This window comes from Rhyacophila brunnea, unplaced genomic scaffold (genome assembly GCF_057557595.1).
Source record: "Rhyacophila brunnea isolate RB1 unplaced genomic scaffold, BYU_Rbru_1.0 scaffold_211, whole genome shotgun sequence".
Classification (NCBI taxonomy): Eukaryota; Metazoa; Arthropoda; class Insecta; order Trichoptera; family Rhyacophilidae; genus Rhyacophila; species Rhyacophila brunnea.
In genome coordinates, this window is record NW_028232873.1 from 23,564 (window position 1) to 156,000 (window position 132,437).

The 132,437-nt window shown below is 34.4% G+C and overlaps 1 protein-coding gene and 1 long non-coding RNA gene across 2 annotated transcripts; both read left to right on the forward strand.

The window, feature by feature from the left end:
- Nucleotides 1–48,460: 48,460 nt before the first annotated feature.
- Nucleotides 48,461–56,974, forward strand: LOC147070570 (uncharacterized). Its single transcript, XR_015070929.1, has 3 exons — nt 48,461–48,583; nt 48,901–49,053; nt 56,933–56,974. It is a non-coding gene; the product is annotated as an uncharacterized LOC147070570 (long non-coding RNA).
- Nucleotides 56,975–59,325: 2,351 nt separating this feature from the next.
- LOC147070571 (uncharacterized) lies at nt 59,326–120,807 on the forward strand. Its single transcript, XM_085949276.1, has 7 exons — nt 59,326–59,445; nt 74,417–74,998; nt 88,552–88,614; nt 88,822–89,187; nt 113,683–113,835; nt 116,054–116,219; nt 120,587–120,807. The coding sequence occupies exons 1-7, from the start codon at nt 59,326–59,328 to the stop codon at nt 120,805–120,807; spliced, it is 1,671 nt and encodes a 556-aa protein (XP_085805402.1).
- Nucleotides 120,808–132,437: the final 11,630 nt, after the last annotated feature.

The window sequence follows — 132,437 nt, forward strand, 5'->3', positions numbered from 1 at the left end:
TATTAGCTGTGTTTATTTTCCGCCTCGATCATCGTGTAATACTTATAATATGTTTTTCTCATATTTTGAAAATTTGTCTATTGGCAGCTCAATTGCAATCATCGGTGACTTCAATCTTTATTCGGCATCTGCCAATGTTGATTTGGAATTTGCGCACTTTCTGAGCTGTATGCACTTTAAACAGTTTTCTCAAATTAAAAATGTGAAATCACGCATATTGGACTTGGTCTTGGCGGATACAGATTGTAATGCACAGGTGAATGCTTGCGTTGATCCCCTTGTTCAGGAAGACGCTTACCATCCTGCTCTATTAGTTGAGTTGCCAATCAATTATCCTAATTTTTCCAATAGTCGTCTGAGCGATAGCAATAATTTCAATTTTGTTAGCTCGGAAACTTTCTTTTTTAATAAATGGAATTTCTTCAAAGGCGACCTATTACAAATGTATTATGAAATGCAGAGTATTGATTGGAATGCTTTATATAGTACCGATGATATTAATAGTGCAATTGATGTTTTCTATGTAAATATTTATAGTGTATTTTCCAAGTCTTTTCCCATTAAGAAGTCTTCGGGTACTTCGCGCAGCTACCCTAAATGGTTCACTCATAGCATTATTAAATCCATTGACTTGAAAGCCATCTGTCATAAACGATGGAAGTGCTCGAAATGCCTGAATGATTATGGTGCTTTCTCCGATATGCGCAGAAGAGTTCATCGCGCCATTGACGCTGCTCACAAAGCGTACATTGAGAAAATTTTCTTGAATTTAACCTCAGACCCGTAAACTTTTTGGACGTATGTTAGGAGCTTACGTAACTCTTTTGCACAGCTATCGTCTATGTCTTTTAGGGGTAGTGTATTGAATGGCTATAAATCCATCGCTGACGGTTTTGCTGAATATTTTAGGTCAGTTTATTCCACGATTCCACCAAAACTTCAACCTCAACCTGAATACTTCTCGTCTTCTTGGCCCATACTAAATATTGGTCCTCTGAATGAGTCAGATATGAAATATGTTTTCTCTAGACTATATCCGAAATCCTCAGTAGGTCCAGATGGCATTCCTCCATGGCTATTAAAAGGATGCGAAAAACTTTTAAGCGATCCTTTGTTGTATATTTTCAATCTATGTTTAAGTAAATCTACCTTCCCTGAATGTTGGAGCTTAACTCGTATACGACCGGTGTATAAAAATGGCTCGATATCTGAAATAACTAATTTCCGACCAGTGGCTGTTCTCTCTGCACCGGTCAAACTATTTGAGTCCATTTTACATAAATATATATATACACATGTGGATGGTCAGCTGACTGTCGCTCAACATGGTTTTCGATTTACTCGATCAACAGTTACCAACCTCATGGAGTACCTACACTGAATACATATCTCGTTCACTAGACAATCATTGTCAAGTTGATGCAATTTATACGGATATGTCAAAGGCTTTCGATCGAGTTGATCATGATATTCTTTTAACTAAACTGAGTGCAGTAGGCGGATCTATTAATTTTGTAAATTTTTTCAAATCTTATTTTTCGCATCATTGTCAATATGTCGAGTACGCTGGGTGTGCATCTGAAGCCTTTCAAACTCTTTCAGGTGTTCTTCAAGTATCAAATCTTGGACCAATTATGTTCCTCATATTTGTCAATGATATAGTTAAAGCCATGGATGGAGTAGAATTTTTACTTTTTGCGGATGATTTGAAATTATATGCACCAATTCGCAATGAGTTGGATTGTTGCATTTTACAGAGAAATCTCTGTTCAATTGAAAGTTGATCAAAAAAGAATAAATTAGAATTTAATAGTGACAAATGCTTTTGTATTACTTTTTCTAGGTCAAGAACTCCGATTAAATATAATTATAGTATGTCAAAAAATTCTTTAAAACGTCAATCTGAGGCGAAAGATCGTGGGATAATTTTTGATTCTTCATTATCCTTTCAGTCGCATATAACTTCCACGGCTCTACGTGCGAGTAAGCTTCTAGGATTCATCATGCGACAATCCAAACCATTCAAGAATCCTAATGTATTACGTACACTCTACGTCTCATTAGTGCGTAGCATTCTTGAATATGGGTCGATTATCTGGTGTCCTTATGAGGTTTCCTATAAGCTTATTTTAGAACGCGTCCAGAAGAAATTTCTTCCATGTCTTTATTTTAAAACATTTAACTATTTTCCTTTCGATAATTCGTCAGATGATTATTTTCCGACTGCCTTTCTACAAGGCATGCTTACTTTTCACTCTCTTGAATCTCGTCGGTCTCTTCTGCTGTTGAAACACTTTTGCCTGTTATCGCGACGGATGGTTTCCAATCCTGGTGTCCTAATGAATTTGAATTTCTATGCGCCTGTCAATTATCTACGTGGTCGCAGTCATGATTTATTCTGGATTGAAACCGTTTCCTCGTGTCAAGCCTATCAGGCACCATTAACGAGGGGTGCAAGACTAGTAAATGCGCTCCCTAAAGACATAGACATTTTCAATGATGTACTTTGCATTTTATTTTTGAAACTGTATTTTTCTGTATAAAATTATATATTTTTCGTTCTCAAAAATTATAATTTTCTGTATTAAATTGTACTTAAGTATGTTTTGATTATTTTTTTTTGTTATTATTATTGTTATTATATATATATTTCTTTTTCTATATTCTCTTCTCTCTTGTGAGGGTAATGTTTGACTTATAATGTAAATCTCATGTTGTGTACGTCTTGAATTTAGATTTGTTATGTCCACAATGTTTTGTATTCTTAAATAAATAAATAAATAAATAATTTATTAATATAAGTTAAAATTTATAGAATTAAACCAACGGCGCTTCAATAAGTGACCCGTTTTCTTACGTCTGTAATTTAACAAGATAATTAAGAACTAGTTGAAGAATCTAAATTATTACAAGTTTTGTTTTTGTTTTGTTACGCCAAATAAGTATAACTTCTAACGTGCGTACATAAGTATACACACCGATTTCTTTTAATCGTAAGACATTGAAATAAATTATATTTCGAGTCCTACTGATGATTAAGTTATTTTCATTGTTCTCTTTTAGTTCTCTATGTTTTATATATATATATTTTTTTTCTATATTAAAAAGAATTTTTATATAAAACACTTATTTTAATAAATTCTAAATGAAAAAGTTGCATTTTGTTTTTTTATATTAAAACTTTGAAGCCTCATCTGGTAGTTTGTTCGTCAATTCTCAAACTATATGGCCGCGACTGTAAAAATCCGCAATATAATTTAAAAAAAATATATTTATATATGTAAGAAGGTAAAGTACACAAAATTATTCTAACATGGTACAATTTTCTACAGTCTACTGCAATTAATTAAATTGTAGTTAATTATCTTACATTCAAACTCAAATTACTCAAGATCATGAAATTTGCAGTTACGACCCTATAGATCTCAATGTGCGATATGTTTACAAAAAGACTGATTAAAGTACGGAAAGTGCTGCAGTTAGCTGGAATGTCTTTCGGTGAGTATACAAACACTTGCCAAATGCAGTCGTACATTGGTAGCCACTGAAAGCAGAGGATTTAGCTGTGGCAGGTCTATTCCAGAAATGGATTGACTCTGGCTGATCATAATGATGATACTGTTACCTAATATTGTTAATCATGTTGTTATATTCAGGAGTGTGAAGACAGCCTGATCAATATAAAGTCAGAGAATGATAATGAGAATGTCACCATCAAACAAGAATTTGTTGACGTTGCAATTCGCCAAATCAATAATGATAATCCTCAACCCGGCCCCTCCGATCGACAATACAGCCCAGTGGACCTGGTACGTTCATTTACAGGTTGACTAATAATACAACTTTTCAACATTTTTTTGCATCAAAATGTATATGGTCAACGCAGTTGTTTGAAGTTGAAATAATCCAGATATATCAAATCGCACCACCTTGGAGGAGGCCAATAATTGTCAGGTCCATTTTTCGAAATTAACTGAAGCAATCGCTTATAATCGGTTCCCGAAATAAAATAAACGACAATCGTGTCGTACTCACCTCAAATCAACATCAACTCTACAAAAACTTGGTGGAGCTAGTAGTAGTAATTCTGAATGACAGTGAAAATGGAAAACCGTTCAGTTATGGGAATTCTATAAAAAAGCGTGGTTAAAATGCTCCCACGACCTTTTTGAAAAACGTGAAAACAAGAAAAATATATTAAAAAAATAAAAGATATGCCTTCGTCTAGAAACACGGTGAAACCTCAATGTTATTATTTCAACTTTTTATTAGAATACTCAAAAACTACTTTTTCTTTTTTTCTCAATTAAAAACTGCTCGGCACGTCAGACAGTCGAAAGATTATATTTGGAAAATTTTGGCACTCGTGCCTACGTAAAAAGGTTCACCAGCACCGTGTCTAGGTATAATATTTCTACCTCGATCTCATACTAATAATGAACTCTTAATTTAATATCTCATAATTTATTAATACTTTAAAAAATGTATTTTTTAGATTATCGCTAGAAGCACTGTACCGGCCAATGTTGTGAGCCTCATGTCGTCCTGGGACGTGACTGAAGCACAAGCATCTAGCGAAGACCTACATATTGAGGAACACGACATTAAGAAAGAACTCAAAGAATATATTGAAAGGAACAAAGATGTCGCCTGTCGCAATACTAAACGTGATATTTGTCAATCGAATATGGTAAACACAGGATTGTTAGTGGCTGTTATACTACTGGAAAAAAAATCGTTTCATAAACAAAATTTTGTGTGCAGTATCTGTTTTGATTTTTTTTCATCGTTAGACCTAATGTTGCTTCACAAAGCGATACACAAAACCACAATTGGGAAAACGACCAATTCCGATTACGATGGTCATATTTCAAGATATCGTCCTGGTCACGTCATGAAGTTACACAAAATGACTAATTCTGGTGAAAAGCCATTAAAATGTGATATTTGCAATTACTCATGCAGAAATTCAAGTAACATGAAAATACACAAAATGACTCATTCTGGTGAAAAGCCATTTAACTGTGATAAATGCAATTACTCATGCACGACGTCTGGTACCATGAAAAAACATAAAATGACCCATTCTGGTGAAAAGCCATTTAACTGTGATAAATGCAATTACTCGTGCACGACTTTTATTAGCGTGAAAACACATAAAATGACTCATTCTGGCGAAAAGCCATCCAACTGTGATAAGTGTAATTACTTATGCAGACAGTCAGGTAAAATGAGAAGATGCGAAATGAGTCATTCTGGTGAAAAGCTATTTAACTGTGATATATGCAAATACTCATGCAGACAGTCTGGAAACATGAAAACACACAAAATGACTCATTCTGGTGAAAAGCCATTTAACTGTGATAAATGCAATTACTCCTGCACGACTTCTAGTAGCATGAAAACACATAAAATGACTCATTCTGGCGAAAAGCCATTTATTTGTGATAAATGCAATTACTCCTGCACGACTTCTAGTAGCATGAAAACACATAAAATGACTCATTCTGGCGAAAAGCCATTTAACTGTGATATATGCAAATACTCATGCACGACGTCTGGTACCATGAAAAAACATAAAATGACTCATTCTGGCGAAAAGCCATTTAACTGTGATAAATGCAATTACTCGTGCACGAGTTCTAGTAGCATGAAAACCCATAAAATGACTCATTCTGGCGAAAAGCCATTTAACTGTGATAAATGCAATTACTCGTGCACGACTTCTAGTACCATGAAAACACATAAAATAACTCATTCTGGTGAAAACCCCTTTAACTGTGATAAATGCAATTACTCATGCAGATTTTCCAGTAGCATGAAATTACATAAAATGACTCATTCGGGCGAAACGCCATTTAAATGCGATATATGCAAATACTCATGCAGTCAGTCAGGTAACATGAAAACACACAAAATGACCCATTCTGGTCAAAAGCCATTTAAATGTGTCAAGTGCAAATACTCGTGCAGACGTTCAAGTAACATGAAAAGACACAAAATGACGCATTCTGGTGAAAAGCCATTCAACTGTGATATATGTAATTACTCATGTAAACAATCTGGTCACTTAAAAACACACAAAATGACTCATTCTAGTGAAAAGCCATTTAAATGTGATACATGCACTTACTCATGCACGACGTCTGGTTACATGAAAAGACACAAACTGACTCATACTGTTAAAAAGTCATAATGTGTTAAATGTTATTACTCGTGCATTACGTCCAGTAGCATGAAAATACACAAAAAGACTCATTTTAGTGACAAGCTTTTTAAATGTGATTTATCTAATATTTACTCATGCATTTGATCTGGTAGCATTAAATGGCATGAAAAGACTTATTCTGGTGAGAAGCCATTTAAATCTTATATTATTACTCATGCACAACGTCCAGTGTCATAATATCGCAAAAATTGACTCATTCTGTTGAAAGGTCATTTTAATGAGATAAGTGAATAATAATTTTAATAAGATGAAATTACATGAAAGGACCCATTCCGGTAAAAAGCCAATTCGTGTAAATTCTTATACGTATGCAAATTGTCTGTAAAAACACTTAAATAAAAGACACTGCCTTTGCTTTTCAGTGAACTGTATACTGTGAAGGAATGATTTGAATGTTGGGAAGGGAGGATATGTCTAGGATGCCAGGCACTGACCTTTTATACTATTGAGGCTGGCTCCATGGTTTGGTTGTCAAGCCTGGTCGTATTATCGGTCTCGTTTGGTATTGTTCATTGTGTTATCCGGTGCGTGCACTTGACATTCTAGCTTAGGTAAGTGTTTATATGCGCACTGTTGATGAATGACTGACCATTATTTGTCGTGCCAGGCAAGGGTCAAATTGTCAGGTGGGTAGGAATTTATCTATTGCATTAAGGCCATCCTAATTAGCGTATTCTGACACGGCCATTTGAATGTGTAACTCATGCATAACTTCTGATAGCATATATCTTTATAATTTTTAAGAGATTCCGCGTTTTTGGGACCTATTTTCAATATAATATATTATACCTATAAAGGCGTTGGTTAATTAGCTAGGATAAAGTATCTGTAGTAAAGACTTTGAAATAATGGTCAGTCGAGAAGGGACCGAACGTGCGTACCTACGTCATTTTTATTATCAACCGATAACGTAAACAATTAATATATTTGTAGCCCATTCTATAGCGACATAATATTATTATGTAACCGTATGTAATATTATTTTAAACCATTCAATAATAATTATTGCCTATGTGCTAAATACAGTTTTTGAATACTTCAAACCCACTTGCTCTAAGAAATCTCGTTTGTTGTTTGGTGTATTTTGGATTTGTGTAAGTGGACGTTAGGTCTTAGTCACATAAATTGAAGTGTATCTAACTCCACTTCCGTAAGCTAGTTGTTTTTTTAAACCATATCCGATCCTAATAGGACCACATGGGCCTCCAACGGATTTTGTTTTTACGAGAATCGGATGTCAGCCACTTGCTCAACCTATTAAGTCCATACTCTAAACCCTACACAATTCGAAAAACAATATGTGAACATGCCAGATCCAGGATTTGCACCTGGAACCCACGACGCTATAAGCCGACGCTTAAGACGCGTGGTAATCGTGGGGTAACCTGGTTAATAGCTTTGTGTGGGCGATCTGACAATATTGTGCACACTTTTTCATTATATTTATTTGTTTTGTTGAATTAGAAAAAAACATCACACATATTGTAATTTTTTCTTATTTTTATGCGCTGCCCTGCCCAAACTATAATCGATAAAAATATTATTCTATCTATAAAATATCTTATTCTCTGTATGATTAAATGGCATAATTTTAGATATTTTATAGAAATATGAGTATTTTTTGGCAAAGTTTATTCTGTTATGGTTTGGTTTCGCAAGGTTTATGGCGATAGACATTTTTTTTGATAATTTACAATTTTAACTGTATTAATTAATAAATATGTATCTGTAAACATTGAAAAATATTTTTTTATATTTTAAGTCTAAAGTAAGCTTACAATTGTACAAAAATGTGAATTCGTCAAAGGACCCCATCTTATTATTAGGTTGGTAATATTTAGGTATTATTATAATTTAGTTTATTAAGTTTTCTATGTTGGAATTAAAAGATTTTTGGCACATGCATAGTTTTAATATTTTTTATATTTAAAAAAAAATATCAATTTTTATAAAAATATAAATGTGTGCAAGCTTCGTATTTTTGCGCTAGGTGCCTTTGCTCATCTATTCTGTACACAAGATTGCTTGAATTTTAATACGTGTAACGTCACTAAATACAAAAAATTGTGAAACTGTCATCGTATTTTCGTTTATGCCTGTAAAATATTGTTGTTATTTAATGTTTTATGCATGCTCCTCTTAATTATTAAGATTTTGCCTTGTTATGGTAATAATAGTTATGTCCATAGAGATTGGACTTGGTTCTGTCTAAATAAAATGTCAGCCGACGGAAGTTTTTGTTTTGAATGAGAATGATTTGTAGTCCTTTGAAAAGTGGAAGGTACCAACCTGCTGAGTATGACGATAGCTTGACTAAAAACTGTATTTAGTGGCAATGTGTATTATATTTTATATATAAATAAAGAAAAAGGGAAACTTATTTGGTTTCAATCAAAGAGATTGATTTAATTGTTTTTTTCGAAACGGAGCAACAGACATTGATCCGAAATGCCTCCCCGATTCCTTCAAAGGTAGATGACGACGAAAACTTCACTTTCGAGGAGGTCGAAAGAACAATAAGGCTGTTCAATCCAGGTAAAGCTCCGGGACACGACAACTTCACGCCGGATCCCAGGCTCAATTCATTCTTAACTGTTCCTAGCATAGTTGTCGCTCTTTATAATGCTTGTTTGCGAATTGGTCATTTTCCAAAAATCTGGAAGGTAGCTAGAGTGGTGGTTATTCCCAAACCAGAAAAGGACGACTACGCTAACGTCTCGTCATATCGAACCATCGGATTGTTGCCCATGTTCGGCAAAGTACTCGAAAAATTATTTATTAATCGAGATTCCTGGAAACTTCAGACTAAACACCTGCTCAGCCAACACCAGTACGGTTTCACTTCTCAAAAGAGTACTGAAGACGCGCTTCATGCAGCAATTAATAGACTCAGAGCGGCTAACCGCGATGGTCATCTCATATTGGCGGTATCACTTGATATCAAAGGCGCGTTTGACAGCGCATGGTGGCAAAATCTTCTTCAACAGTTGAAATCTAAAAATTGTCCCGCTAACATTTTCAGGCTCATCAAAAACTATCTATCTGACCGAGAAGTTTTCGTTGAATATGCTGGAGCATCTGCTACCAAAGAGACATCAAAGGGATGCATACAAAGTTCGTCTTGCCGCCCTGTCATGTGGAATATAGTGTCCTGAAGGTGTACATGTACAGGCATTTGCTGATAATGTATTGCTGATTGTGGAATCCAAAGAACTTGGTTCTCTAGAAACCATGACTAACAGCGTGTTGGAGAGCGTCGAGGCCTGGGGAAGGAAGGTCAAACTGTCTTTCTCCGCGGAGAAAACTAAGGCCTTATTCCTTACTAAGAGGCGCGTCTCTTCGCTTTCGCTGGTGATGAATGGGCAACCTCTATCTTTTTCTAGGGACTTACAACTTTTAGGGGTAGTAATCGATGACAAACTAAATTGGTCGAAGCACACGGACAGCATCTGCAAAAGAGCAGCGGTGACTTCGCTCAAATAGCAAGAGTTGCCAAACCCAAATGGGTGTATCTTCTGAAGCTCTTAGAATTCTCTACACTTGTGCTATTGAGCCTATGATCGCGTATGCGGTCAGCATATGGTATGAAGCTGCCCAACGGAAAAATAAGCTCAATACGGTTCAGCGTGCACTAGCGATACGAATATGCAGAGCTTACCGCACGGCTTCACTAAATTCAATGCAAGCTCTAGCAGGACTTATGCCTCTATATTTACGTTTAAAACAAGAGCTAAGGGCGAAGAGGGCCTCGCAGATTTTCTGCCAGACGATAGGCTTTACGAAAAACCGGTGGACTATAGAAGGCTGCCACAAACGGCTAGACTATTTTCTGAAGTGGTTTCTTATCCTGCAACGAATGCAAAAAGATGCCGATTTTCATGGATGGGAGCAAAATTAATGGCTGTACTGGTATAGGGTTTGTGGCATACATTAATGGCGGTAAGATAGCGGCTTGTAAGTACCGCCTTGCTAGCTATTGTAAGGTAATGCAGGCCGAACTCTGTGCCATCCAACGCGCTCTGGAGTGGGCAAGCTCAGATCCAATACAACGAAAGCTCACCGAAAACCATAGTATTTGTATTTATCCGGACTCCAAAAGCTCAATCCAAGCAATTGGACATCTTTTGTCTACTAATCCGATTGCCTTTTCTTTTCAAGACCGCGATAGCTTATGTCAAATTTCCTATGAGCTACGCGAAAATTACAATTTCAGATAAGGTGAAAAACGAGTGGAACTCACGATATATAAACTCATCGACAGGGGAGTTGACCCGAAACTTTTTACCTTCGATTCCAACACCACGAGACGTCAGGGTGCATCAAGGGTTGTGTTTTGAGATGACTCAGATTCTTACAGGCCACGGATTCATGCGAGCATACTTGCACCGGTTTAAAATAACATGTGATGGAATGTGTCCATGCGACGACATAAGCGACCAGGACGTCCTACATTTACTCCTAGATTGTCAAATCTTTAGCAAGGAGCGGCACAACCTGAACTTTTTATTACAGATGGCAGATGCGGACATTCAAGACCTTCCGGGGCCCATGACAAACGAGGCCGGAAGAGATGCACTTTTTAATTTCTGTATTGATGTAATAAAAAGGATAAAAACAATAAATGGCGACATGTAACGATGATTCATGCCTTTCAGATCCAGTGAATGCAATCGTATAAGATAGGATAAGTATATGCTCAGAATATCAGTCCTATGCGACATTTCTTTTACCACGGGAAAAAACTCGGCTACAAATCGAAGTCGTCAGTTCCCAATGAACACGACAAAATATTCATCAGAATCACCATCGCCTTGCGCTACAAAGAATTCTCCAGGGTTTTTGCAAGGCGGTTTCATAGGCCCTGGCCGAATTCAAATTAGCAATAGCCGATGCGGGTAGAAGAATAGTTTTCAATAAGGCATATTCTCTCAGCCGGCACAATTTTCATTTGACTAGCATCAAGTAGAGTAGTTTGCGTGCCAAAGTCCTTAAGAAACCTCGATAGTAAATGCGAGGTATCCATAAAGGCATCTAGAAAAAAAAAACCTAATAAGGTAGGTCAGTGTTACTCCCGATAATGTACCTAAAAATTAATTATATAATATTCCTATATATATTATGTCTACCATTATGTCTTAAGCGTAAGGTGTTCAACCAATGTGTGCTACCCATGCTCACGTAAGGCTGTGAGACGTAGACCCTCAACACGAGAGATGTCCAAAGTCTAAGAAGCACATTACTCGCCGAAAGGATGGCCGCTGGACAAATGCCGTCATCCAGTAGTACCCAAGGGGCACGAAACGGCCACAGGATCGCCCTAAAAGCCGCTGGATTGACGAACTGGTAAGGTTCGGCGGAAATACATGGCAGCGAACGACACAGAACCGAGAAAGTTGGAGAAAGCTTGGGGAGGCCTTCATCCAGCAGTGAATTGACCCCTGCTGATGATGATGATATATATTATTGGTTAATTTAATAAAACGCAAATTTTTTAGTGCTTCATCAGAGAGACAATTCTAAAGTTAATAATGTCTTTCTGAAGCAGACGAAACCGATCCAGATTTATTAAAAAGTAAAAGTCAAATAAGTACTTATAATTTTCTGATTTATTAAATCAATAATACAATACAGTTCTACCATTTATTGACAGTAAACACATTAAAAGAAATTCCAATATGTAATTGACATAATTCATTATTTTTTAATTGTTTTCCCTTGTCAGCTAGACACGACACTGCGCCTTCAAGAATACATGTCGCTCTGAAATCTCTTAGCATAATAATTCCAAGCCATACCAACATTTCGTAAGTCTCCAGTGTGCACTCTATAGATAGATGGTATTTAACTACTTTCCAGGAAGCCAGAATCTATTTGGCTGGAAGCAGGTTGAAGTTTTTTCTCGAAACCCAGTAAAGCTACCTCCAGCCTTCTCGGTACCTAGTTTTTTTGTTGTCACGTGCATTCTCCAAACACTATGAATCGAGCGGGCTTAAGGGTGTACCTGTGGGCATTTAGTGCTCCGCTCTTTGGGTACCATTGTAGGACGGCATTTGTCCAGCGGTTGTCTACTCACTGATAGACATCTCTAGTCTATTACCATTTCATCTGCCTAGCGAGCTCGATCACATCGCGTATTTTTGTCTGTTTCCTTATCCATTAGCTTTTCTTGCAATCTTTAACCGTTGTGCCCAAGAAGCACTTTTTCATGTCTAGTTGCGCAAGCTATCCATATTTTTTAAATTTTATCTTACATTAAGAGTTCATGTTTCAGATACTTACGTGAGCGTTGGTAGCACAAATGGGTTGAACACTTTAGGCAAACACAATGTGAGGTAGATCACTTGAAGATACTATTCAGGAATGAGAAAAGTATCACCTGCATAATATGAATAATATTGTTTTAAAAAGGTTATTCACCAACATGTCTCATTTCATGTTTTTTAAGATTACCAAGTTGCGAGCATCTATATGAACATACATTGCATTTATAATGTTTTTCACCGGTATGTGTCATTTTATGTTTTTTAAGATCACCGAGTCTCGAGGACCCATATGAGCACACATTACATTTATACGGTTTTTCACCGGTATGTGTCATTTTATGTGTTTTAAGATGAGATGATGTCGTGGATCTATATGAACATACATTACATTTGTAAGGTTTTTCACCAGTATGTTTAGTTTTATGTTCTTTAAGACTACTAATTCGTGAGCATCTATATGAACATACATTACATGTATAAGGTTTTTCACCGGTATGTGTCATTTTATGTCTTTTAAGATCACCGAATCTCGAGGACCCATATGAACATAGTTTGCATTTAAAAGGTTTTTCAACAGTAATTGTCTTTTTATGTACCTTGACATTACTATGGTACAAAACTACTATGCTTTGATTTTGATCAGGAATCACGTCCATGTGCACCATTTTGTGAGTTTTTAGAGCTTTTCCGCATCCGAAAACTGAGTTACAAATGCAGCAAATCAAATTACGTGAGAAATGGATTACTCTTCTAAGAATAAGTCGAATTTCCTTCGGAGCACCTTGTTCTAAAATTTCTTCTTTGATGTTATTCTCATCTATCATCACTTCTGAATACTGTATCGTTCTATCCTGGATGCCATCGTCTGAGAATTGTTGACTATCATCTATATCGTGATGCCTCGTGAAAAATCCTTTGATAGAAACCTAGAAAAATCGTAATAATCGATATCAATATTATCAATTATGAGTTATAGTATTGAATTTGTTTTTTTGACGCTTTTGTTTTTAAGCACCTTCAGACATTATTAAAGAGCGAAGTGAGAGGGAAATATTATTACGGAATGATCCATAAGTGGGTTAAAACAATGCACTTATATGTATGTATACATCATCTTTGAGAACAATAATTATATCGTGTTCTGTTTTAGTGTGTCGTTGGAGAGTGTGCACAGTGCCTCATCAACATCATCAGGGGCGCGACAACCCGGTGAAGGTCCTGGCCTCCTCCAACAGCTCCCTCCACCTGTCCCTATCCAGTGTGGCCGCTTTCCAATTTGGTAACCCCAGAATACGGCAGTCACTGGCAGGTGTGCACAGTGCCTGCCATGCTGAAAGGCAAAGCTAGAATATTATGTTCCAAATTCATCAAGCAACCTCGATCATTGACAGTATTTTAATATTTCATACATCAGAATTCCACATGATTTAATAGATTATTAACGACCGGTACTTTTCCGCATTGGAGAAAATGTGGCCAATAATTCCCAGTAGAAACCTTTACTGTTGGTTTCAATATATCGTGAATTTGGAACATGATTAATAAAAATATTATCACTATTATTAATGTGCAAATAAATTAATAACGTTTGGCTTGCCCACTTTTGCGGCACACTTCGCGTTTGTCTATAAATTATTGGGCGTTTAACGATAAAGAGTTATTTGAACACAAATTTCCATTAACTTTTATTTGTTTAGTCTGCAACAGATTAGGGTAAGGGGTCCAATCACTTATCCACACTAAAAATATACGCTGCATGCAAGAAGTGAACCAAGAATATCTTACTTTAGAAATTAATCTTTAACCACAGCACATGACTACACTAATTACAGAAGGTATTTGTTTTTAAATTATTACAAAAAGAGCTCCTCGTCATTGGCACTCAGCTCGAACAGGTGAAAAGCTACATCTATCCGGGACAACAAGTGTCTATAGATGGATGTATACTTGATGAAATTGTTCGCAGAGTAAAACTAGGCTGGAGTGCTTTTGGCCGCCTGAATAATGTCTTCAAAAGTGACCTACCACTGTGCCTAAAGCGCAAAGTGTTCAACCAGTGTGTGCTTTCTGTGATCACATATGCGTGTGAAACATGGACCCTAAGTAAAAGAGAGATCCAGAAACTTAGAGTAGCACAACGTGGTATGGAGAGGTGCATGCTGGGCATAACGCGAAAGGACAAGAAGAGGAATGAGTGGATAAGGAAGCAGACAAGGATTTGCGACGTAATAGAGTTTATTAAAAGCCCTAAATGGAGATGGTCTGGACACATAGCTCGAAGAGGAGACAATCGCTGGACAAATCTAGTCATCCAGTGGTATCCAAGAAGTACAAAACGTCCGCAAGGTAGACCTAGAGGCCGCTGGATCGATGAAATGATAAAGTTCTGCGGAAGTACTTGGCAGCGCAATGCACAGGACCGAGAAAAGTGTAAGCAGCTTGAAAAGGCCTTCATTCAGCAGTTGATAGATTCAGGCTGATGATGATGATAACAAAGCACATGGGAGACTTCAAATTTTATGTCAGGAGAAATATTGCTAGTTTCATGACTACTTGTCAAACTGAGCTGTGATACTGCGCATACCTTTTTACATTTATGAACAGTATTTAGACAGGCAACCATGAATGGATTAACGATCGAGCACCGATTCCAAATTGTCAAAATAATCTTGGACTTATGCGATGACGCACATTTTTGACTAAACGGATTGGTTAATAGACAAAATTGCCGTATATGGAGTCCAATCTAGGTGAGACCCTGCAATGACATCAAATAAATTCACTGCTTTTTGCATGCTGGTGAAACCATCGAACTTTATTTATCAAAAAATGAAGCCGGCACTCGCGTTACGGTCAATGGAGATCATTAGGCACTGGACATTGATTGATCAATGATATTTGTTGCTGTTGCATATATGCATGACATTGATGCGGATAAGATGTAGTACCTATAGGATGAAACTACGTAGTTATAACTGCTACCGAGGATGTTATACGTAGTCGTAATTGATGGTCAATGAGTTGCTGATCAGCAATCACGTCCGTGTGAATCATTTTGTTACTTTAGACCCTTTCCGCATCCAAAACTGCGTTCCAAATGCTGCAAATCACATCACAACATTACAGAAGTTCCGGTGAACGGAAGCCGCGACAGCCTCTATGCAAAGCATAAAAGAAGAGCTGCGGAAACCCCTACAACTAGCCCGCCCCGACTTAAGCCGACGATTCTCCCTACAGACGGACGCCAGCGGACACGGAATGGGGGCTGTCCTCTTCCAAGATAGGGACGACGGCGATCGACACATCATTTTATACGCCAGCGGTTGCCTATCTGCAGTGGAACGCAAGTACCACAGCAATGAACAGGAGGCCCTCAAGATCATCTGGGCTATTAAACGTTACAGGGTCTGCCTAGAAGAACGAGAGTTCACCCTGGTAACCGACAATAAAGGGCTCACTTGGCTCCAACAAGCGAAGACCAAAGAGCGAAACTAACCCGATGGACGATCCTATTATCAGAGTTTTCTTAGACCATTACCCACTGTCAAGGGAAAAATAACTAACTACCGGACGCTTTATCTCGGAACTGGAACCCCCATGGCTTTAGTGCTGGAGTTACCAGACCTGGCGACCGGCATAGTACAAAAGCAACGAGACTATCCGTAGTCGGCCGAGATGATCACCGAAAGACCCACTCCAAGAGACGACACCGAGAGTGACGATCGAACTACAATGCATGACTACGCTTTATGTCGAGTAGTAAAAGGCAGACGCCTGATAAAAGTACCACGATCGCAGCAGCGGGCAGTCATTAGGGCGTACCATAACGACCATAAAGCATGTCACCCCGGAGCGAAAATGACCAACAGGGCAATCGCACGACTATATTTCTGGAAGAAGCAACGAAAACAAGTAGACGACTACCTCCGCAGGTGTCGGACCCGCGCCACCAGGAAAAGGGGAGCCATACAGACGGCAGCTACACAAAGATCGCATACAGAAGCGCGCCGCCCATGGGACATAGCATCCAATACTACTAAGAATGGCAGTTTTCATTTACACTGCGTATAAGACAGAAAAAATATGTAGCAAATTAAGATCCTTCTAAACTTTAAGCTACAGTATGTGACTGCATACATAATGATCAGTATAGCTCGCCCGGAAAATCTTTATGAATAGAACCACGCTGGAACAATGCTTATAAAGTATCCGTATTTACTTAGCAAATCCGTTATTGATTTATGCAAATTATAACTTTTTTTTCTAGATGCCTTTATGCCTCGCATTTACAAGAGAGTTTCATTCAGGAATTTGGCACTCAAACTAATCTACTTGATGCTAACGCAACTTATTACTGCATTTTATCGCAAAATTGCGTTTAGCGATGACGCTCATATTTGCTTAACAGATTTGTTAATAAGGAAAATTTTCTCACGGAAAAATACCAATCCAGAAGACTTCCTATAATTTATTACATTCACAAAAATGCATCATTTGGTGCGGTTTCCACGCTGGTGGCGTCGTCGCACAGTTCTTCAAAAATCAGGACAAAGCTCACGTGGATATCCTTGTCGAGCCATGATTATTACTTTATTTTAAATATGGAATCATTCTAAAGAACAGTGATTTTAACAGGAAGTGCCATACAGCTACCGCAACTATCGCTTTATTTGAATCAAGATTGGGAGATAAATTGATTTTGAGAAATCGACATGTCAATTATTAGCATACAGGATTGTGCAATTTGACATCTCTGGATTATTTCCTGTGAGGTTTCGAGAAGTCACTGTTTTATGCTAAAAAACCAGCAGCATTTAAAGCATTAGAACCCGACAACCCACAACCCAACGTACTATACGACCAATAGTGCTTTAATAAAAGTATTCCGAATTGGGCGCCGAGAATTTGACTTCGGCCTATCGGACTTTAAAAAAACTACATTTGTTTTTAAACATACCTGGTCTAATGGCTTGTATTGTAGATACGAGCAGCCAGGTTGAGTTAATTTATCATTGATTTGGTGAATTGCATTCTCAACTAATTCTTCTTTAATGATGACTGCCTCATCATTATTCTCATACTTAATAATCATCAGACTGTTTTCACGCTTCTGTAAATAACATTATAAATATTAAGTAACAGTATCATCATTACGATAAGCCAGAAAAAGTTTCCCAGAGATCTTTCTTCAGTAATTGGTCGCCAATGTTTGACTTTATTTGGCAGGTGAATGTATAATCACCGAACGAAATTCTAATTTTATGAACGATCCGACGAAATAGTGCACACTCTTTCGGTTATACTTATTTGTTTTAGTTGAATTAGGAGTACATTTTACAGATGGCTTTAAAGTTCATACAGCCTTGCCTATACCAAACCATGACTAATAAAAAATATTCTTCGATCTACAAAATATCCAAAGATCTGTATGATTTAATAACATAATTTTAGAAATGTTCTTGATAGACGAATAATTTTGGACTATTATTTATTATGGCTTGGTTTCGCGGGGTTTTATTGAATTTTAAAAACTAACCAACACATCAGTAAATGATGGTCACTTTAATCTAATGAAAACAAATATGTATGACTGACAAAGTTTTGTGTGTACTATTTATGTTGCATATTAGCAGTATATGTACATCTTTCGCCACTGGATGATACCTATTATGATTAAAAATAAAACATATATAGAAGCATATTATTTCTATATATAGCAGCATACGTTTCAGATGACAATATATAATACATTATATACTTAACAACAATAATCAAATGAGCATGTATATTATATGAGTTACCTGTGAATCACTTGCAAACGTCGACGCATCAAACTTTTCATGCAAGTAACTGCTTTGCTCGCATGGAAAAGCCACTTCATCGAAAGTCAGCGACGCATCGTGCATACGTTTATGGTAGTTTAAAATGTGCGCCGATGAAAAAAATTTACAACACACGTTGCAAACAAAATTTCTATCGAAAAATGAAACTCTGTGTAACCTCAGACGGACTTGTTTCGCAGAAGTAAGGGCTATTTCCTTTTCACCAAATAACTGTGCAGATTGTCTCTCAAAGATATCAGGTGCTATCATACAATCCATGTCGCGGTTTACGAGCGGAGTCTGTCAAGAAATAAAATACAAACATAGAACAATCAAAACATTTACACTAACAATATAAAAAAATCAACCAACATAAAGAATGCCAAGTTTCTGGACTATGACCACCTAGAAGGGCAATTTTTAAACGAAGCAGTATCGAAGTCATTGTATGAGAAAGTGATTAGAATGTATAAGAAATTTAATTTCTAATTAGATTTTGAATACCGCGTCTGAAAGTGGCGGAGGCTTTTGAGCTTCATAAGCTTCGACGGTTAAGGCGCTAATTTTGACAGATTAAATGTTGGAACGTAATATCGAAAGGCTCTTTATTTATTGTTTTTTGTCTTTTACATATTACCGTTGGAAGTGTTGTTTTGTATTTAAATTCGCAATAAAGTATTTATCGTGTTTTGTCATACACAAACATACATATTTTATTAATATTAGGTTTGTAAAATACATCGGAAGTTCCGTTCACATTCTCGTAGGAACCTACTGACTATTGTAATAACACTATTATGAGGTAAATATTTAAGTAAGTAGCTTCTTTAAGGATTAATCATCTACGTACAACAATCAATCGTTTTAAGAATTCAGCGATAACTAATAAGTACTGATTAAATAGGTAATATGATAAAGACATTACCATATTTAGGTTATTTTACACGTACCCAAAATGGAAGTGATTCACGCTGAAATTTTGTAGTTAAGATTTGGTAACCGGACGGATCCATTCGAAATGACAGACGAGGCGTTTGTGAAACGATTCCGGTTATCGAAACCATTGGCAGATATATTCATTTCCAGGTTGGAAAATCTAATGCCAACCCCAACTAGCTGTCATGTGAGCATAGACAAAAATATAATGCAAACTCTTACGCAACCATAAAATTTAATGTCCATTCAGTATTTTTGTTGCATTATTGGACACCGTTCGAAGCACTATACCGCCCTTGAAGATACTGTTGCGTTTTGCTTCTTGTTTGCGTACTGCTTCGTTCAAAAATTGCCACGATTGAAAAGGCACGTCAATGAGGTTTGATTGTTTCGCTACGCTCATGGAGACACCCTTAATTGATTCACGGATGACCTACTATTTACTAATTATTTACCACATTTAAATGTCATGATAATTATATCTAGTGGCCAACTAATACAAACGTGCCGTCGCGTTCTTATGACTAAATGAGAACACAATCACTGCTGACCTTGACCTTTTAATTACCACATTTAAATAACACGTTAATTATATCGAATGGCCAAGTACTCCAAACGCGTCAGTCGCGGTGTTAGCACTAAATGAGTTAAGGCCGGCTCGGATCAGGCGAGAAATTTAGTAACTAAACGTGTTCGAACAGACAAATTGAGTCGAGTACTTTAGTAAAATCATTAAGTCGAGTCAATCCATTCCGTTGTAATTTCTCCGTCGAGTAGCGACCCCCACCGCCTCTCACTAAAAACCAAACATGTGATGATATCGAATCGAACTCTATGCATAGAAAATTTGGGTGGAATCATGGGACAACACGACCAAAAGCGGTTTATTGTTCGCATATGGTTACTAATGAATAATAGGTATCGGTTACTACGATATAATGTACCTACCTAATTCTACTGAACTCCCACTAGGTATGTAAATGACTAAAATATTAATATGAACATCTCACAATATATAAACGCAGAAGAATCTCAGTATTTCTTAATCCTAAAAATATTATAATGTTCATAGGTAACGCAATATTATGTTGAGAAAATGACATAGGTACGGAATATAATAAATTATTGACAACCATTTCTAGGTAAGGTCCTGTCTAGACAGTTATTACTTTGACAGATCATGACAAGTGGTTTGACGTTTTAGACCAAACCACTTCTGACGGTCAGAAAATGGTTCGAAGTTTGCTGGTACAGTGAACTAAACGTTAAAACTAAAACTATTCCGGTTTGCTTATGTGCAGTGCGCCAGTTTTGACATGTCAAACTGTTTAGCTGGAACGCCTAAATTTATGTTGTCATGCAGCATGGTAGTGATTTAGAAAAATTTGAGGCTTACAACATAAAATTTTTACAAAAAGTTTTGAAAATTGAATTAATGCTCTATTCTCACCCCATTTCCCGTAGATATTGCTTCTGTTAATGGTTTTTATGGCTGTTAGTAGTTTTTTATAGACAATAGGCTTAGATTGTATTACCTACCTAAAAATGACTAACGGGCGATTAATTTTATTTTATATTATAATTATATTATTATATTACCACACAATTGATCACAATTTTAGATAATCGCATTCATAATTGCTTTATATTCGAATTTATTGTGATATATAAATCACCATATTTAAATATACATTTTCAAAAGATTTATATACCTACTCAATACTGTCTCAAAATATCTGTTTTAGCAATCGCCAATAACTCGAATCTACTCCGAAATTAATAAACGAAACAAGTTTGGCCGAATTATAATATAATAGTTCCTTATGAAGTTTCAAAGATGCCTTACAAAATCAAACCTTCAATGTAAGACGGCATCAAGGGAAGAAAACGGCACATATACCTACGTACAATTGAACGTACCTGATGTATTGGCCTGTAATCTGAATATGAACAACCCGGCTGAGGGTATTCATCATCATATAATGGGTGTGATATATCTTCAATGATCTCGCGCTTGACGACAGCTGGTTGATTATCAGATATTTTATCAGAGAGTTCCGCTATAAGGTACTGAAAGAAGCATTATTACATTTTGTAAACACAGTAAAACCAGTTTCAGTTCACGAAACGTCCATCCATACAACGATGTATAATAATTATATTTAACATGAACTAGTAGAAAACCTAACTTATATCACACGTATGTATCATAGCTGTCAAATTGTATAAACATGTAATTTTTTGAAACAAAGTTTATTATCACCTTATGTTCCTACATTGTACGTAAAAAAGCCACAGTTTACAATATTAAACTAACCATTGTTATTCTCAATCTAGTTATTATTTGTATTATATAGAATTAACCCTCAACACTCGAGTGCCGTCATATCGGCGGCATTATAAGTTTCCCGTATTACTCGAGTGCCGCCGTAGCGGCGGCACGCCTATAAATACGTTTTTTGTAATATTTTCAGAAATTTTTATAATGCGGTTTCAATCAAGTTAGAATGAATAATAATAGGTTATTACATTTATCTGAGAAAGAAGTCGGCAAATGAATACTGTGTGCGTAATTTCAACATAGTATTTTTATCGGAATCTTCTCTTTTTTTATTCGTAGGTTGTCGCTTGCAAGCAATGTTTTTTTGTCACATAAATTTTATTTATTGAACGTTCCCAGACTAGAGTGAAGTGTTTGTCACGCATGATTTTGAAGTGTGTTTATATTTTTTATTGGTTCTCGCTTGCGCAGGGGCGTCTCGTATAGTTTACAGTTTTATATTTGAATACTGTTTTTGATGACAATACTTACTAGTATATTATGCCGATTCGGAACCTATATAATGTGAAATACTCTAATGAGTCAAATGAAAATTATTACGTATCGATTTATTATTTTTTGAGAAATCTTTTGATAATGTGTACCGCACTGGGAATGAGTTGTTATGAGCCCGAAACTAATTTAGGAAATTTACGAGACAGCCGCTTATATTACAAGTGTATTTGAAGGCAATTCATTTGGATCATATTTACAGTCATTACTATATGTATGGACGATTTACACTTTATAGCCACTTCTCTAGATACCGCTATTTCATTACGATTCTGTGATAAGCCAGGATTACATATTGGAGATTGCTTTGTGAAATACCACACAATGAAGAATTATAAATAAACTAAAAATAAGTAAGTACAGTATATTCATTATAAATCTATTTTACAGAATTAAAAAAAAAAAAAATTTTACATTTTTTTCATCAATTAAATGTTTTATATTGAAATTATGCTTTGTACGGAAAAAAGTCTCGAGTGGGTGGTATGTACCTATAAAAAAAATTTCGAGTGGAAAATTAAAGGAATTTAGTTTCCAAAAACTAACCTCGAAATTGCAACTTGAAACGTCCGCATTCACTTGCGTTACATGAAAGCGAGGATCCGGGTTTTTTGGATGGCTAGTCAGCGTGTCAGACAAAGACTTGCCTTCTATTTCGGAGTGTTCTCCAGCACATTTTTGCTTTACATCCATGTTAAGGGTTTATATTCCAGAAGCCACGTGTTACGTGACAGACAGGATCCATTTGTTAATGTTAGAAAAGTGTTGCCACAATTAATACTGAAAACTATTTTCCGTCGAAACTAATATTTATAATAGGTCATTACCGACTCAAGTAGAAAGCCGTTAATTCACAACGACTGGTCCTACTTTTTTCGCCCCCCACCCTGGATAACCTGTCATTGTTCTATATAGTGCTTATACTGACGCGTCTGTCGTGTTCACACAGGGAAAAGATTGATTCGAATAGTTACGTGACAAATAATACACTAGCATTAAATACACCTACAAAATGTAATGCAAAGATCGATGCTACATATGTTTTGGAAATCGATATTACCACCGGTTTTTTTGTGAAGGACTTGTCTGATTTTGACATCTAATGAATAATGTGAATGTATATTATTTATACCTAATTTATTAATAGGTATTTGTGATTTGAGATTTTTAAAGTTAATTCAATTTGAAACGTGAAAGGGAGAATCACTATGTCAAGCAATCTGGGATCTAATTTTGACAGCTCAACAGTGGACCACTCGATACTTGTGCAAAAAGATAATAAGCTCAGGCTAGATTAATCTAAAGATGGCGCTGAATAGGTACAATAACACTTGACACACTTCAATATGAATTAAGTATTCGTATGTTTTGTTGTCAAAACAAAACAATGAAGCGAAAATGAAAACATTTCCTCAATCATAACGAGATCAACGCATCTCAATATTCAAATGGCAAAACGTTGATAGTACAATAATAATCTTCAACGTGGCAAAAGAACATATCCGTCAGTGCAATACAAACCAAATGCCACCCAGGCACACGGACATTGGGTGTGATTTTCACCATGCACGGATAGACGAGGCAAAGTCAAAAGGCATGGCCCTTTGACAATACCTTGTTTGTTATACTTACTTGATCCTTGACTGAATGGGTAGGCATTAAAGTGTCCCTATTTTATTTTATTAATTGATTTATTATATCGGTTAAAAATAACAGTTTAGGTATTTAGATAAATCCCGGGTCCTGTGGCTAGCTCGAAATGTTGGTAGGACCGGGATTCACAAAAATTAAATAATAATTAAAAAGTCTTTCTTTGTTGAACACGTGGCTTTATATTTTCAACGGTTATTTTTACAAAGAAACTTATGTTTAACAGTACCATCCAAATTAATCTTATATCGTTACGTTCCCAATGTTAATAATATCGTAACATCGCTTATATTCTAATTAATAATTAGGTATCTGAATTCGTTTAATATTGCTAAGTTTTTAGCGCGGGAATTCGTGAACTCAATAGGTACATACCACGTCCTCCCGCGACTATTTTTTTCCACTATTTTTATATTGAGCAGTGATGCCATTTTTTTATACATACTCCCGATATAAAATTTCTTTGGCTTTCGTTTTTTTTATTCGGCACAATCTGACATACTATTGTTGTTTTTATTTAATAAAACGCAATTTTTTGTAGTAGGTACTTATTCCACTTTTAAAATCCACTATTAAAAGTGGAATAAGTACTAAAAAAAAATTGCGTTTTATTAAATAAAAACAACAATACAATGCAGTTCCACCATGAATTGACAGTTAACAAAATAAAATGACATACTATTATTATAATTAGATACAATTCTTACGTGCTAAGTACATGTTGAACATTTTTACAGTTAATCAACGAATTTTGGAAGTACGTACGCACATTGTTGACCAGAGGGCAGGTGACATGGTTACACCTAATAAAAATAATTATTGTTATTAATTAAACTATCGGGAGAGGCCCAATAGTCATGGGTGCAACAGTATACGCTGTTAGTGTGCATTTGCCATTGGTGAATACGCGTTGTGCTTGAAAATATCGAAAGGCAAAACCCGAGTGGAAAAAAACTACGCACTCAAATAGTAGTACAAAACTTAAATCCAATAAAACACAGTTTTTTGTTTGATCGCTTCCACGGCATAGGTTTTTCAGTATTTCGGCCATACATAATAAATAATTACGTATTCTGGCAACACTTCTCTTAAATTAATGTACCTTGAATGGATCCTGTTTGTCACGTTCTTCCTGACATATTTACCATTAAAATAGATGTAAAGCGAGAATGTGATGGAGGACAACCTGAAGAAGAAGGCAAGCCTTTGTTTGATACGGCGACTACCTACCCAATCAGCCCGGAAGTTTGCACTCATATAAAGCAGGAGAATGCCGACGTTTCAAGTTGCAATTTCGAGGTTAGTTTTCTGAAACTGATTTTTTTAGATTTGAAATAATAACGATTAGTGTGGAATAATAATATGTTGCTTCTTTATAAACTGCGTAGAGACATACAATGATATTAAACGTTGATTTTAAAAAAAAAAACTCGATTATACATTTTGACAGCTACGATGCATTTCTGATTTAGGTTAGGGCAGGTTATCTTCTAATTCATTTTGACTATAATTAGTATACATTGTTATATGGATATTATATGAAGTTACGTGAACTGGAAGTGGTTTTACTGTGTTAACCACAATGTTTCTTTCAGTATCTTTTAACAGACCTCTTTAATACAAAACCTGAGACTGATGATCAACTATCCGTCGTCAAGCGCGAGATTATTGAAGATGTAATAGACCCATTATGTGATGTTGAAGATCCTCAACCGGGTTCAGATTACAGGCCTATACATCAAGTTCGTTCAATTGTATAATGTGTTATTTTTCTTCCCTTGGTGCAGTCTTATATCGATGGCTGGAATTAGCAATTCATGTTTTAATCTTAGAGCCGTTACACACGCGACACCATTGTCTCGAGACGCTGCATGAATGGGCGCATTTAGACGTCGGAGAAACAAGTGTGAATGTTGTCACCGCTTTGTGAAAACAGTTTATTCAATTGTGCGAATATTTATATTCCCCTAATAAAAATACACACTTGACACGGTGACACAATTTAATAATCTGTATGTCTTGTTGTCTAAACAAAACAATGGTACGAAAATGATCGTCAGCATTTCCTCAATCATAATGAGAACAGCGCATCTCGGTATATAATAACTAATGACAAATAAATCAAATTGGGTTTTTTTCTCCTATAATTTACGTTAACGTTTAGTCGGTGTTCTTGACATTAGCATCTGTACCATAACACCTTCAAAATTCAATAGGTACATTATTGTTTATCAGATAATAGCTACACGGAATATTATCAACTGCATTTCGGCAACATTTATATAATACTAGTACAACATAACAGAAAGTTGTAAAGTTGGCTCTAGCACATTGCATACGATTGTTGATAAGCAAACATGGAAGTCAAGCGAGAATGTGATGGAGACCAATCTGGTAAGTACTGAAGACAAGTTTGATGTAACAACTAGCCATCAAAACAGCACTGACACGCGCACCCGTGTAAAGCAGGAGAACACAGATGATTTCAGTTGCGATTTTGAGGTTTGCTTTTATTTATTAAGTCCATTCCTGCGATTTTTTATAATTATTTCAACGGAATACCTACGATAGGTTTATATTTTTTACTAATTGTTTAAGATCCGACTGATTTTCTCTTAGGGATGCTTACATACTGTAGCTTAAAATTTAGAAGGGATCTTTGTTTAGCTACATATTTTTTCAGACTTATACGCGGCGTAAATGTGAACTCTGCCATTCTTGGTGGTGTTGGCTTGTGTGTCTCTGATAATTACCTTAGGAATCGAGGGCATCCGCTGTTTGTTCTCCCACGGTGCAGAACTAACCAGCCATTAGTAATGCCAATTGGGAGGGCAGTAACCATGTTTAATGAAATCGCTTCGGATATTGATATATTCCACTTACGTGAGGGTGAATTTATGTGGACGTTGTTTTATAAGTTTTTAAGATAGGGTCTATCAAAGTTCACTCTGTGTGCTTCCATCTACTTTTATTTTGTTACTTATTTTATTTATTTTCTTATTTTATTTCTTATTTTATTACTTATTCTCTGTATTTTTAATTTTAAAAATTATTAACACTTATTTTATGTCATGTCGTGAACGCTTTGAATTTATAATTTGTTATGTTCATTATATGTAAAATAAATAAATTTGATTTGATTTGAAGAACATATGAGGATGTCAAACTTTCTTTCAAAAACCTTTTGACATAGGTACATTTAGACAGCTACCTTCCTCAATTATATAAAGAAGTATTGTTATAAAATAGGTACGCGAGCTCAAAATTGTTTTTTTATATGATTACAAAAATGCATAACGTTTCTTTCAGAACCAGGCAACGCGTCTCGCTGAAATTAATCCCGAGATTGACCTCCAGCTGGTTGACGTTAAACGCGAGTTCGTTGCAGACGCAAAACACCCATTCCACAATGAAGATCCAACACCTGGATGTTCGCATTCAGATAACGGACCAGTACAGCAGGTAATTGTATATTATGCGATATTTTCTTCCATTGGCTATGTATCCTATCACAGCTTTGTGACTAAATTTCAAAAGGTGCATATTATCCTCATCTCGGTTATTCACGCTTCGTACAACTATTTCACTAACCTATTTATCTGGTTTAGTGTGAATGGGTGAATTGACCTACAGTATTTGAATGTGATGTCTGTCACTGATGATTACCGATCGACCTCTTCTCTCAGAAAGTACTTTTGTCATAGCATTATTGTTTGTAGGTAGCAGAATAATGCTGCGATGACATTATGCCACGTCTCATGCTGGCATGGCGACAAAGTAAGTCTGTGGTTTCGTCATTCTGCAGAATATTTTGAATGATCTAATTTCAATGAACCTAAACAGTTTATACGTGTGCGTAATTTAAAATAACTTGCGATATTGAATCCATACATAATATTGTGAACAGTGCCAGCAGCCATCGTAAGATACATAGCTTGAGCATATCTTTTTGTACACGCATCTCTCAAGCGAGTAATCCCACTGTTCAGCTGTCAAAATCAGATTTCAGATTGCCTCCAAAACAAAATAATTATAAGGTCTTTCTCGTTTTGTATTGAATTATTATAAAAAAATCGCAAATCAAATTTATAACCTATCAGTGTTTTTGTTATAAATATACATTCCTGTTATTCGTCAGTTATCAAAGTCAAACTATTTCTTCATGCAAAAAACGGTGGTAACATCGATTTCCGAAAAATGTCTTCTTTAGCATTGAGCTATACATTACGTTTGTGGAAAATGTGTTAATGTTGGTCTAGTAATTATGATGTACCCCATCTATCAAAATCAATCCAATCCCATTTTCAAGGCAGCTGCGAACCTGCAGACAATAGATTAGGGATGAGCATACACGAGGTCAACAAGAACCACATTCTCGATTTTCATAATTATATACTTTACCACACTATTCACTTTCTCACATAAATCGAGTAAGTTTATCTTCTCCTTCTTTCTTTGCCCATATCCGCCCCTTAACTGGAGCATATGGGCACCACGCGGCGCCTCCAAGAATCCCTGTCGCTTGCCAGTCTTCTTGCTTCGTTCCAGGTCAAACCAGCATCCCGTAGCTCCGCCGTATACACTCTAGATTGTATTTAGCGGCCTTCCAGGACGCCGGAATCCAGTCGGCTTGAAGAACAGGCAAGCCAGGTTAAAGTTCTCTTCTGGCATCCGCGCACGTGACTGAGCCAGGTCCAACGTCGCCTCTTTACTTTCAGCGTGATGAGAGGCTGCTTGGTACGTTCTCTTATCTCCTCGTTGCTCATTGGGGGGCCTCGCCTGGCGACTGAGTTTAACTCGGATGTTTCCAATAAGTAACTCATGATCGCTATGGATATTGGCGCCTCTGTAAGTACGCACGTCGAGAAGTTCCTTTCGGTGCTTCAAGCTGTACAAGAAGTGGTCAATCTGCGTCCTCGTGCGTCCATCAGGAGACGTCCACGTATATTTGTGAATGTCTTTGTGGGGAAAAACAGTGCCTCCGATCGCAAGCTCGTTCAGAGTGGCGAATTCTATGAGCCGCTCACCATTATCGTTGGGGTCACCGAGGCCGTGTCGTCCCATCACCGTGGGGCCAAGCACAGGGTCTGCTCCTAGTCTCGCATTATAATCCCCCATTACAATCACGCGGTCTCTTCGGGGGATGGCGGAGACGGCGGCGTGGAGAGAATCGTAAAAAGCATCCTTTGTCTGCGCATCGGCATCCTCAGTGGGGGCGTTGCACTGAAAGACGGTCAAGTAGCTACCAGGCGTCTTGAAGGAGGCACGTATCAGTCTCTCCGAGATTGGTTCCCATTTCACGAGGCAACGGGCCGCTCTCTTTGACATCAATAATGCCACTCCCTGGCGATGGTATTGCTTCTGACCTGAGTAGACAATAGAGCAACCTTCAATCAATTTTCTCCCGGCTCCTTTCCAGCGCACTTCGCTCAGCCCTAGGATGTCCACACCGTAGGTGTGTATGATGCGTGTGGCGTGCAGGTCCTTTCCGGGGGTACGGAGGGTGCGAACATTATATGTCCCAATGCGCATACTCGAGTTGTTAGAGAGGATTACTCTACCTGTTTCATTGTCCATTTCCATGCAAGGTCGTCGTTTTACAGAGCCGGTTGTCATCCGAGGCTGCTGTGTAGGTGTTTTGTTAATCTATTTCGTTTAAGGAGGCAAGGTGATTAGGCCAGCGCTCCCGAGGCCTGAGCCACGAGGGCCCAGAAAGTCGGCTCGACCAGGTTTTTCTTCGGGGATTTCCTTCCCTTAGCCAGAAGGCCAGTTTTATGGCACCGGTCACTCGCCCTTTGCCCCCTGCTGTTAGCTACAGCGTACGCTGCATTGCCCGGAGGTCGCCGCGAGGAGGCCAGCAGATGGGACTTGCTGGCAGTTTGGCATTTCCCAACTTTTGCTATGAACACATCTACTGGCGTCAATGTGTCCACTTGGGGCCGACCAGCCGTTGACCGCCGGTTTATAGAAAGTCTTAAATGACATCACAATAGTTAATTTGTACACGATGGAATTAAAGATCTGAAAAATCACGGTTTCTGATAGAAAACGCGTTTTATAAAATGATATAAGTACGAGGGTGGGTCAATAATTCCTTAGAAAAAAGCATTAAAACAGTTTTTATTTTTGTATTTTTTTTTTTATTTCTCAACATAATCTCCTTGGAGCTCAATACACTTGGTTAGACGTTTCTCAATTTTTTTTAAACCGTCAGAAAAATAAGTTTTCGGAAGGTCCTCAAAATAAGCATTTGTCCGATCGATGACTTCTTCATTTGAAAAAAAACGTTGTCCACTTAGCCATTTTTTTAAGTTTGGGAAAAGGAAAAAGTCACTGGGGGCTAAATCTGGCGAATACGGTGGGTGGTCGACCAATTCGAACTTCAATTCTTCAATTTTAGCCATTGATCGTAAACATGTGTGAACACGGGCATTGTCCTGATGAAAGAGGATTTTTTTCCTGTTTAAATGAGGCCGTTTTTCTTCAATTTCGTTTTTTAGCTGATCCAATAAAGATGCATAATAATCCCCTGTTATTGTTTTTCCTTTTTCCAAATAGTCAACGAAAATAATTCCACGTGCATCCCAAAATACAGTAGCCATAACCTTACCAGCTGATTTTACGGTTTTCGCCTTCTTTGGACATGGTTCGCCTTTCGCAATCCACTGCTTTGACTGTTCTTTCGTCTCGGGAGTATAGTGGTGTATCCATGTTTCATCTACAGTCACAAAGCGACGAAAAAATTCATCCGGATTGCGTTGCATGAGCGACAACAGGGCTTTAGAGGCCACCACCCTATTGCGTTTATTGTCGACTGTGAGCAAACGCGGCACCCATCTTGCAGAAACTTTTTTCATGCCCAATTTGTCATGTAAAATAGAAATGACGCTACCTTTTGAGATCCCTGTAACCTCAATTATCTCACTCAACTTTAATCTTCGGTCACTTAACACCATATCGTGGATTTTATTGATCATTTCTGGTGTAGTCACCTCTACAAGACGTCCTGAGCGTGGTTCATCCTTTGTTGATGTACGACCACGTTTAAATTCATTTAACCAGTTATAAATAGTTGCAAGTGAAGGAGCAGATATGCCGTGAACTAAATCCAACTCATTTTTTATTTCCTTTGCTGTTAACCCTTTTACATTAAAATGTTTAATAACAGCTCTAAACTCAATTTTCTCCATTTTTGTAAACAAGCAAATTTTTTTTTTAATTGTACGAAAATAAAAAACAACAACCCGACCAATCTGATTGAAACTTCGCAGCATACTGAATCGGTAGTGCCGCTGCATGAAAACAAACCGCTTACAGTACTAGTCGCGCCACCTGTCGGCTTTTCTAAGGACTTATTGACCCACCCTCGTATCTATTAATAATTATGATTGTGTCAAGCTTTTTAAGATTGTGCTTGATCTAAATTGAAGTATGTTCGGGACTCCAAAAATCGAAGTAAAAACAAAGATTATGTACCGATTTTCACCAACCAGTACCACACTCGGTTTTAATCGATCGATCACTCCGCGCAACGCCGACTCAAGTACAAGCCTAAGCATTCAGAAACTTTCCGACAACGAGTGTTCTTACCTCTTCTGCGCCTCCCACTGCTGTTTGGTAATTATTCAATAGTATTTACCAATCGATGCGCAAACGGAACCGACGAAACTCGTGCATAAATGACAGATCGTATTGTATACAAAATAATATTTAAATACTCTTCAAGAATTTGTTTAATGTAAATATATAATTGAACATATCGCTCTTAATGCTTTATGCATGACACATAATATTATCGCACTCATATCATCAGGCGGCGGAGGAAGCCGCTCCGCGAACTTCTGATTTTGATCGATTTACAATGCTTGAGACCACTGTAGCGAGAGAATGCCTTATCTGATCGCAGCAATTCTTGTGTCATTTTGTGTGTAAAGAAACAAGCCAAGTATAACAGTAACAACAATTTAATTTGTACCAACAAAAATTGCCTGCCCCAAATAAGCAACAAAAACTTGCTGGAGCTAGTAGTAGTAATTCTGACAGACCGTGAATATGGAAACCGTTCAGTTATGGGAAATCTATAAAACAAGCGTGGTTAAAATGCCCCCACGACCTTTTTGAAAAATTTGAAAACAAGCAAAAATAACATAATATTCAAAGAATAAAAGATATGCATTCGTCTAGAAACACGGTGAAAGATAGAATCTATCATTTTAATATTTAAACTTTTTTTTATAGATTTCTTAAAAACTACTTTTTCATTTTTACCGTATAAAAAAACTGCTCGACACGTGAGAGGAGTCGAAAAATTATATTTGGAAATTTTTGGCACGCGTGCCTTCGTAAAAAGGTTCGCTCACATCATGTCTAGGTATAATTGGATCTCTCAGTGGCGAAGGGCGACTTTTGGAAAGAGGTAAGCTGTGGAGATCAGAGAAAAAGAGCACACTTGTCAGGTAACTTACGAGAAATAAGAAGATAATACTTACGATATTACTACTGATGAATATGTGCACACTAATGACAACAACGCACTGGTCATAGGTTTCACCGGTGAATTTGTCAAATTATTTAAATCACTTATGGCAGTAGAATTCCACTTTTCTTTAGCAAACAATACGCGCATGGCCAACAAAAAAGTTAGTTTAATGTAAAACTGCCAGCTAAAAACGAATATTTAATATATAAATTGTTGTGAAAAAGTCTAATATAAGTTTTTTTGCTGTATTCAAATCCAAATGAAACCCTTGGAAGGTCAAGCTTTGATAATTTTTAATTTTTGAAGAAACGTCAAACTCGGGAATAATTTTTCTTAAATGCAATCTACGAAAACACTAGACATTTTAATAAATACTTATTTATTTAAAGCACTGACGAATGATTTCGGTACAATATGAGATAATTTATCCACATTCAAAATACAGTAATACACTGAATTTTGTATTATAAAATAAAACTTTATCACCCTCTAGAAATGTTAATATGACATGAACTGTGAATAGCATGTTATGTTTGTCTATGACTAAAGTAACCTAAATAATAATCACGAAATACAATATTTATTTTAAATAACAATTTATAAATTATATGTTATCGAACACAATAGTTTTTTTTTTCAGTCCTTATTATTTATTATTTGCTTAAAAAGATAGTCATCCACAATAAACAAATCAATATAAGCAAGTATAAGCTTGTCCTGTAGCGCTTACTAGCATGGAACAAATATGCAGACATGTATGAGGTTGGCAACGGAATCGAGGTACAGAATTCAGCGAGGATTACGTTCGACATAATCCTAAAAATAGCACTAACGTTTGTGACCTTTCGTCATTTATTTGTTATTCGAAACATGACTAAATTAAACGCTTTACTACTTTTAAATACCAATGATAGATGACAATCAATATTTTTTATTATATTACCTAGTCCTAGACAATATAGATATTTATTTATTCAAATTAAATACTTGAAAATATAAGGTAGGCTTTAAATAATCGCTTAGTATGGAGGAAATATCGCCACTGAGATCTCTTACTTATAATGAATTGTTATTTAAAAATCTCATAATTTATAATACTTTTAAATGTTTTTTAAAGATTATCGCTAAAAGCACTGTAGCGGCAAATGTTGCATGTCATATATCGCCCTGGGACGTGACTGAAGCACAAGCGTCTAGCGACGACCTACACATTGAGGAACAAGACTTGAAGAGAGAACTAGCGAAATATATTGAAAGGTTCAAAGATGTCGCCTGTCGCAATAGTAAACGTGATATTTGTCAATCTAATAATATGGTAAACACAGAATTATTAGTGGCTGTTATACAACTGGAAAAAAAATCGTTTCATAAACAAAATTTTGTGTGCAGTATCTGTTTTGATATTTTTTCATCGTTCGACCTAATGCTGCTTCACAAAGCGATACACAAAACCACAATTGCGAAAACGACCGATTCCATTGCAAGGTTGGTTAAATGTGACGATGGTCATTTTTCAAGATTTCGTCCTGGTCATGTCATGAAGTCACTCAAAATGACTCATTCTGGTGAAAAGCCATTCAAGTGCGATATTTGCAATTACTCATGCAGACATTCAGGTAACATGAAAACACACAAAATGACTCATTCTGGTGAAAAACCATTTAAGTGTGACAATTGCAATTACTCATGCACTACGTCTCGTGTTATGAAATTGCACAAAATGGATCATTTTGGTGAAAAGCCATTTAAATGTGATAAGTGCAATTACTCATGCACGACTTTTGGTAGCATGAAAACACATAAAATGACTCATTCTGGTGAAAAGCCATTTATATGTGATTTATGCCATTACTTATGCAGAAATTCAAGTAACATGAAAACACACAAAATGACTCATTCTAGTGAAAAGCCATTTAAGTGCGATCTATGCAATTACTCATGCAAACAGTATAGTAGCATGAAAACACACAAAATGACTCATTCTGGTGAAAAACCATTTAACTGTGATAAATGCTATTACTCATGCAAACAATCAGGTATCATGAAAAGACACAAAATGATCCATTCTGTTGAAAAACCATTTAAATGTAATATGTGCAATTACTCATGCAAACATTCATTTAACATGATAACACACAAAATGACTCATTCTAGTGAAAAGCCATTTAAATGTAATATATGCAATTACTCATGCAAACAATTAGTTAACATGAAAACACATAAAATGTCCCATTCTGGTGAAAAACCACTTAAATGTGATAAGTGCAAATTCTCATCCAGATATCCAAGTAACATGAAAAGACATAAAATGACTCATTCTGATGAAAAGCCATTTAACTGTGATAAGTGCAATTACTCATGCAGACAGTCAGTTAACATGAAAACACACAAAATGACTCATTCTAGTGAAAAGCCATTTAAATGTGATAAGTGCAAATTCTCCTACAGCCATTCAAGTGCCATGAAAGCACACAAAATGAGTCATTCTGGTGAAAAGCCATTTAAGTGCGATCTATGCAATTACTCATGCAGACAGTCTGGTAGCATGAAAACACACAAAATGACTCATTCTGGTGATAAACCATTTAACTGTGATAAATGCAATTTTTCATGCAAACAATCAGGTATCATGAAAAGACACAAAATGATCCATTCTGTTGAAAAACCATTTAAATGTGATATATGCAATTACTCATGCAAACAATTAGTTAACATGAAAACACATAAAATGTCCCATTCTGGTGAAAAACTATTTAAATGTGATAAGTGCAAATTCTCATCCAGATATCCAAGTAACATGAAAAGACATAAAATGACTCATTCTGATGAATAGCCATTTAACTGTGATAAGTACAATTACTCAGCTTTGTTTAGGCTAAAAAGTACAGCTTTGTTTAGGCGATCTGACAATATGGTGCACACTTTTCCATTCAGATTTATATATTTTCGTTGAATTAGAAATACATATCACACATGTTAATATTTTTTTAAATTTTTATGCACTGCCTAAAACAAACTAAGTATAATCTATAAAAATATTATTCTATCTATAAAATATCTTATTTTATGTATGATTAAATGGCATAATTTTAGATATTTTATAGATAATGAGTATTTTTTGACAAATTATATTCTGTTATGGTTTGGTTTCGCAGGGTTTAAGGCGATATACATTTTTTTATATTTTACAATTTCAACTGTTCCTATTAATAAATATGTAGGTATCTGAAAACATTGAAAAAAAATATTTTTTATTTTAAGTCAAAAGTAAACTTACAATTGTAAAAAAATGTTATAAAATGTGAATTTGTCAAAGGACCCCATCTTATTATTAGGTAGGTAATATTTAGGCATTATTAAAATTTAGTTTATTAGGTTTTCTATAAAGGACTAATTTCACTAATTCATAGTTTTAATATTTTTTATATTTATTTAAAAAAACATCGATTTTTATAAAAATTTTAATGTGTGCTTCGTATTTTTGCTAGATTGCTATCGAGGGTAGTTTTTTATTTTGACATTATTGAAGTATTAGCACGCATTGTGACATTTACAATATGTTAGCCGTCTAAACAGTAAAACTGTCCATCGCACTATAAACTTTAACACAGAGAGGTATTGTCTAAACATAGCACTTATTGTACCTAACAATTACAACTAACTTCTTGTAATTGTTACACTACATACTAATACTTCGATACAAAAAATGGAAAACTACCTTCGATAGTTGCCGATATCAGTCTTGTATATATAAAAGAACAGATGCACGGTAGGTAAAGACATCTCCTTAATTGAATCGTAATACAATACTGACTAATAATGACGTCACTAATTACGAACACTTTTACAACTGTCATCGTAATTTCGTTTATGCCTGTAAATTATTGGTGTTATTTAATGTTCTATGCATGCTCCTCTTAGTTGTTAAGAGTTTGCCTTGTTATGGTAATAATAGTTATGTCCAAAGAGATTGGAATTGGTTCAGTCTAAATAAAATGTCAGCCGACGGAAGTTTTTGTTTTGAATGAATGAGAATGATTTTCATCCGTTTGACAAGTGGAAGGTACCTGCTGAGTATGACGATAGCTTGGTTAAGAACTTTATTTAGTGACAATATGTATTATATTATTATTGTATACAGGTGTAAATAAAGAAAATCGGAAACTTATTTTGTTTTAATCGTTTTTATTCACACTATTCCTCTTGAGACCCAAGGGAGAATCAGCCATCGAAAAAAATATTTCTTTGATTTTATTTTAAGAGAAGTATTAGTCTATTGCGAAAAATATTTTTTATAGGTTTTTATTTTATTTTATAACAAGTAAAATATACTATACGCACATACGTTGTTATCAGGTCACACTGCAGATGAATATTACCTACTCTATAAACTTAGGGAATGTAAAGAAAACAATTTGTTCATAAGAATGGATAATTTTATTAGAACAATATACAATAAAAACAATACAAAGACATTATAAATAGTATAATTAATTATATATAGACTTAAAATTAGTTAAATATATGAAATAAAGCCCTAAATATATACTTTTAAATTGCTTAGAGCTGCATCCTATATTGTGTGATACAGCTCAAAGCAAAATTTGGTACACAGGTATATATTGCATTTTATGCAAATATACTTGACGGAGTTATGAGCAGGTCTGGGCAAAGTATGGCATTTTTTTAGTACCTCACTCAAAAAGGGACTAATCTTCCCAAGTTTATTTTTGCAGCCCGTGCGGTCAGCAGTATTATCTGCAAAATGCAAGTGATTCCGCTGTCCGAAGTACCGGTCTTGGGGAATTGTTAAATATTAAGTAAATGACGTTACCCCGGTGATGATAAAACGACAAGGGCGTTATATTCTCAACCGGCCCTGCCCTTAGGCCACGTTGAGAACCCCTGCTTTAGGCTAGCTCAGCGCAAGGTCGGATGGGGTAGTCAAATCAGAGTTCTTATCGACACTTGCGAACACACCACAACAATATTGTTATATTAATGGTTTGAAATCGCCACCCAATAATAGGATGACGTCAGAATCCTTTAGATTTTTCATTTATTTTAATCCAAATTCGTTCCGCACCCACGTGCGCGAAACTTCAGAAAATAGCTGATATCTGTCATTCGGGTCATATGTAATATATATCTAAACATAATTTTATAACTATTTTTATTTATAGGTATGGCTACACACTTATTATATTATCGAGGCACCGACTATAAAGTTTGGGAAACCACGTTTCTTTTATATATAGGTATATTCGCGGGTAGGTACTTGTTACTAAGTACTTAGTGACGTATTCGCTTACGTGCGAATAATCCCCGTCGCCGCGTTTATATAACGACGTCGCAGATTGCGATGACGGACCATACGTGTCCTGCGAGAAAAAAAGGAGCAGACGAATGACTTTGTATAGAAAAACACGAGTTTTTATACCCATTAGACGGGAACTTCCCGAAAAACTGACGTCAGAGATGCGAAAACCCCCCACTCTAAATTTAGGTTTTCATCAATTATCTAAAGCACCGTTAATAATTCCGATTAAGAAATTATGTAAGCGCGTATGGGTTCAGACACCCGTCATTGCAATATAGATTTTAATAACTTAAAGTTTTGTTTATAATATTTTTGACCAGTGTTTTACAAGGAAGTCGCCATGTCATGGTGGAAGGCGATACCCGAGCTGGTTTTCTCGGGAAATTGTCAGGGACATTAGGGTCAAACATTATTACCATAGAACTTGGAAGACTAAGCATATTCAGCAAGACTATGAAATGTTTAGTCTTTATCGCTCAAGAGTGTGGCAAGCTGTTCGACTGGCCTATCGAGCGCATATAGAAACGGTAGAAAATTGCATCCGCGAAAATTCTAAATCGTTTTGGGGCTATGTTAAATCTTTAAGAAGGGATGGTGGGTTTGCCAATTCAATGAGTTGGAAAGGCGAAGAGGTGACCGGATCTGGAGTGGCAGAGGCATTTGCCGGTCACTTTAGGTCTGTCTACGCAAGTAGTAGTCCGAATCTGGATGTTGCCTCAACGTCAAGAAAACCATCACGCGGTGCCCAATCTATTGATATCCTTCCGATTGATGTTGCTATTGTGTTTAGGTTCATTAAAAAGCTAAAGAACACACGATCTTTAGGGCCGGATAATCTCCCAACATTTTTTTTAAAGGGGTGTATTGACTTTGTCAAAGGCCCGCTTTCATATATATTTAATCTTGTGATGGAGACGGGTATCTTTCCTGAATTGTGGAAGATGTCAAAGGTTACTCCAATCCATAAGAGTGGTGCTGAGTCATCAGTGGAGAACTACAGGCCGGTGGCTGTTCTCTCGGCACCCGCAAAAGTTCTTGAGATGATCATGCATAACATGATTTATCCAAAAATTGAGTCATTTATAATGAATGAGCAGCATGGATTTAGAGTTGGCCGATCAACGGAAACTAACCTGATGGTATTTGTAGATTATGTGTCGTCAGCACTAGATAGAGGCCATCAGGTTGACTGTTCTTACAATGACTTCTCAAAAGCGTTTGACAGAGTCGATCACGACATCCTGTTGGAAAAACTCCAACTAATTGGATTGTCCGATCGTTTTCTGAAGTTATTCGGGAGCTATTTTAGGAATCGTCAACAATACGTATCGTATGGCGTCTATCAGTCACAGATGTTCAATACATTTTCTGGTGTCCCTCAGGGCTCAAACTTGGGGCCATTGCTGTTTACGATTTTTATAAATGACATAGCAATGGTCATTAAAAATGCTATGTTTTTGTTGTTCGCTGATGACCTGAAACTCTTCATGGAAGTTGTCACCTTGGACGATTGTCGTCAACTCCAACTTGATATAGACAATATATTAGATTGGGGCAGGCGTAACAAACTGGACTTCAATATTGAAAAATGCAATATTTTATCATTTACCAGAGCCTCGCGAGTATTATTTTTCCAATATTCGATGAATGGCAGAGTTCTTTCGCGAATACCATCTGTAAGGGATCTTGGCATTACGTTTGACAGTAAGCTGTCATTTAGTGGTCATACCTATAGCTATTATTTGTAAAAAGGCGCTACAAATGTTGGGCTTCGTCTTGCGTACTTCCCGGGTCTTTTCGGATGTTACTGTATTAAAAATTCTTTATAATTCTTTAGTGAGAAGCCGGCTTGAGAGTGGGTCGATTGTTTGGGCCCCGCATCAGTTGAAATATGACCTTATGGTGGAGCGAGTTCAATAGAAATTTTTGAGACTCCTTTATTTGAGGTTATATGGATACTATCCGTGGCTTTATCCAACTGACTTTCTCTTAGGTATGCTAACATACTGTAGTTTAAGTGCTAGAAGATATCAATATTAATTTGGCCACGTATTTTTTTCGACTAATACGTGGTGTGAATGAGAACTCTGCCATTCTTGGTAATATTGACTTGTGTGTCCCTGATAACTATCTTAGAAATCGGGAGCATCAGTTGTTTGTTCTCCCGAGGAGCAGAACTAACCTGCCATTGGTGATGCCAATTGGTAGAGCAATAACTCTGTTCAACCAAATTGCTTCGGATGTTGATATATTCCATCTACGTGAGAATGAGTATAGGTGGACGTTATTTTATAAATTCTTAAAATAGGGTCTGCTTAACTCATCCGGTGTACTTCCTTGTACCTATATACTTCATATTTTTTGTATTTACACATTTATACTATAGAATAACTTAATATTGCATAATTACAATATTACATAATACTTCTTTAATAATATTTATTTGTTTCTAAATGTCATGTTGTGAACTTCTTAAACTTATAATTTGTAATGTCCACAATATGTAAAATAAATTAAAATTGAATTGAAAAAAAAAAAAAAGTGTGGAAAAAGATAAGAAAAATCCGTCAATGACATTTAGGGGCGTGTTTACACGCGAAAAGTGAACCAATGAGGTTGTTTTTGACTCCTTCTATCAGACCAGGAGCAAAACCCTCGGACCAATTACGGAAAAGCGGTTTATTTTCCCACTTTCCCGGAAAATTACGAGTATCTTATTAAGTCAAAAACTACCGGCCTATAGGTATCAACAGGTAAGACAAGTTTCATATTCATCGCAAAAGCCCTTCTGGTGCTTTTAACGTCGATTAGATAAATGCTTTCTGATTCAAATATCAGAATTACAATAATGAAAAATGACATATTATCGGTTTAAACGGTGCATAATATAAGAACAAATAAATATTTCGTGTCAGTACCTTTCGCGTCGTTTTCGCTCCTTCAAGGAGAAAGTACAACTTTAATTTATACAAATACATTTATGGGGCACTATAAGGTCAAGATAAAGTTTTAGATCTAAATAATATTTCTACGACAAGTACAGGTTTACGAGGTTCAAAGATCACCTGTTTAAAGGTATCTTTTTACAAATTGAAAACGATCTGTAAGGCTTAGTTGACAGATCTAAGAAAAAAAATCATTTGTAAATTAACAGAATAATAGTGCCTCACCACTTACCAGATACGTAGATTTACAACTTTCGTAATTTTCTTATCTACTTTTTACATAAGTACCTACGTACTAAATTCATATGTACTTTATTACGATCAATAATACTAATTTATCATTTACATTTGGTGCGTACAGTCGATACTTACAATATCTAATCATTAGATTTTAATTACAACATTATTTGATATCATATTTTAATTATTCAAGATATTTACGGCGCTCTACGTCAAATAAATCGCGAGTGAAATTTCAATTTTTTTTTACGTAAGCAAAATTTGATTTTATATAATACAAAAAAGGATTAGTTATAAATTAACTTTTGTTTACAGTATTCAGCTAATGATATCGCATAAGTCGTTTACATAATATTGTTTATTTATAACCTTAAATTCTAGACCATTTAATTACTTACATTTTTCTAATAAGACCATTTGGTCTGCCTGAAAGAAATCATCCATAGTTCACTCTGAGTGGCTGTAAGTCGCTCAGACCGAACTATGGGACTTATCACATGTTTCTTTTAGCTTTGTCTCGAGGTAGGCCGCGTAATTCAATATAGAATCGACATCCTAGATCGGATCAAAATAGTTGTGACGTCATAAAATCGTCGCAAGAAATTCTGGCTGAAGGCACGCATTTTGTGTTCGTATCAATGTGTCATTTTATGTGTTTTGAGCTGACTAGATGTCGAGGATTTATGTGAACATACATTGCATTTAAAAGGTTTTTCACCAGTATGAGTCATTTTATGTCTCTTAAGATCACCAAGTCGCGAGCATCTATATGAACATACATTACATTTATAAGGTTTTTCACCAGTATGTGTCCTATGTGTTTTGAGATTTCCAAATCGCGAGCATCTATATGAACATACATTGCATTTATAAGGTTTTTCACCAGTATGTGTCACTTTATGTCTCTTAAGTTCAACAAGTCGCGAGCATCTATATGAACATACAATGCATTTATAATGTTTTTCACCAGTATGTGTCATTTTATGTCTTTTGAGTTTACTATTTGTTATGAATTTTTTAAAACATACATCGCATTGATGTCGTTTTTCACCTGTATGTGTCATGGATGATTTCATGCATGAAACGTAGTGATGATTTAGGTGTTTTACAGTTTCATACACTCCACAACAATAATAACAAATAAAGTTACGTAGAAAATATGTAACTCTTATCAACTTAATTCGAACCTCCTTTGGCAAGTATAATTTCTGAAATAATTCATGTTTGATGTTCTGTTCATCGATGGTTATTTCCGAATGCTGCATCATCAATTTTTTGTTTTTATTGATTGCATGTGCTATTTTGTTGTTACTCGGATCATTATCAACAGTATCTCTTTTAACGATATCCAATGCTTTACTCTTATGTACTGCAAAACATTTCTGGGTAGAAATCTACAAAAAGAATAGGAATGTTAATATATTCAAACCAATACTATCAATGAAATATAATAGCACTAATACTATGTCGTTTGTAAAGTGTATTTCTGTTTAAACAATACGGTACACTGCGCTCACTCGTTGATATTTATGATCAAAATCTTTTTTTAATTATTTAAATGTGGTGAACATTACAAATTATTAATATAAGACGTTCACAACATGACATTTAGAAGAAAATAAATAATAATAAAAGAGTATTACATATATATTAAAGAAAGAGAAAAATATGACCATTAAAACAGCAGAATTAGTGTTGACATTAAAAAATTAAAATAACAAGGAAGTCACCGGATGAGCTAAGCAGACCCTATTTTAAGAATTTATAAAACATTGCCCACTTATACTCATCCTGGCGCAGGTGAAATATGTCAATATCTGATGTGATTTGGCTGTACAAACTTATTGTCCTCCCAAAGGCAAGTTAGTTTTGCACCTTGGGAGAACAACAAATGGATGCCCTCGATTCCTAAGATAATTAATTATCAGAGACACACAAACCAATACCACCAAGAAGTGCAGAGTATTCATTTACGCCGCATATAAGTCGGAAAAAATATGTAGCTATATAAAAATACTTCTAAAATTTAAGTTACAGTATGTGAGCATACCTAATGATCAGTATACCTAGTCTGGCAATTCATTATGAACAGAACCACTCAAGCAACAAACAATAATAAATTATCCAAATTTACTTGGAAAATCTGTTGTCGATTTACGCAACTTATAACTTCAATTTACCGCAAAATTGCGTTTAGCGATGACGCTCATGTTTGCACGGGTTTGTTAATAAGGAAAATTGTCCACACGAAAAAAGACTAATCCAGAAGACTCCCTAGAATTCATTACATCCAGGATAATGCACCATTTGATGTGGTTTACGCGCTGGTGGCATCGACGCACAATTCTTTAAAAATGGGGCAAAAGCTCACGTTAAGGTCAACGGAAATCCCTGTCAAACCATGATTAATATTTTGATTTAAATATTATGGATTTATTTAAAAAAAAAAACGGTGATTTATTTTCAACTACATATAATGAAAGTAGACCAAATTGGGCACCCAGAATTGGTTAATTGAGAATACTAAGGCCACATGCCCAACATCATTTTCTGTTAATGCCATGAAGGTATCGATTTTTCGAAAAATAATATTTTTTTGTAAATAGTAACTTGTAGTTTTTTTTACAGTTCAAAGTTTCATCAGATTTAAAAAAAAATAACTATGTAATTTAACATACCTGGTCTAATGACTTGTATTGTAGATTAGAGGAGCCAGGTTGAGTTAATTCAGCATTAATTTGGCGAATTGCATTATCAACAAATTCTTCATTGATGTTGACTCCCTCATCATTATTCTCATACTTAATATTCATCAGACCGTTTTCACACTTCTGAAAATAATAACATTATTAATATTATGTAACAGTATCATCATTACGATTAGCCAGAAAGGGTTTCCCAGAGCTCTTTCTTTCATCGCTGGCCCCCAAATTATGACTTAATTTGGTAGGTGAATGTATAATCACCGAACGACATTCCAATGTTATGGGCAATCCGACAAAATAGTGCACTTTTGCGGTCATACTTGTTTGTATTAGTTCAATTAAGAGTACATATTACGGATGGTTGGGTTAGTTTTTTTTTAAATGCATTAAGCCTTGACTAAACCAAACCAATATAAATAAAAAATATTCTTCCATCTATAAAATATCAAAAATTCTGTATGATATAATAACATATTGAGGTTTAGTTTCACAGGGTTTTTATTAAATTTTAAAAACTATCAGTAAATTATTTTAGTGTTAGTTCAATGAAAATAAATACGTGGATAAGAACGAAGAAGTTTTGTGTGCACCATATTTATGTTGAATATTAGCAGCTTGTTTACACCCTTTGCCGCTGGATGATACCCATTTTGTATTAAAATATATACATAAGTTTAGTATAGTATACAGGTACGTATCAGATGACAATATATTAAAATACATTATATACCTAACAACAATAATCAAATGAGCATGTGTGTTATATGAGTTACCTGTGAATCACTTGCAAACGTCGACGCATCAAACTTTTCATACAAGTGACTGCTTTGGTCGCATGGAAAAGCCACTTCATCGAAAGTCAGCGACGCATCATGCATACGTTTATGGTACTTCAAAATGTGCGCTGATGAAAAAAAATTACAACACACGTTGCAAACAAAATTTCTAACGAAAAATGAAGCTCTGTTCAACCTCAGACGGACTTCTTTCGCACAAGCAAGCGCCATTTCATTTTTGATGTCCATTTCTTGCACTTCAGTTTCACCAAACGACTGTGCAGATTGTCTCTCAAATATATTAGGTGCTATCATACAATCCATGTCGCGGTGTACGAGCGGGGTCTGTCAAGAAATAAAATACAAACATAAATCAATCAAAACATTTATACTACGAGTACCTAACAATATAAAAAATCAGCCAACATAAAGAATGCAAAGTTTCTGGACTATGACGACCTTGAAGGGCAACTTTTTGACAAAGCAGTATCGAACTCATTGTATGAGAAGGAAATTAGGTATGATAAATTTCATTTCTAATTAGATTTTGACAACCGCGTCTGAGGCTTTTGAGCTTCATAAGCTTTGAAGGTTGAGACGCTAATTTTGACAGTTGGTAAACAGATTAAATGTCGGAACGTTACGCTGAAAGGCTCTTTATTTATTGTTTTTTGTCTTTTACATATCACCGTTGGAAATGTTGTTTTGTATTTCAATTCTCAATTAAGTATTTATTGTGTTTTGTTATACACAAACATATTTTATTAATATTAGGTTTGTAAAATACATCGGAAGTTACGTTCACATTCTCATAGGTACCTACTGAATATTGTAATAACACTATTATGGGGTAAATATTGAAGTAAGTAGCTTCTTTAATGATTAATTAGCTACGTACTTTAACAATCAATCGTTTTAAGAATTCTAATGTCAACCCCAACTAGCTGTCATGTGAGCATAGACAAAAAAATAATGCAAACTCTTACGCGACCATAAATGTCCATTCAGTATTTTTGTTGCATTATTCGTTCGAAGCACTACACCACCTTTGAAGATACTGTTGCGTTTTCCTTCTTGTTTGCGTACCGCTTCGGGTGTTGGGTCTTTACGATTGAATAGGCACGTCAATGAGGTTTGATTTTGTCGCTGCGCTCATCAAGACACCCTTAAGTCCGATTCGGATCAGGCGAGTAGTTTAGACGGGTGGCGAGTAATTTAGTAACTAAACATGTACGAACAGACAAATGGCGTCGATTACTTTAGTAAAATCATTTAGTCGAGTCAATCCATTTTATTTTAATTTCTGGGTCGAGTGGCGTAGCAAAAATACACTACCATATTCGTAGGTCAATAATTATTATAAAGCATTCATTATTCGTAGGATGTTTATCAGACTTGAATGACCAAAGACATAGCTTATAATAAGTATCTTTAAAATTATCTTCAAATGTGTTAATCTTGCCCATTTTTTGAATAATAAAATGCGTAATTCTTGTCAAATTTGGGATCACAGATATTATCAATATAATTTTTTATCGTAAATATTTCACTATAATAATGTCGACATTAATTATACTCATGGTTTTATAAATGCGTTTAAAAATTAATAAATGAAAAAAAATTTAACACCACTGCACATTTATGTACTGAAATATGACTATATTCTAAAACGTTAGAACGAGAGGTTTAAAAGAATAATAAACTATGTAATAAAAATACTTTATGCAGTCATCAAATGTTTAAAATAAATATAAAGGATAATAAGGCTTCAAAATAAAATAAATAGATTATCTACAACGTTTAAGGTATGTCCAGGATCATGCTTTCAAAATAGAACAAAAGCTCCATTTTGACCTACGCTGAGCATGTCCCCCTTAAGAACTGTTGACAATTATTCACAATATAGTATTATTGTTTAGTTTAGTATTATTGTATTGTAGTTATAGTATTATTGTTTAGTTTTGTACAAAATGGTGACGGATCAATGGAAATATTATTGTTCTACGAAAAAAATCCTAAAATGCTCAAATTTGACGTGGAAAATGGTGTCTATCTGCATCGAAGTGTTTAGAAACTAAAAAGAAATATTATCCATCTGCTTTATTTTATAATGACATTACAATTTCCATACATTTTTAAATGACTGTTTTAGTACTAATATTAAATCATTTCACTTGAAAAATAAAAATAACACTGATACCGACAAAAATAGTTTTTTGAACCCCCCGAAAAATTGGCTATAAATGTCTGATAGTTACTATTGTCAGATCAACGTCGAAGTATCACATACTTCCATATATAATAGATAGGTAGTTATCGTGATTCAGTAATAATTGTATGATTTTTACATTTAGGTAGGTAAATGAAATTGATGTGACGTTTAATACAAGTAGGTAATTAAAAATTAATGATGTTTGTATATTTTATAATAATAATTATTGTATATAAAATTACAGTAAAATTTCTTCATCTTTTATAACATTAGTAACTATTAATACCTACTCAATAAAAATAACATTCTAATAATTCTTCTTATTATGCATGTTTGCTATTTTATCATTCATCACTTATAAGTGAAATATAATATAATTATTGGCAATTATGACATTTTTATTACACAATTAGGTACAATATGTAAGTAGATACCTGCTAATTTTTCCTCTTTTGTACATGATAAAAATAATACATTTTTTATTTCCCCACCCGGATAATTTGTTAAATAATAAATTTAGCATGTTGGAATTTATTCATTAGTATATTAAGTACTTTAAAGAATTTTAAAATAAAATACTTACCATTTTTGTTCCTAAGCAAAGCATATGGACACACCGCTTCAGGGTGGAAATTAAGAGTATCTTAAAAGACATTATGAGGAATAGTTTTTACATTTTTTCAATCTAATAGGATCTTCCCCCATTGAATGAATAAAACGTATTATAACGCAATAATCTAAATGTATGAAAAATTAGACTATCTTGCAGTGGCGATGGGTGGAGGTAGGGTGGATCCACTATAGATAGTACAGACTAAACATTGTCAGTTATGCGTATTTGTTTACATTGAACTAAGACTACAATTTACAGATGGTGTTGGTTAGTTTTTAAAATTTAAATTAACCCTGGGAAAACCATGCCATAATACGTATTTGTCCATAAAATATTTAAAATAATGCTATTAAATCAAACATCATTTTGGATATTGATGATATTGGTGATATTGGTGAAATCGGTGAAATGTCAAACTGTTTGAGGTGAATGAAAATCCATCCCGAAGGGAAAACTATAGCGCCGTCTATGCATACTTAACAATTAGATTTATATCCAACACCTCCAAGCCGTCTGCAAGACCTAGCGAGACAGACTGGCGAGAGCCAGCTGGCTCAGCTAGTGTCAAAAGATTTTTGAAAGAAAGTTTGACATCCTCGTATGTTCTTAAACAAATTGTAAAAAAATAAACTTATCGTAGGTATTCTGATAAAATAATTATAAAAAATCGCAGGAAAGGACTTAATAAATAAAAACTAACCTCAAAATCGCAACTGAAATCATCCGTGTTCTCTTGCTTTATATAGGTGCGCGTGTCAGGGCTGTTTTGATGGCTAGTTGTTACATCAAACTTGTCTCCAGTACCAGATTGGTCTCCATCACATTCTCGCTTGACTTCCATGTTTGCGTATCAACAATCGTATGCAATATTGTGCAAGAGACAACGTGACAACTTTCTGTTGTGTTGTATATAAGTGTTGCCGGAATGCAGTTGATAATATTCCGTGTAGCTATTATCTGATAAACAATAATGTACCTATTGAATATTGTAGGTATTATGGTACAGATGCTAATGTCAAGAACACCGACTAAACGTAGAACTTTTATCGTAAATAAAACGTATGTCCTGTCGCTGGTGACTAGGAGAGCGTGGAGCTGTCACGAAAAAGATATCCTCAGTGTTGACATTATAGGAGAAAAAAACCCAGTTTGATTTATTTGTTATTTTATACCTAGATGCGCTGTTCTCGTTATGATTGAGGAAATGCTGATGATCATTTTCGTACCATTGTTTTTTATAGACAACAAAACACACATATTATTAAATTGTGTCACCGTGTCAAGTGTGTATTTTTATTATAAGTAGTTTCCACGGAAATACTTTTCAGTATTGCGGCAACACTTTTCTAATATTACCTTGAAAGGATCCTATCTGTCACGTAACACGTTGCTTCTGGAATATATACCCTTAACATGGACGTAAACCAAGAATGTGATGGAGAACACTCGGATATAGAAGACAAGCCTTTGTTTGACACGCTGACAAGCCATTCAAACAACCCGGACCCTCGCTTTCACGTAACGCAAGTGAACGCGGACATTTCACGTTGCAATTTCGAGGTTAGTTTTTGGAAACAAAATTCTTTTACAATCACTTTAGATTGAGAATAATAACGATAAGTATAATAATATAATAATATGTTGCTTTTTTACAAACTATGTAAGGTTATTCGATGACATTTAACTTTGTTAGGTACAAAAGAATACTTGATTAAGCAATTTGACAGCTACCTACGATACATCTGTGATATTATAGGTTAGGTTAGGTTATCGACTAATTCATGTTAAATATAATTATTATACATTGTTATATGGGTGTTACATGAACTGAAACTGGTTTTACCGTGTTTACAAAATATTATAATTGCTTCTTTCAGTGCCTAATGGCTGACCTCTCTAATATAAAATCTGAGACAGATGATCAACAAGGCGTCGTCAAGCGTGAGATTATTGAAGATGTTTCACACCCAATATATGATGATGAATACCCTCAACTACCGGGTTGTTCGTATTCAGATTACAGGCCAATTGTAAGTATATATACCTATTATATTGTGTGCTATCTTGTATAGAAGGTTGGAATTTGCAATGCATCTTTGAAACTCATTTCACCATTATTAATTCGCTTCAACTTGTTTCATTTAGTGGTTTTAGCTCACACTGATATTTTAAAACAATTTATGTGTAGGTTTCTAAATCTTTCGTCATCGAGCATTTATTTATGATGATACATCACAATCATTCGAATGTGAAGCAATAATTAATGCGACTAGCTGAGCCAGCTGGCGGTCGCCTGTCTGTCTCGCTAGGTCTTGCAGATGGCTGGGCAGTGTTGGATTTTAATATAATTGTAAAATATGCATAGATGGCGCCATAGTTTTCCCTTCGGGATGGGTTTTTTATTCACGTCAGACAAATTGACATTTCGCTGATTTGTCATTTTTACGATTTGCAAATCGTCACTGCCAATATAAATTTGGACTCATATGCGTAGTCTATTCAGAAATCTGGCCTTCACAATATCGTCTAACACCGCCTTAGGCTGCTATGCCTTGCAGAATCTCCGTATGCTACCACTGACATATTAATTTTAATACAATATATGTGTAGGTATGTGCAGTTAAATATGATAAATAATTATACGTCTCAATCATTCGAATATAAAGCAATATATTAACATTATTTTGTTTCATTGTCTAAAAAAAATAAATGCTTGCAGCCATAGAATAATATTAAAAAAATCAAAATTTGAATTACAAATTAACCTTAAACAATATAGTTTCCCGGTGCGGGACATTCATAGCGAGACAAATGTTGATAAATAATGAAGCAATACATATATCTGAGAGGAATAGAACAATTCTGATAAGAATAGGAATTTGTAAGACCTAAAGATGTGGAATCAGCTTAAAGAAGCCTTCATCCAGCAGTGGATTGATACAGGTCGATGACGATAAGTAATGACGATATAAATGGGTAGGTATATAAAATCACAAATTTAAAAAAATAATGCAATTTATATGACCAAGTAGAGTAGAATCAGGTTGCGGAACCCTTCATCCCCTGGTTGAAGATGATGATCATTATGATGACGATATGAATATGTAGATAAATAACTTTAGCATTTTTAATAAATATAGAAATTCAATACTGTCAAGAATACAATCAGCGTAGAGAAGCCTTCATCCAGCAGTAGACTTATTGAGGCTCGTGACAATAATGGCATTATATATAGATAGGTTGATAATAATATCACTGATAAATATAGCAATTCAAATGACAGAAAGGAGTAGAATCAGGGTAGGGAGGCCTTTATCCAGCAGTGGATTGGTTCAGGTCGATGGTGATGATGACGATATGAATATGTAGATAAATATAATATCATGATTTAAATAATATGTATATTAAACACCAATTATTGATGAATACCTTTTAAATATTTTTGAGTTATATGAGCTATATAAGTTTCTGTATGTATATAAGTTTCATTGGTTTAAAAAAAATATCATTTAACAGACATAAAAAAAATGTAACGTTATCAAATTTTGAAATATCTATTGAATTATATATTGATCCAGTGTTGCCATGTCTACTGAAATTTCAGTAGATCAACTGATATTTTTTGCCAATATACTGAATTTTTGATTTTTTTCGAAATTCAAGAAATCTACTGGTATTTGTATTTCTCCATAATTGTAAATTAACTGATGATTCTTTTAATAATACACTTGAAATGATTTACGCATGACCTTTTTTGATGTTATACATTTCTAAATTGACAAAAAAAGCATTGTTACTCTACCCAAAAGCGCCATTTACCCATTAATATCATCATTGTTTACAAAAAAATAATATTATTAGTTTTTGTTATTCTTATTAGTTTTAAATCATATCCAATATATACTACATTTTTCAAAATCGACTGAATTTTTAAATTTTGACTTGGCAACACTGCGTTGATAGCATAGTTGATCGTGAAAATGCGAAAATATGGCCGCGGATAAAATGAACTGTTTTTAATGGGAATTCGTATAAATGTTATTGTTTATTTGAATAATTATAGTTATCTATAGGTACTTGCTATAAATGTGAGTTATTATATAGTGCTGTGCATTTTTTAATCATTATAAGACGTAAATAATATCACCTGTCGTTTTTTACATAAACAACTACCTAAGAATGACGGATGGTAGTTTTTAAAAGTGATTTTTTTGTGATTGTGTTGAGTTTTATAAAATTGTGCTCGCTCCGAATTATAGCCACTCGAATGCATCAGATAAGTAAATATGTGGTGGGTAAATTGAAATAATCTAGTTTAGTATACATAGCGTGATAAATACGTAGTGTCAAAAGACTTTCTTTCCGTCAGAGATTGGAAACTTAACTTAAAACAATGAATTTAATTCATAAAAATTTAAATAAATCATTTTTAATATGTTTATCGTTTAATCTTATTATGATCAGTTTGTGATAATTGATTGTATAAATCGGTTAAAACGCATTTTAAATTTAAAGTAAGCATCTTTGGTGAGTTGGTTTGAGTGTTGCAAACATTGTGAAAAAAAAATTCCCGACATAATCAGTTGTCAATAAAGTCGCGTGTCGCTGGAAAATGTATCGAGAAATGAACAAAAATCACCGAATTCGAATGAAATTTAATCATGCAGCTGTCAACTATAGAAAACCCATTTTAAACGATCCGAGAACCGATTATTAATATTATTATTATTTAACCCATCGGACATGAATAAGGCACACAATCGCTCGCCAAAACCCGGAAAAGCTGTAGGATAATAATATATAGGAGATAATGGGTGTGATATATCTTCAATGATCTCGCGCTTGATGACAGCTGGTTGATTATCAGATGTTTTATCAGAGAGTTCCGCTATAAGGTACTGAAAGAAGCATTATTACATTTTGTAAACACAGTAAAACCAGTTTTAGTTCACGAAACTTCCATACAACGATGTACTTGTAATAATTATATTTAACATGAATTAGTAGATAACTTAACTTATATCACACGTATGTATCATAGCTGTCAAATTGTATAAACGTGTAATTTTTGGAAACAGCGCTCGGAATGGAGCGGAACGCCCCGGAGCGCCGTTCCGGTTCGTAAATTCGTTGACAATTCCGTTCCGTCTCGTGGATTCTTCGAATCTACCGTTCCTTCTCGTGGAATCCTGATAGCGAGATGTCTCGTAAAATTCTCGAGCCTCATCAGAATATTTAATATGGCGTTCCGGTTCAGATTGTGTTGAAATTGAGGAATATGAATTGGTATATAAATATATTTAAAAAAAATAAATATTAAACAATGATTTTACTTGTTGACTACCCCTGATTTTTAATAATTCGTACATGTCGATAATAACAGGCAAATTTCTTAGAAATGCATCTAGGTATATTTTTTTAACAATGCATTTCTAGACAACCCATGCCTGATAATAAAAAATACAGTTTTTATTGAAGAAAGCACCCTTACATGACTCTCTTCCGTTTTCTTTAAGACAATATGAGATAATAGTTAGTATATTATTCTATTCTTCAGTGCTATTCAACAAGTTTTTTTGCTTGCAGACAAAATCACAAAATACATCATTTATTTAGGGTAGGTACCTACTACTAATATCGATAATAACGTTAAATTATTACGCACCTTTTTTTTGATTTTCAATTAAAACACATGAAATATCTACATAGGTATTGTGAAAAATAATTCATTTGTTAATTAATGTTTTATGAATAAATAAATTACCTTTGTGTAGGTATCTACCAAGGCTTGGATTTTAGACACTTTGGTATGAACCACAGGGCTTAGCTGACTTGGGTAAGAGTGTAAATCGCGAGTTACCAAACAGTTATGATTTTGAGTACATTAAATTTGTAATCAATACGGGAGTGGAAGTCACAATATTTTATGGAATGAAACGGGAGAGAAATGGATGGAAGAAACAAAACAATAACTGTCCGATTGACGATTGCGTAAAATATAGGATATAGGATAGCTAACTTTAGGTACTAGGTAGGCTTGACGCATCATAGTTTCCACAATACATCATAAGACAACCGAGGCCGTTCATTAGTCGACCTGTTGATATTAGATGGTATGCAACCAACAAGGTGTCTTCCCATCGGTATGGAGCGATATACATCCAAGGAGGTTTAATAACGCTATTGTGCAAGTAAATTAAAATGTCTGTGGTCTCTGTACAATTTTTGCGTGTATGGGCATCTTCATCAGGGGGAACGAACAAATTTAAACGTTCATAGTATTACCCATATCATGCTGAGCTAGGTACCTACTCTTATTTTTTATTTCGGTTTTAGTTCGGCAGAAATACTTCGCAGTGAAAAAATACTCGTAGGTAGGTACCTACCTAAACTCTTTACCTATCCTTCATGTTATATAGAAAATAAAGCTAATGGAAAAAATATATTGTTGAGGATATTAAAATAACCATAGTAATACGGTCCTTTGAAATAAATCATTAAATCAATATAGGTAGGTACCTACTTAGTTCATATTTTTTGTTTCACAAAACTTCTACGTAGCAAAGCTGTTTACTACTCAATAATAATACAATGAATCCTACCTATTGTGCATTGAAAAAAATATTGTCGGTGAAGATTTATTGCTTGAAGAGATTTTTTTGTCTCAAAAAAAGGTTTTATAAACAATAACTAATAGCACATGTAATTTTTGATTTGAGGGCTTTGAAAGAATAAATTTTCTTACAAAATATTAGTTTAAACAGCAATCCTCGACTAACAAGAGGTCGTAGTCGTGGTCGTTTACATCGTCGTAGTATTTATTTATAAAACCATAATAATTATAAAAAAGTACATACCCACCTTAATCAAGTAGGTACTATAATAATTATCGTGTCTTGATTGTGAGTTTTTGTTGGTGTTTTGAATTATTGTTTGTCTTGTGATTGGAGAAACTTGTCGCATACTATGCAAACCACAAACATAGTGGTACTATGATAGTACTAAGGATTTTTATATAGGTACCTACTGTACAATAATAGCAGAGTACAAATGAGTAAAAATAACAAAACTGTGTAGGTATTGCCAAGTGGTAACGACGAAATCTTAGAACAATGTATTTTGAGTTGTTTCCCTATAGAAGTTGGGTATCGAATAAGACCTTACACTCCGGTGATTTGGGTAAGTGTCTAAATTCTATCTTATACCTAGTAACATAAAAAGCAAATAAATATTATGTATAAGTTATTAATTTCATATACCTATTATCGCAAAGGTATTTTTTGTTATATATTCATAGAACAGATTCCATATTACGGAGGTATTTGAGTCATCATAGGGAGATTTAAAATACTGTAGAAAAATTGACGCGGCATTTTGTTTAGGAACATCACTGTGTGACGTGTTTTTTCTCACCCTCATATGCACCTATATATTATATAATACATAACATATAGATTGCATTGAGCAAATAATACATTGCGAAAACTCATGCGATAGATGTTGTCGAAATAAAAGAGGTAGCATACATTTTAATAAAATCATAGAGGAATCCAATGGGAATTTACTTACATAATAATTAATAGTTTCAACAACATCAGAAACCTATTAGAACAAATTATTCCACATGCCCACATGGTGTTAATATTTGAATATTTTTTTCTAATATCTACAAGTCTGGGGTTGTTTAAAATTATGCATATTTAATAATGAATGCTACATTCGTAAAACTTGTGTATTCATTAAGTACTTAATTTTAATAAATTAATTCATTATGAACCATGCTCCTACTTTTTCGTACATGATGGATTTTGATGTGATTAAAAAATAGTTTAATCAAAATATTTCCAATTTAGGTACGAGTACTAGCTTTAAATAAAGTAGCATGTAACTTGGTTTAACCAATGTACTTATCTTCTGTTTGAGACTTTCACGGTTGTTCGTCATCGTAATTGATTTTTGGGTTTTCACCGTGTGTAATTCTTCATTCTTTGCTCGACGTTTCGGGCTTGTTGCAGAGGCCATTATCAAGAGATATTATATGATATCGAGGAAAGAAGGAAGAAGTACACGTGGTGAAAACCCAAAAATCAATAACGATAAAGTATCTTCACTCATGTTTCCATTTACACTTATTTACATGTTTTTATTCAAACTACTGACGAAACAAATGGACAATTGTATTGGTTTGTCCATTATTTCATATATTTTTATGTATCCTACTCCAATGAGATTCATATACTTACATTTAGGTATACATATTTATATAATTATTATTATTATGAATGATGTATTTTTTAGTAAACGATTTCGTAAACTTATAGTATGAGATATTTTTTATGTTACAAACAACTGATTCGGGCGAAGGTGATTAGGAAAATGTTTTATAAAGTACATTATGTAAAACTAAGATATTTTTTTATATTACAGATATTATATCTAATATTGCACATTTTTGAAAAATTATTGAGCGTTCCTGTTCGTAAAATTTTCCATTTCTAGCACTCTTTGGAAACAAAGTTTAATATCACCTTATGTTCCTACGCAGTTTGTAAAAAAGCCGCAGTTTATACTACTAAACGAATCATTGTTATTCTCAATCTAAAGTGATTCTAAAGGAATTTAGTTTCCAAAAACTAACCTCGAAATTGCAGCTTGAAATACGTGGTTGTCGGCAAATACGTAATGTATTTCTCAGAAAATGTATGCATAAGGCAGAATTGATTAATATATAGTAAATTGGATAGTTTTAAGAAAGCTAGAATAATCGGAAATAGGATATTTCGACCTTCTTAGTTCTTTATACAACTCATCTCGTGAGGCGAGAATCAAATAGATTCGCCTAGAAAGAGAGAGGTGACAAGTTGTATGGATCATCGTCTCACCTCTCAAATTATTACAATTTGTTAATAAAGTTTACAAGAAGACTTAATTAGTACATTCTTATAACATAAACAATGTTCATTTTTACACTTAAGTTATATAAATCGATAATCGCATCTCAAAAGATCGATATTCCCTTTGGTTGATTCTATATTTTAAGATTGTGAATTTGTTTCGCTCATACGTACGAGATCTGGCTAAAGAGAATCTGTCTTAGAGTGTTCTCTTTCTTACTCACTGAGCTTCACATACTGAACAAAGCGTGTGAGTAAAATACAATAATAGTGCTATCTCTATTTAACACAAAGGGTTATATAGCATTTACTTGAAAAATGTGTGATATCATTTGTACGAATTCAGAAGAGGATATTTATATGAAAGCGTAGTTTTCTGTATGATTCTATACACTGGAAATAATATCTTAAATTTGATCAGCGATTTAAATTGATAACATTATAAAATAATTCAAATACATATTGACTCACGATGTATGCGAGTGACACTTGATACCTTTTTATATTACTTACTTATAGTTGTTCATGACCTTTTCAGGTCGACATCCACAGCTCACTCTGAGGAGTCGGTAGACCGATCAGGGTGAACTGCGGGACTTAATATAACGATTTTGTATCGGCTTTCTTGTGGGGGTTAACGTCATTTCAAACTATGAAAGGATTGACTACAAGGCGGAAACATTGCAGTTATGTCGGCATGATTTTACTACTACAAACATCAACTGAAGTTCAATACATTTATGTTGATGTCATAGGGCAAGCCAGTTCCCTGGTCGAATACTGTAAAAAAATAATCAAAACCTTACGTGAAGCTTTAATATAACACGGTATGGATGCATGTTGGATATTATGCGACAAGAAGCTAAACTAATGAAATGGCATTGTGCCGGAACGTCGCTTGCCAAATACAGTTATACAAGCGGCCACTGACAGTAGAAAAAATACCTGTGGAAGGCCTACTCTGGGTAAACATAATGGTGATACTTTTGCATAATATTAATAATATTATTTTCAGAATCGCGAAACCGGTCTGATCGATAGTGTGGGAGTGGTCATCAAAGAAGAATTTGTTGTCAACGCAATCCGCCAAATCAATAATGACGTTTCTCTACATGACGGCTCTGATCCACAATACATGCTATTAGAACAGGTACGTTCAATTTTTTTAAATGTTGTTTTTGAGGGGATTATTATTCCAGCAGAATACCAGCAGAGGCATCTAGCGGAAAAATACGAAGCTTGCAATTTGAAATTTTTTTTTGATAATTTACAATTTCAACTGTATTAATTAATAAACATGTAGATATCTGAAAACATTAAAGATGTTTGTTTTTTTTTTAAGTCAAATATAACTTACAATTGTAAAAAAATGTAATCAAATGTGAATTTGTTGCATGGTCCTATCTTATTATTACATTATATTTTATGGTCATATTTATTATTAAAATTTTATATTATTAAGTTGTCATTTTTTAACGAATTTTAACAGATTTATTACTTATTCATCGTTTTAATATCTTTTATATTTATTTAAAAAACATCGATTTTGACAAAAATATAAATCTGTATAACTTGAAATCCTTTTCATTTATATTTAAAAAAATCTTTTTAATGTTTTTCAGATACATTTTTTTATTAATTAATACAGTTGATATTGTAAATTATAACAAAATGTCTCAAATTGCAAGCTGCGTATTTTTCCGCTAGGTGCCTCTTTTGGAATGCCCCCCCCCCGTTAAGCCCGATAGAACTTTAAATTGTAAAAAGTCAATTTTGACCGTTTTTAAATTCGAAAGACAGACGTGCATGGCGTTAACATTTTTAAATGATTTAAGGCATATTGCCACTGCAGCTGTTCTCAACGAAGCAAATATTGGTCGCCCAATTTAGTACACTTTTTTCGTGCACTGTCAGTTATATAAAACGAATAATGTTGGCTTTCAATGCGCCAATTGTTGCTTAACTATCGGAATGAGCCAGTGAATTCGCAAACCCCCACAGGAAATATCGCCTGAATTTAGAGGACATTTGACAGGTCCGTTTATGGAACAGCTTATCCCCAAAATTTGATATAGATTAGTGCTGTCGCCGTATAGCACGTGGTGCTACACTTTTATGCCACATTCATATGCCATATTTTGAAAAAATATTACTGATCAATTCTCCATAGCTTCAGCCTCAGCCTCATTTTGAAGAAATATTGTCCGGTAATGCAATCAAGGGACTTTTATGGATCGGTGTCAATCGATATGTGGCATATTTCCATACTAACAAACCCGTTCAGTGAGAATGAGCTAAATCACTAAACGCAATTTTGCGGGAACATGCAATTATAGGGTGCGCGAATCTAAAACACATTTACTAGGTAGTTGTGGTAAATTTGTCAACGTAACTCTATTCGTGTTTCTTTGCCAGACTAAACCAATCATTAATGTCATAAAGTCAACGCGTGTCACACATGGATTTGAAAGTTAACCCTTTTGTAAGTTCAATCTTACCAAAAAAAACACCTGTCAAAGAAAATTTATTTGCTTTAATATTGTTGAATTAAGTATACCAACCCTATTTTTTTTGTAGATTTCTTCCCAGCAATGTTTCACATATAATCCATTGGACGTGCCTACAAAGGATACGCTTGACAATAACCTGACCAATAACAACATAACAGATTCAACTAATGAAATGGAAAATATGATACAGCATTCAGAGATGACTATAGATGTACTAAACGTAAAACAGGAAGTTTCGAAATTACACTTACCAAAGGTGGTTCGAATCATGTTGAGAAGAGTTACATATTTTCCACGTAACTTTATTTGCAATAATTGTTATGGAGTGTTTGAATCTGTAAACCATCTAAATAGTCACTACATTTCATGCACGTCTGAGCATCCTAAGTTATATAAAACACATATTGGTAAAAAATCACATCAGTTTGATGTGTGTTTTAAAACCTTTCTGCAAATTGGTAACCTTAAAAAACATAAAATGACACACACCGATGAAAAACCATATCAATGCAATGTGTGTTTAAAGAATTTCCAGCGCATTGATCATCTCAAAAAACATAAAATGACACATACTGGTGAAAAACCACATCATTGTCATGTGTGTTTAAAGAATTTCCAGCGCATTGATCATCTTAAAAAACATAAAATGACACATATTGGTGAAAAACCACATCATTGTCATGTGTGTTCTAAACAGTTCTCCGTAATTTCTCGTCTTAAAGGTCATATAATGACTCATACTGGTGAAAAACCACATCAGTGCGATGTGTGTTTTAAAAGGTTTATTGCAATTAGTGATCTCAAAAAACATAAAATGATACACACTGGTGAACGACCACATCAGTGCGATGTTTGTTTAAAGAATTTCCAGCAAATTGGTACTCTCAATATACATAAAATGACACATACTGGTGAAAAACCACATCATTGTCATGTGTGTTCTAAACAATTCTCTGTAATTTCTCATCTTAAAGGTCATATAATGACTCATACTGGTGAAAAACCACATCAATGCGATGTGTGTTTTAAAAAGTTCAACGCAAATAGTAAACTGAAAAGACATAAAATTGTGCATACTGATTGAAAACCACATCAATGCAATGTATGTTTAAAGAATTTCCAGCTAATTGGTAAACTCAAAATACATAAAATGAAACATTCTGATGAAAAACCACATCAATTTGATTTACGGAACTTCCAGCGAATTGGTGATCTAAAAAACATAAAATGACACATACTGGTAAAAAACCACATCAATGTCATGTATGTTCTAAACAATTCTCTCAAATTGGTAATCTTAAAGGTCATAATATAATCACTCATACTGATGAAAAACCATATCAATGTGATGTGTGTTTAAAGAATTTCCAGCAAATTGGTGATCTCAAAAAACATAAAATAACACATGTTGGTGAGAAACCACATCAACGTGATGTATGTTTTAAAAAATTCTCTCGAATTGCTAATCTTAAAGATCATTAAATGACACATACTGGTGAAAAACCATATCAATGCAATGTGTTCTCGGCAAATTTTTATTAATCTGACCACAAAAAGTACCCACCTTTGAAAAAATAAACTAACAAAATTAAATCCAGTTTTGGTTCCACATATTTGTGCGAATCTTGGTTTACTGATAACAGCCTTGATAATTGATCACGATTAGGAGTATCTTCTTACACTCCTGTCTTCAAAAAGCCAGTTAGTGAAATGCAATGTCCAAGATCGCACTAATACCCTTTGTTATTTTGAGTATTTTTTTACTCTTTATTGTATTTTTATATATCATTGTATGGGTGTTTTGTGCTTCTTTTGTAAATGTCCTCACATACGTTTAAATGTAAATAAACGTATGCTCGATCAATATAATAAATGTACTTAACACGTAATACCTAGTTACTATTTTTTCCAACTTTTATCCCAAATCTCACATGCGCCAGCTACCGTTAAAGTATAAGAACACATGCTATAAGCGAACGCTTGTCGCGCGGCTATCATGACCATCGAAATATTTTTCTACAATAATATTTAGGGCTCGTCCCCGTGTGTGAAATTGTTAGTAGACAACGTCTTTTTTTGGTTATACGTTTGAGATGCGCGCGCCGCTCAACGCTCCGCCGAACGCTCCCACGCTGGACGGGGCCTTATTCATTTTGTTATTGCAAAATAGATTTGGTAAATAAGTTTGATAAAATGAAGTTTTGGATTATTCAGAATACAAGCTACGTAGTCAGTTTCTTATTATGTGATAACATTTTTGGAAGAAATAAACCATTTATTTTATTTTATTCAATATATAATTTACAAGATTTGATGTTACATTCCATATATTGAACATACATAACTTGAAAACACCCAGATAATAACGCAATTTAATGAGCATTTCATGTGGGACCTACCAGTTTAAATTATTGCAATTATGTATGACGCTCGTAGCTTAATTCGTTAAAGCATATTGGTGGCTACACGGGTTCAATTTCCGTCGAGTATCGTATTTTCTTAAAATGAGATAAAATGATTTGAGAGGGTATTTATATCTCTGAGGTATTTTCACGTAATGTATGTTCAATATTTGGAAGTGATAATATGTTCATATATCATCTACATATTATCTATACCGGTACCTATAATATGGTATTCCAAAATAAGTTAAACTTGCTTATCTTTAAATCCACTATATCCATGAAAAAATCTGTCAAAATAGGTAATATAGGACTGGTACCCATTGCAAAGTCATTAATTTGTTGATAGGTATTATATTATGCTTCCATTAAATTAACAAAAAATTCTTATCTATGCATCAAATAATCACAGATTTTATATCTTTTGTCAACAATGGATAAAGATTCTTCCTACCTATCTATGAGTTTAGTCTAAAATTGCTATTTTTAATTCCACTATTGGGACACTAAAAATGACAAACAAGATCAGCTGACTAATATACTGGAGGGCGTGATCCGGTCTTTTCGTACTCTAGGGGAGCCATCTGCTGAAGGCAGACAGTTCTGTCGGTGTTAGTACCTATCTATCTAAATGCCATTTGGAACTTACCTACCGACAATTACCCATGATTATACTTGGTTGTAGGTCATACACAAACGAGGTTGATTCTATGCATTCCTCAATAAACTGATAAACAGAAAAAAGAGGAGTCAAATCATACTTCTCATTGAGGTAAATATGGTCAAAATATACAGCTTTTCTGTGCTTGATGGTACTAATGGTAAGAATAATGTATGTTATAAACTTCACATTAGAAATGTGATCCCCGTTACAGCCACACATAGAGAGCCTTACCCTCTTCTTATTTTACCTCTCGGCTTTGACTAAATAGACCAGAACGTAGCGTATCTACTGATGTACCTACCCTCAAGTTCGAAGCTAGCTCAGGGTTTTGGTATTCACTTGGGGTGTCGAATAAATTGTTTGTTTCAACTTTGTTATGTAGTCCTATAAAGGAGCAAGCAGAATTAAATAAAACACCAGGATTAGCTTTACTTCGTATATTGTTTTCACCAGATATTTTTATAATATTCCTTTACACTTGCATCTTAATATTAATTTATTACTTTATAAAAATACTTTACAACAAGGTTCTTAATATTTATTATTTTTAGGTACCTAATTAATGTTTTATAACACAATCCGAATTACTCTTTACAATTATTATTGAATTGAATTACATTCCTTATTGTTTCTTATTTTAAAATTGAGACTTTAAGATTACGATCCTTCTTGTTCTTATTTTATAACAATATATTTGAGCTATCACTTAAACACCTAGCGATGACTTTAAGTTATCCGGATAATTAAACAACTTCTGCAGCGACCGGCGTCGGCTGTAAGTTTGCACTATTTTTCGTAACAAACCGTTGAGGTCATATTACGTGCATCTCAGTCTGAGGCTCTAACCGCCCTTCCCGCGAGAACTGGCGCCTTTTACAGAGATAAATTACTCCGCGTAACTCTGCTTCTAATAGGTTAACAGTTGACATCAAAATTATTATCAGAATATATAAAATCTTATATCTACAAATATTTCCAACAGTGTCTAAGTACAAATCTTAATAATAATGAATATTGGGTTCTTATCTTAATACACATGTCTATTTACATAATGATGTTTATTTACAATTCAAAACAATACCAAATCAAACATTATAACCTACTGATTTACTTTAGCTTTCATCTCCTTCTTTCTGTTAGTACTATCATGTTTTCATCTAAGTTATACTTATATGTTTATCAATTAGCTTATATAATGTAGACAAAATTTCCATATTTTATCGCTAGACATATTATAAAATTATCCAATCTTATTACTAGACAAGCACTTCCCTCATCTTTCACCCTGTGTTACCGTTTACTTCAACGCCTCGTATACCAGCTCGATACGCAAGAAATAGGACTTTTATCTGAGGAAGGAAATCGATCATATTATGTTTTAAGCCTTTTGACTACACGGTCAGGGAACGTGTTTACGCTAATTAATTTCTCAGGGATCAATATTGATATAAGATCAAAGTCCAGGAACGTAACACTACCTACCTATAGTTATTATGAATGTAGCAACAGATCTTTTCAATGTTGGCATTTAAAATAATTATAGGTGATTAGGTACACTCTAGTTAGGCAGGTACCTACAAAGTTGATAAAAAAATTCTACTTGAGATATAGTATAAATAAATAAATTAGATACAAGAATTTTACACTACATATTGCTATAACAATATTATTTTCCAATATGCAGGGTGTATAGAAAGACAATCCGTCACGATATATAGATTATAGGAGCCAATAATAAATACAACACATCATTATTATTTAGTTAAAAATTATGGTAATTTGTGCAAAACCATTTATTACTGTACTCAAGTAAGTACATAATCACAAAGATAATAAAATACTGCCACTGTTGCGCATGTAAAAGAATGGAATGGAAACTGAACGATATTAATATTTTTGTGGAGTTTACCAACTTAACCACGATTCACGCACTTGCAAAATAAATACAAATGTAAGTTACTAAGTAAAAAAAAATGTCGTCATTCCTATGTGTCAATTAGGGAATCGAATCCCGAGCTAAAATTTTGATCCCGCGATTACAATTTGACTATCTCGGGATTGGTATTTTTTTGATAGTAAATATAATATTTTTAAAATATAAAAGTATGATTGAAATTCTGAAGAGTTATGATGACATTTAGGTTATTCTGTAAGGGCAATTATACCCTTATAGAAATATAAATATTCAAAGATTATGACGTGTGAACCTAGCATACTTAAAACTAACCAGAATGGAATTACATAGGTTGAAATCATTGGACGCACCAAACGCGTAACGGTGAAGTGGCTATTCGATATACTTAGCATACCATTTAAATGTAGTAATTATCTTTGCTTGCGTGCCATGACTTCAGTGACGTCTAACTGGTTGTTAATAATCGGATTTATTGTTATACTAATGTTGTTACAGTTACGTATAGCAGATAAAATGGTTATGTAGAGGTTTTATATTTTAACTCATACAAATGTCATGTTGTTGTCTATGGTCATTGATCGACCAGAGACAATAATAATGAAACGAGTCAACAATTCAGTTGCAAATCCGGCCTTCAACAGTACAGTCAATCATGCGAGCAACTCTCCATAAAGTTTCGATATCATATTAGAAATCATATTGTAAAAAAATCATAAAGTATTAAAACAATATGACGACTGTCTTATTTTAGAGCCGTGTTAATCTTAAATACAATATAAAACAATCCATTTCAAAACTGTGTCTCATTTATTCGTGCCCCGAACATTATATTATCACACACACGAAGCAACCTTCTACATATAAATAATAGACGTTATATCTTCACAACCTACAACAATAGGTCATAACGTCTATAGTAGTTTATTATCCGCGAGCAAACGGCAATTCCATGCGTGATGTGTACAGGTACATACACGTCACTAACATAATGATTTTGTACACATACCGATTGATTGTGTTTGATGAAAAAATCAACTCGAAAGATTCGGGATAATGTTTACTAATTACAGAATTCACAGGTATCGAAAATTGTCCGGGAGGGATCCCGTGATTGGACTCCCTAGTGTCAATACGCTCAGATGCTATGCCACAAATACTAATTTGTCACACAAATACCAGTGGCCAAAACTACCAACATGATGTTTGGCAGACTGCATAATTGGTACGTCTTCATAAACGTCATAACAAAAATCTAAAATAATGGGTAAGTTAGCGAGTATCTATACAAACATACGTTATAATTAGAAGGCTATTAACACTAGTATGTCTTTGTATGTTTTTTAAGACAACTAGCTGTCGAGCGTCTACATTAACGTAGATATATTGCATTTATAAGGTTTTTCACCAGTATGTGTCATTTTATGTTTCTTAAGATCACCAAGTCGCAAGCATCTATATGGACATTCATTGCATTTATAAGGTTTTTCACCAGTATGTGTCATTTTATGTGTTTTAAGATTACTAGATGTCGAGGATATATATGAACATACATTGCATTTATAAGGTTTTTCACCAGTATGTGTCATTTTATGTATCTTAAGATCACCAAGTCGCAAGCATCTATATGGACATTCATTGCATTTATAAGGTTTTTCACCAGTATGTGTCATTTTATGTGTTTTAAGATAACTAGATGTCGAGGATATATATGAACATACATTGCATTTATAAGGTTTTTCACCAGTATGTGTCCTTTTATGTATCTTTAGATCACTAAGTCGCAAGCATCTATATGGACATTCATTGCATTTATAAGGTTTTTCACCAGTATGTGTCATTTTATGTTTCTTAAGATCACCAAGTCGCAAGCATCTATATGGACATTCATTGCATTTATAAGGTTTTTCACCAGTATGTGTCATTTTATGTGTTTTAAGATAACTAGATGTCGAGGATATATATGAACATACATTGCATTTATAAGGTTTTTCACCAGTATGTGTCCTTTTATGTATCTTAAGATCACTAAGTCGCAAGCATCTATATGGACATTCATTGCATTTATAAGGTTTCATAAGGTTTCAAAAATCATAGTTTGTATAGCTCAAAACTGGATGATATAACCATAAAGTGTAAACGTAAATCCTTACAAATTCAGTCGATGAGCTAAGGGATCATTATGTATGTAAACTATTAACTTCTCTTATTCAAGATGTAACTATTTGAGAGGTAAAACTTTAATCCTCGCAGCGTATCTCTTCTTTTTCTGGTCAAACCTGATAAGAAGCCGCGAGTACATCCTAATTACGTGTGCGGTTCTTCAACTTTCTAATAAGCGACTCTATAATATTAAGATATTTATAAGTTAATAAAAATTAAATAAATAAATATAATATATAAATAAATTTGGACTTAAATAGTCAATAAAATTCTACGAATTATTTCCTATAATTATTAGAATATATATTTTCTTTACAGTTTTTTTAAGAACTATATTAGACAATGTATAAATTATATGTGACCTTGACCATGGAATAAAAGTAGAGCCATTAACAATAAATATCGTTATACTGAACGTGAGTTTTATTCGTTAAAATAACTGTAGTGAAGCACCGTCATCGAGTGTTTCCACTATGTACTCCAAGATCCTCACAAAGATGACTCCAGATCACATAGCTGAGCTAGTCGAATCTGGGTGACTGTCACCTGCCTAGCTTAAAGACGAAACAAAGGTCACAAAAATATTTAAATCTCATCAAACAACTTCGATCAATTTATAGTATAAACAATATTTTAATATCATACTTCCAAATTCAACATTATTTAATAGAACACTTACTACATTATACTACTCTATATTGGAGAAAGTATTGTGGGGTGTGGGATCGACTATTAGACAACGAAACTCAAAATTACTATATCCAGTGAAAACTTCTACGGTTGATTTCAATATTTCGTGAATTTGGAATATTATTATTAAATATGACTATAAATAATTTGTAAATTAAATTAATAACGTTTGGCTTGCCCACTCTTGCGGCACATCCTGCTTTCGCCCATTAATTATTGGTCGTTAATGAATGAATAGCTGTTTCATGTTTTTCATAAACTTTTGATTGAATAATCTAAGGTATAGTAGGGTGGGGAGTCCAATCACATATACATACTAAAAATACACGCTACATGCAGGGAGAAGTGGACAAAGAATATCTTACTTGAGAGATGAATTTATATCCACTGCACATAACTACACTCGTTAAAGATGAAAAAGACAATCGAGATTTTGTGTTTTATGGCAGGTAAAATATTATAATTATGTACTACATTAAATCACCGATTTCGTGATATTTCAACTCGATCCGCATGAAATACCATTACCTTCTGTTTTCAAGATTCCTCAATGGAAAAAAAGAGTTTTATTTCTTGCTTAGATAGAACTTGGAGAGGATTATACGTCAAACCGACTGTAATACTGCGCATACTTTTTGACACTTATGATGAGTATTTAGACCGGCAGATCATGAATAGAGTGACGATCAAACAGCGATTCAAAGATATAAATAATGTATTACTTAAGCGATGACGCTTATTTGGGCTAAACAGGTTTGTTAATAAACAAAATTGGCGCATATGGGGTCCAATCTGGAAGAGACCCTACAGATTTCTTTAAGTACGTAAAAATAATGCAATTGCTTGTGCAGTTTACGTGCTGGTGGAATCATAAAACCTTATTTATTAAAAAAGAGGCAAGAGCTCGCGTTACGGTCAATGGAGATCATAAGGCACTGGCCCATGATCAATGATATTTTTTGTTGCTGTTGCAAATATGGATGGCATTGATCCGGACAAGATGAAACTACGTATCAGGATACGACCGCAACCACAGAAATATTGAATTAGGTTTATTTATGATATGAATCTGTCAATTTGCTTCCAAAGTCGTGCGATTTGACAAATACGGAATATTTCCTGAGTGGCTGGGTGACGCTGATAAGCCATACATAATTCACGCCTTGAAACCCAACATTGTTAGTGCTATTTATAATATACGGCCAGCAGAGCTCGAAAAAGTACCCGGAAAACCGGAAGTGCAGAATACACTTCAAGAACTTCGCGGTGGCCATATACCACAAATTATTTTGAAATGTTGGGCACTGTCGACTGTCTGAAGGTACACGCTAGATACTTATGTCCATTAATTTTAAAACTTAAATACGCTACCTGTAGATATAAATTATAGCGAGGATATTATATTTCATGTAATTAAGGATTACTAAGTTACTGATCAGCAATCATGTTCGCGTGAATCAATTTGTGACATTTTAGGGCACTTCCGCATCCAAAATTGTGCAAATGCTGAAAATTAAATGCGTGAGAAATATATTACCCTTGTCAGAATAAGTCGAAGTTCCTTCGGAGTATTTGCTATAAAGATTTCTTCTTTAATATTTTGTTGGTCTATCGTCATTTCTGAACACTGCATCACTTGATCTTCGATTCCAACAGGCGAGGATTGTTGCCTCCTATCTGTATCGTGATGCCTTGTGAAAAATTCCTTAGTAGAAACCTAGAAAGCCAAAATTATAGTAATAATAAATTCTAAATTATGTTTTCTACTGTTTGAGTTATTTTTTTTTCAACGTTTATGATTTTCAGAATCATCTGACATCAACTTATTTAGAGCTGACACTGCGACTGGCGAGTTTGCATTAGTTGGCCATTAGATATAATTAACATGATATTTAAATGTGATAATTAATTAGAAATTAGTAGGCCAGCAATGAATCGATTTTAAGGCTATACCTCAGTTGAGGCATGGTCTACAAAGATCGTGGCTTGGCGATGCGTGGATTGCGGGTCGCGGGTGCAAATGACGCATGCCGAACAAAATATATTTTGTCATATAAATCCAAGATGCGTCCATTTAATGTTATGTTTATTGTTCCATTAGTAATAATAATAATATATTCATTGACATGTTTTCTTTTTCACGAAAATAAGTAACGTTTTTAGTCATTACACGTTTAAGAACTAATACCCCCGTCGCCATCACGAAACAAATTGACGTATTCACACCTCGACGTTCACTCTCCGAATGCCGGCGAGTCCAAAATTTCGTCGCGCCTATAGTTGTAAATTACTTGCCGTTTCACTGATGTATGGTCCTAAGTAAAGAAATTAGAGTAAAAATGATAATAGTACCTACCCTACCCCTGCCAAGGTATTACATACGAATTCAATATTGTTACAGAATAATCCGTAAAAAGCTAAAACAAAATATGGAACTCAACATGTAACATCCAAAAGGATATACATAAAACAGAATATTATGATACAATTATTGTGGTACAAGTCTTGGTACAATATGTGTAATTTATTTTGTACAAAATTAGTATAGTTTCTAATGGAAATTCAAAGATTGCATAACATAATTGTCGGATGTCAATAAAAAATGTTCACTCTGCAACTGTGCTATGTTTTTTCCTGATATTTCTGGATAAAATAACTAACGATCACCTAAATAACGTAACGATGGCCGAGCAGCTTACGCGTCGGGATGCGTGCGATAAACCTCCTCTTTGCTGGAAGCAATTTTTTTATAAACGTAACGCCGAATGTGCGAAATTGACTATTACATGAAATGTGCAAAAATTTGCCTAAATTATGAAAAATGTAAGCCCGTTGCTTTATCCATTAATAAGACAAAATATCTGTGAATTCGGCAGTAATTTTTCTGCCTAGTTCATGCATTGGACACATTAGATAGTAGCGCTACGGTGTTGTTTTTTGCATTTAAACTAAATGTGTCAAATGCTCACGCATTGGTCGAAATTTACGTATATTATCTATGGCCAAAATAGATGTTCGCGCTCCGGTGGTGTTTTTTGCAACTAATCAAACTAACCAAATATGTCAAATGTCATTAAATAAATTATAAAAATATCAGGGCTCGAAATGGACCGGAACGCACCGGAGCGCCGTTCCGGTTCGTAAAATCACCAAAATTATCGCTCCGTCTCGTGGACATATTAATTTGACAGTGAGTTAGATTTGCCATTAAACGTTAAAATCTAAAAGTTTGTGCACACTGGTAACCTCATTAAATTTCACGATAATTATCAAAATTTGTTTGACAAAAAATAATTTTAATCAAAATTTAATGAGGTTGCCAGCAACTTGTTGCCAATGTGGACACGGCATAACACACTTATTTTTATAAAATACACAAGCAATTAGATAACTTTGTTAACATTTTCATAAAAAATTGAGCGCTCCGGTTAGTAAAATATACCATTTAGAGCACTGAAATATACCAATCAATAACTACAATGACGTTCATATCCATTTACTATGCGAAAAAAAAACTAGAACTATAATATTATGATAACGGAAGAATGTCATTAAAAGGTGTTTTTGCGAATTGATTCGTGCTTGGGTATCAATCGTGCAATGGTCGATTGTATGTTTGTGATAGTTTGTCGACACTTGTTAGCTAACCTCAAAAATGACATTCAGTTGAATTCAGAATTACAAGACCTAACCTAAACTTAACTTACCTAACCTAATAATAATAATAATATATTATGTCCAATTATAACTAATAAAACCATCGGTATAAAATTTACTTTTTCTACTGTCATGTTGACAGTTTAAGAATTCCATACCCTGGCGAATTCACGTACTCGGCAGATTATTTACCTAATTCATGAATAAGGCAACAGGCTTGATTATTACATGAATTAGCCAAAATTTTGCCCATTTCATGTAATAGTCAATTTCGCACATTCGGAGTAACATATACAATAGAACAAATTAACGTTTTTTTTTACATATCTTACCTTGCATGACTTAAAAGGCACTCACGGGAGATTAATTTAACGTACAGTGGATCGCAATTTACATTCGAATGATTGTGATGTAGAAATTATCATAATTAAATACTCGTGATTTAACGAAAGATGTACAAACCTACACATATATTGTAAATATATTATTAGTGTAACCTAAAACCAACAAATGAAACAAGTTGGAGCGAATTAATAATGGTGAAATGAGTTTCAGAGATGCATTGCAAATTCCAACCATCTATATAAGACAGCACACATTATGTCTACTTACAATTGGCCTGTAATCTGAATGTGAACAACCCGGTTGAGGGTATTCATCATCATATATTGGGTGTGAAACATCTTCAATAATCTCGCGCTTGACGACGGCTTGTTGATCATCTGTCTCAGATTTTATATTGGAGAGGTCAGCCATTAGGCACTGTAAGAAGCAATTATTGTATTTTGTAAAGACGGTAAAACCAGTTTCAGTTCTCGTAACATCCATATAACAATGTAAAATAATTATATTTAACATAAATTAGTAGATAACTTATCCTAACCTAAAATATCACAGATGTATCGTAGCTGTCAAATTGCATAATCAAGTATTCTTTTGAAACAAAGTTTAATATCACCTTATGTTCATACATAGTTTGTAAAAACATATTATTATAATAGTGTACTTATCGTTATTATTCTCAATCTAAAGTAATTGTAAAAGAATTTAGTTTCCAAAAACTAACCTCGAAATTGCAACTTGAAACGTCCGCATTCTCTTGCGATACATGAATGCGAGGGTCCGGGTTGTTTGGATGGCTTGTCAGCGTGTCAAACAAAGGCTTGCCTTCTATATCGGAATGTACTCCATCATATTCTTGCTTTACATCCATGTTAAGGGTATATATTCCAAAAGACACGTGTTACGTAACAGACAAGATCCATTCAATGTAATGTTAGAAAAATGTTGCCGCAATACTGAAAAGTATTTCCGTGAAAACTACCTATAATAAAAATACACACTTGACACGGTCACACAATTTAATAATATGTATGTTTTGTTGTCTAAACAAAATAATGGTATGAAAATCAGCATTTCCTCAATCATAACGAGAACAGCGCATCTCGGTATATAATAAAAAAATAAATCAAATTGGGTTTTTTTCTCATACAATGTCAACACTGACGAAATCCTTTTCGTGACGGTTCCACTCTCTATTAGTCTCCAGCGACAGCACATACATTTTAGTTACCTACGGTAAACGTTCTACGTTTAGTCGGTGTTCTTGACATTAGCATCTGTACTATAATACCTACAAAATTCAATAGGTACATTCTTATTGATCAGATAATAGCTACACTGGATATTATTAGCTTCGGCAACTCTTATATACAACAGAACATAAAGTTGTCAAGTTGTCTCTAGCACATTGCATACGATTGTTGATACGCAAACATGGAAGTCAAGCGAGAATGTGATGGACACCAATCTGACACCGAAGACAAGTTTGATGTAACGACTAGCCATCAAAACAGCCCTGATACGCGCACTTATATAAAGCAGGAGAACACAGACGATTTCAGTTGCTATTTTGAGGTTAGTTTTTATTTATTAAGTCCTTTCCTGCGATGTTTATACTTATTTTAGCAGAATACCTAGGTACGTTAGGTTTGTATTTTGTACAAATCGTTTAAGAACGTACTAATGTCAAACTTTCTATTAAAAACAGCTACCTACCTCAATTATATAATTAAGCATTGTCATAAAATAGGTACGCGAGATCAAAATTGTTTTTTTTATATGATTACAAAAATGCATAACGTTTCTTTCAGAATCCAGCAACGCGTCTCAATAAAATTAAACCCGAGATTGACCTCCAGCTGGTTGACGTTAAATGCGAGTTCGTTGCAGACGCAAAACACCCATTCCATGATGAAGATCCAACACCTGGATGTTCGCATTCAGATAACGGACCAGTACAGCAGGTAATTGTATATTATGCGATATTTTCTTCCGTTGGCTATGTATCCTATCACAGCTTTGTGACTAAATTTCAAAAGGTAAGTACATATTATCCTCGTCTCGGTTATACGCGCTTCGTACAACTATCTTACTAACCTATTTATCTGGTTTAGTGTGAGTGGGTGCATTGACCTGATGATGACCGATCGACCTATTCTTTCAGAAAGTACTTTTGTCATAACCTAACATTACAGTTTGTACCAGAATAATGCTGCGATGACATAATGCTCACGCCACAAGTGCCCTACTTGTGCGTACTTAAAAATTACTTTCGATATTTTATCCATACATAATATTGTGAACAGTATCAGCGCCATTTTACGACACAATGCCTGAGCATAATATCTTTATGTACAAGCATCTCTCAAACGAGTGATCCCACTGTTCAGCTGTCAAAATTAGATCCCCGATTGTCTTCAAAACAACATAATTATAAGGTCTTTCTCGTTTCGTATTGAATTATCAATATAAAAATCGCAAATCAAATTTATAACCTAGGTATCAGTGTTTTTGTTATAAATATACATTCCTGTTATTCGTCAGTTATCAAAGTCAAACTATATCTTCATGCAAAAAACGGTGGTTTCATCGATTTCCAAAAAATGTCTTATGTAGCATTGAGCTATACATAACGTTTGCGGAAGGTGTTAATGTTAGTGTACCTAGTAATTATGATGTACCCCATCTATCAAAATCAAACCAATCCCATTTTCAAGACAGCTGCAAACTAGCAGACAATAGATTAGGGATGGGCATACATGAGGTCAACGAGAACCATATTCTGGATTTTCATAATTATATGAAGTACTACACCATAGTCACGTTCTCACATATATCGAGTAGGTTTATAGAAAGTGTTAAATGATATTACAATAATTAATTTGTACACGATGGAATTAAAGATCTGAAAAAACACGGTTTCGGATAGAAAACGCGTTTTTTAAAATGATATAAGTATCTATTAATAATTATGATTATGTCAAGCTTTTTAAGATTGTGCTTGATTTAAATTGAAGTATGTTCGGGACTCCGAAAATCGAAGTAAAAACAAAGATTATGTACCAATTTACAACAACAAGTACCACGGTATTAATCGATCGATCACTCCGCGCAACGCCGACTCAAGTACAAGCCTAAGCATTCGGAAACTACCGACAACGAGCGGTCTTACCTCTCCTGGGCCTATATATGCAGTCGTCTAGAAACACGGTGAAAGATAGATTATCTCTTGTAATATTTAAACATTTTTTAATAGATTTCTTAAAAACTACTTTTTTATTTTTTCCGTATAAAAAACTGCTCGGCACGTCAGACAGTCGAAAGATTATATTTGGAAATTTTTGGCACGCGTGCCTACGTAAAAAGGTTCGCTAACACCGTGTCTAGGTATATTTCTAACTGGATCTCTTTCTTATAAGGAACTGTTATTAAAAAATCTCATAATTCATTAATACTTTTAAATGTTTTTTTATAGATTATCGCTAGAAGCACTGTACCGGCCAATGTTGCGAGCCAAAAATCGACCTGGAACGTGACTGAAGCACAAGCGTCTAGCGAAGGCCTACATATTGAGGAACACGACATTAAGAAAGAACTCAAAGAATATATTGAATGGTATAAAGATGTCGCCTGTCGCAATAGTAAACATGATATTTTTCAATCGAATATGGTAAACACAGAATTATTAGTGGCTGTTATACAACTGGAAAAAAAATCGTTTCATAAAGAAAATTTTGTGTGCAGTATCTGTTTTGATTTTTTTTCATCGTTCGACCTAATGTTGCTTCACAAAGCGATACACAAAACCACAATTGCGAAAACGACCGATTCCGTTGCATGGCTGGTTAAATGTGACGATGGTCCTTTTTCAAGATTTCGTCCTGGTCACGTCATGAAGTCACTCAAAATGACTCATTCTGACGTAAAGGAATTTAAATGTGACAAATACAATTATTCATGCAGACAGTCAGGTAAAATGAAAAGACACGAAATGAGTCATTCGGGTGAAAAGCCATTTAAATGTGATATATGCAAATATTCATGCAAACGATCAGATGTCATGAAAACACACAAAATGAGACATTCTGGTGAAAAGCCATTTACCTGTGATAAATGCAATTACTCATGCACGACGTCTGGTACCATGAAAATACATAAAATGACTCATTCTGGTGAAAAGCCATTTAACTGTAATAAATGCAATTACTCATGCATACAATTAGGTAACATGAAAACACATAAAATGACTCATTCTAGTGAAAAGCCATTTAAATGTGATATCTGTAATTACTCATGCAGACATTCAGGTAACATCAAAACACATAAAATAACTCATTCTGGGGAAAAGTCACTTAAATGTGAGAAGTGCAATTACTCATGCAGACAATCAAATCACATGACATCACACAAAATGACTAATTGTGGTGAAAAACCATTTAAATGTGATATATGTAATTACTCATGCAGACATTCAGGTAACATGAAAACACACAAAATGAGTCATTCTTGTGAAAAGCCATTTAAATGTGATATGTGTAATTTCTCATGTAGACATTCAGGTAATCTGAAAACACACAAAATGACTCATTCTGGTGAAAAACCATTTAAATGTGATATATGCAATTTCTCATTTATTCATTCAGTTAACCTGAAAAGACACAAAATGACACATTCTGGTGAAAAACCATTTAAATGTGACATATGCAATTACTCATGCAGACAGTCAGGTCAAATGAAAAGACACAAAATGAGTCATTCTGGTGAAAAGCCATTTAAATGTGATAAATGCAATTATTCATGCAGCCTATCAAGTGACATGAAAACACACAAAATGAGTCACTCTGGTGAAAAGCCATTTAAATGTGATAAATGCAATTATTCAAGCAGACATCAGAGTCACATAAAAACACACAAAATGACCCATTCTGGGGAAAAACCATTTAAGTGTGACAATTGCAATTACTCATGCACTACGTCTCGTGTAATGAAAATGCACAAAATGACTCATTTTGGTGAAAAACCATTTAAATGTGATAAATGCAATTACTCATGCACACATTCAGGTAACATGAAAACACACAAAATAAGTCATTCATGTGAGAAACCATTTAAATGTGATAAGTGCAGTTACTCATGCAAACATTCTGGTAGCATGAAAAGACACGAAATGAGGCATTCCGGTGAAAAGCCATTTAAATGTGACATATGCAATTACTCATGCAGACATTCAGGTAACATGAAAACACACAAAATGAGTCATTCTGGTGAGAAGCCATTTAACTGCGATAAGTGCAATTACTAATGCAGACAATCAAATAACTTGTTAACACACAAAATGACTAATTGTGGTGAAAAACCATTTAAATGTGATATATGCAATTACTCATGCAGATATTTAAGTAACATGAAAACACACAAAATATCTCATTCTGGTGAAAAGCCATTTAAATGTGATAAATGCGAATACTCATGCAAACAATCAGGTAGCATGAAAAGACACAAAATTACTCATACTGGTGTAGTCATAATGTGATAAATGTATTGACATAAATTGAAGTGTATCGAACTCCACTACCGTAAGCTAGTTGTTTTTTTTAACCCATATCCGATCCTAATAGGAACATATGGGCCTCCAACAGATTTTGTTTTAATCTGAAACGGATGTCAGCCACTTGCTCAACCTATTAAGTCCATACTCTGCCCCTACACAAATCGAAAAACAATATGTGTACATGCCAGACTCAAGATTTGAACCTGGACGTACGACGCTATAAGCCGACGTTAATAGTTTTGTTTGGGATCCGACAATATTGTGCAAACTTTTTCATTCTATTTATTTGTTTTCGTTGAATTAGATATCACACATGTTTGTAATTTTTTTTTTAATTTTATGCCCTGCCCAAACCAAACTATAATCGATAAAAATATTATTCTACCTATAAAATATCTTTTTCTATGTATGTATAAATGGCATAATTTTAGATATTTTATAGATAGATGAGTATTTTTTGGCAAAGTTTATTCTGTTATGGTTTGGTTTCACAAGGTTTAAGGCTATAGACATTTTTTTTGATAATTTACAATTTTAACTGTATTACTTAATAAATATGTATCTGTAAACATTGAAAATAATTTTTTTTATATTTTAAGTCTAAAGTAAACTTACAATTGTACAAAAATGTGAATTTGTCAAAGGACCCCATCTAATTATTAGGTTGGTAATATTTAGGTATTATTAACATTTAGTTTATTAAGTTTTCTATGTTGCCCTTAAGAGATTTTTGGCAAAAGCATATTTTTAATTGTTTTTATATATAAAAAAAAAAAAAAACATCGATTTAAATGTGTGCAAGCTTCGTATTTTTGCGCTAGGTGCCTTTGCACATCTATTCTGTACACAAGATTGCTATCGAGGGTAGTTTTTCATTTGTAACAATTACAATAAGTTAGCCGTCTAAACAGTCAAAACTGGCTATTCCGCGACAAAATTTAACATAGAGAGGTGCTCTTAAAACATAGCACGTATTGTGACAATTATCCCAACTTCTTGTAATTGTTACAATAAGTGCTAATACTTCGATACAAAAAAAATGAAATACTACCCTCGATATTTGCGAAAGCGGCCGATATCAGTCTTGTGAATAGAATAGATGCACTTCTAGGTAAAGACCTATCCTCAATTGAATCGTAATACGTGTGACGTCACTAAATACAAAAAAATATATACAACTGTCATCGTATTTTCGTTTATGCCTGTAAATTGGTGTTATTTAATGTTCTATGCATGCTCCTCTTAGTTGTTAAGAGTTTACCTTGTTATGGTTTTAATAGTTATGTCCAAAGATATTGGAATCGGTTTTGTCTAAATAAAATGTCATTCGACGGAAGTTTTTATTTTTAATGAATGAACCCAACATTTTTAGCCGTTTGACAAGTGGAAGATACCTGCTGAGTATGTCGATAGCTTGGTTAAAAATTGTATTTAGTGACAATATGTATAATTATGATTATAAATCGGAAACTTATTTGGTTTTAATCGTTTTCATTCACACATCCCATTGATAATAAGTAGCACCTGTTCGCCCAAGGAAACTACATTAATATGAGATTCATTCGCTCGGTATGCTGGTTGCTGGTCATCGTCTGTTATTTGGACCTGGGAGTGAACAAACAAATACCTCGGAATGGTCTAAAACGGCGATTTTTATTTGACCTATACTTTGACTAACTATTCATTACATTTTAATAATTTTTTCGGAACGCGAGATGCATATGTTTACAATTGCGATCTCTGGAAGCCTAAACTTTTTCGCTTTAGATCTCGATATTAGCGAGAAGCGCTACAAGCGATCTCCCATCATAAATACAGCGTTGCATTTTTTGCGTTCTGACAAACTACGTTGCCAGATATTTTTTTCTCGTTAAAGACCATTACTATGAGTCAGCTCGGAAATGGTTCCGGTCTCTCCAGGTCTTCAGAGGAGTGTGACATTATTATATCGAGCTGTGAAGTTATGTGAGTACACTGGAGCGTTCATCATGGATCATATAGATTCTAACAACAAAAACTTTGAAGGTGAAGATACTTTCATGTCATTTTAAAAACTATTAATATTGTTCTAAATCTCAGTATTATGAAACATTTTTTTATACCACGTCCTGTCATTTTTCATAAACTATGTTTAATTTAATGTTGTTCTAATAAAGAATTAATTGAAAAAGGTATTTTTATTCAATTTTAAACACAATAATTAAGCCCTGTAGCAAAATATTTTCACAACATCAAGGTTTAATAATCAGATAGAACTTTGTTGCTCTGATTTTTTCGATTTTCGGAGCAATTAAGTTCCATCACAAAATTTTAATGTCTGGATTAGATAATATGAGATATATTTAGTATCCAATGCTTTGAAAATACAAACATAATGCAATAATAATATTATTGTTAATATCTATCAATTTTCATTGCATATAGTTAAGATTTTATTCATATTCAAAACTTTGGAGCTCGATATCTCAGTTTGGTATAAATGCCAGATGATACCTTGTTGTTCTAGGGTGGCGATCTAAGAAATGTGTTGTATGAAGCATGGCCTCCTCATCCTGAAGCGGGCCCCATGTTAGGATCTTTGCCCCCCCTACCTATCGCTAGGATAAAAGCAGTGTGACGCTCTACAGTAATGTTTTCCAAATGGTGTACGCGTTAAAATTGATGTGTATATTAAGTGTTTTTTTGTATATTTTAATACATACACTTGAATTGTGGAGTTTTTGAGTATCGCTACACAATTATAAATTGTATTGTGTAACCATATAATTTTAAATAATATCATTATTGAAGGAAAATAGCGCCGCAGCCGAATTTTTTCCTATTAGAGCAAATTTGTGATAAGTGTTTATCTCACTTATCGAGCCCGAGCCCCAGGTTAGAGCCCTGTCAGCCCCCCCTTAAATACATTACAAATAAAATATACACCTACCACTAAGCTGAAACATACAAAATTAAATTTAGATATCAATAAATAAATAAGCGAATAAATTTATAATATTAGTGAGACACTTACCCAAATCACCAGAGTTTGAGATGCCATTTGGTTAATATGTCTGACACATTTGGTTTGTATCATTTAGTAATACCTACGCAGATGTATTATTTTCACACCATTTTTTCTATGCTATTATTGTACCCTACAACATGTAAACAAAATAATTTTCCTCATTATTTTTTTAATATAAACCTAAATTTAATCCTAAATACACTATTAATTTATGGTCTCAACATTCAACCGTTGATGATTGAAATAAACTACAAATCCACACTAATATCAGCAAAAAATATGTTTACAAAAAAAACGACTTAAAAGAAGGTATTGCACAGTATTGTATTCACAGCACGATAAATATGATATAATCTAGGTAGATACCTACTATTTTTAATACTTTTTTATTTATAAAAGAAATGTAATAATACGTTTTAGGTCTTTCCTGAGCATTTACATGAGGCGGGCGAGGAGGGTTTGCATAATGAGACGACGATAACATCTACATAATATCTATACCTATAATATGGTATTTCTAAATAAATAAAATTTAACTTGATTATCTTAAGCTCCACTACATCCATGAAAAAATCTAGCAAAATAGGTAATATAGGACTGGTACCCATTACCAAGCCATTAATTTGTTGTTAGGTATTATAAAAATGCTTCCATTAAATGAACAAAAAATCTTGAATAAGCAAGCGACCATCCTGCTGGCTACCATTCGATTACAATGAAAATATTCATTAATTATAATAATATGTATCGATTGCATTAATAATAAAAATCATTCAACATTAAAAGGTTAAAACATGGCGCGATTTTTCGACCAATGACTTATTATTCATATTAGGCGAGGAATGTCGGATGTTTTTGAATTGCGTTGCCGATGGCATCGCATCGTCCACGAGAGTGGTCTGGAGACAGTGTTGCCAACCGTACTATAATTATAGTATTTGTACTATAATTTTGGTCCGCGTACTATGTACGATTTAAAATAGGTATAGTACGCCCAAAATACTATAATTTTGAAAATCGTACTATAATTTTAAATAAAAGTACTATAATTCTGCATTTGCCATTTCGCAATCGAGTAGTCTTCGAAAATTTGGGAACCTGCGGCCCGCGACGAAATATTTTTCCTAAAAAAAACAAGCTGACCGTAAAAATTTGGGAACCTGCGGCCCGCGACGAATATTTTTCCTAAAAAAACCAAGCCGATCATGAAAATTTGGGAACCTGCGGCCCGCGGCGAAATATTTTTCCTAATAAAAACGAGCCGACTATGAAAAATTGGGAAAATTTTCATTTTCAACAGATGACAACGCGTACTATATTTTATCTCCAAATACTATAATTTTGGAGGCTCTGTACTATAATTCCACTTTTAAAATATGGCAACACTGTCTGGAGAGGAGGATAAAAGGTCGAAGGTCAGTAGAAAAAAGCTGTCCAGCCGAGAGGACGTAAAAAAATAAACGCGAGAAATGTAATGTTTAAATTAAGCATAAGGAATAGTGTTAACAGATAGCGCCATTTTTTAACCTCTTAAGGTTGAATGATTTTCATTATTAATGCAATTAATATTATTATAATTAATGAATGCTTTCATTGTATTCGAATGGTAGCTAGCAGGATGCTTACTTACTTATTCAAGGGAATCTTTAATGTTTAAGAAATCCTCTCGGTTGCAAAATTCTGCCGGGTATTCAGGGGTAGGGAATCCAATCCCGAGCCAAAATTGTGATCACGGGATTGGTATTTTTTCGATAGTTATTAAAAAAAAATTTTGTACACAAATAACATTGATAAAATAGGGCAAAAATATTTATTGTTAATGTGTACGCTCTATCTTATAATATTTTAATATAAATAATAATTTGAAAGTAAAACAGTTTTATTTATTTATGAAGAGATAACAAATACAAGTTCAATTAAAATAAAAATAACATATTGTGTTGACAATACATATTATATAAAACAATTAAAGATTTAAGTACGTAATTAAAACATTATGTATCACTTTTAACGAGCTCTACCTTTTCTATTTAATATTTTTTTGTCCTCTGAATTCATTTACGCAACAATATGGTTATTTATAAGGAGATTCCCCTTTGACCAGTGGGTCTCCAGAATAGCAGTTTTTGGAAGTGCGCAATAGTTTACTTTCTATAAAAAGACGACAGCTTATGTGTAAATGACTGAAACGTCTAACTAAATGTTTCTTGATTTATTTATTCTATTTTTTAAATTAAATTACGGATGTTACCTGCATCGTACATGTTATGTGGAATTTTTAATTTTATGTTAAACTAAGTACTACATATTTACAAATCTGTGGTGAAATATGTGTTGTTATATGAAATTGCTGTTTTTTTATTTAATCATTAGGTTAGCGAGGTTTAAAATAGTAAAGTAAAATCATGGTTTATGGCTTTTTTGCTTCATAAATCTAATTAGTCAGCTATATATGAAATTGTCGTAAAACGTATCAGATCATGGTGGAATCACTTTGTTCAAAGTGCAAAGCATTGTTTTTTCCAATCTTTCTCATTTTTTTAAATTTAAGTATGTGAAAAAATAAAATGAGTAGGCTATACAGTTGTTCAACAGTTTTAATTTGCAATAGGTAGTTAAAATATCGTATGTCAACCATCGTACCGAGGCACTTAATCTTTTTCAATGGCTTTTTTGTCGACATATTGTTATGAAATTTTACCTACTCATAACATTATAATTATAATATATACTACCTACCTAATAATGAGTAATGAATGAGTTAAGGACTGTTGACAATAATTATTCACAATATAATATTATCGTACCTAAGTATTGTGTTTCAATCGAAAACAAAAGAGATGGGTTGTCTATTTTCGAGATTGTCCATGTTATCTGCATTTTGCGCGAATTCTACCATGTGTACATCATTGTTCGCAATAACTGCAAACTGTGTACATGCATATTCTGCATGTAGGTACATGCCAAACGAATTAACACTATCAATATCCATATTGACATGAATTTTTAAATGAATTTAAGTGTTTGGCCTATTTTATAGACATGCGAATTTATTTTGACAGCAGCTGTCAGTGGTAAATGGTAATACAGAAGGGGGCGTGTTCATAACAAAAGTAGTATAATGGTTAAGGATTCCTTAACTCTATACTCACGATTGTCTATAGTAAAGTAATGCTTTCGGCGACTTATCCTAAGGAACGAAACCTTAGTTTGTGCATGCTGCTCTAATGCTGGAGGTTATATACTCCCTAATAATAATTAATTTCTTTGGCTTTCGTCTCTTTTATTCGGCACAATCACATTCTTTCCTGACCTACTATTATTATAATTAGTTACAATTCTTACGTGCTAAGTACATGTTGAACATTTTGACAATTAATCAAGGAATTTTGGACGTACGTACGCCCATTGTTGACAGGAGGTCAGGTGACATGGTTACACTTAATAATTACGACGTAATTCAGACAATCGGGAGAGGTCCAATAGTCATGGGTGTAACAGTATACGCTGTTAGTGTGTACTTGCCATTGGTGAATACGCGTAGTGCTTGAAAATGTCGAAAGGCAAAACCCGAGTGGAAAAGAACTACCTACACAAATGGAATAGTACAAAACTTAAATCCAATAAAACACAGTTTATTGTTTAATCGCTTACACTGTAAAGACTTTCAATATTTCGGCCATACATAATAAATAATTACGTATTGTGGCAACACTTCTCTTAAATTAATGTACTTTGAACAGATCTTACTTGTCACGTTCTTCCTGACATCATATTTACCATTAAAATGGACGTAAAGCGAGAATGTGATGGAGAACAGTCTGATACAGAAGGCAAGCCTTTGTTTGATACGCAGACTAGCCTCCCAATCAGCCCGGAAGTTTGCACTCATATAAAGCAAGAGAATGCCGACGTTTCAAGTTGCAATTTCGAGGTTAGTTTTGGGAAACTGATTTCTTTTACAATCACTCTGTATTGTGACTAACAACGATTAGTATATTATTACAATATGTTGCTTTTTTATAAACTCCGTAGAGACATACAATGATATTAAACGTTGATTTAAAAAATAACTCAATTATACATTTTGACAGCTACGATACATTTGTGATTTAGGTAAGGGCACGTTATCTTCTAATTCATTTAGACCATAATAAGTCATTCAAGTGAAAGTGGTTTTACTGTGTTAACCATAATGTTTCTTTCAGTATCTTTTAGCGGACCTCTCTAATATAAAACCTGAGACGGGTGATCAACTATCTGTCATCAAGCGCGAGACTATTGAAGATGTTATAGACCCATTATGTGATGTTGACGAACCTAAACCGGGTTGTTCTTATTCAGAATACAGGTCAATACATCAGGTTCGTTCAATTGTATAATGTGTAATTTTTTTCCCTCAGTGCAGTCTTATATCGAAGGTTGGAATTAGCAATACATGTTTTAATCTTAGAGCCGTTTCACACGCGACACCATTGTCTCGAGACGCTGCATGAATGGTCGCGTTTAGATGGAGAAACAGGTATGTCACGTTCATATATATGTAGAGAAAACGATCATGCGGTGCCCAATCCGTTGATATCTTCTCAATTGATGAGGGTGACGTGTTTAGATTTTATTAAAAAAATGAATAATACTCGCTCTTAGAGACCGCATGCAAAAGAGCTGTATTGAATTTGTCTTGGGCCCAATTTCATATATATTTTACCAGACAATGGAGACTGGTATCTTTCCGGAAGCATAGAAGATGTCGAAGGATACTCCTATTCATAAGAGTGGTACGGAGTTATCATTGGAAAACATACGGCCTCTATCAGTCACAGACATTTAAAACATTTTCTGGTGTGCCTCAGAGCTCAAACTTGGGGTCATTGCTGTTGTTCACGTTTTTTATAAATGACATAGCATTGGTAATTAAAAATGCTATGTTTATGTTTATGTTGTTTGCTGATGACTTGAAACTCTTCATGAAAGTTGTCGCCTTGGACGATTGTCGTCAACTCTAACTTGATATAGATAATATATTATATTGGAGATGGTTTACTAATGCCTCGCGAATATTGTTCCAGTTTTCGATGCATGTATGTATATTATCCGTGGGTCTATCCCAGTGCTCCGCAACCTTTTCTCACCCACGGCATACCAAAGGTCTTCCCAAAATTCCGCGTACACCACACGTAAAACAATTAATACACCAAAACATGAACCCCACATCCTGAAGGGGACCCCAGGCCAGGATCTTTGGCGGCCACCCTACCTATCGCTAAGGTTAAAAACAGTGAAATACTCTAAAATAGCGTTTTTCAAATAGCGTGTGAGGTTAAATTAATGGTATTGATTGTATGTTCAGCGATTTTTTTGTGTGGTTATATTATATTAATATAATTATGGTTAGTTGTCGGGTTAGGAATAATTATTTGTCGAGCATTGACACAATAATAATTAAATATCTCCTACAATCACATGTTTTAAAATATTAATATAATCGTAGTAAGATGCTAGATGTAGTAAAATGGAAGCTAAACAGCGATAGCCTTGTCATAGATCCGAGGATATTTTTTATTAACCAAAATCCAGAAAATAGACAATGGAACATCGGCGTAGTTCAGTTTTAGCATCCCATCGTATATCAATTCAACAAACTCCTCTCGAATTTATAGGAAAAGCGCTTCTATAGAATTTTCGGCACTGGTTGCAAAAGGATTTCGTATCAAGTCGCATTGATTGTATGGAAGTAATGATGAAATTTCCTTTGCAGCAAAGTTAAATGTTTTTGAGACGGATCCAAAATTAATTGCCTGTTTTCAATAGTGGTCTGGTAGGTCCTTTGGTATATTTGTAGATCTTTGTGTTAACTCTTTCTTCAAAATTCGACTTTATTTTTGAACCCTACTAATTTATCAGAACACGTCAATCTATTTTCATTCTGACCTTGCATTGTTTTATTAAGTTCATGAAGGTGCTCAACTATATTACCAGCCATGTACGCAAATTTGGCTATTGCACCGCGGCACACCGGTTGCGGAGCACTGGTCTATCCGACTGACTGTCTCTTTGGAATGTTTACATACTGTAACTTAAAATTAACAAGGGATCTATATTTAGCTACATAGTTTTCCTGACTTATACGCAGCGTAAATGAAAACTCTGCCATTCTTGGTGGTGTTGGCTTGTGTGTCTCTGATCGGAGTCGAGGGCATCCGTTGTTTGTTCTCCCAAGGTTCAAAACTAACCTGCCATTAGTAAAGCCAATTGAGAGGGCAATAACCATGTTTAATGAAATCGCTTCGAATATTGATATATTTCACTTACGTGGGAGTGAATTTAGGTGGACGTTATTATATAATTTTTTAAGATAGTGTCTATCGATAGTTCACTCTGTGTGCTTCCATCTACTTTTATATTTTTGTTATGGTTTTTCTTATTTTATTACTCATTATATTTTTAACTCATATTGTTCTGTATTTTCATTTGTAACACTTATTTTATGTCAATTATGAACGTTTTAAATTTTGAATTTGTTATTTTCTTTATATGTAAAATAAATAAATTTGAATTTTTATTAATTGTGCAGTGTCCAGATACTAATGTCTCGTGTGAAACGGCTCTTACTTTTTAATGAAGTCATTTTAAAATACTTGCGAGAACTCGTTTCATTTATTGGCTGTGTAGTAGAAATACATGCTATTAGAATATGTACGTTCATTTTTGTTTTATAAAGGTTGTTTTTATAGCCCGATAGAACTTTAAATTGTAAAAATATAACACTAGCTAATTTTGATAGTTTTTTATTTCGAAAGACAGACGTGCATGGCATTAACATTTTTAAATGATTTAGGGTATGTTGCCACTGCACCTGTTCTCAACGAAGCATATACTGGTCACCCAATTTAGAACACTTTTTTCGTACACTGCCAGTTGTATAACACGAATAATGTTTGCTTTCAATGCGCCAATTGTTGCTTAAGGGGGTACCTGCTCAGCGTAAGTGATAATAGAGCTTTTTTTGTATTTTCAAACCATGATCATGGACATTCCTTAAACGTTGTAGATAATCTATTTATATAATTTTGAAGCGATATTATCCATTATATTCATTTTAAACATTTGATGACTGCATGAAGTATTTTTATTACATAAAATAGTGTTCTTTTAAACCTAGACCTTTAAAATTAAGTCAATATTTATTATAAAGCAATTATCATTCGTAGGATGTTTATCACACTTGAATGGTCAAAGACATAGCTTATAATTAGCATTTTTAGAATTATCTTCAAATGTGTCAATTTTGCCCATTTTTTGAATAATAAAATGCCTAATTCTTATCAAATTTGGGATCACAGAGATTATCAATATAATTTTTTATCGTTAATATTTCACTATAATAATGTCGACATAAATTATACTAACAGTTTGGTAAATGCGTTTAAAAATTATTAATTGTAAAAAATCTTAACACCACTGCACATGGATGTACTGAAATATGACTATATTCTAAAACATTAGAGCTAGAAGTTTAAAAGAACACTATTTTATGTAATAAAAATACTTTATGCAGTCATCAAAAGTTTAGAAACAATATAAAGGATAATAAGGCTTCAAAATTATATAAATAGATTATCTACAACGTTTAAGTAATGTCCAGGATCATGGTTTGAAAATACCAAAAAAACCGCCATTTTGACCTACGCTGAGCATGTCCACCCTTAACTACCGGCATCAGCCAGTGAATTCACAAACACCCGCAAAAAATATCGCATGACTTTAGAGATCAATTGACAGGTCCATCTATGGAACTAACTTATCCCCTAAATTTTATATCGATGAGTACTGCTGTGGTATGGCATATTTCGCCCGGATGCTTGTCATTATATTTTCAAAAATATTATTGATCAATGTTCCATAACGCAATCTTCAGCCTAATTTAGAAAAAATATTGTCCGGTAATGCAATCAAGGGACTTTTAAGGATCAGTCTCAAGCCATATGCAGCATATTTCCATACTAACAAACCCGTTAAGCTACAATGAGCTAAATCACTAAAGAGCAATTTTGCGAGAAAATGCAATAATTATAGGTTGCGCGAATCGACAACATATTTTATAGGTAGATTTGGCAAATTTGTCAACGTGACTCTATTCGTGTTGCTTTGCCAGACTAAACCAATCATTAATGTCATAGGGCCGTATGTATGAGATTCCCAAATTCTTTATAAGCTATTTAACCGATTTTCCATCATATAGCCTATAGCACTGTTTGTGACGTAAGCAATCTGACGTCACGCGCCATTCAAAATGGCAGCCTCAGCTGTCACTTTCAAATGTCATTTTAATATTGCATTCATTGCAACGTTTGCTTGAGGCCCTTGTTCATTTTGTAGACTCTGTAAAACATTTGCGAAATTTAAAAACAGTTCCTAGTCGTGCTGTTTACAAAATACGTATAATTTTGATCCCTAGTCTATAATCTAGATAGTAGGTAGGTAACTGATAAAATTCCTCGTACCTATTTCGCTTGCAATGTTTCTCATGGAGAGATAAGATGGACTTACGTAAGATTACGATAAAATATCACCGCTAAACGACCGAACAAATATGTAACTACTGCTGTATCTGGCATTAAAATATGCAATTGGAAGCATTCTGCATTTTTCAAATTATTATGGTATCTACCTACCTAGTTAATTATTGTAAGATAACTGTAATAAACAAGGCACAACTCTCAAATACACTGGAAACATCAATAGTGTCATACGGTGATTGGTATAAATGATAATATTATGCAGAGATCATTACATATTATTATCTTTGCATTTTCTGTCATTTATTCTTATTCTGTTTTGACATCTCATAATTAGTGAATAATAATATTCAGTATTGCCACCAAATGTATTTAGTGTTGCCACCAAATGGAAAAGTTTACTAGCAATACTTTATCCTTTCGTACAGAAAAATAGTTTTAAAATAAATGTGATAAAATAGCTGATAAATTATTCAAAGTTCATAATAATTATTCATATGTAATTATTAAATTTATATGGTACCGTTCGCACACTTTCAGACACATTAACAATTTCAAAATTTTGAATTATTTATCGGGGAATGAAATTTTATAACACGAACACCATGAAACATGAGATGTCACATACGTGACGTCACTTAACAGCTAATTACATTTGTACTCATGCATACAAACGTGCAGTATATAGCCTATAAGGTTTTTGGGAATCTCATGCATACGACCCATAAAGTCAACGGGTGTCACACATCACACGACGATTTGACAGTTATAGACTATTAGACTATTCTGTAAGTTCTATCTTAGCAAAAAAAAAACACCTAGCATTTACAACTTTTAAAACAAAATTTATTTTTATTTGCTTTAATATTGTTGAATTAAATATACCTACTCTATTCTTTTTGTAGATTTCTTCCCAGCGTTGTTTAACATATAATCCATTGGACGTAGCTAGAAAGGATACGCTTGACAATAACCTGACCAATAACAACACAACAGATTCAACCAATAAAATAAAAAATATGATACAATATTCAGAGATAACTACAGATGAACTAAACGTAAAACAAGAAGTTTTGAAATTATACTTGCCAAAGGTGGTTCGAATTGTGTTGAGAAGACTTACATATTTTTCACGTAACTTTATTTGCAATAATTGTTATGGAGTGTTTGAATCTGTAAATCATCTAAATAGTCACTACATTTCATGCACGTCTCAGCAACCTAAGTTATATAAAACACATATTGATATAAAACCACATCAGTGTGATGTGTGTTTTAAAATTTTTCTGCAAATTGATAACCTTAAAAAACATAAAATGGCACACATTGGTGAAAAAAAATATCATTGCGATGTGTGTTTTAAAAAGTTTAACGTAAATAGTAATCTGAAAAAACATAAAATTATGCACACTGGTGAAAAACCACATCAATGCGATGTATGTTTAAAAAATTTCCAACAAACTGGTACTCTCAAAATACATAAAATGATACACACTGGTGAAAAACCACATCAATGCGATGTTTGTTTAAAGAATTTCCGGAAAATTGGTGATCTCAACAAACTTAAAATGACACATACTGGTGAAAAACCACATCAATGTGATGAATGTTTTAAAAAATTCTCTCAAATTGCTCACCTTAAAAATCATAAATTTACACATACTGGTAATAAACCTCATCAATGCGATGTGTGTTTTAAAAAGTTCAACGCAAATGAACTCAAAACACATAAAATGACACACACTGGTGAAAAACCACATCAATGCGATATGTGTTTTAAAAAATATGTCTTAAAAAGTGATCTCAAAAAACATAAAATGACACACACTGGTAAAAAGCCACATCAATGTCATGTATGTTCTAAACAATTCTGTCAAATGTTTTGTCTTAAAGATCATATAATGACTCATACTGGTGAAAAACCATATCAATGCGCTGTGTGTTTCAAAAATTTTGACTCAATTCAATATATCAAAATACATAAAAGGACACATACTGGTGAAAAACCACATCAATGTCATGTATGTTCTAAAAAATTCTCTCGAATTACTCATCTTAAAGGTCATATAATGACACATACTGGTGAAAAACCATATCAATGCTATGTTTGTTTAAAGAATTTCCAGAAAATGTGTAATCTAAAAATACATAAAATGACACATACTGGTTAAAAGTACATAAATGTCATGTATGTTCTAAACATTTCTCTCGAATTGCTCATCTTAAAGGTCATATAATGACACATATTGGTAAAAAACCACATCAATGCGATGTGTGCTCTAAAAAATTCTCTCAAATTGCTTATCTCGATAACGTGTTTTGAAAAATATTGCAAATTGATTTTCATCTTAAATATCCTAATAATCTTAAATACTTACTGGTTCTGGAACAATATTCGATTTTTATTGTATTCGTACTGCAACTAATTGCAATACTGAATTGTGAAACCTGTATGTGGCAATATTTTAATTAGTGTTCCTGATATATTATTGGTCACTTAATATTGTAATAATTATTGTTCTTGACCATTTTATTTGTTTTCATTTTTACTGAAAAAATAAAGCGTTTGTCCCAAACTAAACTGAACATCTTACATGTAAAAATGCTACAACCAAATCTGCAACTAATTATCAAAATTTATGGAAGTGTGAAAGAGTGGTGGATGATTTGCTATTTGGTAGGTAGTAAGAATAAAATTTGAGACTTGTATTATGACACAATGCGGTATGTTATAAGCAAGCGGGCTTCTTTCTATTATTTACAAATTAAGATTTACTTACAAAGATATTGACACAACTTTGTTAGTTGAGTTTTGGTATCTAGATTATAACTTATTATTAAATTAATGGAGTAGAGAATGTTCGGTGGATGTACGTGGCGCTAGGGGAGGCCTTAATCCAGCAATGGATCGACCCAGGCTATTGATGATGACGATGATATTAATAGTGTGTAGCAAGCTAGTTTTACGATTGTTTTAATTTAAAATAATAAAATATCAAAAAAAAAGCCGTTCTGTTTTTTACCCACTTAATTATAAATACTTATGTATGGCAAGGTATCTTTTGGTCCAACCACTATGTAACAGTGGCGGTGGGTGGAGGAAGGCATTTAGGATTTCACATAAATATAGCACACTAAAATTTGTCAGTCAATTTTACTTATTTTCATTGAACTTAGGATACAATTTGCAGATTATGCCAGTTAATTTTTTAAATTCATTTAACTCTGCCTCGACCAAACCATAACAATTTAGGTGTACAGTATGGGCGATCCAACTAAAATAGTTCACACTATTTCAGTTATACTTATTTATTTTTGTTGAAAAAAGAATACTTATTATTACAGATGGTGATCATTTCTTTTAATTCATTAAGCCCTGCCAATTTCAAACGATAATTATTGATAACAAATATTGTCCAATCTATAGAACATCAAAAATTATGTAAGTAAGGTTTATTGTCAAAATTTTCAATATTTTATAGATAAACGGATATTTTTTGACTGTTATCTACTATGCATAATTTAAAACACCATCTACACGTAGTTATATTAGTTCAATGAAAACAAATAAGTACGTGATCTTTTCGATGCGAAAGAAAGTTTTTAATATCAAACAAATTTTCCATTCTGAAGAACTCTCATTTCCCATGATGGTAAAAATAATTGTACCTATCTTGAGGTAATTATAATGTGTGCCTTTTTCTGAAAATGCTATAAACTTAAAAAAGTAAACTGAGAAAAATGCTTTTCTTCAATAACATCCCATCAGTGGCGAAATGTAGATTTAATAATACTGTTATATAGAGCAGTCATATTCTGGATTTGGTTTATATCTGTAATATGAAAAGCTATATACCTATCTTCCTGTTAGCTTTTACCACTATTTCAGTACCCAGATCTTCACTGCCACGTTCATCGGCCGAAGTTTATGAGTTTGTCAAGCGAGCTAGTTGTGGGTACCTGTGGTTGTTTTAGTGCCAGATTGGGGCGGGGCAACTGTATATTGACATATCGCAGCCTGATTTCCAGGTTGTTATATCGTCGCTATAGGATTTGTTTCCCGAATAGACCAAATGTCAATTTTACAGGAGACGAAAAACAAATTTCATTGTCGTATATTTTAATATCAGTAGATGTATCAATCATTCTTTCTATACTGTAAGATTGCAACATTATCTAAGAATAGATTCCAAGAATAATATACTGGTATAAATCATTAAATGCACAGAAAATACGTTTTATTTACAAGTACTCACTGTGGATATTCGGGAAATTTTTAGCGCTCTCTCAGAATAATGGATATTCGGGACAAAACATGGACGTTCGGGATTTAAGACCGTAGCGTATTGCTGCACGGCCCACAGATTACTGAGTGGTCAAAAAGTACGCGCCTCAAATGTTATATTTATTTACATGACAATTGTTAATAATTACCTCTACTATTTAAATACTTAATGATCGTAATTACCCAAGTTCGTATGTAATAATAACATGCGGCAATCGCTTTTTCTGTTTTTTTCGGATTAAGTAATAAAATAGTTTTTAAGTAATTAACTATTTTTTTATTGAACGAATAATTCACAAGATTTAAGAATGTACCATTCTAATAATTGAACATACTTACATATTTTTTTAAAATCACTTCTGAGAAAATATATTATACGGTACTACTTCAATTACTAACCGCCGTCACGGTCATTTCTCCAATATTTTATGATGGTAGGTACTTACTCGTACTTGCTAACAATTTTATATTAATACTTTTTCCAAAAAAAAAATCTATTTATATATATCTATATATCTGTATATTATTATATCTATATATTTCTATAATTGACAATTAAACTTATTATTATATATAAATTAATTACCATTGGCTGCTAATATTAGGTAGGTACCAATATCCTAAGTATATAATATCCACCAAATAAATAGTTACTAACATACATATTAAATTAAATTAACTATCAGCGCATTCAAAAATAAATTATAGCATCGCCTTTATTTTCATAGAAATACCTAGATTAAAAGTAAAATAAAGACAAACAATGTTTGATTAATAATAATTTGAAATAATAATTATTTTTTACGTCATTGTAGTTGCCGGATCATACTGTAGAATTCATACAACCGTTGGGATTTTGTGTCATTTATCAAAACAAAATGCAGTTATTTAGCTTAAAATACTCACTTTCACAACTCTACTGTAAGTTCAGGGCGAACTGGTGATGTATCAGCTATGAATGATCTCTTCAAATTTGATGAATTCACTATTAAAACAATAGTAACGTTAAAAACAATATCAATAAGACGAAATTTGAAAGAAGTCTCCAGACGGCCGAAAAATGTGAAAGTGGGCGTGATTGTTTTAGAGCTAGACAGCGTGAATGTGGGAGCGAGATGCACGGCGTGAGCGCGGTTTGATTGGCTAAAGTCATATTCGGGAAATAAACACTCAGCCAGAGATATATTTCGACCGAAATTAACTTGGATATTCAGGTACGAATAGTTGGATATTCGGGAGAACACCACGGAGTAATTGTAACTTAACATGGCGTATTCGGGTTTTTTAAAAAAATATCTCTGTTCCTAGATAAAAATATATTGTTTTTATAAATGATTTCGGTAGAGTTCGATAAAAGAAAATTGAACTGCATTAAAATGTCGATTTCGACAAAAATGGATATTCGGGAAACAAATCCTATAGCGACGATATGTCAACTTCAGTATATTTCTCGGAAAAGCAATTTGAAAGTTCACATTGAAATATTTAGTAATTTTGCTTAAAAATGTGATATAGAATAACCTGGAAATTAGGCAGCACGATTGTTCACTCGTCGACCGACATATTGTTTCATATAACCTACTCTTGTCTGCTTCCGTATCCATTAGTTTAATTTGTGATTTTATTTTATGCCCAACATGCACATTCCATGCCACGTTGCGCGATTTTTTAATTTATCTTCAATGTTTAACCCGCATACGTGAACACTGGTAACACACATTAGTAGCAAATATTACGCATTTTTGACGATAATCTTATAGGTACATAGGCTGAAATGCAATTTATGCAAGTTTGGCAATCTCCCAGACTCTTCAATCATTTCATAAATGATATGCCAAGCCCCGCCAACTACACACTAGCGCTATACGCAGATGACACAGCCATCCTTTCCACCAGCCACCAGACTGACACGGCGATTAGGAACTTAGAAAAGGGCACTCGATAGCTGACTGATTATTTCAGTCGCTGGAGACTTCAAGTTAACGCGTAGAAGACGGAGGCGATTCTCTTCTTGCGGAGCCAAAAATCCTATAAAGGAAAAATTACTGTTTGTGACATCCTATGTTCATTCAGTAACCCTGTGAAATATCTCGGGGTACACCTTCACCATAGATTGAACTAAACACCTGAACTAAACACCTCACCTATTAGAAGCCAGGCGAAAAGCCTTCATGGCGATAGGGTTCTTAGACCCATCTTCAACCGCAGAAGTTGTCTCTCAGAAGAAAACAAAACGGCACTATATAGCATGGTTATTAAACCAACCATGCTGTATGCATCCCCAATTTGGACTACTGACATCACCAAATCCAATTTAAAGCTGCAAACAATAGAGAACAGATGCCTTCGAATCGTCTACGAACTCAAGCCTCACATAGCATCAAGCACATCAATACAAAACACGATGGAATCGAAATTGCCGAAACCATAAATAAATAATAGACTGACAAAAGGGCTTCATAAGAAACCTACACTACCTATTTATTATTACTTTTATTTTTTAATATATATTATTTACTACTTAATAACTACTGAATAGACCTACCGAATAATGTTAAGCCTTTAAGATCGCTGGTACTAATGATAAAAGGTGTTGGAAACTCAGAACCTACCTATCCAACTCATTTATAAAATAAACACAATGGCTCGTGGTGAAAATCCTAATAGATGGTATCTAATACCATTGCCGCCATATCTGTGGATTCTATAGTAATATGTTTTGATTTACGCTCCTTCCTTAAAGTTACCTGTGGTGATGTAACGGTTTTTTTTTATAAAATAAAGTTAAACTGCTGCAATATATGAAAAAGCTACTTAATTAGGTAACAAAAAGGTCAATGCCAAAGAGATTGCACCGTCCAATATCTTTGGTAAATGCTAGTTTTTTAATCAAGCTCTGGCTAACAGAGGTGCCAACGAAATCAATTCTTGCGTTTAGCTGTACCTACATGAAAATAGTAGTGGCAGAGACATCATTTTCTATTCTGACAATAAACTGCACTCTTCAGAAAAAGAATGAACCAATTATCAGCATAAAATATATCATGCCGTTGGGAACTTGGACATACCGACCGCTGGATTGTAGGTCTTACCAAAACGACGTTGATTCTATGGATTCAACAATAAATTGAATAACATATTATAATACGAAATGAGTATTTAATTAATCATACTTCTCATTAAAGTAAATAATGTATTCCGCTTTCTGTGCTTGATAAGTTTAAGTTATCTATAAATTAATGAGTCTTGATTGCTGGCGTTTAAATCTTGTCACTGGTTATGTGATCAACCCATGATATTTTGATGGTACTTTAAAATAGCCATACATAGAAAACTTTCAGTATTCTTATTTAACGTCTAGGCTTCGACTCCGCAGAGCGGAACGTAGCGTATCTACATATAGGTACTTATTATTGTGATGAATGTAGCATCTGATTTTTGCAATGTTGGCATTTAAAATAATAGGTAGGTACTGGATGATTAGGTAAAACCCTTCTCCATAAAAACGTTCACAATATCATATTACAAAGCTTACCTAAATAACAAACATACCACTGATAAAAGTTTGCAATCCCTGATAAATATTATGAAATAAATAACATTTCGCAAACGATTTCTGCGAGAGGCGATCTTCGAGTACCTGCCCTGTGCCCAAGGTTATTTTCTGTCCCTCAACCTCGGCTGAGCCAAGGTCGCTTCGATCCCAAGCAATTGTAAATTTTCAAAAACCCAAAAAGACCTGAGAACATTCGGGAATTTAGCTATACTCTTCAGACTTTTTACGCATCTCCCTCCCTCTCTTCATACGATAAAAATAAGAGATATTTTCCAATCAGTATGAAATAAGCTGCGAAAGCGGTGGTGCCACGCAAGGGTCCGCTGCCCACGTGGCGGATATACCATGCCAACAGAAAGCCATGTTTGTTTCAACATTATAAATCAGTGTATCCCTTGTGTGTTATAATAATTCATATAACTACCCTTCAAGCAGCCCGTGAACCTCGTAAGGTGGGTCAGTGATACTCCTGATAATGTACCTAAAAATAAATTATATAATATTCCTATATATATTATAGGTTAGTTTAATAAAACGCAAAAAATTTTTGTGCTTCATCAACTTCCGCCTCAGAGGGACAATTCTAAAGTTGATAATGTCCCTCTAAAGCGGATGAAACCGGTCCAGATTTAATAAAAAGTAAAAGTAAAATAAGTACTTATTTATAATTTTGCGATTTATTAATTTAATAATACAATGCAGTTCAACCATTTATTGACAGTAAACACATTAAAAGAGAATAAATACCAATATGTAATTGACATAATTTAATAATTTTAAATTGTTTTCCCTTATTAGCTAGACACCACACTGCCGCCGTCAAGAATACATATCGCTCTGAAGTCTCTTAGCATAATGCCAAGTCATACCAACATTTCTTAGGTCTCCAGTGTGCACTCTATAGATAGATGGTATTTAACTACTTTCCAGGAAGCCAAAATCTATTTGGCTGGAAGCAAGTTGAAGTTTTTTCTCGAAACCCAGTAAAGCTACCTCTAGACTTCTCGGTACCCAGTTTTTTTGCTGTCACGTGCATTCTCCAAACACTATGAATGCAGCGGGCTTAAGGGTGTACCTGTGGGCATTAAGTGCTCCGCTCTTAGGGTACCACTGTAGGACGCCATTTGTCCAGCAGTTGTCCACTCACTGATAGACATCTCTAGTCTATTACCATTTCATCTGTTTAGCGAGCTCGATCACATCGCTTATTTTTGTCTGCTTCCTTGTCCATTAGTTTTTTTTTTGCAATCTTTACCGTTGTGCCCAAGAAGCATCTTTTCATGTCAAGTTGCGCAAGCTATCCATTTTTTTTTAATTTTATCTTTCATCAAGAGTTCATGTTTCAGACACTTGTGAGGTAGGTCACTTGAAGATACTATTCAGGAATGCGAAAAGTATCACCTGCATAATATGAAAAATATTGTTTGAAAAAGGTTATTCACCAACATGTCTGATTTCATGGTTTTTAAGATTACTAAGTTGCGAGCATCTATATGAACATACATTGCATTTATAAGGTTTATCACCGGTATGTGTCATTTTATGCTTGTTAAGAGCACTAGATGTCGTACAACCATATGAACATAGTTTGCATTTATAAGGTTTTTCACCAGTATGTATCATTTTATGTGTCTTCAGATGACCAGATGTCAAGAATCTAAATGAACATACATTGCATTTATGAGGTTTTTCACCACTATGTTTCATTTTATGTTTTTTAAGAAGACCAGATGTCGAAGATCGATATGAACATATATTGCATTTATAAGGTTTTTCACCGGTATGTGTCATTTTATGATTTTTAAGATCACCAATACGCGAGCAACTATATGAACATACATTACATTTATAAGGTTTTTCACCGGTATGTGTCATTTTATGTTTTTTAAGATCATATAGTCTCGAGGACCCATATGAACATATGTTACATTTATAAGGTTTTTCACCAGTAATTGTCTTTTTATGTACTCTGACATTACTATGTTGCGAGGCTACTATGCTTTGATTTTGATCAGGAGTCACGTCCATGTGCACCATTTTGTGAGTTTTTAGAGCATTTTCGCATCCGAAAACTGCGTTACAAATGCAGCAAATCAAATTACGTGAAAAATGGTTTACTCTTCTAAGAATAAGTCGAATTTCTTTCGGAGCACCTCGTTCTAAGATTTCTTGTTTAATGCTATTCCCATCTATCGTCACTTCTGAATTCTGTATCGTTCTATTCTGGATGCCATCGTCTGAGATTTGTTGACTCTCATCTGTATCGTGATGCCTCGTGAAAAATCCCTTAGTAAAAACCTAGAAAAATCGTAATAATCGTAATAATCGATATCAATATTATCAATTATGAGTTTTAATATTCAATTTGTTTTTTTTTTAGCACCTTCAGACATTATTAAATGTCAAAGTGAGAGTGAAATATTGTTACGGAATGATCCATAAGTGGGTCAAAATAATGCACTTATATAGTGTTGCATATTTATATAGTGTTCTCTTTTAGTGTGTCGTTGGAGAGAGTGCAGAGTGCCTGCCATGCTGAAAGGCAAAGCTAGAAAATTATATTCAAAATTCATCAAGCAACCTCGATCATTGACAGTATTTTAATATTTCATACATCAGAATTCCACATGATTTAACAGAATATTAACTACAGGTACTATTCCGTATGGGAGAAAATGTGGCCAATAATTCCCAGTAAAAACCTTTACCGTTGTTTCAATAATCGTGAATTTGGAACATGATTATTAAAAATATTATCACTATTATTAATGTGCAAATAAATTAATAACTGCATTTTAGAGCAAAATTGCGTTTAGCAATGAGGCTCCTTTTTGTTTAACGTGTTTGTTAATAAGGAAAATTGCCAACACGGAAAAAGACCACTTTAGAAGACTCCCTAGATCCACAAAAAAGCACCGTTTGGTGCGGTTTACACGCTGGTGGCATCGTCGTACATTTATTAAAAAATGGGGCCAAAGCTGACGTTAAGGTCAATGGATATCCCTATCGAACCATAATTTATATTTTGTTTTAATACGGATTCATCCGGCACAATAGTCATTTCAATAGGATGTGCACAAAGAGTGACCGCAACCATCGCCTTATTTAAATCAAGATTTGGCAATAGTTTGATTTTAAGAAATGGACCTGTCAATAGGAATACAGCCTTAGTAATGGATATGAAACATCAATGGTAGATAAAATATTATATAAAAAACAACTTAAATTAGCTAGATCAACAATATACCCTAACGTTAAAGATTCAAATCGTTATTACAAGTCCATTGGTTATCACGGCATTATTTCAGACTAAATTTATCAAGAAATTAAACATAGCGTTAACGTAGCATTCAAAGCTAATAATAATCTAGGATTAAACTTAAAAAATAGTAAAGATAAAATCAACAAACTGGAGAAAAGCGGAGTTTATAAAATAACATGTGGCACATGTAGTCTATGCTACATTGGTCAATCAGGCAGGTCAATAAAAACTCGTTTTGAAGAGCACCTCCGGTCTTTTAGGAATGGTAAAACAGATTCTCAGTTTGCAAAACATTTGATATCAAACTCGCATAGCATCAGTAACAATGAAACGCCACAATGTTTGCATTTCAATTTCAATTTCAATTTTCAATTTCAATTTATTTATTTTTACATATTGTGGACATTACAAATTATAAGTTTAAGACGTTCACAACATGACATAAAAAAGAGATAGATAATATGTTATTAAACAAATATGTACATACAAAAATATTAATTATATAGGTACATGGAAATACACCGGATGAGTTAAGCAGACCCTATTTTAAAAATTTATAAAATAACGTCCACCTATACTCATCCTCACGTAGGTGGAATATATCAAGACCCGAAGCAATTTCGTTGAACATAGTTATCGCCCTCCCAATTGGCATTACCAGTGGCAGGTTGGTTCTGCACCTTGGGAGAATAAACAACTGATGTTCTCTATTTCTAAGATAGTTATCAGGGACACACAGGTCAACACTGCCCATAATGGCAGAGTTCTCATTTATACCTCGTATAAGTCGAATAAAATACATAGCTAAATAAAGATTTCTTCTAAATTGCAAACTGCAGTATGTAAGCATGCCTAAGAGAAAGTCAGTTGGATAAAGCCACGGATAGTATCCGTACAACCTCAAATAAAGGAGTCTCAAGAATTTCTTCTGAACCCTCTCCACCATAAGGCCATACTTCAACTGATGCGGTGCCCAAACAATAGACCCACTCTCAAGTCTGCTTCGAACTAAAGAATTAAATAAAAGTTTTAATACCTTAACATCCGAAAAGACCCGGGAAGTACGCATGACGAAGCCCAACATTTTAAGTGCCTTGTTACAAATGGTAACTATATGGCTAATAAATGTCAGTTTACTCTCAAACGTAATGCCAAGATCCCTTACAGATGATATTCGTGACAGAACTCTGCCATGCATCGAGTATTGGAAAAACAACACTTTTGAGGCTCTGGTAAACGACAAAAGATTGCATTTATCAATATTGAATTCTAGTTTGTTACGCCTGCCCCAATCTAATATATTATCTATATCAAGTTGGAGCTGACGACAATCGTCCAAGGTGACAACTTCCAAAAAGAGTTTCAAGTCATCAGCAAACAACAAAAACATAGCATTTTTTATTACCAATGCTATGTCATTTATAAAAATCGTGAACAGCAACGGCCCCAAGTTTGAGCCCTGAGGGACACCAGAAAATGTGTTAAAGGTCTGTGACTGATAAAGGCCGAACGATACGTATTGTTGACGGTTCCTAAAATAACTCCCGAATAGCTTCAAAAATCGATCAGACAATCCAATAAGTTATAGTTTTTCCATCAGGACATCATGATCGACTTTGTCAAATGCTTTCGAGAAGTCATTGTAAGAACAGTCAACCTGGTGACCTCTATCCAGGGCCGATGACACATAATTGGTAAATACCATCAGGTTAGTTTCCGTTGATCGGCCTGCTCTAAATCCATGCTGTTCATTTATTATAAATGACTCAATTTTTGGAGAAATCATGTTGTGCATGATCATCTCAAGAACTTTTGCTGGTGCAGAGAGAACAGCTACCGGCCTGTAATTTTCCACTGATGACTCTGTACCACTCTTATGGATTGGAGTAACCTTCGACATCTTCCACGTTTCCGGAAAGATACTGTCATATACTTATTTAATGGGGGTTAGGAATAGGGATAGATGGGGATATGGAACGGGATATAGGATAGGGATATGGGTAGGATGGGTGAATAGGATAGGGATAAGCATGAGACTCGGGGAAATAGGAGGCAGGGTCGTGGATGGTTTGACAATTACCTCTAAGACCTCAGTTACCTGTCCGGCTACTACACTCATTCGTTGGATGTTCCTGTATAATAATAAAGTACATAAAGATGGAATAAATATAAATATCTCGGATTGAGCGCCACTCTATGATGATGCATAGAGACAATAGTGAAGGATAATTAAATGAAAAGCAAGTAGAGAAATTCCAACAATTGTATATTAATAAATAAGATAACTTGCGGGCTACAGTGTATAAAAATGTATAATTACTTAAGTGAATCACGAGCACCTAATGCGATACAATATTTAAATAAATAAGAACAAAAACCCAAAAGCTAATTCGAAACAAAGACTACTTCGGTGGACCGTAACATAAATGAACAATAAATACCAATTATACAAAAGGCTCTCCAGCCTTTTCGCTGCCCTCGATTCCTTCCAGGACGGAATCGAGGAGTGCGTCTTCAAACGTGTGGGGACCGTGGAGTTCCTCCGATCTCCTGGCGTGGGGGGGACGTCCTTCAGATGATCATCGTCCACGTCTCCAAAACGTCAGGAAATCGAAAGCCCTGTGCCCAGGGTCCGAGGCTCGGAACTGGCCAAGACGTCTGCTTCCTTCGAAAGGTCAAGACTGAGAGATCGACTCCCGCTTCGCCTTCGTGTAGAAAGCCCGCTATCTCCTATAGCGCCGGAAATAGTGTCGCGAACTCCGTACAAACTATCCCGTGCGCAGGCGTGGTCCGGTCGTACTTTTGCGTAGTGTTGCCCTCGTAAAGACTTCCTTGACTTAGTGTGTTATGTTATAAAATAACATGACATTACCTGTCTCCATTGTAAGATTATAAATATATGCAAGTGGGCCTTTGACGAAATCAACACACCCCTTTAAAAAAAATGTAGGGACGTTATCAGGTCCCAAAGAGTGAGTATTTTTTAGTTTTTTAATAAATTTTAACACATCACTCTCATCAACTGGAAAAATATCAATGGACTGGGCACCGCATGATGGCTGTTATGACGCAGAGGCAACATCCAAATAAGGAATACTACTTGCGTAGACAGACCTGAAGTGACCAGCAAATGCTTCTGCCACTCCATGTCCGGTCACCTTTTCGCCTTTCCAACTCATCGAATCGGCATACCCGCCATCCCTTCTTAATGATTTAATATAATCCCAAAACGATTTGGGATTTTCACGAATGCAATCTTCTACCGATTCCATATATGTTCGATAGGCCACTCGAACAGCTTGCCTCACTCTCAAGCGATAAAGGCTAAACATTTCATAGTCGCGTTGACCATGCTCAGCCTTCCAAGCTTTGTGATAGCAATGCTTGATCTGAATGTCCCCAATAATCTCTCGAGAAAACCACCTCGGGTATCGCCTTCCACCACGACATGGTGACTTCCTTGAAAGACATTCATCAAACACATTATATACAGAATTATAAAATAATTGTACCGCCTCATTTACATCACAAATCCCGAGCAACTCACTCCAATCTACTTCACTCATTAATGAGTAAAGTAGCTCGAAGTTTCCACCTTCAAACTTCAATCCCCTGCACCGATCGGTTTCATGTGAGGGTATGTCAGTTCGCAGCGGGCGAATCGACCGAAACCTGAGCACAAAAACCAAAGTAGGATGATAGTCATCCTCCCGTACAAGAGGGGACATGCATCGGGAAACTGACAAATTGATGTTGCTGAATACCCTATCCAGAAGCCCATTACTAGAGTTAGAAATATCATTGTACTGAGAAAATCCAAAAACAGCGCACATAAATTCCAGGTCACTATTGACCCTTTCACCGTTGCGCGCTGAAGTTAAATTAAAGTCTCCCAACACAATAATACTTCTGTCTCCAATCAAGTTGACACTAGATAGCATATTCTCAACAAAACATTTATACACCTCCACGTCACTGGCTGGAGGAAAATATACAACACAAACGTAAATAGTGACTCCATCACAGGTTAGTTTCACCCAAAGGTCCTCATTTGGAGTCTCTAAAGCATGGACACGTTCGGCCTTCAACCCCTCCATGCTTCTAACCCCCAAAAGACAGCCTCCACCCTGCCTGTGGCCTGTGCCGGAATCTCGATCCCTCCTAAAGACTAAGTACTCACTTCCAAAATATTCGCGATTAAAAACACTGTCATTAAGCCATGTTTCAGTTAACCCTATGACATCATAGTCGTCAGCCAAAACATTTCTCAAAAAATCGACAGCTTTTGTCTTTAAGCCACGTACATTTTGGTAGTAGAACAATAATTGCCTTGGGCAATTATTATTTTCATTGTTAAGTCAGCTGGTTGGCAGCCGTGGTGTTTCAATTTTTGACACCCATTCTTTAATGAATGAGTAACGTGTTTTTTTATGTATGCCTTCACTTTGTCTTTTTAAATCAGTCAATGCATTAGTGGTCCTTGCATTGATTTATTCACTTTTTTTTTAAATTTTAACTAAATAGACAAATTTAACAACAGTAATCATTCGTAAACAAATTTGCCTCAAATTTCAATATTATGATTTGATCCTTGTATATCATTTTTTCACGAGATTGCCAGCACACTCAACAATAGTATAGAAGTGAGGTATTAAAAAATTAGTCTACATATTATCTTCAGACAGGTTTACAAACAACGTTTTAAGGACTGTTTTTATGTAGTTTATAACTAACGGCAGTTTTATAAACTTTATTTGCAAACTGTAATCATGACGTGGCTTTATTTGTGTAAAACTTTTCGTGCCTCCCTTCGCAACACTGCGCACCTACCAGTTTGGCAATATATAATATGTATGAAAGTACATTTTTATGGATATACAATATATTTATTTTAACATAGACTAGAAAACCTCTTGTTATGAAAATCTCGAAAGGTGGGTATATTATAGACTTACTACGTGCGTATAGATACACATAGCGTAGTGATTTAATTTTTATAATATGTAATTATTTCAGCATAATAAACATAACATTAAATAATTTTAGTGGAAACTATAAGATTGGATTATTTTTGTTTTTAATTATTCTTATATAAATATTTAACGTGTTTTGAAATCCGATTTTTAGGAATACTTAATTACATGATACAATAAGATCAGTGTTTTCAAATTATATTATAGGTGAGATACCCGGCTTCGCACAGGGTTGCTTAGTGGATACATTTACCTTAGATATTTAAAAAATAATAATGAAATTCTCTTTTTAATAATAAAATATCTGTGTAATACAATATGACAATATGAAAGTAATTCTAATAGGAGAAAAGGTCAAACAAAAGAACAGTAAATTTAAATCGAATCCAAAATATGCAAACGTTATTAATAGTATTAATATGTAGTAAAAAATTCAAAATTGGATGGAACAAACAAACAACTAACTTTGTATTATTCGAATTTGACTTTGAAGTCCTTGAGATAGGGTTTGCTCTTTCTTCTTCGCGTGAGGATATATTCTACTAATTTATTTTCCCTTTTCTTGTCGTTGGTCGTTCCTGTTTTTATTTACTGGCCATACCCGCGCGTAAATTTTTTATGTATGTAATTTGGGATTCTTTTGTCTTCTTTATGGATTTGCCTTTTGACAGTTTCAGATGTAGCCTATGATTTGACGTTTCTAATTATCAAAAAAATTATCTTGGACGAACGTGAAGTGATAGTTAAGTGAACGTTAAGTGATCAGTGATTATGGCGCAACATCTGAATTACCGTGAGGATGATATTCTAAAAGCAATGGACAACAGACGGCGAAGCAGAACTGCTACAGGAGGAAAAGTTCAACGTAGGTACGAGCGTCGATTAAGATGCTAATGTTTGAGGTATCCTCGTTACGTACCTTATTTCAGCAGGGGGACCAGCAAGGAGTCGCATAACGCCCAAAAAACAATTCTTGCCCCTACGGTCGTAGAGTTAGGTCTAAATGACAAGTTGCGTCGGTGCGACCACTCGTCATCAGCTAACCATCTGACGAAGAGGACCATCGCGGCCCTCCAGAATGCGATGTTTTCCCATCGGGACAGCTTCTGAAAGCGTATGCAAGGGTTAGTGGATTGGGCAACCAATCCTCAAAAAATCATAACAGCGATGAGCCTGTACCAAAAAATCGAAGGGGGTTTTGGGGACAACACATAATAAAATTTGCGAGAACATGACTCAGATCCTTACCGCAAGGATACCTTCACTCGGGAGGCACTATCAAGGATTCCTCCGAGCTTAAAGTCCCGGAAGGCCCTCGAACTCAAATTATGGCCGGGGTAATCCCAAGGGGCGACGTCCTGTGGGAAGGGAGTTCTCCATCGGAGGTACGGGCTCCACCAGGGATCCGTACTCTAAGCGAAGGTGACCGCATCTGGACGACCAATAACATTGGGGACCGCTTAAGAGACTTTCAGGGAGTCTGGATGGCGTAGTGTACCCCCCCCCAACATTGGTAAAAAATAATAGCCGTAGCCCGCATACCTTTTGTGCGGATACCACTATTGGTAAGTCCTTCTTTACTTTTAAGGAAAGATTTTAAAACGCAACAATCAGCAGAGGTCACTCTCGAGATCGAGGACTTAAAGAACTCAGGGGTTCTAGAAGAAGCGGGTCAAACCCCCAGTTTTTCTCTCAACCCTGTTTCTGATCAAGAAAAATGACGGGGCTCTATGCCCTGTTTTCAACCGAAAGCGTTTGAATGCGTTCCTACAGCCAAAGCCATTCAAACTAATTCACCATTACGAGGTTGCAGCCGTCTTACAAACAGAAGACTGGCTAGTAATAATAGATCTAAGCCAGGCGTCCCTCCAGGTACCAATGGCTTCTCAACATCGTCGATTTGTTCGACTAGCCTATCAAGGGGAGCTCCTACAATTCACGTGACTCCCGTTCGTGCTGCCAACCGCTCCGATTATGTTGGCATCCCTGACCAATTGGGTCGCCGAACGCCTACGAAAGAATGGCTGAAAATATTCACTTACCTAGACGACTTCTTAGTAGCCAACCAATACGAGAAACAGTCTCGGTTCAGGTGGAATACAGGATAACCTTCCTACAGTCTTTAGGGTGGTTAATAAATATTAAAAGATCCTGTCTGAACCCAAGCCAACAATGAGGGTCCCTGGACATCACGTAGGACACACACACCAAGCGGAGGTTCCTGTCGCCGGAGAATTGTGTAGCACTCCGTCACCATCTGCTAATGCAGGTACAAAAAGGCAGTTGGTCCCTCAGACAGGCACATATCCAATCCCTTCTGGGGTGACTCAACTTCACATCCTACCTCCACGAGGAAGGTTGCATTGCCGACGGCTACAACGCTCCAGTCATCAATATGGCCGAGGTCCCATCCTCGCCAATTGATGACAATCCCACCACAGGCCCAACGGGACATCACGTGGTGGCTCTAGGCGATAGGATCCTCAGAGTTGACATAACGCAGGTACAAAAAGGCAGTTGGTCCCTCAGACAGGCACATATCCAATCCCTTCTGGGGCGACTCAACTTCACATCCTACCTCCACGAGGAAGGTTGTATTGCCGACGGCTACAAAGCTCCAGTCATTAATATTGTCGAGGTCCCATTCTCGCCAATAGACGACAATCCCACCACAGGCCTAACAGGACATCATGTGGTGGCTCCAGGTGATAGGCTCCTCAGAGTTGACACACATCAATCACTTCCTGATGACAGACGCAGCTGACACAGTCTAGGGAACCCAACTGAATGAACACCACCTATCAGGTACGTGGGAACAAGACCAGTTACCATGGCATGGCATTCCAACAGGAAGGAAATGTTTGCAATTCAATCTCAGGTACAATCAATCATAGGATCAGATCTGCTTCTGCAGACAGACAACAAAACAGTGGTGCCATACATCAACAACGAGGGTGGCACAAAATCTGTCACCCTCCTAAACCTATGCCGACAGACACTAGTATTTACCAGTCTAGCCAACATCATGTTTACTACATTATACACAACTGCGTGGCAGATCATCTCTCCCGCAGACAACTCATTCCCGAATGGCACCTCATCAACACCGCAACCACCCCCCTGTTTCTGTTCCCGAGGTGGATTTATTCGCAAGCGAAACAGCACATGTCATTGCAACGTATGTGTCACGAGACGTTACAGACAATGGCGCGCTGTTTCACGACGCCTTCAGCCGAGTGTATGACTTCAGATTGGCGTGAATATTTCCCCCACGAAACTTTATTTCACGAGTCCTAGCGCACCTCAACTCAGAAAAAGGGAAGTACTTACTAGTGGCACCGAGCTGGAAATAATGCTTTTGGGGAGTGGACTTACGAAAAAGGGCGATAGTACCTCCTTATACAATGCCGCACCTACATACGACACTAGTAGGTTTGGAGACCAACCGTCCACCTCCAAGGACCCAGGACCTGTTCCTTTAACTATGGTTAATTTCGGGTGGGGTGGAAATAACATCAAATTGAATGGTGGGAAAAAGGGCACTCCTTACTTTCAGATGGCGGCCTTCGACTCTAAAAACTTACAAACCAGCTTGGAACAAATGGAAGACAATGACATGAGTAACAAGAACCTAATGGATCATAATAGCCCTCAACGAATGGAATTGGCCAGCTACCTAGGCAACATGCACAACAAAGAGGGTTTGTCGTACAACACCATCCTGGTGCATAAGTCAGCCATAACCACTTTTTGCAAACCGATTATCATTGTAGATATCAGCATCAACGTGGTAGTACAACACAATATGTTACAGGCAATTTCGGTACATAAAACGAAACCCGTCAAACCACCGGTTTGGGATCCAGGACGAGTGGTAGATCATCTTAGGAAAACAACACCGGTGGAGTACAACCTATTCGAAACCTCTCGCAGGACAGCTACCTACTCGGCTGCTTCTCGCATCGGGACGAAGGGTTCATGGCCTCACACTACAAATAGTAGACAATGGATTGGTGGAAAAACGTGACTACATAATTGTATGGCCAATGTTTGGCGCAAATACAAATACCGCCAAGCATCGTCAATCGGAATGGAAGCTAAGCGCTTCCACGTGTCAAAACATCGACCCAGTATTATTCTGGTTACGGAAACTCGTCTGCATGTCAAACCCTAGGAGAGGGGAAGGTAGGGATATTTCGGAATTATTTATATCTTCAAGACGATCACCAAAACCAGCCACCAGGACAGTTATAGGGAATTGGATAAGGTCAGTACTGTTGGAAGCAGGGGTACAAGAACCACCAGGCAGTGTCCGCTCAGTGGTGACTTCCTTAAACTGTACATATACCCAATGATAATTTTAAAGAGAGGTATCTGGCGTAGTGGGTCAACATTTCACGACAACTACCAGAGAACGATGGATACACCACCATCAGAAGGGGAAAAGAACCCATTAACTTCTCTATTCAACCATATACATGGAAAGTCACGATGGTCTTTTACCTCGTCAATGAATCATTGTCACATACAGGAATTTGGCATACCCAACACCAGGTGATAACAAACAGATATCTCAAGGACTTCAAAGTCAAATTCGAATAATGAAAGGAGTTTTACCTACCAATAAAACTCTTATTATTCATGTTGACTTTGAAGTCCAGGTAACTTCTACCTGGTTCCTTGAGTCATATCATAATGAAGACAAAAGAATCCCAAATTACATACATAAAAAATTTACGCGCGGGTATGACCAGTAAATAAAAACAGGAACGACCAACGACAAGAAAAGGGAAAATAAATTAGTAGAATATATCCTCACGCGAAGAAGAAAGAGCAAACCCTATCTCAAGGACTTCAAAGTCAACATGAATAATAAGAGTTTTATTGGTAGGTAAAACTCCTTTCATTTTATTTAATACTAACCATCCCAGGTGTGCGAACAACAACTGAGAAAAATTTCATCGCAATCTGATGAATGTTATAAGAACGCATACGAATAGAAGAAGAAGAAGAAGATTATTGTACTAATTTAGAAACCTTCGCGGGTGTTGGCACAATTACCGACGAAAGTTTTATTGAAATCGTATGAATGGAATAGGAACGCATACAAATAGAAGAAGAGGAAAAATATTGTTGTACTAATTCAGAAACCTTCGTATGTGTGGGCACAACAATTGACGAACGTTTTATTGCAATCGGACGAATGACATAGGAATCATACGAATAAAAGAATATAGAATAAAGATGATGAAGAAGAAGAAGACGGTTGTACTAACTCAGAAACCTTTGCATGTGTTAGCACAACAACTGACGAAGGTTTCATCGCAATCCGATGAATGGTATAGGAACCATATGAATAAAAGAAGATATAATGAAGAAGAAGAGATAGTTTTTCTAATTCAGAAATCTTCGCGGGCATGCGCACAACAACTGATCAAAATTTCATCGCAATCGGATGAATGGTATAAGAACGCATACGAATAGAAGAGGAAGAAAATGGTTGTACTAATTCAGAAACCTTTGCAGGTGTTACCACAACAACTGACGATGGTTTCATCGCCATCCGATAAATGGTATAGGAACCATGCGAATAAAAGAAGATATAACGAAGAAGATGGTTTTTCTAATTCAGTAAACTGCGCGGGCATGCGCACAACAACTGATCAAAATTTCATCGCAAACGGATGAATGGTATAAGAACGCATACGAATAGAAGAAGATAGAATAGAAGAAAAGGTTGAAGAAAATTGTTGTACTAATTCAGAAACCTTCGCAGGTGTGGGCACAACAACTGACGAAAGTTTCATTGCAATCGGACGAATGGTATAGGAATCATACGAATAAAAGAATATAGAATGAAGACGGCGAAGAAGAAGAAGATGGTTGTACTAGGTCAGAAACCTTTGCGGGTGTTGCCACAACAACTGGCGAAGGTTTCATCGCAATCCGATGAATGGTATAGGAACCATATGAATAAAAGAAGGTATAATGAAGAAGTAGAAGATAGTTTTTCTAATTCAGAAACCTTTGCGGGTGTGCACACATCTTCTTCTTCTTCGATGGCGCTACAGCTCAAGTCGAGCCCTGGCCTCCTCCACCGCTGTCCTCCAGCCGGAACGGTCCTCCGCACGTCTTTTCCAGTTCCTGATTTTTAGTATCTGGTTGGCATCTTTTGTAACCCCATCGTGTGCGTGGCTTTCCCACTGGCCTTTTCCCTCCTGGGTTTCCTTCGAGGATCTTCTTCGGTATCCGCGACTCAGGCATGCGCTGGACATGGCCTGCCCAGCTTAGCCTCTGGAGTTTTATGAAGTTGGAGAGTTTTGAATCTTGGTATAAGCGGTATAGTTCCGTGTTGTACCTAATTCTCCACTCCTCATCATCATTCATGGGTCCGTATATCCGCCTAAAGATCTTTCTCTCAAAGCAATCCACCATTTCAGCTGCTTTCATATTTAGCGTCCATGACTCGCACCCGTAGTGCACACATCAATTCACCAAAATTTCATCGCAATCGGATGAATGGTATAGGAACGCATAGGTCAGACAGACAGACAGACTTTCATTTTTATGTATAAGATATAGTCTATAATCTGCGCGCAAGTGCAAGCAATAAGATGACAAAGTCTTATCGCAATCGGATGAACGGTATGGCAGCGCATAAAATACGAACAAACAAACTAACAAATATTGATTTTTATATTATAGATTATAATCAGAGAATCGATATTGCAAAATTATAAGTATTTTTTTTATATACTAGGTTATACTTGGGAAATTATCTAAAAGTAGGTAAGATATATCTATAGTCTTAGAGGTATAGACTTAATACGTGCGTATAAGTTCAAGTAGCGTAGTGATTTATATTTATTAATGTGTATTATTTCAGCATAAGAAACATGATATTAAAATATATTTAGTGGAAACTATACGATCAATCGGAGTATTTTTCTTGATTAATTGTTCTTATGTAAGTATTTATTATTTTAATGTGTTTTAAAATACGATTTTTAAAAATACTTAATAACATGATACAATAAGATCACAGTGTTTTAAAATTATATAGGGAATCAATATTGCAAAATTATAACTATTATTTTATGTGGTGAATACCGATAACGCAAGTCCACACAGATGTTATCCTACCTAATAACATCCCTCGTTCGCTTCGGATGAATTAGCCACCCCCACTCTCCGTGAAATGGCAGCGTATGTTGGTTGTTCCATTTAAAACAGACCGAGACACGCCGTGGCTTAGATATGACGTACTTTTATCGATGTCCGATATTATACACGATTATAAGATAATTGCATGTAATATACACAGAATAAAATGTTAAACGATGACTAAACAGTATTTAAAAACATACTTTACCTTTTGAAGCAATCAATTAGCTTTTAAAATGCCTTAAAATGCCAAATTTCAATCGGTACACTGAGTGGACGGCATGGGAACGGGCGTAATTTTTTTACCATGGTAAGGGAAAGGTTAATAAAGATAGAAATTTAATTTTTGTAAATCCCGGGCCCTACTAACATCCAGAGCTAGTCACAGGATCCGGGATATCTCAATACATGCACTGTTATTTTTTAACCTACCTATATAATAAATCAAATAATACAATAAAGTTGGGACACTTTATTGCCTATCCATTTAGGATCAAGTACCTAGTAACTACCTATAACAAGCAAGACATTGTCAAAGGCCATGTCTTTTGACTTTGCATTGTCTATCCGTGCATGGTGCAAATCCCACCCAATGTCCGTGTACCTGGCTCAAAATACGGGTGGCATTTAGTTTGTATTGCATTGCCAGATATGTTCTTATGCCGCGATTAAGATTAATATTGTCTTTCACAACGTCTGTAAAAGAAAACTTGAAAATAGAAAAAATGCAGATGTGCCTTTTTGCCATTTTTGCAAACCGAAATGCGCTGGTCTCGTTATGCTTGAGGAAATGCTGATCTTCATTTTAGCTCCATTAATTTTGACAACAAAACATATAAGTATATAATTATTATTGAAGTGTGTCACCCGTGTCAAGTGTTAATGTATTTATTATAAAAATTAGTATCGACGGAAAAAACTTTTCGGTATTGTGGCAACACTTTTCTAAAATTACCCTGAATGTATCCTGTTTGTCACGTTGTTCCTGCCGTATTTACACTTAACATGGATCTAAAGCAAGAATGTGATGGAGAACCCTCCGATATAGAAAGCAAGCCTTTGTTTGACACGCTGACTATCCATCTAAATAACCCGGACCCTTGCTTTCATGTAACGCAAGAGAATGCGGACGTTTCAAGTTGCAGTTTCGAGGTTAGTTTTTGGGAACTAAATTATTTAACAATTACATTAGATTGACAAGAAAAATGATTAGTTTAATATTGTAAACTGTGGATTTTTTACATACTATTTAGGGACATAAGGTGATATTAAACTTTGTTTCAAAAAATTACAATATGTTTATACAATTTGACATCTATGATACATATGATTGATATAAGTTAGGTTATCTACTAATTCATGTTAATTATTATAAGTACATCGTTGTATGGACGTTTCGTGAACTGCAACTAGTTTTACTGTGTTTACAAAATGTAATAATGCTTCTTTCAGAACCTTATAGCGGAACTCTCTGATAAAACATCCGATAGTCAACCAGCTGTCATCAAGCGCGAGATCATTGAAGATATACCACACCCATTATATGATGATGAATACCCTCAACCGGGTTGTTCATATTCAGATTACAGGCCAATACATCAGGTACGTTCAATTGTACGTAGGTATATGTGTCGTTTTCTTCCCTTGATGCCGTCTTATATTGAAGGTTTTAATTTGCAATGCATCTTTGAAACTTCATAAGGAACTATTATAATATAATTCAGTCAAACTTGTTTCATTTATTGATTGCGGAGTAGATTCGAGTTATTGGCGATTGCTAAAACAGATATTTTGAGACAGTATTGAGTAGGTATATAAATCTTTTGTTAAATCACGTAAGTATATTTAAATATGGTGATTTATACATCACAATCATTCGAACGTAAAGCAATAATTAATGTGATTATTTGTATATATAATTAATCGCCCGTGAGCCCTTTTTAGGTAGGTAATATAAAACTACTTGCAGCCATAAAATACCCTAAACGGAAGCAATATCTACGTGAAATGGAGTGAGAATAGACCAATTCTATTTTCAAAACTTTTTGTAACAAATTAATGGTTACTGTTCGGTTATCAATCTAATCTAACCTAAACTAACCCAAATCGGGTATTTTCAAAATGTGTTTTCCGCTGTATTCCTAATAACCGAACAGCAATTAACTACCTAAAATAACTATTAAACGTCAGAGTGACAGTTGGTACTTTAAAAAAAAAAAACGATAAATAATTACATAATTTTGTAATATAAGTTAAAATATATAGTAATAAACTAACGGCTCTTCAATAGGCGGCCCATTTTCTTACGTGTCTAAGATAACAAGATAATTAAGAGCTAGTCGAAGAATCTAGGTTATCACAAGTCTTGTTTTGTTACGCGAAAGAAGTATAACTTCTAACGTGCGTACATAAGTACACACAATTTTTTTTAAATTGTCCGACATTGAAATAAAATATATTTCGAATTTTACTGATCATTAAGTTATTTTTATTGTTTTCTTTTATTTCTCTATGTTTTATATTATTTTTATTGATTTTTTATTTGTATAATAAAAGAATTTTTATATAAAATACTAATTTTAATAAAATTTTATATGAAAAAGGAGCATTTGGTTTTCTATTAAAACCATGAAGCCGCATATGCAAGTTTGTTCGTCATTCTCAAACTATATGGCCGCAACTGCAAAAATCCACAATATAATTTTTAAAAAAATATTTTTATATTAAAGAACTACAGTAGGGTAAAGTACACAAAATTATTCTAACATGATTCAATTTTTTGCAGCCTACTGCAGTTAATTAAATTATAGTTAATTATTTTACATTCAAACTCAAATTACACAATATCATGTTATTTGCAGTTACGACCCTATAGATCTCAATGTGCGATATGTTTACAAAAGAAAGATTAAAGTACGCAATGTGCTGCAGTTAGCTGGAATGTCTTTCGGTGAGTACACATTCACTTGCCAAATGCAGTCGTACATTGGTGGTCACTGAAAGCAGAGGATGCAGCTGTGGCAGGTCTTATCCAGAAATGGGTTGACTCTGGCTGATCATAATGGTGATACTGTTACATAATATTATTAATCATGTTGTTATTTTCAGGAGTGTGAAGACAGCCTGATAAATACAAGGTCAGAGAATGATAATGAGGGTGTCATCATCAAACAAGAATTCGTTGACGAGGCAATTCGCCAAATCAATAATGAGAATCCTCAACCCGGCTCCTCCAATCGACAATACAGCCCAGTAGACCAGGTACGTTCATTTACATGTTCACTAATAACATAACTTTTAAACATTTTTTTATTTTCAAATGATCGATATCTACATTGTATTAAAATTAATATAGTCACCGCAGTTGTTCTCAACGTTGAAAATTCTGGTCACCCAATTTGGATGTCACTTATTCGAGCACTGCTGGAACAATATTGGCTTCCATAGGGTTTATCAGCATAAGCCTGTGACTCCACGAAGTTTTACAGGAAATAATCCATATATTTTAAATCGCACGACCTTAGAGGAGGCCAATAACTGTCATGTCCGTTTCACAAAATCAACTCAAGCAATCGTTTATAATCGGTTCCCGAAAGAAAATAAATGACGAACGTGTTGTGTTTTCGGATTATATTTTAGTAGTAAAGTCCATTTGTAACGGCGACAAGAGACCCACAAATAGCGCTACCCATTGACGGCCTCGCAAGCGCTATATAGAAGGATCAGGATTTAACCATATGTTAACTACGTATTTTTTATCTCAGTCTTACGGCCAGTCAGCTTAGTCTGATTAGGTCTGACCCTTTTGATCATGCCTCAATTTTGAAACTAAGCATTTTACACTATCAAGATTCATTTGTTGCGTAAATAGTGTAGTTATCTAAAGTCTTATTTTGTTAATCTTTTTTAGTAAAGGTACCTTTTGAAGTATTCTCCTTTATTTTTAAATAATCTCTGTGAACTCTGAATAAATACTTAACCTGGAACTATTTCTATTTTATAAACAAGCTATCCTATACATTTTTATTTCATGTTAAAATTCATACATACACCTGTGTGCTTATTTCGGATTTTAATAGTTTTTTTTTTTTTTTTTTTTTTTTTTTCTTCTTTTTTTTTCGACCATGTCCGATCCTGATAGGATCATATGGGCCTCCACAGAGTGGAAGTTTGAATTGACAGATTTTGTTTTTTACGAGAAATGGATGTCAGCCACTTGCTCAACCTATTAGATCCATACCCTGACACATACAAATTGAAAAACAATATGTGTACTTGCCAGACCCAGGATTCGAACCTGGGACCCACAGCTTTATAGTCCAACGCTTATGCCGCGCGGCCACCGTGGGCTTTAATAGTTTTTTAGTAACTAATAATAATTGTTATTGTGATATATCGAGTAGGTTTATAGAAAGTGTTAAATGACTCAAGTACAAGCCTAAGCATTCGGAAACTCTCCGACAACGAGTGGTCTTACCTTTCTGCGCCTCCCTCTGCCGACCAATCATTATTCTATAGCAGTGATAGTCAACCTATGGCACGCGAATGTTAAAGAGAAAAAAAATTACTTAATATAATAATAATAAAAATAAAAAAAAGTAATACGAATATATATCAGTACTTATATATACGTATATAAATTAATGACGACATAGCTGCGTATTTTCTGCATTTTTTTATATTATTTTCACTAGTGGTATTAACCAATCGATGCGCAAACGGAACCGACGAACCTGGTGCATAAATGACAAATTGTTTTGTATACAAAATAATAGGCAAATATTCTAATTACTCGAAATACTCGTTTAATGTAAATATATAATTGAACAAATCGCTTCTAATGCTTTATGATTACTTCTGATTTTGATCGATTTAAAAAGCTTGAGACTACTGTAGCGAGAGAATGCCTCGTCTGATCGCAGCGAATTCTGGTGTCATTTTGTGTGTAAAGAACAAAGCTAAGTAATACAGTAACAAACTATTTCATTGGCACCAACAAAAATGTCTGTACCAAATAAGAAACAAAAACTTGGTGGAGCTAGTAGAAGTAATTCTGACAGACAGTGAAAATGGAAAGCGTTCAGCTATGGGAAATAAAAAAGAAGCGTGGTTAAAAAGCTCCCACGATCTTTTTGAAAAATTTGAAAACAAGCAAAAATAATATATTCCTAGAATAAAAGATATGCATTCGTCTAAAAACACGGTGAAAGATAGAATCTATCATTGTAATATTTAAACTTTTTTTAATAGATTTCTTAAAAACTACTTTTTCATTTTTTCACAATAAAATACTGCACGGTATGTCAGCCAGTCGAAAGATTATATTTTGAAAATTTTGGTACGTGTGCCTACGTAAAAATGTTGACTTACACCATGTCTAGGTATAATATTTCTACCTAGATCGCCTACTTATAATGAACAGTTATTTAAAAATCACATAATTATTGAAATTTAATAAAACTTTTCTATGTTTTTTTAGATTATCGCTAGAAGCACTGTACCGGCCAATGTTGGGAACCTCATATCGTCCTGGGACGTGACTGAAGCACAAGCGTCTATCGAAGACCTACACATTGAGAAACAAGATATTAAGAAAGAACTCAAAGAATATATGGAAATGTTCAAAGATATCGCATGCCGCAATAGTAAACGTGATAATATTCAATCAATTGATATGGTAAACACAGAATTATTAGTGGCTGTTATACAATTGGAAAAAAAATCGTTTCATAAAGAAAATTTTGTATGCAGTATCTGTTTTGATTTTTTTTCATCGTTCGACCTAATGTTGCTTCACAAAGCGATACACAAAACCACAATTGCGAAAACGACCGATTCCGTGCTATTTAACTGTGATAAATGCAATTACTCATGTAGACAATTAGGTAACATGATAACACATAAAATGACTCATTCTGGTGAAAAGCCATTTAACTGTGTCAAGTGCAATTATTCATGCACGACATCTAGTAGTATGAAAATACATAAAATGACTCATTCTGGTGAAAATCCATTCAAATGTGATATATGCAATTACTCATGCAGACAGTCAGTTCACATGAAAACACACAAAATGATTCATTCTGGTGAAAAGCCATTTAACTGTGATATATGCAATTACTCATGCTCGACATTTGGTACCATGAAAATACATAAAATGACCCATTCTGGTGAAAAGCCATTTAACTGTGATAAATGCAATTACTCATGCACGACGTCAGGTAACATGATAACACATAAAATGACTCATTCTGATGAAAAGCCATTTAACTGTGTCAAGTGCAATTATTCATGCACGACATCTGGTAGTATGAAAATACATAAAATGACTCATTCTGGTGAAAAGCCATTTAAATGTGATAAGTGCGAATACTCATGCACGACGTCTGGTAGTATGAAAACACACAAAATGACTCATTCTGGTGAAAAGCCATTTAAATGTGATAAGTGCAATTACTCATGCACGACGTCTGGTAACATGAAAAGACACAAACTGACTCATACTGGTGAAAAGTCATAATGTGATAAATGTAATTACTCGTGCATAACGTCCAGTAGCATGAAAATACACACAAAGACTCATTTTGGGTATAAACTTTGTAAATGTGATTTATCTAATATTTTCTCATGCATTTAATCTGGTAGCATGAAATGGCATAAAAAGACTCATTCTGGTGAGAAGCCATTTAAATCTTATATTTATGTACTTACTCATGCACAACGTTCAGTGTCATAATATCGCATAAATTGACTCATTCTGTTGAAAAGCCATTTTAATGAGATAAGTGTAGTTACGCATCCACAAGGCTTGGTAGCATGAAAATGCATAAAAGGACTAATTGTAGTGAAAAGTCATTTACATAATTTTTATGATAAATGCAATCACCCATGCATATATTTTAATAAGATGAAATTACATGAAAGGACCCATTCCGGTGAAAAGCCATTTCGTGTAAATTCTTATACACATCGCGACCCGAGAACTACAGGGTTCTAAGTGAACAACTGCAGCAAAAAAGTTATGGGCTGTTGAAGTTTTGAACGCATGTATTTTGTTAATTGTGAATGTTTTCAATTATTTTTTTGATTGAATATATCAATGATGGTACTGCTATGTTGTAACTATCAATAAAACTACGTTAAAACTAGTTTTTAATGGTTAATTTTATATATCATAAATTCAGTTAGAACTTTATCCACCTGAAACTCAAACAAATCGCCTTAACTACAAGGTTCTAACTGAAATTTGTATGGAAATCCTGGTGATTCAGGAGACATAGTTTCACTTTTCATGTTAAAACAAATAGAATCCTTGAAAGTTATCTAATAAAATATTTTTTTCGGGTGAAAATGTATGGAAATTGTTGGAAAAATGGGAAATTTGGAAAAACTTAAGGGGGGACGTGCTCGTCGAAGGTAAAAATTGAGTTTTTATTGTATTTTCAAACCATGATCCTGGACACTCCTTAAACGTTGTAGATAATCTATTTATATAATTTTGAAGCCTTATTATCTTTTATAGTTATTTTAAACATTTGATGACTGCATGAAGTATTTTTGTTACATAAAATAGTATTCTTTTAAACCTCTCGCTCTAATGTTTTAGAATATAGTCATATTTCAGTACATAACTGTGCAGTGGTGTTAAGATTTTTTACATTTATTAATTTTTAAACGCATTTATAAAACCATTAGAATAATTTATTACGAGATAATTTTTGTAAAATATTCACGATAAAAAATTATATTGATAATCTCTGTGATCCCAAATTTGACAAGAATTAGACATTTTATTATTCAAAAAATCGGCAATATTAACACATTTGAAGAGGATTCTAAAGATACTTATTATAAGCTATGTCTTTGACCATTCAAGTGTGATAAACATCTTATGAATAATGATTGCTTTATAATAATTATTGACCTAAGAATAATGTAGTGTTTTTTTGAAATACGCCATTTCTTTTGTCATTCCCTAGTAGTTAAACTACAACATACGGCCGTAGCCATAAATTGACAAACTATAATTAAAGTAGGAAGTAAAATTATGTTAACGCGCGTGTTTGAACATGTACCTAACTGAATTTTTTTTATTTTTTTTTTAAACGGTACATGTTCAAACACGCGCGTCAATATCATTTTACTCCCTACGTCAATTATAGTTTGTCAATTTATGGCTACGGCCGTATGTTGTAGCTTAACCACTGGGGAATGACAAAAGAAATGGCGTATTTCAAAAAAACACTACCTTATTCTTAGGTCAATAATTATTATAAAGCAATCATTATTCATAATATGTTTATCACACTTCAATGGTCAAAGACATAGCTTATAATAAGTATCTTTAGAATCATCTTCAAATGTGTTAATCTTGCCGATTTTTTGAATAATAAAATGCCTAATTCTTGTCAAATTTGGGATCACAGAGATTATCAATATATTTTTTTATCGTGAATATTTTACAAAAATTATCTCGTAATAAATTATGCTAATGGTTTTATAAATGCGTTTAAAAATTAATAAATGTAAAAAATCTTAACAACATTGCACAGTTATGTACCGAAATATGACTATATTCTAAAACATTAGAGCGAGAGGTTTAAAAGAATACTATTTTATGTAACAAAAATACTTCATGCAGTCATCAAATGTTTAAAATAACTATAAAAGATAATAAGGCTTCAAAATTGTGTAAATAGATTACCTACAACGTTTAAGGAGTATCCAGGATCATGGTTTGAAAATACAATAAAAACTCAATTTTGACCTTCGACGAGCATGTCCCCCCTTAATACCATTTTAAAACAAAAATTATGTTCAAAATATAATTTAATAACAATACAAAACTATTGTCAATGCAACAAGCCCTATGTTTATTGTTTAATTTCAACCGGCTTGTTGTCTTCATCAACATCAGATACATTTATTGTAATTGTGTATACAAGATCGTTGTTACTAATGGTTGTGGGAATGGTGTGTAAAAATTCTTCTATTAACTATTCGCCTCAGTTTTAGAATAAACTTGAAGCCAGCAAAAGGCATAGCTTTCAGATCCATCATAACATCATAATGATATTGTCTAATTAATACACTACATCTCTATAGTGTGGGAATTCTCAGGAATATGGATGTTAAAATACAACATAACCATTTCTTCACCTCAGCTACTGAGATTTGAAACATCTCAAGCATTTATATCACTTCCAGGAAGACTTTTAAACCTAAAACATTAAATCAATGAATGAAATAGCCTTAAAATACTCTCAATATTTAGACATTATTATAGCAAAAGGTTAAAGAATAAAGTGTACAATGTTCGTTCGACATTCACATTACTAAAATAATCAAGTATGTAGGTAGGTTTTTAAATTAACGGTTTGTGAATATGTTACTGTAACGTCGTTTGTAACGAAATTTTAAAAAATAACAATAATATAATTAAATCTTACTAACGTTTCATAATATTATAATTCATCTATTAGTGAGTTCACAATTTACTGTTGATTTCAAATATCACGACACATTTTATTTGAGGTTACGTATCTCGAAGCTATAGTAGTTTATGTAAATACTCGTGGTGTATTGTTAAATACACTGCATGAAGTCTTAATAATAAATTTAAAATACTAATCAACAAGATTTTACTCTTCATATTGCAATTTAAACCGATTTAACAACTTTAAATGTATTCACAACCACGAAATGTCAAAGCACATAGAACTTTGTAGAACAACGGATCTTTTTAGATTATGATAGAACTCTGTAGTACCACAGATATTTTGTAAAGTGCACATAGAACTCGGTAGTATTGGGGTTTAGTGAAAATATATAAGAAATATTGACCTCATATTGATATAATATGTAGATAATATGACTTGGAAGACTGGCTCATTTTTACTTTAGTTTGGCCAAAAATCGACACTTAGAACCTTGTAGTTCTCGGGTCGCGCTATCTTAACAGCAAGTAATAACACTTTTGCTTTTAGAGCCATCATCTCAGACCTGTTTGCAGCGTTGAGTGCCACACCCTCTGACCTGATCGCAGCCAGGTTGAGTGCCAGCATCTCTAGGATGGTATTCTGGGACAACGGACCTATCGCCTGCGTTGCCACAGAAGTTTGTGACAACGAGAGCCTGCGGGCTCTCACTGTTGCTGGAAAGACAGCACTGCCTTCACGTGTAGCAGCATGGGCTCTTGTGAAGGCAGCACTGTCTTCCAGTGCAACAGTTTGAGCCGTGAACCGTGGTGTCGCAGAAATTGCACATTCGGGGGTTGTCATCATATCTGCATCTGATGATGATTGTGAATATGTTGTGACAGAAGGGTTGCGGTAAAATTATGTTGTATTAGGTACAGTAGGAGGGGTTGCGGTGAGTGCCACCTCCATGCTGCTGGTGCCAGGTTGGTTGATCCACCGTTGGGGCACCGATGTTGACGCGACACAGACGCGACCCAAAATTTCCTGTGGTACCTGTGAATTAAATGTTATCATCATAAGTAAACATGCGACGGGTGAACCCTTTTATACTGTTAATCAATATAGAATTTTATAAATGACCTATCCCAGAGCAATTGCCCTGCCTACCTGGCTCCCCAGTAACTGTAAATAGCTGGATTAGAGCCATAATTCGCTGCTGGAGGGATTCTAGAGGGCGGGCCGCCTCCTGTCTTCCTCTGGGAGATCAGGATTATGGCCATTTTGGCCCGCGTGTTCCGCCTCGTGTCTTCCAATACCTGTAAACAATAATAATTAGAAATTTTCAATTTGAACAGTATTACTAAAGATTTAGTACTATTATAGGCAGCAGTGACATTTGGGATGCTTTCAAAAGACGTGGTTTAATTTATGAAAACAGCTGATAATCGGAGAATTAATTAATAAACATTTCCTACTTGAACTATAGCTACCTATGGTGGATTTATGTGGAGAGTAAGAGTTCTCACAGACGGGATTCCGGTGTCAAGCCACCGAAGAATCCAGCCACTCTACACTGCAGTGGCTATGGCAGCCACTGAATTCATATCGTACCATCACAACTAAACCGCCACAAGTGCAAAATTATATGATTTGAGTTAAATATTAGGTTTAATCGCTTCACCGCGGAACATTTAATTACTATTTATATACCACGTTTAAATAACATGCTAATTATATATAATGGCCACCAAATGAGGATACAACAGCTGTGCTGTCAGCGCTGTAAGGATTAATAGTCTATCATTCATAGTAGGGGAAATGTGTTCAAAATGGCACAGTGGGGAAAAATAAACTTTTGCTCTACTGGCGAAATGGTGCAGTCTAACATGATGCAACTAGCTCAGGAACAATGCATGACCCTTCTTTTAAATATTCAGCCATATTGAGTTTACTCAAAACAGCCGTACAAGAAGATACAGTGGAAAGATTTGTGAACCAAACGAATATTTTTGCAGCTTGTCGACAAAAGGTAATATTACATGTATTTTATATTATTAAATCTATATATATATATATCGACGGCCCCAGGAAAAACCATGATAAGTCTAAAATCATAAATGTTCAGGAGAGCGAAAAAACTAAAATATTTACGCTATTAAATTCATCATATAAAATGAGTAAATTTTTTCTTAGCGTATTTAAGTAAATCAGATAGACCATTGTATGGTCTATATTCCTATCAAAATTTAATGGTGATTCATTAATTAACAGCTGAGATAATGTCCAAAAATCGTTTTTATTTGGAATAATATTACGCACTTTATATTTTGACTCGATTCAACATGCTTTTGCGCGGACGAAATAGATAACTGACTCCGCATAACACATTCATATTCTGAGATAGAAACCTTATTTTAGGTCGCATTTTTCTTACTCCATACGATTTTATTAATTACAACTATAGTTATAACGCTCTTTTACGGAAAAATTGACATTGCGCAATATTTAACTCGAAATAGTACAGCGTGTCTATAAAATCTTAACAAGGGATATAGGGACATATTGATATATATATATTTTTATACGGAGTTTTTATAATTTAAATGTATTTAAGTATGACTTTTTATGTTTTTTTGCAAATTATTATTGATATTTTTATAAATAATCAGAATATGTACATTACGAAATAATAAACATTCAGGAAAAATGTTTATAATGGAATAATAAAGAAGTTATGAGGAAATTAGTACATAACACTACTTACTACACCATCAATAAAATATCTATTTTTTATACCTACTTCGTAACAAATTTTTCATTAAAAATATAGAATAGATAGAAAAAAACAATGTAATGTTAATGGTCATGTATATCGCTAGAACAATTTTAATTTAATTAATATTCAGTACAATTATCGAAACCAGAGAGATAATATATTTCATTAAAAAAATCATTATAAGTTCGTTAATGGTTTACATAAAGGATATACTGAGTGAATTAAATTAGTAATTATCACTTTAGAACACACATAATTATTATTGTTCAATACAAAAATACAAAAATATTAAATAACTAGTGGAATATAATATTATACATAACAATTTGGCACACATGTACCTACCAAAGCATCGAAATGTTGGAAAAAATATATTTAAGTAGGTTTATTAGTTTCAAAAATTTTAATACTAATAAACCTAAGGAAAGTGTTATTTATAACCTAATAATTATTATTTATAGACAGCTGAATTCACTTTCGTTATCAAATGAGATCGCATTATTAAAATGTTCATCAGCAGAAGTTAAATTCATATAAATGTATTACATACACATGTATTACATACACATTCTATAATCACGATTAGGTAATTACCTATCTAAAATAACATTGATACAACATTATGTAGTTCTGCTGTAGCAAGAGTGATAACCTTTTCAGTACCTACCTTCCATTCACTTTTTTTAATTCAATTTTTGCAACATAATATCTTTCTGTAATTGATCTTGTAAAATTGTAATTAAAAGCTTATAAATACTGATACAGTGATCATATTAACTTTCGTTTTGTTTTTCTAATGTTTATTGTTGATATGAGTTTAATTATCGATTAGTAAACATAGTTGAATTATATTTAATTGTCAACATAAATCATGAAACATCAGTATAAGTACGTCTTAATTGAACTCAGTTATGTTAATTAATACGAGGTGTCATGATTGCAACAATTTATTTGGAAAGATAAAATAAATATGTACCTCCCCAACATTGTAATATTTAGTTTAAAATTTAAATAATCGTGGTACGAATCTGCATTTTTCTAAACGGTTGGCTTTTAACTAGTATTTTCTTTAAATGATACATTATAATGTTATCTAATCTAATCAATTACGTAGAGTTTTAATAAATACTTTCTCAAAAAAACATAGTTTAATATCAATTATAACTCATAGCACTTTATTTAACTTACTATTTTGATCGATCTATATAACTCCGACCGATTTAACTTAGATAAAAACTAGTATTTACTATTTATGCTGGTTTTCATATTTTAAAACAATCATATTCAATAAATTAATACGAGGTAAGTATATATGAGAGTAGGTACTAGATTTTTCAAAACCAATTGATATTTTGTTTGATATTATACCTACCGGGGATACCACAATATATTAATCCCATCTCATACATATTATTTACCTAGATTCTAGACAACAATAAATGATTCATAAAATGACTATTATACACGTTTTTCGGTAAAATTCTATTGAAAATAATAGATAAAATAAGTTTTCAAAAAACCCGGCTAATCTTTTCTTTTAGGTGACCGACATGTAATAATAATTTATAATCCACAGAGCTCGTTTTCGAGAAATATTCAATGTACAAAGTAAAAATATTACATACCCTTTTATATTATTGCAAACATAAAATTAACACGTCGGACGTATTTAAGTTTTACAATGAGCTTAAGTTGGTCCCAATGTGTACAAATCAATTAGTAAGCCTTTCGGAAATTCTCACCATTTGAAAGAGTAATAAAAATGATTTTTTTTCACTTTCTTAAGTCATAAATATTATTCCATAATTAGTAAGAATTTTACTAAGAGAATAATAAAATAAACTCTCTTGTATTTGCTAGCTAGATAAGTCCTTCCTTTTAAATAATAAAATATTTTGTAATTTAAGCATGAAAATACTGCCTAGTTGTTATTATCGATGTACAAGACTAATTTAATCAAAATGTGTCATACTGTACCGAAAATAAAATAATTTTTTGAAGTTAAAACATAATATTATAGGTATAAGCATCGGCCTATAACATCGTGGGTTCCGAGTTTGAATCATGGGTCTGAAAAATAGATACAAATTGTTTTTCAATTTGTGGTCGGAGTCAGAGTACGTACCTAATTGGTTGAGCAAGTGGCTGACATCCATTTCTCGTAAAAACAAAACCTGTTCTCCAATCTGTGGGGGGCCTCATTATGATCGGACATGATCGGATATTTTAGGTGGGTACATTTTTAATTGCAAAACAATTTGTTTTCTAGTGATAGGTAATAATATTTAATTAAAATATGTCTTTTTCTGCTGGGTATTTATTAAAATTAAGTTTATTTATAATTACATACTTTTTTTACTCATCTAAATAATTGAAACAGTGAATTATTATAATGATATATCCATATCGTTTTCTATTGGATATTTGTTTAATATCAAATAATATAACAATTTCAAACTTAAACATTACCTACAACATTGTTTTTTGGGTATCTAAGTAGAAGAGTAATTAACCGAAAATAGTCAAAAGATCGTTCAATTTCTAAATATATTTCGAAAACACAGTATAAAAATGTGAAAGGTAAAACCAATTTTGCGTTAGGCGGTTTAATTTAAATGGTGCGGTTTCATTACGCTCGTCTAATTAATAATAATATAATAATAATCACATGTTGGTCGACGAATACAATACTATTATTATTATTACGTGTTATTATTATGACGGTGAATCATAAAGAAATTACTAGCCGCAATAAAAATGTTCTTTGGTCGATGCAGCAATAAAAAACCATTTATTTTATACAATGCGTATAGAATACGTTGCTTAATAATTATATTATTTCTAATAGCTTTTTCGCAGGTACCTATAACTAATATAGATACATACAAATACCAACTAATATATACCTAAAGTAATACTATAACTAACCAAAATATACTAAACGTTAATTTATTTAGATTTAGAATATTTTATATCTACTAATCCAAAATGCCACACTATACCACTTACCGTGATTAAATTAGTTATAAGACCTTAAGTAGATAAAATGCAGGCTAACGTTCATTTCTAAAAGAACACACGCCCGTTCTATTCAATCATGTATTTAGGTATAACAGGAGCGAAGGGTGAAGGTAGGCTGTTAAGATCCGCCATAATTAGTGCACATTAAACTTTTTTAGTCATGAGTATTTGTTTTTATTGAACAATTTACAGATATTATTGGTTAGATTTTTAAAATCAATTAAACCCTGCCTAAACCAAACCATACTAATTTTGGTATATTTTGGGCGATACGACAAAATTGTGCATACCTTTTCATTCATACTTATTTGTTTTCGTTGGATTAAGAATAAATATCATTACACATTTTGTTGGTTGTTTTTTTTAATTCATTAAGCCTTGTCTAAACCAAACTATAAAAGATAAAAAAAAAAAAATATCTTTAAAATATTCAAAGTTATGTATGGTTTAATTGCATAATTTATGATATTTTATAGATGCCTGTGAATTGGTTTTATTTAATGTTCTATGCATGCTCCTCTTAATAATTATTAAACTTTTACCTTGTTATGGTCATAATAGTTATGCCCAAAGAGATTGTAATTGGTTCTGTCTAAATAAAATGTCAGCCGACGGAAGTTTTAATTTTGAATGAATGAACCCAACATTTTTAGCCGTTTGAAGGTGGAAGTTCTGCACCTGTTCGCACAAGGAAACTACCTACATTAATATGAGATTCATTATTGAAACCCATATAGTTATTGCCATCTCCCGTAAGGCGAAGAAGGTGCATTCTCTTTCTTTGCTCGGTATGCTGGTTGCTGGTCATCGTCTGTTATTTGGACTTGGTATTGACAAATAAATACCTCGGAATGGTCTAAAACGGCGATTTTAATTTGGCTTATACTTTTACTATTTATTACATTTTTATCAATTTTTCGGAACGCGAGTTGTATAATATGTTTACAATTTTTTTGCAATCTCGGGAAACCTAAACTTTTTCGCTTTCGATCTCTCTATTAGCGAGAAGCGCTTTAGTGCTGCAAGCGATCTCCCATCACAAAAGCAGTAAACACAAATGGAGTGTTGCATTTTTTTGCCTTCTGACAAACTACATTGCCGGATATTTATTTTCTTGTTATCGACCACTTCTATGAGTTAGCTCGGAAAATGTTCCGGCCTCTCCTCATTCGGATATGTTCGTGCTACCTGTGAAGAGCGATCCGAGACTAATGAAGCCGAATCAGCGTCGTCTAGTCGATAACTCGGTAATGGGTCAGAATAGACGTTTTACACGTCTTGAGTGTACTTAGTATTTTTATTGTTTATATTTACTAATGTTCTATTAGGCTTTGACGATTTATTATTGATGATAATATAGGGGGTTTTTTACAAACACCAACTATTTTTTTTTTATTGTAACCCATGATACCTAGGTAGGTAAAGGAAATTTACCTTCTTTATTGCATTGATTTGTTATATAAGTTAGAGTTAAAAGACGTACTCATTGTCAGTGTTTATTTGCCTTCTTGTGAAAGTACATAGTGTTTAAAGATGCCGAAAAGCAAAACCCGGGTCGCAAATAATACCGTCATAACATACCTCTTGAGACTCGAGGGAGAACCAGCCATCGAAAAAAATATTTAATTGATTTTATTTAAGAGAATTCAGAAGAAGGAAGAGACTATGTCTAAAAAAAATTTTAGCTTTTTTCATTTCATAACAAGTAAAATATTCTATATGCACATTATGTGGATATCAAGTCACACTGCAGATGAATATTAGGTACCTACTCTATAAACTTAGAAGGTAAAGAAATTAACTTGTTCATAGGAATGGATAATAATTTTATTAGAACATTATAAATAGGATAATTAAATATTATTACACTTAAAATTAGTTAAAATTATGAAATAAAACCCTAAACATATACTTTAAAATTGCTGAGCTGCATCCTATACCGTGTGATACAGCTGAGAGCAAAAAATTGTACACAGGTATATATTGCATTTTATGCAAATATACCTAGTGTGGGACTTGCATCCAGGATATCAGCACTCGAATGTCGAATGGCCATCCTAGAAGCGAGGAAGATGGGAAGATGGCCAACGTTGTCCAAATGCATCTCATCGATCGGTTCCGGGACATCATTTCTCCTGCCTGCTGGTGGCTCTGTGTCTACCTGCGATGTCGACATGTTTCTTGGCCGACCTCGTGCTGGCGGTGTTAAAATGTTGGCTACCCGACCTTCATATCGAAGCATAGCTTTTGCTAATCTGATTTGATACGACAACAGTCCCATAATTTCCGTTCGGGGTAATTTTTCTGGTTTGCAGTTCTGCATATACATCAACCAACAATTTACCACCGACAAGTCCACAAAGTTGTTAAAAACCCTCACAGGCCATTTGCATGTCTTCATCGCAGTCCTGTAATAAGCAATCATCCGATCGCAAAGATCAATGCCACCCATGGACATATTGTGGTGTGCTTTACAATGGCCGGCTGAGTGAAATTGATCTTCCTCTTTACTTCCTTCGACCATCACAATATGCAGGTACCAACAGGAGTACTGCCGACCTCGGTGGAAAGTAATAACACGGATTTATTATCTTCCCACTTGACTACACAGACTTTGTCTTCCTGCTAAAACTTCTCATCCCAATCTCCCCTCTCCATTGCCTTATCGTTTTTTAATTTCTTTATGACATCGCCGATTCTATTACCTACTTTTGACAGTTCCAGTTAAGGATAGTTTGTCTTGAAGTAACGAATCGGCGAGCTATAAACTGGTGAAAAAACTATCAGTACCTATAGACAATGCAGGAAGAGTCATTGGCGAGAGTCCGGCAGAGTAACTTGACCACACGTGCGCCCAGGCCGAACTGCTTTATATCTCCATCCGATACCTTTCCCTTCTCTACATTATATGTGAAAATCTAACACTAATCCATCTCTGGCCGCGAGAACAAAATTTTTAAGACCTACATGATTTGGCTTATTAGGCACAAATTGTCTGTGTTCACAGCGGCCAGTGAACGGCATCATTTGCCCGTCGATGGAGTTATGAGCTGGTCTGGGCAAAGTATGGCATTTTTTTAGTAGCTCACTCAAAAAGGGACTAATCTTCCAAACTTTATTTGTACAGCCCGTGCGGTCAGCAGTATTATCTGCAAAATGCAAGTGATTCCGCAGTTCGAAGTACCGGTCTCTGGGCATTGCTTAATATTAAGTAAATCAGGTTTATAATGTCTAATTTTATTTACTGTGTTTGACGCATACCAAAAAAGGCGCAGTACCCATTGTTTGAAACTCAACAAGTGGAATCATTCGGTCATAATATCATATTAAATGAAATGTAGTCAATTCACGTCGTAGGTTATTTGCGCGTTTTAACACATGCCACGCATTGTTTCTTCTTAAAAAAGAGGAAACATAGCCGCAGCGCTACTGTCAGTGTATTTGAATACCTTTGTTTACTGTTCGCAGTAAAATACAATATATTATACTTATTATTATGATGATCTGATCTTAGCAATGTTGGCATTTAAAAAAAGTACTGTGTGATTAGGTAAAACCCTTTTTCTATAAAAACGTCAGCAATTTCATATCACAAACCTTACCTCAATGACAAACATACCCCTGATAAAAGTTTGCAATCCCTGATAAATATTAGAAAATAAATAACATTTCTTAAACGATTTCTGCGAGAGGCGAACTTCGAGTAGGTACCTGCCTGCGCCCAATGCTATTGTCTATCCCTAAACCTCGGCCGAGCCAAGCTCGCTTCGATCCAAAGCAACGGTGAATTTTCAAAACCCAAAAAGACCTGAGAATATTCGGGAATTTAGCTATACTATTCAGACTTTCTACGCATCTCCCTTCCTTCCGTCACATGATAATAATTAGAGACATTTTCCAATCAGTATGAAAAAAAAACTGCGAAGCGGTGATACCATCCAAGGGTCCGCTACCCACGCGGCGGATATACCATGCCAACAGAAAACCACACATGTTTCAACATAATAAATCAGTGTATCCCTTGTGTGTTATAATAATTCATATAACCACCTTTCAAGCAGCCCGTGAACCTAATAAGGTGGGTCAGTGTTACTCCAGATAATGTATCTAAAAATTAATTATATAATATTCATATAAATATATATATATTATTGGTTAATTTAATAAAACGCAGAACTTCTAGTGCTTCATCAACTTCCGACTCAGAGAGACATATCGAAAGTTGATAATGTCCCTCTGAAGCGGACGATACCGGTCCAGATTTATTTAAAATAAAAGTAAAATATGTACTTATAATCTTGCAATTTATTAAATTAATAATACAATGCAGTTCCACAATTTATTAATACTAAACACATTAAAAGAAATTCCAAAATGTATGACATAATTTATTATTTAAAAAAAACATTTATTGTCTTTCCTTGTTAGCTAGACACCACACTGCACCTTCAGGAATACACGTCCCTCTGAAGTTCTCTTCCAGGTCAAACCAACATTTCGTAGGTGCACTCTATAGATAGATGGTATGGATCTACTTTCCAGGAAACCAGAATCTATTAGGCTGGAAGCAGGATGAAGTTTTTTCTCAAAACCCAGTAAAGCTACCTCCAGCCTTCTCGGTACCTAGTTTTTTTTGCTGTCACGTGCATCCTCCAAACATTTTGAATCCAACGGGCTTAAGTGTGTACCTGTGGGCATTTAGTGCTCCGCTCTTTGGGTACCATTGTAGGACGGCATTTGTCCAGCGGTTATCCACTCACTGAGAGACATCTCTAGTCTATTAAAATTTTATCAGCTTAGCGAGCTCGATCACATCGCGTATTTTTGTCTGTTTCCTTATCAATTAGCTTTTCTTGCAATCTTTAACCATTGTGCCCAAGAAGCACTTTTTCATGTCTAGTTGCGCAATCTATCCATATTAAAAAAAATTATCTTACATTAAGAGTTCATGTTTCAGATACTTACGTGAGCGTTGGTAGCACAAACGGGTTGAACACTTTACGCAAACACAATGCGAGGTAGGTCACTTGAAGATACTATTCAGGAATGTGAAAAGGATCACCTGCATTATGTAGGTGAATAATATTGTTTTAAAAAGGTTTTTCACCAACATGTCTCATTTCATGATTTATAAGATAACTAAGTTGCGAGTATCTATGTGAACATACATTGCATTTTAAAGGTTTTTCAGCAGTATGTGTCATTTTATGTGTTTTAAGATTACCAGATGTCGAGGATCTATATGAACATACATTGCATTTATAAGGTTTTTCACCGGAATGTGTCATTTTATGTTTTTTAAAGAGTCTTGAGGACCTATATGAACATATATTTCATTTGTAAGGTTTTTCACCACTATGTCTCGTTTTATGTTTTTTAAGATTACTAATTTGCGAGCATCTATACGAACATACATTACATTTATAAGGTTTTTCACCAGTATGTGTCATTTTATGTTCTTTGAGATGACTAATTCGCGAGAATCTATATGAACATATATTGCATTTATAAGGTTTTTCACCAGTATGTGTCATTTCATGATTTTTGAGACAACTTATTTGCGAGCATCTATATGAACATACATTACATTTATAAGGTTTTTCACCAGTATGTGTCATTTTATGTGTTTTAAGATTACCAGATGTCGAAGATCTATATGAACATACATTGCATTTATAAGGTTTTTCACCAGTATGTGTCATTTTATGTGTTTTGAGATGACTAATTCGCGAGAATCTATATGAACATATATTACATTTATAAGGTTTTTCACCAGTATGTGTCATTTCATGTTCTTTGAGAATACTAATTTGCGAGCATCTATATGAACATACATTACATTTATAAGGTTTTTCACCAGTATGTGTCATTTTATGTGTTTCAAGATTACCAGATGTCGAGGACCTATATGAACATACATTGCATTTATAGGATTTTTCACCGGTATGTGTCATTTTATGTTTTTTAAGATCACCGAGCCTCGAGGACGCATATAAACAAATATTGCATTTATAAGGTTTTTTACTAGTATGTGTCATTTTATGTTGTTTAAGATAACTAATTTGCGAGCATCTATATGAACACACATTACATTTATAAGGTTTTTCACCAGTATGTGTCATTTTATGTCTTTTGAGTTGACCAGATGTCGAGGATCTATACAAACATACATTGCATTTATAAGGTTTTTCACCGGTATGTGTCATTTCATGCGTTTTAAGATCACTAGATCTCAAGGACGCATACAAACAAATATTGCATTTATAAGGTTTTTCACCAGTATGTGTCATTTTATGTTGTTTAAGATAACTAATTTGCGAGCATCTATATGAACACACATTACATTTATAAGGTTTTTCACCAGTATGTGTCATTTTATGTCTTTTGAGTTGACCAGATGTCAAGGATCTATACGAACATACATTGCATTTATAAGGTTTTTCACCAGTATGTGTCATTTTATGTGTTTTAAGATGATTAGATGTCGAGGTACTATGTAAACACACACTGCATTTATAAGGTGTTTCTCCAGTAATTGTCTTTGAATGTACATTGACATTACTATGTTGCGAGACTACTATACTTTGATTTTGATCAGGAATCACGTCCATGTGCACCATTTTGTGAGTTTTTAGAGCATTTTCGGA

What these genes read in the sequence shown, in the direction of transcription:
- LOC147070571 (XM_085949276.1), top strand. Translation starts at nt 59,326, where the DNA reads ATGACACATACTGGTGAAAAACCACATCATTGTCATGTGTGTTCTAAA. An exon ending in AGTGTGATGTGTGTTTTAAA is followed by an intron (nt 88,615 to 88,821) that starts ATTTTTCTGCAA and finishes ATACATAAAATG; the next exon opens with ATACACACTGGTGAAAAACC. An exon ending in AGATATCGCATGCCGCAATA is followed by an intron (nt 116,220 to 120,586) that starts GTAAACGTGATA and finishes ACCTGTTTGCAG; the next exon opens with CGTTGAGTGCCACACCCTCT.